At 41.2% G+C, this 120,963-nt stretch overlaps 2 protein-coding genes across 7 annotated transcripts in view; both read right to left on the bottom strand.

Moving 5' to 3' along the window:
• Window positions 1-13,505: 13,505 nt before the first annotated feature.
• On the bottom strand, window positions 13,506-115,166 carry rimbp2a (RIMS binding protein 2a). Of its 6 annotated transcripts, XM_049603781.1 has the most exons (26): window positions 115,112-115,166; window positions 114,718-114,758; window positions 114,295-114,421; window positions 110,521-110,664; window positions 96,706-96,837; window positions 61,854-61,943; window positions 58,496-58,618; window positions 51,618-51,722; window positions 45,341-45,545; window positions 42,834-42,991; window positions 42,601-42,680; window positions 42,385-42,494; window positions 38,534-39,352; window positions 38,232-38,255; window positions 36,922-37,073; window positions 34,525-35,304; window positions 34,244-34,399; window positions 33,803-33,949; window positions 29,893-29,995; window positions 29,377-29,499; window positions 27,730-27,899; window positions 25,378-25,546; window positions 25,165-25,265; window positions 24,929-25,000; window positions 22,601-22,765; window positions 13,506-18,231 (listed from the first exon to the last, which is right to left on the bottom strand). In XM_049603781.1, the coding sequence occupies exons 4-26, from the start codon at window positions 110,656-110,658 to the stop codon at window positions 17,998-18,000; spliced, it is 4,356 nt and encodes a 1,451-aa protein (XP_049459738.1). In that variant the 5' UTR covers window positions 110,659-110,664; window positions 114,295-114,421; window positions 114,718-114,758; window positions 115,112-115,166; the 3' UTR covers window positions 13,506-17,997. The 6 variants fall into 6 exon arrangements, with proteins under 6 accessions (XP_049459738.1, XP_049459739.1, XP_049459740.1 ...); XM_049603782.1 differs by lacking the exons at window positions 114,295-114,421; window positions 114,718-114,758; window positions 115,112-115,166 and adding an exon at window positions 113,571-113,606; XM_049603783.1 differs by lacking the exons at window positions 114,295-114,421; window positions 114,718-114,758; window positions 115,112-115,166 and adding an exon at window positions 112,115-112,154.
• Window positions 115,167-117,308: 2,142 nt separating this feature from the next.
• Window positions 117,309-120,963, bottom strand: part of noc4l (nucleolar complex associated 4 homolog) — a 6,769-nt gene continuing 3,114 nt past the window's right edge. The window contains exons 9-15 of the mRNA XM_049604728.1: window positions 119,914-120,025; window positions 119,719-119,779; window positions 119,470-119,580; window positions 118,409-118,572; window positions 118,147-118,229; window positions 117,827-117,940; window positions 117,309-117,696 (exon numbers count right to left, since the gene is read on the bottom strand). Coding sequence (XP_049460685.1) covers window positions 117,577-117,696; window positions 117,827-117,940; window positions 118,147-118,229; window positions 118,409-118,572; window positions 119,470-119,580; window positions 119,719-119,779; window positions 119,914-120,025 — 765 coding nt within the window. The 3' untranslated portion in view covers window positions 117,309-117,576. The remainder of the gene's footprint in view (window positions 117,697-117,826; window positions 117,941-118,146; window positions 118,230-118,408; window positions 118,573-119,469; window positions 119,581-119,718; window positions 119,780-119,913; window positions 120,026-120,963) is intronic.

Raw genomic sequence — 120,963 nt, 5'->3', positions numbered from 1 at the left:
TATTATTACTATTACTATTTTTTTATTTTATTTCTATTAGTATTTTTTTATTTAACCAGTCATGATTATTATTATTATTATTATTATTATTATTATTATTATTACTAATAAACTGTTTTAGAGGGAAAACTCTTTTTTTATTATTTATTAAATATTTCTATTAATTTATTTATTTTTATTATTTTTCCAGTAATTCCTATTATTCTTATCATTATTATCATTATTATTATTATTATTACTCATAAACTGTTTTAGAAGGAAAAAAAGTTCTCACTATTTCTTATTATTATTTTGTATTATTTTTCCAGTAATTATGATTATTTTCTATTCTATTTTATTCTATTTTATTTTAATTCTATTAATTAGTTTTTGCAGTTATGATGATGATGATGATCTTTTTATATATTTTTTATTTTTCATTTTATTTCTTTTATTTCTTTTTATTTTTCCAGTTATGATGGTGATTATTGTTATTATTATTATTGATAATAATAATAATAATAATAATAATAATAATAATAATAATAATAATAAACTGTGTTAGGAGGAAAATAAGTTCTCACTGATTTTTTTTTTTTTTTTTTCACCAGAAAGTTCTTCCAAGAAATCCGCAGATGTTCATACTACACTCAGAAGGCCTTTGTATTAATCGCGACTTTACTTAAGCCAGTTTTTGAGAGGGGGGAGGAATAAAAGTTTAGCACAGGTTTTGCCAGCTGTCAGCTGCATACTCTCAGTCCACAGCATCACATGGGATCATGCTGCGTAGGATGGAGCAGATGGATGCAGGCACTATAGCTAAAGCCTTGTGGTGTCACAGCACACTATACATTTGGCAACATGGTACAAAGGATCAGCAAACACTCATGCAAACTCCACTGTAAAACTAAAAGTCCTGCTAAACTACATAAAGTTGTTTACTGACAGTTTGAGTCGACCTTAATACGTGTTCAAATAAGGTAGAAATATAGATTTTCTGTGCTACATCAGGCCTTCAGGCCACATTTAATTTCTTATCACTCCGGCTAATTATGGTTTTTTTTCACTCTCTGTCTCTTTATGTATCATTTCATCTGCCTTGACCTAAAATTCCATTCCATCATTATAACGAGGTACACTGTGCACCAGTGTGAGTTCAAAGCCTGAACTGAAATAGCATGGCGTCTTGTTGCAGTGTGCCCTACAACCAGGGAGACGATTATATGAGCAGCTTTGTGTCAAAGAGCGATGCGGTTAAAACACTGTGGCGTCCGTCCATTGCGGTTCTGCACAGGGACGATGGACCAAGTGCTGACATCGGATTTATGGTAAAGAACACCTAGTGTTTTAATGAGCTTGGTCAGACTAGTCTTCACTTCTCCACTCCCCAGCATCCCCCTAAATACCTGATCACTGAAACAAATGTGCTTTACTGGCAGAATGTGTCTGCCAACTAAACCCACTGTGCCCACTGCCTCAATGCCTGTTTTATTGCAAGGTGGCACCAGTGCCAGGGTGACAGCATTATGCATGCAGGCATCACTGGCAAATAAACATTTTCTCTCCTGACAGCAGAGGCTGATTAGAATAAATATGTGCCCTGGAGAGGCATTTAGGGATCTCTAAATGCCAATAAAACTTTGAAGAACTAATGGAGTCTCTCTTATCTCAAGAGAGGAACTTGATTTCACTGTACACACTGCTGTAACAGCGCAGGGCTGTAGTACATGCGTTGCATTTTGAAGCTGCTGAGCTTTAATTTGAGCAGTCTGTCTGTGGTTTTGGCTGGATGTGATTATTAAAGCTGACAGTGGCAGAGGCCACAGACTATTGAGTCTGGGAACGTCTCCAGATCTCAGTTGTTGTTCCAGACATGCAACCTGCTGCTGGTGCTATTAGAGATGACAGAGAGGTGGTCCGATGCACCGTGTTGACTCCAATACTCGATATAAAGCAGCTGCCAGGTGGCTCAGAGGTTTCCGGAGGTCATTTGATGTGGAGCAACATGGGTCACGACCTAAATCCCTGTAGAATTGTTAATTTCTTCAAACAGGAAGCGGTGCTTTATTGAGCTGCTGAAAGGGATAAATAGCAGAAGAAATTACTGTTCAGGGCCAAAGCTTAGTCAGGAACTCAGGAAATAGACCACTGACTCATCTTAGCCACTAGCAGAGTGACTCAAGGGATGACCATGTCATTCAGACAGTTGGTTGATCCTCCACTTTGTTCCAGACTCAAATATCTCAACAACTATTGACTGGACTGCCATGAAATCTGGTGCAGATGTTCATGTACCCCTAAGCAGGAATTTTAATCACTTTGGTGATTCATATACTCTTTTTTCTAGTGTCATCATAGGTCAAAATTATAATAAACCAAATACCTACAAAGCTAAAAACATTCCCATCATCTGCAACTCTATGTTTAGTGCTCATTTGCCAATTTTAGCACGCTAACACGCTAAGATGGAGAACATTCTCAACACGTATAGATTCCATTGTGAGAATGTTTGCATGCTAATGTTAGCGTTTAGCTCAAAGCACAACTGTGACTTTGTACAGCCTTTCAGAACTGCTAGCACGATCGTAATGTCATAGTCTTGTCAGATCTGATGCTCAACTAGGCCCATGGGCGCATTATGAGATGATGAGGCATGCAAAAAGCCCCAACACGTCCCCTACATAGAAGCAAGACACACGCACTTTGTGCTAGTTTTGCCTATTTTTGTTGTTGTTTGCGTGTCTTTGTTGTTGTTAGCAGGTGGCGAGAGGGTTCCTGGTCCAAACCTGGGGTGAAGGAGGCCTTCTGTGTGGAGTTTGCATGTTCTCCCTGTGTCAGCGTGGGTTTTCTCAGGGTACTCCGGCTTCCTCCCACAGTCCAAAGACATGCAGGTTAATTGGTGACTCTAAATTATCTGTAGGTGTGAATGTGAGCGTGAATGGTTGTCTGTCTCTATGTGTCAGCCCTGTGATAGTCTGGTGACCTGTCCAGGCTGTACCCTGCCTCTCGCCCAATGGCAGCTGGGATAGGCCCCAGCCCCCCCCCCCCACGACCCATGACAGGATAAGCGGTTGTGAAAAATGAATGTGATGAATATAGTTGTTAGCACCTTTTTTGTGGTTTTGTGTCTCTATGTGGTAATTTTGTGTGTAGTTGGAGTTATTCTGTGTTTCTATGTAATCATTTTGTCTCTTTGAGGTCATTTTGTGTCTCTTACTGTAGGTGTCTATTTGTGTCTAATTTGGCCATTTTGTTTCTCTTTCTTTGTAATTGTTTTCTGTCTTTCTGTACTCATTTTGTGTCTCTTTGTAGTTGCTTTGCACGTCTATGTACTCATTTTATGTCTCTTTGTAGTTGCTTTGCATGTCTATGTAGTCATTTTGTGTCTCTTCAAAGTCATGTTGTATTTTTTGAGGTACATTTTTGTATCATTTGGTCGATTTAAGTCCTTTTCTAGTCATTTTGGGTCCTTCTGTAGTTCCTTTGCATCTATTTGAAGTCATTTAGTATCTCTCTTAGGTGTATTTGTGTCATTTTGGTTGTTGTATGCCTCTTTGTAGTCATCCTGTGTCTCTTTGTGGTTCCTTTTTATGTCTTTTTGGTCATTTTATGTCTCTCCGAAGCTGTTTTGTATTTCTTTAGTTACTTTGCATATCTTTGTTGTTGTGTCTCTTTAAAAGTCAGTTTGTGGCTTTTTGAGGTATATATGTGTTGTTGTTTTTTTGTGGTCATTTTGAGTCTCTTCCTGGACAATATATGTTAATGTAGCTGACATTTTGCAGGTGACAGTAAGGAGGGCCACCGACACTTTGGGCTCCTGGGCCTCTGCCCTGTAGGTCTATTCAGTAATCCATCCATTACTAGGCCAGTATACCACAAACTGATGATGTGCCATTGGTTTGAAATACCAGACTTTGGCTGATGTACTGTATATACAGGAAGCTGCATGAAGATATACTTTATTAATTCCTCAGGGGAAATTCATTTTTTTTCACTCTGTTGTCATATACAGACCCGAAATACACACACAAGCACAAACAGGACCTTTAATTAAATGGAGAGATGTGGAGGGGTTCAGTGCCTTGTTCAAAGGCACCTCAGCTGTGCCCAGGAGGCAAACTGGCACCTCTCCAGCTACCAGTCTACACTCAATATTTGTCTGGATGGGGATTTGAATATGTGACCCTCCAGTTCCCTACCCAAGTCCCTATGGACTGAGGTACTGCCGTCCCCAAATTGTGTGATTAGAGGCATCATGTTTGCCAGCTACTCTCTTTGTCCACTGAAAGTAAATCACATGATTAATTTGCATGTGTTCATTCAAGTCCAGTGTTTGCTTTATCACTCATATAGAATTCATACTGTACGATGCTACTGACAGAATTTTAATCAAACATGAAATAATGCATCTGACTGCTGTACTTTAATTTTCACAATTGCAGATGATAGATGTTGCAAGTTTACATCAAAACATCAGAGCTGAAAACAGAACACTCTATTTTCCGGCTCCCCACCTGTTGCAGATTGATTTGGAAGTGTGTACCTGTCTCTATTAAAACAACTAAACATGATGACACAGATGATTCAAGCTTAAAGTTAGAATTTAAAAAACATTCCACATAAAATTAAAAATGAAAAAAAAAAACCTAACATGTTTGAATAAGAAATATAATCACATCTTGATGCTTCTAAACATCAAATTCACAATAAAAATAACAAATAAGGAAATGCAGCTGACACAAGAAACACACCTGATTTCTACTGAACTGTGTATGAACAAACCAAGACAGGTTACATTAAAGCGTTCATCTGACATCCAGGTGATCTATGACCTGACTCCTCGGTGCACACCGGGGTCACCATATGATTAGTAGATGTATTGACCTTTACTGACAGTAATCCAGCTCACTGATGGATATTAAACTATAGCAATGTTCCATCTTCATAATCCTATTGTCCTAACTTCCATCAATCTATCAAACAAGGATTAAATCAACTCATCTCGGTGTCAATGTTCTATCCAATTGGCAGGGAGGGCATGAACAGAACAATAACAGAATAAGTGGTTCAAGAATACCCAAGACAGTTGGAGCCATGAGCATTTATTAAGCCCTCTGAGCGTAAATCATTGCAAACTGCTTCTGTATTCTCGACTCTGATCTCCAGGGAGTGCTGAAGTCCGGTCTCTGAACATAAAGCTGCCGTTACACCTGTGTAATAACACTTAGCGCTACAGCCTGCCAGAGGGCAGCCAGCCAGCCAGGCAGCCAGTCTTTTCCACACTCATGGTGCTAAAGCTCTGAGAGCTCTCCAGCAGAGCTGTGCCCTGTGAGGGTCTCCCACTTGGAGCAGTCTCAGCCAAAGATGAATCACCGAGGCGAGGCCCATGCCCTGACTTTCCTCCCCTCGCTGACGTCAGCTGGCATTCTTCCGCTGATGACGAATGATGGCTCTTCTTGGAGCACGGCCGCCATAAACATCGGTTTTCTACCCCGGCAGGATGCCTCAAATGAGTTACCGACCAGGTGGTACATCCTCCAACCGACAGCTTGCCCTCAGAGCACCATGATGGACAGGTAAGAGGCTTGCCTCAAACCACCCGTTAGGAAACACATTAATGTTGGGGCGGAAGGATGGACATACACACACACACACACACACACACACACAGGTGAACTAGTCAGTGTGATCTAGGTTTTTGGTTGAAAATGCTGAACAGAGATAACAAAAAAGGTAGCATATCATATCACAGCATCAGGTCATGTTTTATTGGTGATATTTCCATAAATGTTTGACTAGTGTAGAGTGTGTCATTACAGTCATTTTAAGCAGGCAAAAAGGCTATTTTATAAAGGCAAGGCCGGATTATTGACCAGGCAAAACATTCAGGTGCCTCAGGGACACAGACCATGGATGTATCAGGAGAGCTGGATATAATGTTGGAAGCGAGGCCCAGTTAAATTCTATGAAACTTGCTTAGTGTTGCATAAGGGCCAAAAAAGTTCAACTTCACAGGTTTAAAATTACCTGGATCTGTCGCATCGTTGGACCCACAGAGCACGTACACGAGAGACTATTGCTGGCCGAGCTGACTTCTTCCGGTAAGAACTCGGCTAAGTTAAAGGTGGATAAAATGATTTAATTGTGCGGTTCTTCTACACTTTTGAAATGTTATCAGACCAAATAGATCAAATCCCAATTGAGAAATGCCTCATTTTGCAGGGGTTAGGATGCATAAAAAAAGTTATCCACTGATCTGATGTCTCTTTCACAATATTCATCTATGGGAAAAAGTCTTCTCAGCCCAATGGCATTACGTTACAAACCTGAAAGTTGTACTTACACTGTTTGGCCACTATGCCAGACTGGCTTTAAGTCTGGCGCACTTCCTGTAAACCTGCCCCAGACCCTAAGGGTGCAAAGGGCTGCAGATACCCACATCATTTTAATATCTCATGTGTCCATAAACCACATGTACTCATATGTGAATTGTGAAGTTAAACGTGTGAAATGGTATTTCATGTGCCTTATACTCACATGTATTTTTGTTGGCAACTAACTGAATGAACCTGGGGACTGATAATCCAGGATGGGAATAGTGGTAGGTGCAGTTTGGTCTCACACAGACCAGGCAAAACATTCAGCTGCCTCAGGGACACAGATCATGGATGTATGAAGAAAGCTGCATACAGTGTTGGAGGCAAGGCCCTGTTTGTTCCTATGAAACTTGCTCAGTGGCTAGTTAAACTTCATGGGTATAAAACAACCTGGATCATTTACATTGTCTGGCCAATAGAGCAGGCACACGAGAGACCTTCGCTGGCAAAATATGCTGCTTGGACAGTGTCCCACACCCTTTAGCATCTGTATGACATGCAGTGGGCTTTCACGCAACTACAATGTAAACCCATCTGCGTCATTATTCAACATTCAGAGCAACTTACGTAGTATGAAGGCAGCAAACGTCTGCTTTGTGGGTGGGATGGGAAGCGAATCGGTCCAACAAGCACAGGACTTTGACCCAGGAGAGTGGGTCCATGTACCATGTGAAACTAAAAAAAACATTGTTGAGACACTGAGTTATTCATTTGATCGTTTCCTAACCCAAACCAAGTAGTTTTGTTGCTTAAACCTGACTGCAGATCCTGTCGCAGGCACAAGTCAACTCAAGTGACTTTCCGCCAATCTCTTGTGCATTGAAATACACCGCAAATGGCTACCCATGGCATCATTATATTAACGCTGGGGGGTACTGCCCAAGCATAAAAATACAACGAGTAGGGATGAGATCACATTATGCTGCTTTGTGGTATAATGAAGCTGCCATGCTTTCTGTGCATACTGTGGTTAAAGGTAAGCGAGGACAATGCACACAAAGTGGGAGAACAGAGAGGTAAAGGGTAATTTTTGCCTGAGGGCCCTCAAGCTGGTTGACTCAGCCCTGTAATGTATCCATAAAAGGATATATAGCACACATAATGAAAGCATATACAGTCAGTATATGTAGAGAAATTTATAGTGCCATGCACATAGCCTCTAAACCTCTTTATTACACACCTACTGTATGAGCCTAGTGAAGTTTTAAAACCTGTTCCCAGAGACTTCAAAAGAAATCTCCAACTCGTCTCTCGGTATATCAAAGTCAAATTAAAATATTTTACCTGGGAGATCCCCGCTGTGATTTTAGGGCAGGGGGGTCAAATGGACGTGAAGTGTTTAACTGGCACTCTGAGGTTTTGTGAAATATTCAGAAAGGCCAGCAGAAGATGGATGTCTCCTTGTGCCCCCCTCTGGTGGCGTGGCAGGCAGGACCAAAGCCAGTGATAGAGAGGTTACAACTGGCAAGAATTTTAAACATCCACCGGCCCCTAGGGGACTCCGCAGACTTACAGCTCAATATAGATCCGTTGGATAGTGAGGGAAAATAAGGGCAAGGAAGGGAGGGAGAGGAGAGGAAGGATAGGGAGAAAGGAGAGTATAGGGCAAATATATTAGAAGCAACAAAACAAATATTCATTGATTTACAAATTCAATCTCTTTGTTGTCTTGCCTCCCTGAGAGCACAATGGGAGTCTCAGCATAACCCTGCTGAAACGCCACAGTATGCTCTCAGTCTGGGAGGTTTGAATCAACATTGAAATTAGGCAAATGGTGAGAACAAATACGCATGCAGAGAAAAAAGGATGAGGAGGAGGTTGAAGGACTTTTTCTCAAGTTCAGCCATACAGACTTTTTATGATGTGAAATTTGAGTCTGCGTGCTTGTGGTAACTGCGGTGACATCAGCAAATGTTGAATCAGACAATCAAATACATCGATGAAATCTGGGTTTGTCATTTTCTGTATTGCGTCCTTCATAGTGAAACTGCAGTCTGCACAATTACGTGGTGTCGCCAGCCAATTGCAAAGCACTGCTGCCCTCCAGAGGATCATGGAGGAACAGCTTGAAAACCAGTGACAGGTCTTACCAGTTCTGTGTATGGGAACATGAATATAGCTCAGCAGGAAAGGGGGGAGAGGTGGTACCACTAGTTTACAGAAAAATTCATACATATATACTTTACCTCTCTTGTGGGGCTGTGCATGCTTACACTAACAAGGCAATTATATCGAGCTTCATTAAGGAGAAACCCAGTGTGCTTTAAGGTGCATACAGCAACAAGAGGCATGAGAACATAATTGATAAAATACAAGAACAAAGTCACCCACCATCCAAAAGATTTTGACTAACTTTTGTTATGTTTTTCAATAGATGTAAAGCTGTCCGTGATTTTTGAAGTTAAGAACAGAGTTCACAACTCAGAGGTTCCTGACTTGGTCACTTTACTCCTTTGGGCAATTATGCACCGTCAATTTAAGTGCATCAAAAGTGTTTTTGAAGCTGCTGAGAGGCTCAGATTGTCATTAGAAGTGGGAACAGGACAGGAAAGACCTTACAGAGAAATAAAATATCTAGCTCAGAGCAGGCACCCCATGTACAAAAGCTGTGTCCTTGGATTTCAAGGCCCTTTGCTGCATGTCATACCCCTTCTTTCTCTGCCTTTCACACTGTATCTGTCCCATCAAATAAAGGCAAAAAGCCCCAAAAAATATCTAAGAAAGAAAGAGTTTTTTTGTGTTGGAGTACAAAAAGCCTGGCATAGTGTTATCTAAAAGATTCTAAATGTCATGGCTAAATATTCATGATTTCGACAATGTAAAAAAGTCTGTGAGGTTTCAGAACAAGACTTCTCCTTGAACGAGACTTGGTAACACGCACTAACAAACAGGCTGAATCAGCGAAGGATTCTTTCCTTAATATTGTCAGATACTTATTACAACAATCTGAGCTTGTACGTGTCAAGCACAAATTCACGAAGCAGACACAGACTCGGATAGAAGTTCAAGGTCTTCAGTGAGGCTCAGGTTGGTACAGGGGTGATCAGTTGATCAAAGGTAACCAATTCGACAGGCAAAAAGGGTGATCACAAGGTAAAAAACGGTCAAAAACACACACACAAGAAATACTAGGGAAATGCTAGAACTCTCACTCAAAGGTAAAGGCGATCAGGCAACAAAGGGGGGGGGGGGGAGGTGACAGGGACTTAAATAAACTAGGACAAAGGAGACAGTGAGACAGGTGAAACACATTAAGGCGAGGGAAACTTGACAGGACGTGGGATCTGAAATGAGACGAGACAATGGTTACCAAAATAAAACAGGAAACACAGGGTAGACAAATAAACATGAACTCAGGTAACTTGACGGGTCATGACAGTCAGTGGCAAAAACATGTGTAAATAGAATCCAGGATGGAAATTACCAAACATTCCTTTAAAGAGGTTACAGGTAAAGTTCTCATTTACTGATTGGTAAGCTGTTTATTTGTCTGATGTGTCATTTCTTATTTCAGACTTCTAAAATGACACAAATTAATCACACAAGTATCTTTGTTGGATCTTAGACTTTGAGAACTTACTGTTAAATGTGATTCTCGTGACTCAACTTTTCGGGCTCCTTCCAATCTGAGAGAGTTTGAAGTCATGGATGAGAGTCGACATCTGTTCTACTTCAGGTCTCATTTAACAGCACTTCACTTATTTCTCGTTGTTGTTGCATTGAAACCGAGTCTGTCCAACGTCGCGTTAATTAGAAATCTAATTTTTACTGACAGTCAGACTTGTTGTTTATGAAGTGCCATGCAGGCTTGTGCCTTCAGCTTTTTGTCACTCATGTAATTATGGGCAGGATGTGATTTGATGTGATGTTCCAGGTTGAATGGCAGCCCTATCACTTGATCGCTGCTGGAAAGAATATTACATTTAGATTAAAAAGATGTAATACAGAGGTAGTGTAATAACTTTGCATAAATTAATGTGTCAAATTATATCATTTGTCATATCTTGATCAACATTTTCACAAAGATAACTCACTGCCATGCTGATATTGTCATTCATTAATGAGCATGAATGAAGCTAATTTAGGGAATTCTATCCAAACAACCACTTGTTGCAGACGATGACAACCTGGGGTCGTGATTAAATCAGACAGGACCTATGACATGGCAGTCAATACCATCCACCAACTGAAGCTACTGAAAGTATGACCCATTTTCGGGCTGTACGAGGAGACAGAGTGTGTCGTAATTGCCGGCAAATCCACAGAGAATCGTCTGGAATACATTTGACTGCACCCATTAGGACACAGTCTCTATCGACAAGCTTTTTACCTCAAGAGCCACTAATAGTCTGTCAAGTCACTCGGTTCATTAACCTGAGGAGAGGATACAGGAAGCATATTGCTCTGCAGATGGCTGCCAGTGGCTTTCTTTGGTGCTGCCATAAAAATAAGCCATGAAACTCTGTGATAGTGTCTGATATTGATCCTGATATACAAACCTGGGTTATATCACTCAAATGGGCCCATCAGAGATAGTGGAACTTCAGCTTCATGCATTGTGCTAATATCAGATGCTACATGTCTGCAGTCCTGCATATTTTAAAATGTATTTTTCTTCATTCATTTGTGTGACAGTGTGATGATTAAAGATAACTCACCCAAATCCAGGATAACCATCAGTCAGGTCCATCAGTCCAGGATATGGAATTATGATTGGAAATTTTGTCAATTTTCTCCCTTGTACAACTAGATTTTTAATATCCTTTAGATGAATGAATTATTTTGCTTTAAAGATATACTATGCAGGATTTTCCTAAAAAACAATGTGTAGACTGATTCAGAAGTAATCCCTCTCAATCATCATTTATGACCCACTAGAAGTGTGTAGCGGTGTTTTTTCAGCAGAGACTCTGCCCTCTGTATTTTCTTATTGTCTTCTCTTTTCTGTGCTCGGGACGTTTATGGGCGTGTTCTCCCATAGAGTTCAGGTGAGGTCAGGGCCTTGTAAAAAGGTAGTGACAGACCATAAGCAGCAGGTATCCAAGACACATACACACAAAGCACTGAAAAAATCAAAATACACTGAACAAAACAACAAATTTGTAAATCAATGGATATTTGTTTTGTTACTTCTACAGTTACAGACAATTCTGCATAGAATACCTTTAAACATTATCATGATAATATAACATTATGTTGAACTATGTTGCTTTTTAGCTGGTACCTTTCATTCTAGGGGTGTAAGAAAATATTGATACACTTGAGTATCGTAGTATTATGTTTTTTTGATACCTTATTTATTCTCAAAAACATTCAATCGATTTCTTTAATGAATGGTTTACATGCAAGGATTTGTGGCAGTGGTTTATTTTGTGTTGTTTACACCCCCAACCACCAGATGGCAGTGTTGTAATCTATTTTCTGCTATTTCACTCCTCTGCTCCACGTAACATATTGCTAGCGTAGCAAGCATTTGCACTTTTCCTAAAATTAGATTTTTAAAAAAAACCACAATGCTTACAGTATCACACAATAATACAATGTATTGATTCGAAACCCCTGTATCGTGATGCATTTTGTATTGCCAGATTCCCACCGATACAAAGCTCTTCTTCATTCATTCAATCAATGCAACGTATCCTCATACAGTGGTTTGTATAATGAGCGCCCGATGAAAAGCATCATCATTCTAGATACTAAACGTAAAATTAAATACATTAGATTTGGGCAAGTGAAGTCATGTAGGTTTAGGAAAAGAAACCTGATTTGGCATCATCATGTTCTGTAGTTGATGTAAAGTTATGTACTTATGACCATAAAGTTACATAGGTTAGGTTTGGGCAAGGAAAGTTGCATAGATTAGGTTCAGGGAAGTAAAGTTATGTAGATTAAGTTTAGGAAAGTAAGATTACATAGGTTAAGTTTAGGAAAGTAAAGGTATGTGGTTCACTTTAGGAAAGTAAAGTTAGGTAGGTTAGGTTTTGGCAAGTAAAGTAACGTAGATTAGGTTTAGGATTAAAGTTACTTAAATTTGGTTTAGGAAAGTAAGGTATGTAGGTTCATTTTTTTCTTGTAAAGTTTCACAGATTAGGGTTTAGGAAAGTAAGTTATGTAGATTCAGTTTTGGAAAGTAATGTTGCGTAGGTTAGGTTTTGGCAAGTAAAGTTACATAGATTAGGTTTAGGATTAAAGTTACTTAGATTTGGTTTAGGAAAGTAAGGTATGTAGGTTCATTTTTTTCTCATAAAGTTTCATAGATTAGGGTTTAGGAGAGTAAGTTGGGGTCATCCCTATATTCCCCGCGTTCTATGTTCCCCGATCGGGGAACATAGAAAACTTTTTAAAAAAAAGGGTCCTATGTTCCCCGCTTTCCCCAAAAGGAAATATGTTCCCCTTGTCCAAAATCTTCTGCTTGTCGTCTTCACTTATCTTGCCAGCAAGTTTTTCATCCTCCACAGTCGACTTCATGTTGAAAACGTACGACTCCGACTACATAGAACCCTTTTTAAGAAAAAGGGTTCTATGTTCCCCGCTGTTGCCGGGACATTATCATGTTATATACTTAACATAACGTTACGTAGTTTTGTTTTAGGAAAGTAAAGTTACATAGGTTCAGTTTAGGCAAGTAAAGTTACATGGGTTACATTTTGGAAAAGAAACATCCTGACGATGCACCTTAAAATAACTCAAAGTTCGCTTGGTTTCACATGAACATTGGTGTCCTGGGTGCCCTGTCTTTGCAACTTTCACCCTTAATGCTACTTTTTTATTGGTCAGAGGATCGCAACCTTTCTGATTACGTGGGTTACAAACAAATGATTGCCTCATGATATACAAATTCTGGTGCATTATTTTCCATAAGTATATGTTTGAATAGTGCATGAGAACAGCCTGCTCAACAGCACATCAATGACAGCTGAAGTCAGATGAAGGATTGACAGGATATTAACTTCCCTCACTATCATTTGTTCTGCATGTGTCATCTGATCAGAGTCACACAAGGTTGAATATCTCCTGCTGTGTTAAATACAACCCCCCCTCAGTGAAAACACACAACATACACAAATGAATGTAAACAGCGATTTTCTAAAAAATATCAAATTTAATTTGGTTATAAAAGTTGTATTTTTTTTCACATGCACACCCACACATAAGTAATCACCATAAATACTGTCCAATGATTTTTTCTCTTTTTCTTTTTTTGTCTTTTTTTTAAACCTTTGATTCACAAAGCAAGCACATACGGTGGACTGATACATCTGATCTCAAAGGACACTATGGAGAATGCTCGCAGTCTGTTAACAGGGAGAGGGAATCTCAGTGCACTAACAAAAAGGCTGTCGTAAAATCAAGTAGAAACATTTATAAATCATCTACAAATGGATCAGAGTACAAAAGAGCTACAGTGTTTTTGAGACAATACACCCATTCACAAGTGAATGATTTGGTATTGGGACACCATGTTGTGACAGTGAATTCAACTTTGTGACTTTGTATGTGAGAAACTATACAGAAACAGCTTTGGAACAAAAATCGTGTAAACCTATTGCCAGCCAAACTTTTCTTACATTCCATTTTGGCAAACCCTCTTTTATCACTGCATTTAATCAATGATATCAATAAACAATGAGGACAGTGAACCCTCAAGTGCAGCTTGACATGAGGAACGACCGTAGATAAATAGGATAGAAGGGATATTTAAAACAGAGAGAGTAGAAGTTTTTAACTTATTAAAGCTCTGAGACATACTGTCTCTCCAGTTAGTAAGTGAGTTCTTGACCTCCACAGCACACAAAATGTTTATTCCTCGTACTAATCCCAGTTAGTGTAGCTTTCAAAATATGAAACTCCAGTGTATTAATCTATAATCTTGTAGAAGTAAAACACACAATGACTATCTCTTGGAAAAACTGAGGCTGGACAGAGTTGAGTTGTGTTTGGGGCATCACATAATGTGATCAGTGACACTGAAGGTTAGCGGTGCAGTTTGAATGTCTTTGAAGCACGTTAATCTTTGTCAGTGGTTTCTTTTCACATTTTAGTGCCTCCATTTAGAATTTGATTTCCACTGTAAACTTTTCAAAGGCTGTATTTGAAATTGTCTGGCCACAGAAGAATAAGTGGAAGCTGAAAACGTATGCTGAATGTAAGATAAAGTTTATGACTGAAAGGGGCAGTGTGTAAGATTTAGGGGGATTTAGTGGCATCTAGTGGTGAGGATTACAAATTACAACCAGCTGAAACTTCTCCCGGTTAGGATTCCTTCAGTGTTCATTGTTCAGGAGGTTTTTACTGAGAGCTGAATTATCCACAGAGGTCTCTTCCTCTCCAAAAATAATTGAAACAGGTGATTAAAACCAGGAACAACACTGAATAAAACAGTTTCATGTTACAAATCAGTGTTTCTCCTATGCTGTTTGGCATGTAGCAGACATGCAGCTAACGCAGCACCTGCTAAGGACCGGCCTCCTGCTGGTGCCCAGAGTCAGGACTAAACATGGGGAATCAGGATTCCAGTTTTATGCAGCTAAAATCTGGAACAGTCTTTCTGAAGATGTGAGACAGGCCTCTACTCTGACAATGTTCAAATCTAGGCTCAAAACAGCTCTATTTCACTGTGCATATGACTGAAAGGATCTTATCTGCACTCTTCTCTTTTAAAGTTCATTTTATAATGATTATTTATGTTTTTATTTTGTATTGTGATTTTAATGCATTTTCTTGTTCTGTAAAGCACTTTGAATTGCTTTGTGTATGAATTGTGCTCTACAAATAAACTTGCCTTGCCTAATGTGTGCTTACCTTTTTCTATGATAACTTAAGAATCAAATCTTTAAGAGGTTTTCATTGTGAGCCGAATTATCCACAGACGTCTCTTCCTCTCTAAAACAAACAGTCCTGGTAATTTACACATGTAAGGACAATGAATAAAGCAGTTTCACATTACAAATCAGTGTTTCCCCCATGCTGTTTGGCATGTCGCAGATAGGCAGCTCACTCAGCATCTAAGATCTTAAGATACAAATATTTAAGAGGTTTTCATAGTGAGCCAAATTATCCGCAGAGGTCTCTTCCTCACCGAAACAAACAGACCTGGGGTCTCATTCATAAACATTATGTTGAACAAAATGAGGCCTGAAAGAGATGTACACTACCTCCTATGCGAAAAGTTGTTATCTGTCAATACAGACTTAACAGGAGAAACTTTGACCCATGCCTGTGAACATTTTGGAGATGGGAAAATTTTTCGCCGCCCACCATTTTTTGATTTTGTTTTTTTACATACATTTTTAGTATGGATCCTACGTATTGTTTTATAAATGAGACCCCTGGTGATTTACACAGGTAAGGACAACGAATAAAGCAGTTTCACGTTACAAATAATTTTTTCTATGATCTTTTTCTATGATAACTTAAGATCCAGACTTTCAGGAGATTTTAACCAAGAGCCGAATTATCCGCTGAGACCTGGTGATTTAAACCACTAAAAATTCTGAATAAAGCAGTTTCACTTTAAAACAATCAGTTCCAGTGCTCTCACTGTGGAGGGGCTGCTAACTTCAATTGCTGATGCAAAATGGGAAAACACGAAAGGCCCTATCTAGTGCCAGTGTTTGGTTTGTGCGTTCTGAGCTACTGTAGAAGCATGGTGGTGCAACATGGCTATCTCCGGAGATGAGGACCCACTCCCTATGTAGATAGAAATGGCTCATTCTAAGGTAATGAAAACACAATGATTCTTATTTTCAGGTGATTATACACTAAAGAAATGTCATATTCAATTTCTGCAAATATATCCCCCTAAATCCTACACACTGGACCTTTAATTCAGACTCATTTGTATTTTCTCACTGATTCACTCACTGATCCGTCTTGTGCACAAGAGTTTTTTTTACTCTGACAATGACTGAGAAAATGAATTCACACACAGTCAGTGTGGCAGCCTGCAGGATATTGAGTAGTTTCCACTGATCTGATTACATTTTCTGGTGCAAATCTTTTAGTGGCATTATGCAAATAGGTTTGTTTGTTTTAGAAGACTTGATTAAATATACGAAACAATCAGTGAGTCAACAAACTAAATGGAGCAACAACAGAATATTGGAATTACCAATAATTGTTTCCAGACTCTTTGAGTTCATGTGCTTATTTCATAAATTGTTATATTATCCAAGATCACAGGGATAAAGTTAAAATCTGTTTTGTATCAGATCCCCTTTGAGATGTGTAGAAGCTGTGTAACATGTTGACTTGGTATGATATAGTCCTTGTGTACCGCAAGTACAAGTTATGTAGAGCATAAATGTGACCAGATACGAAACGTTGAGTAAACGAGCATTTCTCTCCACAGACCTCAGGTAGATGAAACAGAACCAGTGAATAATGCACACCTTGAATATTCTGATTTGTAATTTCTACGAGGCTTCGACGTGGCCCTCTATATCAGCGTGGGACGACAGAACTGAACAGTGCACAGGCGATGGAGGTAGCAGCACGTCACTAAATCACACGACCAATAACAACATGGCCTCTCCTTCAGAAAAACAAAACAAAGCATAAGTGAACAAGAAACATGAAAGGTGCAATCATGAATGCGTCACATACTGCCCATACACACACAGGCACACAAAACATGTCTTTCACCAATCAAAACACCCACCTTTGTGCAATAGGAAGACAGACACAAAACTTTGTCTTGAACTAGGCGTTTCATGACAGTTTGACAGCAAGGACAACAAACATTTCGGCTCTTATTTCATTTTCAGAAAATGACAAAGCACAAGCGACCCGTCATAGAACAGAAAAAAAAAACCTGGTGTAAATCAAGCTTGTAATCAAACGAGGAATGTCACGCTTGTGTTGTTTTCATAAAGGCCACTGAGACAGCTAAGCTCGCTCGGTGTCTCTGACATTAATGCCCTGTTGCCAATCTGCTGTTGTTTTTTAAAATCCTTTCATCACAGAAAAACTCCACTCTGCTGAGATCACAGGTACAAGTGGAAACGTTTCTTTTCTTCCCGCGTATGCTACCGCCTCTCTATGATATTGCACTGAATAAAGCCTTTGTGTTAGCAGCCAGCATTACTTCACAGAATGCCTCGATAACAGTGTAGTCTATTTGAGATCTTCTTAGAGGAGTATGGTCTCTGTTTCCTTGTGGTGACATCAGTACTCCACAATTTTTTATTTATTTTTTGGCTGAGAAAAAAGCTAGTTAGAAACTTAGGTGTAACCAGATGCTTTGTTTCCACAGCTACCCTGCTTGAAACAAATGAATCGTTTCTTCGTTAATGAAAAAGAAGAGAAAACACATGTCATGAAAATCCTAGTTTTTTTTTTTGTTGTTTTTTTTTAGTCATCCGTTGATTTAAAATACATCACAGTAATATGATTTTGTGTCTGCAGGTGACCTCTCTCTGTCTCTCTCGGTTTTGGCACTGCACTGTACATAATTTAGCTGATTTGTATCCATCACTGCACATGAATAACTGTATGACTGGTTATAGTAAAATAGGCTCACGCAGTCCAGGAGGCAAAGCTCACATCCTCTCTGTCATGTGTTGTTGGATCAGAGTTGATTGTATGGATGCAATATACAGAGCCCGGCATGTGCACGTATTGTACATGTATGCTTTTTCTTTTACTTCACGGGGGAGAGTCTCTTCAGCAGCTTCTTCCCCTTGGAAAGTAGTCCCTTCTTCTTCTTGTTGGCCAGATCTTGGTCCCGGGGGTCCCGAGGCTCCACTGGGAGGTGGGGGCCCCTTGTAGGGCTGAGGGGTCTCATGGTGCCCGGGAGGAGGGGCCGAACGATCGGGGACGGCGCCCGAATGGGTGCGGCGTCGCTGTCGACCGTGTCTGTGGTTTCTGTGGTAACCTGAGGAGAGAAGCGATGGGGATGTGTGGAGGCATGGGGCAGCGTATTACAAACGAAGCAACACTTTCACATGGCAGACTGTAGGACTCTGTCTGTATGTATGTCTGTCTGTGTGTTCTTGATCAAACTCTACTTTTGAAGGAATACTTCACCCCCCCAACCCCTGTGTTACACTGAATTCATGAAGGAAAGGTTTTCCTTACAAACCCCCGATGAATGAAGATTCAAAAACCAGAGAAAGTTTGGTAACACTTTACTTGAAGCTATCGACATAAGGGTGACATAACACTGTCATAACTATGACATGACATGTCATAAACATTATGTACATGTCATAAACGTTTATGACTGCTGTCATTAAGTGTCATTCAGTTTTTGTAATGACAATTACCAGAAGTTGTCTTTGTCATGACAAGTTGACATTACATTTGTTTGGGATGTTCCTATGACAACTTGACATTAACCAGGATGACTTTACCAGAAGATGTCTTTGTCATAACAGCTTGACATTAACAAGAAATGCACCTCTTTTTGTTTTTATGACAAGCTGACATAATGATTGATACAAAGACATCTTCATCATAAAAGGGACATCCCAAACAAATGTAATGTCAACTTGTCATGACAAAGACAACTTCTGGTAATGTCATCCTGATTAATGTCAAGTTGTCATAATCAAGACAACCCAAACAATGTCAACTTGTCATTACAAAAAACGAATGACACTTAATGACAGCAGTCATAAATGTTTATGACATGTACATAATGTTTATGACATGTCATGTCATAGTTATGGCAGTGTTATGTCACCCTTATGTAGGTACCTTCAAGTAAAGTGTTACCTAAACTGATGTCATAGGGCTCCGCGTTTAACAGCAAAACAATATCGCAACATCTCTTTACAAACTCTCACACAACTCTGCAGTATAATCCAAGTCTTATTTATCCAGTCGCACGCTCAGTGCTTCCTATCTTTCCGACGGAGAACTAAACTAAAACATTTCTATGCTCTCTTCAAAGCCAGACTCCATTGGCAGAAGCAGTAATTTTACCTCACTGAACACAGGAGCTGCAGGTCTACCGCTGCCTCAGTTGGTTGGTTAGTTTGTTTGTATTATTGTATGACTTTGGTGTTTAAAATGGTTAGTCTGGATTCACCAAAGTCACAAAATAAAACACAGTAACTCACTGAGGCAGCGGTATACCATGGCTCCCATGTTCAGTGAGGTAAAATTACTGTTGTACTTGCACTTGAACTTCTGTTCCCTGTCAGAGAGGGCTGTCTGTTTGGGAAGTTTTCATCATACGGCTGGATAATTAAGACGTAGATTATACTGCGCAATTTGTCTGACAGTTTGTGAACTTATGTTTTTTTTTTTTTTTGCTGTTGTTTAACATGGACCCCTATGATTTCAATTCATTATAAATTTTCTCAGTTTTTGGGTTCTTTGTTTGCTGGCGGCATGCGGGAAAAAGCAACGTTTTCTTCACAAATTAAGTGTATCACAGGCTAATTAACTGATAAACAACAATCATTTGGGAGGTGAAGTATTCCTTTAATGCAGAAGGCTGTGTGGTGAAAGTTTCTAATCTGTATTGCTCTCTATTGTGCCCATTTTGTGTGAAATGCTACTGTATGTACAGAGTTTCAGTTCAGTTCTCAGTATGACTCCACTTATCTAAGTGTGTTCACTGACCACTTAATGAACAAATTATCCACCGACTCAATGATGTCTTAGTTGTTTGTGGCTTGACTGTACTTGTTGGGAAACACAAGTGATTGGTTTCATCCAGTAATATGGAGTGATGAGTATTTTGTGTCATTTCAAATTAATTATATGAAACTACCTTCAGCGGGGAGCTCATAATCCTGTTTGTTAGTTTGTTCAGAAGACGCCTTAAATTTTTTTTTAAAAGGTTGGGTGATGTTTAAAGAAATAACTTAATTACTTCCCTTTAAACTTCTCCAAATGTCGTATGTATCACGTCTGTCCTGCGTATAGAGAATTATGCATCTATGGCAACAATTTGCAGCCCAGTGTCCAGAGCAAAATGTTGGCTATCTACATTTCTGCAAACCACAGGTATGTTACATTTGTACATGTCAGAGGTAGGCTACCATATCAATGTTTCTGAAGTGACGTAGTTCTGAATACATGTATATGAGCTGACTTGATCATCAAAACCACCTAGTTTTATGGCCAAAATCTGATCTTTTCCTAATCATTACCAGGTGTATTTTGTGCCTAAACATTACCACACAGTAACCGTGGCATTACTAAAATGTAAAAATGCCAACATTTACTCTGGCGATTGGGTTGCAATTTGCATTCTCATACTTCTCGCTTCTCTAACTAACCATGTACAACATATTAATATGCACTATCTATCTATCCCAGCTGCTCAGTGACCTTGTGGCTCCACTTAAGAGCTTCTGGCACAGTAGCACGTGGAACAGCCAATGGGAACTGTAAGGTTCCCCTGTGCAAATCCTCTTTTGGACAAACGGCTTTTTCTGTCTGTGGTATTACCTACAGAACTCAAACTTCACTTCAAACTCAAACTTAAACCATTTTTGAAGAGGAATCGATTATGCAGTCATGAATAATTTGCTTCCTATTCGATGGTGTTAATTATGTATAGCAGTTTGTGTCTTGTATTGTTCTTGTTGCTGAGTCTTTTGTATCTTAAGGCCCATCTAGGGACAGGCATTGCACATTAGCTTAGTATCTATCTATCTATCTATCTATCTATCTATCTATCTATCTATCTATCTATCTATCTATCATAAATTATTAGTTAAATTCTCTCTCACACTCTCACACGCACACACATGTACATATGTAGAAGAAACACTGAGGAGGAAGCCATCAAATGTTGAGCACGACATCAGCACACCACAGAGCCGCAGAAGTCCACCATCGGTAGGCCATGAGGGAACATAGAGTACAGTCATATACAGTACAACACCCAGGGACACAACTGTAGATACCAGGCTTCTCATCTAATGCAGCAGCTGAGTACACTTTCAGATTTAAAGATATCTGTCTCTGGTCCAAATTGTCAGTGATGTGACATAAATATATCACCGTTGGGTGACAACAATGATGGTATTCAGTATTGTGAGACCAATATCAAACCCCATTTTTATATTTCGAAATGAACATGTAAACTTTTGAACATTTCAAACCAGAAAAGATACACATTTTGCTTATCTGTTAAGTCACTGTGACAGAGCATTATAGAAACACTCGACAAGTGCTTCCATAATGTGAAGTGGAATTTAAAAGCCTCTGCTGTGACCACAAGCCGTGTGCATTAGAGCCACGAGTTTGGTATCTCAAGTTGCCGACTTACTGTACAAGGCAGACAGAGCCATTTATGGTGTGAAATGAACAATCTTCTTCTGTTTGTTTGTTTTGTTTTGCCAAGCGGGTGAGGAAAAACAAAAAAGAAATCAGATGTGGCAGCATAGTCACCGTCGCTAAAACCCACACCACTATGAAAACTAAAAAAAAGAAAAGAAACAACAACAATGTCAACAACAACACCAACACACATGAACACAGAGCGCAAAAAAATAATGTTTTTAATATCCAATTTTTTTTCTTTTTATTGTTCCATCGTAACAATACAGTATGGACGTATCAGTGCTGCGATTGGTTTTGTCTCTCGAGCTCAGAGCAAACATGGCATATCCACTGTCGACAGGGCTGAAAAATAGATTTGATGTGTGTGCAATATACATAAAGAAACAAAGCCTCTTTAAGGAAACACAGCAGTCGAGCCAAGAAAGTTATTATAAAACGTATCAAGTTTGAAAAAGGCATGCTTTTCTCTCTTCTTCATAGGTTTTCTCTCAAATAATTTATTTCAGTGTCATTGGGTAGCCATTGTTATGTGTTAATAAAGCACTTAATATTATCATTAATATAATTATACACAATAACCACAATTTGATTTTGTGTTTCAGTGCAAAGAGGTACCAAATTATCTTGTGTGAGGAATGAGTCGAGCCTTTTTCAAGTCCTCCTTAACCAGTGCTACATGCAAAAATCACCCGCAGAGCTCCCACAGTCTATCCTCTCTCTGTCCATGTCAGGCTTTGCTTCTTCCTTTCTCTGAGACTCAGAAAGGTGTTAACACTGGATTATTTTTTTTTTGTCCCCTTTTCCAAAGGGCGAGCGGGGGGGAAGGGCGGGAGGGTTGTTAGTTTGTATAGAGTCACCACTGTCACCACATGGACAAAACACACACAATGAACAGCACACAGACGGCAAGTGGAGGAAGCGAGAGACGGAAATCAAGAGAGAGGACGGAGGATGGATGAACACAGGGCCTAGCGCTGAGAGCGGCGATGATGATGTACCCGTTTGCCCTCTGAGACGGTTGTGGCAGAGTTAGCAGGGGGCCGGTTGGCAGGCTCTTCCTGGGGGTAGTGGGACGGAGTATCGGTCAGATACACCTCCACGTCATCAGGCACTTCTTCCAGGAAGTTAGAGGGAACCAGACCGCGGTGGCCGTTGATTTCACCCTGCGGACGGAAATGAAGATAAGAGACATTTCAAGTGTGCCTAACATCATTGCTCGCTTTCCATCTAATTCTGTCTTTTCGTCTTCCAGAATCAGAGCACGAGAAACTAATTCACACCGCCACTCCCTCGACTTGTTATAATTTCATTCATGTGTCTGTTTCAAAATTATTAATTTGCAGATTCATCACCCTTCCCAACCTTCTGATTTGTTAAATTAAAGTTTGTTTGCGGCGCGGTCTCAAAGAAATTAGGTTTGTATGCAACTAATTTGAAACTGCAAATACATTTTTTGGGGGGAAACGTAATGCTGAGCTAATTTCATTTTCTATTAACCTAATGAGCTAATTACAGCACCTGGCAAGTTGTTCAAATATTGATACTGAACGCATCAACAACATGAAAAATGAAAAAGTACTTCATTTGTTTCCACTCAAATAGGTAATCGTGCAATATCCTATCCACTTGTAGTGATGACAGCATTATTTTTTATTACCTTTTCATCGACATTTAACCAAAATGATCTTTCGCTAACCTCAACTAAAGTGCTTTTGTTTTGTTTTGCTCCGGCACTTTGTATGATCCCCATCCTCCCTAACTACCTCCCAGCAAAACCAGCGCACTGTACCTAAATTTAGCGTTTCATTAACTCAAAGAAACATTATCTCTGAACATAATCCAGGCAGCAATTACATCCCCACCACAACGTAATTACAAAAGCAGTTTAGTAACATACAAATCTAATTTCTAGGAGACAGGGTTGTTATTTGACACCAACCGTCCGAGCTGTGATCAAACAATGTGCGAAAATTTGGAATCTACAATTAACACATTGCTTTTAATACCCAGGAAGGAGCTGTTTGTCAAAGGAGTAGCTCCACATTTGGGGAAACATTCACTTTCTTGCTGAGAGTTAGATAAGATTGTTACACCTGTCATGTTGGTACAATAAATATGAAGCTACAACCAGCAGCCAGTCATCTTAGCTCTATATACAGAGTGGAAACAGGAGGAAACAGCTGCCTTGAGCCTGTTTACACTTGGTATTAACATGTGTCTCAAGTAACCACTTGATTGGATCTCACTTCCCCTTTCTATATGCAAATAAACACACAGCCTACATCATTTCATTCACCATCATAGGAAACTCCTGCTGTAGTAGAGCTTAGATCAGGCCCAAAAAATCCAGCCCGACCCCACCCGAGCCCGTGCATGTTCTGTCCGAGCCCGGCCCGGCCCTTTAACTGACATTTTTTTAAAGGATACGAACGTGGACATTGAAGGCTGACTCTTGTTTTCTTTCCATGACAAGCCTTCGTCATGTGCCTCTTAAGTTTCGAGGTCCCCGTCTTTTTGCTGTCATATACCAATGCTGCGCAGCCAGTGGCACTGTCAAGGGGGACCGCGGCCCCACCCCCAGGTGTAATAAGTAGTTGGTTCCATAACCTAGGTCTATTATGAGGAGCTCGACCTGTCCGAGCCCGAGGGGCGGGGTCAGGTTTGGGCTCGGGCAGAGAATCTAAGCTCTATGCTGTAGGAGTGTGATCTTCATGCTAGGGGGACTTGGTGAAATGCTGCCCACACACACACACACACACACACACACACAGTGACAAGCCTAACTACTAGCATCACATGACTAATGTTACCTAAATATTATTAACAGGTTTAATGACAGAGTCAAGCTGTTTCAGTGTGAGTTTGCGGGGACAGTTTAGTAGCTGCTGCTGCTGCTGTGTTAGCTTGTGCTAACCAAGCAGACAACAAACTGACTATTCACTAGAAGAAGAGAGGCTCCTGAGACAGTTCTACAGTGCTGTGTCTAATCTGTGTAATGGCAACAACAGAAAGTTTGCTTATCTGGAGGGGAATTGGATAACCAAGGACATCAGCTGAAGTGGTGAGAGAGAGCAGCCTTAAGTGACCCAGACCTTCTCCGAATGTGGTCTGAGCGATCAGATCTCAAGACGCATTAAGGACGCATTTGGTGCATTCACACCTGTGCTTAGAGCTGTCCAATTGTGATCTGAGACGCATATTAATATCAGGTGTAAACAGGACACTTGACTCTGCCAAGAGGTTAATCTTTAGAGGCGCACCAGCATAACGTCTGCTAAAATATAAAGTGTTGATTAGGGAGGCAAACACGGCCAAGCAGCACTCACATAATAGAATCCGTCTTCATCAATATCTCCAAACACAGCCATGATGTCACCAGCACAGAAGGTCAGCTCAGCCTATCAGGAGACAGAGATACAAAAAGCGATATGCAAGGAATGTGATCCAAGTCCACTATGTCTTAATCTGTTACGCCCTTATTTGGTTATGTGTGGTTATAGCACTGCCATAGATCTGTAAATATGTGTGTGTTCAGCAAGGGGCCCCTGGCAGTAAGTGATACCTCGACATCAACATTAGGGGAGCTCTCTCGGGGGTCGTAGTCGTACAGAGCCACCATCCTCCTCGAGGCCTGGTCTCGACGGAGGCCTCTTCTGTTCTGCTCTGAAAGCGATAACAGATGGCGTTTTAACAGGAAGTATTATTAGTGGTATTTAACTTTTCAACCCCACTGACTCTGGAGCAGGTCCATAACAGGTGCAGATCTGTGTAGTACCTATTCTGTCCACAGGGGTGCTGAGTGGCAAGAAGCCCTGTTTAATGAGCTGGTCCATGGTCTCTTCGTCCCCCGCTTGGATCTCTGACACCATGTTGCAGGGGATCAGCCCCATCCTGCCCCTCACCTCTCCTCTGTAAAACCCATCTGTATCTTTATCACCATACACCTGTCAGACAAGACAGTAAAAATGTGATTTTTAAAGCTCTAAAAACATATATAGTGATTTACATGTTTTTCAGATATGCTCAAATTTAGGGAAATGTTTTCTTTTCAAATGAACATGGTTCGTTTTCAGGGTCCAGAACATTTTTTCAATTGAAAATTACACCATTTCTAATTACTATGGTGCACCGCTACAAATGTACAAATGTTTTTGTTTGTTTTTATTGTAAAAAGAAATGACCATGGCCAACAAGGGCAAATTTCTATAAGCACAAATGTGCTGCAGCTTCAGAAATGATGTTAATTCAAAAGCAGATACAAAATTCAAAATGAATAGAACAAGGGGAACATACTGTGAATAAAAAACATGCTGCAGAAAGCCAAAACGAATATATTAATGGCAAACAGGATTATAAAATAGATACAATAAAAGAAAATGATAGTGGTGGACTATTGGCAGAGTTTTCTCCTCCAGAGATAAAAGTTTAGTTTTAATCACCAACCCTGTGAGAGGACATGAATTTAAACCTCCTGACTAAAATGCTGCATAAGTTATTTTTCTGCTTCTCAACAGTGAGATTTATAAGTGAATACTGAACCTGGGTAGAAATCCTAGTTGTCTCAGATTAGTTATTTGTGCTGTCAAACTTTTTGAGACCATAAATCAAAGTTTTTGAGGTTTTCAAGTGATGATCAGTAGGTGTGTGCTCGTAAATCACCCCTTAAACACTGCTGGAGCGTGCAGAAATTATTTGTAGTTGCAGAAAAAAACTGTCACAATGAAATTTTCATACAACCTGTCACCGTGATTCTAATTTTTGATACAGTACATGAATTGGCCTCACTGGATTATTTTAAAGTAAAAAACAAAACAAACAGGAAAACATAATGACTAGAAGTTGATGAAAATGTTTTGAGTTTTCGAATAAAACTAGACTAAAACTATGAAGGATAAAAATGACTAAAATGTGACTAAAATGAATAAGCATTTTCATCTCAAGACTAAGACAAAATCTTAAATAAATGTCAAAATTAACACTCTGGAACAGCTGGATTTCTGACACAAGATACAAGAGACCAGACGAGAGTCTGTTTGTTTTTGAGGCAGGAAGAAGTAGAGTAAAAAGGCAACATAAAAAGGTAAAAATATTAAAGCGCAACATTCATTCATTCATCTTCTAACCACTTCATCCTCTTGAGGGTCGCGGGGGGGCTGGAGCCTATCCCAGCTGACATCGGGCGAGAGGCAGGGTACACCCTGGACAGGTCGCCAGACTATCACAGGGCTGACACATAGAGACAGACAACCATTCACACTCACATTCACACCCACGGACAATTTAGAGTTATCAATTATCCTAGTCCCCAATCTGCATGTCTTTGGACTGTGGGAGGAAGCCGGAGTGCCCGGAGAGAACCCACGCTGACACAGGGAAGAACATGCAAACTCCGCACAGAGGCGCTCCCACGCCCGGGATCGAACCGGCAGCCCTCTTGCTGTGAGGCAAGAGTGCTAACCACCACATCACCGTGCCACCCCTAAAGCGCAACTACTTAGCATACTTAGCACTCCCCCTAGTGGTCTGGAGAACTTCCTTTGAGTTGACTGAATATGTGGCGTTTTTCTTTTGACTTTGCATCATTTCTGTATTTGCAGCATGTTTGCGTTTATGTATTGTTTTAGCCTTTTGCAGCTTATTTTTTCATTTGCAGCTTGTTTTTATTGTCGCTTTGCTTGGGATTTCCATTCGTTTTTGAACTGGCATCGTTTCTGAAGTAGCACATTTCTCCTAATGGAAGTGTCTCGGGCCATTACAGTGCATTTGCCTTCATCAGCCAACGTAAAAAAAGAGCCTGAAGGATGAAGAAAGATTCAAGACTCAAATGTGTATGCTGCTGATTTGGTTGCAGAGAAGCAGTCTTACTGACAGCCAGTCTACAGGCTTGAAGCTCACATGATACACAAATAATAGTGAAGAGTAAAGTCAGTTTGGTAGAAGTGTATTCGGACTGTTGAGATGTATTAGGTTTATTAAGACAGTAACCAATTATGACACCCAAAATTTTATGATTATAGTGTTTGTCCATGGCCAAAATGGAGCAGGTAAGACAGATAAATGCACAGAGGAAGACAGACTAATCAGGAATGCAGTACAGTATCTGACTATCTTAATTGTAAACTCCCACCCTAATGATCTGCCCCTCTTTGAAGGGCAGCTCCTCGTCAGCTGCGTCTGGGTTGGGGGACATTGACAGAGGGTCGTAGTCAAAGAGGGCCACAAAGATCCGGAAGGACTCTTCAGGCTCTGACTCGTCGTAGTACGTGGGAGAGCGGCGATCCCGGTCCCTGTAGCCATCTTAAAGAAAGTGAAGACAAATTCCATCATCCTGCCTAACTTGAACGAGAGACCAACAAATGTGGTCCAACACATTTCATGTCTAATATTTGCAAACATTTTTTTGTCTGTCTTCTGTAAAATTTGAGCTCTGCAACAAAACTTTTGGTGACAAAACCTATTGCTGTATACAGCATGTACCGCTGTGATGATGAGCAGGTCCATATGTTCACATATTGATGTGTCTTAGCCATGCTTCAATCAAAGAAAATCAATGAGAGGATTTTTTTTTTGTCTTAATACTTCTTATTGATTTGCTGTATTGTATGACAGATTTGATTTTCTGTCAAGCCATAATTGTGCCTGTCAGCATGCAGGAAGAAATCTATGGTCAGTCAACTATTTAAACCATTTCCGGTAACACAAATGCATGCATGCACAATCACACACGCACACACGCATGTATATTGTTTACAATTTTTTTGGTCTATTTTTAGATTTAACTATGCAGTGAGAGACAAATGAGGAGCAAGACAAACCATGGTGCAAGAGTACACAGACAGAATGTGATTCATGGACATGACACAACACCAGAAACACACGAGACTCTGACATGCATGCTAAAAGAAGCCTAAATTAAGAAAAAAATGCATCTAAAGATAAAGATTAAACTCTGTATTTTAGCTTCATAAAAAATGCTGAGTGAAATTCTGAGATTTGAAGCAAAATCCAAAACTTCCCACACATTGCCAACCCTTGTAGCAGCAAGACGTCTAAAGCAGAGATGGCAGAGTTGTTGTGGAAGCCTGCTGTTTATTTGAATTTGGCATTTGCAATATTTGGAAAAATGCACCAGCTAGCAGAGTGTGATACTGTCAGGCCAAAGCTTTATTTCTGTGCTTGAAAATACAAGCATGATGTGAAATGCATTGCTCCCGCGTGAGCATATGCCAACCTACAGAAGGTTTGCTAATTGTATCGATGTGGTGCTAGCAAAGAAACGTAAGGGACAACTGCATTTCAGACAGCTGATATTTCAAACTCAAGAAACTTAAAGGTCTAAAGGAAACAAAGCAGTGAACGTGTAGTCATTCTTTAATGTCTACCACTGATATATCTTTAAAATCTCATGCATGAATGCTCTCTTTAAAGGTGTAGTAGGTGTGGTTGTACCACAAAGGGAAGGGGGTTTAGCAGGCATCTGGAGTTCAGTGCAGTGAGTGAGGCATTCTCTGTGCAGTCAATCAACCATTTATCATCTGCAACTGTGGAAACGTTCATCCTGGACCCCAGGTAAAGGCTTGCCAGTGGGTCCACTAATTTCAGTGCAGTGCAGTCATGCTGTTCAACTGGAAGCATAATAATAACTATTATTATTTGAGACAGAGAAACAGGCACTTGCAAGTGTCCACAGCTACTTGTTGCTTGTTTGCCAGTTGCTGGTGGCATTTCCGTTGCCATGCTGTGGTGGGGGAAAAACAGGACTGCAGGCACATACCATGGGGAGACCTGGTGCCGCCCATGTGCCTGCGGGAAGGCCACGTCTTGTGCCGAGCTACTCTGCCATAGTAAACATCCTCGGTGACGGGGTTTCCCTCACAGTTATTCTCAGAGGTTACCTCTACAGGAAACACCAGTTAGAAGGTGATTGGGTTACAATGCAAAGCTCAACATTTGTGTTGCCACCTAAAGCTGGAGGCCTAGTAACAAATGCACACAGGACAACATCTTTGGAAAACTGCGTCTCTATCAGAGGAGATTAATGCATGAACGTGTAATGCTACTGTGCACAGCAGTTTAAGAGAAGTGTCAGCTTGTTGCATCATAATAATCTCTGCAAGATCAAACTTATGTTCAGGTAGTGAAGGGCATGAGCATGGTTCACAGACACAGAGGTGATCTGGAGACACAGAGAAGCTCATGATGGTTTTAACAGAGCAACAAACACTTCTGTTCTACAGCATCATAAAATAAAAAGACCCTCTGTCCACTCTAGCCACCCGCCCATACTGACCAATAGAGGGGACCATCAGAGGTCGTCTCTGAGGCTGGGGACCGCCATGATGAATTCTTCTCCCAGTCTCCCGGTCATGACGGCCTCCAGCTGGAGTGTTGCTCTGAAATGCATATAAGCACAGAAAGCATTTGCAACATTAAACATTCATGAGCTGCACACAGACACGTGGACGTATCCGCAAACCGTGTGTGTGGAAAAAAACGCACGTCGACATACTTGTACAAGTTGTATGTAAACAACATCATGCAGCACTCACGGGCAGGCACACTGAAACACAGACGCATAGACGCACACTCAGACATACACAAGCCCATGGGAAATTTTAACATTCCAAAATTAAGCATTACTCATAACATAATACAAAATTAAAGTATGTAAAAAAAAAAAAGAGTGTCAAAAATATCGGTGAGAACTGTCGAGTTTCCCTTCACAGCGCTTTACATTTCAAACCCAGATGCTCCCTGTCTCTCTCTCCGAGGTGCTGAACACATTCACGCCCAGTCTATCTGTGTTTCTCTCCATGGAGCTGAAACATTAAAGGTGCTCTCAGACTGCAGCCTCCCATATTCTGAATCTGTGGCAGCAAGCTGCAACACTGCAGCTCCACATTACCTCCAATCCCACCAATAGCCGGGACCATGTGTACACTGTAAGTCAGCACAAAGCTAAACAGAGAGGATTGCAGCTTAAAAAGAGGAAATGGTCAGCAAAATAGCAAGTTTTGCTGACTAATATCACAAACAGTGGTCCAGACTGAAACATCAAACTTTACATGTTGCTCCAGTACTGTTTCTCCTTGCTGATATGTTGATATGCTGCCTGAAAGCATTAAAACCCAGTCTGTCTCTCTTTCTCTCTCTTACCCCCTTTCCACCAAATTAGCTCTGGTTCTTAAACCGGTTCCTCTCAGGATGCTTGGAGCTTTAGTGCTATCCAGCCCCTGTTTCTACCTGTTTTGAGCAGAACTACTATAATCAAGGATGTGTCATGAAGAGACATGAATAGTTGCAGCTAGGGCTGGGCGATAAAACGATCATGAAACAGGGTGGCAGTAAAATGTCTGTCGATGATGATGATGATAATCTATAGTCATTTTTACGCAATATGGATAAACCTAGATAGATCCAAACAGCATATCATCCAGCAGAAGTTAACAGACAGCTGTCAGTCAATCTGCAGTGTTGGGGATGCGCGTCATTACACGCCCATTTTTCACTGCAAAGTTTGTGCTGAGGTAAGGAGGAATTAAAAGTAGTGTGGACATAACGAAAAGAGGGGAAAATGAGTGGAAGTGAGGAGCAAGGCAGAGGTGAAGCTAAAGAAGAGCTCGCGTTATTAGATTGTGGATAAAAAAGGTTACACAGCGTCAATAATTTGGGAGTGGTTTGGCTAGTTGAAAGATGTCGACACACGGACAAAGACAGTCTGCAAAATATGTCATCAATTGGAGCCAACCAGGACGGAAAACACAACAAACAGCGACTACACTGAGAGCACGAAAATCCATGACGAAACTGCAGTTAGTCCACCAACAAGTGTTGTTCAATGGCCGAGTACTTCTGCTGCTGTGAGCAGCACTAGTAGGGCTGCACCAAAACAGCAATCAACAGTGTACTCTTTTTTACTCTCTTACCCCGTAAGAGAAGCGATCAGAAAAGAGTAGAGATGTAATAGACACAGCATCAGACCTTCTTGGCCAGAGACATGATGCCCATGAGCACCACGGAGAACGACGGGTTCAAGAAATTGAAGTGCGAGACTGCAGGTACGAGCTCCCAGGCAGGAAATATTTTTCTCAAACTACTGCACCAGCTTTACGATGGGTGCTCTGGGAAGCTGGAAAAACATTTGGTTTCTTCAGGTGTCAGACATTATCAGGATACTTTTCAATTTAGTAGCATTAATTAAATAATATATTGTGATAAATATCTGGGGAAATTATTGTAGTGTGGGTTATTTGTAGTGAATAAATATGACTCCAAATGTAGCAATAAGCCCTTTTAATTTCATTATACATGAAGACAACATTCACCTTATTAGTAACGAAGTGTGCTAAATGCTAACTTAGCATTTTCCTCAGGGCTTCCGCTTCCGGACCAAGGATCAAACGGGGCTGATCGTGGACTGATGTGTAGATATGGTGGGCAAGTCACACAGCTGGGTGGGCAGGTCATGTAGCTGTTCTAGCCAATGCTACACCTACTCGGAAGTCAACAGTAGTAGCAAGACGGCGGATAGCATTGACTACCTGCGAGCATTTGTTCTGTGATGACAGATATTTGCTTTAATCCAAAAATTAAAATTAATCCTTGCTGCTGTCACCACATAGTCTTTACGGATTCATCAGCCTCATCTGCCTCAGCAGCCTCAGAGTCATTAGCCACCACCACCACCAGTGTCTGGATTCCATGGGGGGGATATATCAGATGTCCCTTGATCACAAAATATCTCCCTCTGGTGTCCAAGTGCCAAAGACTTCATCATCATCTGTTAATCTGTACACTACGGAAGCCCTGAAAGGCAAGGTGAAAAAAAAAAAAAAAACGGGGCAATGTCAAAGTTTATCTCGTACGTACGGGATATTAAGTCATACGTATGAGATATTAAGTCATACGTACGAGATATTAAGTCATACGTACGAGATATTAAGTCATACGTACGAGATAAGTCGCAATTATTTTTTTTTTTCACTTTGCCTTTCAGGGGCACTGGCCCAGTTATTTTGGAGGGGAAAAAAAAAATGAAACGACAGGTTTTACCTTCTCAGTTACTTTGACTACAAATACCTGCTGTAAACCATAATGGGACAGAGAGATTTCTCCATAAAATATTTATATGACATAATTCTATATAGAATTATGTCATATAAATAATGGGACAGAGAGATTTCTCCATAAAATATTTATATGACATAATTCTATATAGAATTATGTCATGACATAATTCTATATAGAATTATAATTTTGACTTAGTAAGTCATAATTTTGACTTAGTATCTCATTATTTTGACTTACTATCTCATTATTTTGACTTATTAGATCTTATTTTTTTCCATCAAGTGGCAGAAATCTACGGAAGCCCTGAAAGGCAAGGTGTCATAACATAATTCTATATAGAATTATGTTATGACATAATTCTATATAGAATTATGTCATATAAATATTTTATGGAGAAATCTCTCTGTCCCATTATGGTTTACAGCAGGTATTTGTAGTCAAAGTAACTGAGAAGGTAAAACCTGTCGTTTCATTTTTTTTTTCCCCTCCAAAATAAGTGGGCCAGTGCCCCTGAAAGGCAAAGTGAAAAAAAAAAATAATTGCGACTTATCTCGTACGTATGACTTAATATCTCGTACGTATGACTTAATATCTCATACGTATGACTTAATATCCCGTACGTACGAGATAAACTTTGACATTGCCCCGTTTTTGTTTTTTTTTTCACCTTGCCTTTCAGGGCTTCCGTAGTACACTCATACTCTGTATTAAATATTAGCTTTACTTCATTCTTGTGTCCCTCCCGAATAAACCGATGTTGTCATGGTTCGCACTTCAGGACAAGAAAAACCTGCTTTTTTTTGGTTTTAGCTAGCAGCCAACTTTTCGAGCTTCGAACCAATTTATTTTTGGTGAAAATGCTTCGAATGGTTTAAAATTAGTTGCTTCGAGAGGAACCCGTTCCATGTTGGTGGAAAAGGGGTATCTGTTTCTCTCCATGGTGCTAAAACCCAATGTTTTTTCTCTTTTTTCTATAATTTGAACTAAACTCAGCACACACACTAACCACACATTAAATGCATTAAGGCAGCAGTCTCAATTGAAGTATCTGTGCCTGTGCAGTTCACTACAGAGTAATAAATTTGGGTGGTTATGACTCTTGGGTTTAGAATAAGTGCAAAGAACTGCACCTTGGGTGTGTTGTGCGAGTTGCGTCGACGTCCCTCTTCCAGCTGCATCTCAGAGTACAGCTCCTCCTCATCCTCTTCCATGATGTCAGACAGGTCAGAGCCCCGGCTGCTCTCGCTGTGATAATCTTCATTGTGACTATAGTGAGGCTTTTGGCAGTCACACACACAAACACAAAACACAAACACACAGACGCAGTTGTTTAAGTCCACATACATACATAGATACATACGCACACACACATGCACACACCAAACGCACATGGATGGGCACGCATATGAACACACACAGAGACACGGGCAAAGGAGTGTATGCATGCAACCACCCAGACTTGCATGCACACACACACATCCGGACATACACACGCATAAGAGGTTGTTCACTGAAGAACACATTGGGACAAAAGGAGGTAAAAGATTTGTCACTTATCATGTTGTTCTTACCGGCCGCCCCAGCTCAGAGCCTCTGAGGAACTCGTCGACTGAGGGTCCTCTCCGACGGCCGCGCGCAAACCCTTCTTCATCTTCTTCCTCCTCATCAGAGTGATGCTGGTGAAATGAACGACCCTGCTCTCCGTATCTGCCCTGCCTCCGATCCCCCTGAAAACAGGTATGAAAAGTGAGATAAGATAAATATCCTTCTGTACACAATCAACAGGTCACGATCAATAAGTAAATTAACGGTTTCTTTTTCGACTGATTTAGCATTTCCACTTCCATCAGACCTTGCCGCTTTCTGCTGCCACCCTCTGCGCTGCTTCTCGGGCGATGGCTTTGGCCACGGTGTCCGGGATGAGCGTGCCTCGGGGCTGCGGGAGAATCCTCTGTGGGGATGGGGAGCGTGGATTGGGAAGGGGAGGGGCCTCGAGAGTGTGGCCTTGCATGGGCACAGGAGGCTGGGAGGAGGGAGAGCGTGTGGGGTCCCAGCCAGGCTGGCCGGGTGGAATGGCTCCCCCGTGTTGGGCTGCGTGCTCTTTGGCATCCAGGTCTCTGGCACATACTGGTCTCTGAGGTATAGGGTGGTGCTGGGGGTGGGGGAGCAGAGGCAGTTGGTGCTGGGGCCTGGGACCTTGGTGGGGAGGGTGAGGCTGAAGGTGTAGATGCTGGGGCTGAGGGTGTGGGGGTCGAAGCTGGGGTTGCGGGGGTCCGCCCGGGTGAGGGAGTCTAGGGTGGGGTTGAGGATGAGGAGGATGGGGTGGGAGCGGTTGTCCGAGTGCCTGGGGTGGAGCGGGGAGCTGGGGTGTGGCGTGAGGAAGGTGAGGGGATTGGAGGTGGGGTTGAGCGTGGGGGTGTGGAGGGGGGCCTGCGTGGGGGTGCATCGGCGGCGGCAGGGGAAGTGCAGGTAGAGGCACGAGGAGGTTGTTTGGAATGACGGCGACTTGGGAGTCCTGGGATTCTCCCTGTACTGACAGCGTCCGGACGATGACTTCCCTGGCCTCCAGGCACTGAATCCTTGTCAGCTCAACAGTAACGTAGTCTGCCATTGGGTACAACACCTCCGCTATCTGGAGTGAAGAAGAGAGAATAAAATGCTGACGTCAACAGGAGCTGAATGATCATTTTCAACAAGTGCTGAAACAACACTTTCCTTCTGTGTCACCCCAATGCCAGCCTTACACCAAACAACCTTTCAAGTGATTTCACTGCTGTAGCCAAATTTGAGAGTTTTGTTAGAGCTAGTGTGCACTCTCATGATTTAGATCATTTGGTATATGACATTCATAAAACTCAGTCTGAGCTGTCTGTCTTTGTTTTTCAGATTAAATTTCATGTGATATGACATACCTAATTGTAAAAGGGAGAGGGAGAGGAAACAACATGAACCCACAGTTGCTGCAGCAAGGACAATGCCTTTGTACATGGGACGCTCACTCTAGATGAGTGAGCTATACTGGGCGCCTCAAAATGAACTGTCTTTTTCCTGTTTTTACATTCTGACATCAAAGAAAGTTTAATAACAGCTCAACTTTTTGTTCTTGGCTCACTCAAATAGTGAAGTTCAATGAAGCAAACACCGTCAGTAAGCAATAGGTGTGCTCACTCCAGCACCAAATGGGGAGCAGCAAACTTAGTAGACAGTAAACATGGAGGGGACTCCAGGGAGGCACAAGAACACTGACAAGTCTCAGATCTCTTGGACTGTGGAAAAGGAGGAGAAACTGGTGGAGCTGTATTATAGCGTGTATCTGATCCACCAACCAGCACTTATTTTAGTGAGGAATCTTAAGTTTTGAAACTATTGCCTGTTCATTCTCATGGTCTCCTCCCTCTAAAACAGTGCAGGAGACAAAATCCAAAATGTAAAGTTTGTACGCACACTAAGTTTATGTTTATGGAATATTGATTCAGAATTAGGTCCAAATACGACCCCTTTTATCTTGTGTTTCTAGGGTTATGTCATTTTAGAGAAACATAATGAACTGTTAATATGTCATGGTTTTTAAAGGGAGTTTGGCATGATATTTTCGGGAGCAGGATGGGAAATAATCTCAAATGGAATCTAGTTGTTGTCTTTCATATAGTGAACCTGCAAGATTCCCGGTCTTTGCAAATGTTATAGTGTGTGACTAAATACTCAAATTGTCTTGAAAGTCTTCCAGTGTACAGTAGGCATAAAACAAATGATTAGTTTTCTCTTTGTTTGGAGCAAAACCCCTCACAATTCATCAATGTTGCTATCAGTATGTGAGCCACACAATAAGGCAGGAAACACTGTGCGGTCAATGTTTCAAAATACTGTGTTGATTTACCGTGGCAGTCACCAGAGGGAGTGAGAGACCTTTCCAAGAGGTCCCAGATTAAGAGTCTTGCACCAAACATGAATCACAAGTAGGTGGCACTGCTGTTTGTGGTGAGGGCACCGATGACATAACGCTAAACTTAATAACAGGGGCTATTACCAACCCATCTGTGATGTATGTTCTTATGTTTCAGATGGATTAAATATGATTAAACAAAACAGTGCTTTACATACAGCTTCAATGCACTGCATGTGACCTTTGAAATGTGGATCTTATAATGCTCGAGAATTCTCCACAAACTATGATGGTGTACAGAGTATGAGCTTCTCACCATCACTCACCATACCTTTTAACAGAGGACAGTCACACATACTAACTCACCCTCTGTCCTTTCGTGCAGACTGCGTAGCCAACGACATTTGCCCCATTAGATGTGCCTGTTGGAGAGAGGAGGGGGGGCTTCCAGCGGACCTGAAGCACCCCTGGAGCCTGCCCACAGAGCACCTGTACATCCTGGGGAGGCTGAGGAGGGCCTGGGAGGTGAGACAACAGGTGTAAGGGGGGAAATATGAAAATGTATGTGATCACTTACTGTTTTAATGACACTAATATAGATAAATAAACAAGAGGAAAGGGTGTGAAGCATTCATCAAATGCACAAGTTGACACACACACACACACACACACACACAACCATGCACAGAAATGCCCACATACAAGAGAGGGGGTGAGGACGGTGGTGAGGAATCGGGAAACAACAAACTGGGTTCATTCATAACTTGTCCTGCATATCTAAATATGTGAGAGAATTGCGTAACACCTTATTTATACTTTGTGGAGATACACGGCTCATGCTTGTGAAAATGTGACATTGCTGGTGGGGGACGTTTAAAAGTCGTTGTGTGCTGCGACCTGAGATACTCCACAGTGTTGCAGTATTTCTGGAAAATCAAATTGATTCAGTGTGTGTGTTCTCCTGGTTTAGTACTGTATCATAACCTCATTCTGCACTTTATGTGAGGAGAAACAATGCAGGGAAAGGTAGAATCAAACAATGTGGCCTTCAGGGCCTCCTGAGAGAAGCGCTGCTGTCTCCGCATGCAGGACACAATCCAGAGAGACTAACTACAGCCCATTCTTTGTCTTCCACTCCTCCTGGATCACTGGATAAAACATGCACAACTGCATTCAAGCAGAGGCAAATGTGCACTCATACAAAATGGTCATTTCAGTGCGCAGTGGCGAGGCACTGCTTTATATAGCGCTGGTTACTACAGGCTAGGCTATAGGCTGAGGAAATGACTCATCACAATAATAACTGGTCATACCGTGATGCGTGGATGTTCTCTAATTAGTGATATGCTCAGTGCAGGAGGCGAACATGGGCAAAAGTGCATTTGAGTTTGTTTTTTTAAAGTGTATTTAAAATTTCAATAGATGCATAAATGACAATATTTTTGGAGATAAAAACATACATATATTTAAATAAATGCCATTTTGCCCAGATCGCCTTCATTAATTGTTCATATTGAACAATATGTCATAATTATTCTCAGTGTCATGACCACAACCCTCTTCCAAAAGTATCACAGCACTAATGTCATCTCTGCCCGTTGGTTTGCAACAGAAGAAAATCATTTAGTGCTCAGACATTTTGGAAACCCAGCCCAGGACTGATGTTTCATTCTGACCTGCTCTGCAATATGGTGTTGGACCTAGACAAAATACAATACACAACAATGGCATGGTAAGGCAATGCTGCACTGTACCTCTCCGCAGTACAGTACAATAAGCTTAAAGGTGATGTATAGATGTTACATATTTAAGGTGTGTTACAGTAAACTGAAATAAACAGAGTAGTAGCTGTCTGTCGTCTCCATCTGTCTCCGAGATTGTTTCAAACATGTAGAGTATTTAAAGAAACTGACAATCATCTGCTATGGAGCTGAGCATTTTTGCTGTAGCTCTGTGTGTAGAAATGAGCTTTGCTGACCTGCAGCCTGCGTGCAGAACTCCACACCGGCTTCCTTCCTCTCCCTCTGCTCCAGCGGCAGTTGCCATGGCACCTGGTGCGGCTGTGCCACCACTGTCACTTTGTACACCGTCAGGGGCTTCAGGTTGATGAAGCGCAGTCTATACCTTCCCGGCTTCACCACTGCGTGCTCTGCCCCGTCCAAGAACACAGTGTGGCCATAGTTACTGTTGCTAGGCAACCAGGAGAGCTCGGCAGTGTCGCGCTGGATGTCGTCCACCCGGAGGCCGCAGGGCGCCACCACGACGTTGGCCCCCACCAGCAAGGTGCAGCGCAGCTCGTCTGACAAGCCCCGGTCGGTGACGCTCTGCACTGACACACGGTGCACGCAGCCGTCTAGGTCCAGCTTCTCCAGCAAGCACTTGGTCCGGCCGCCGTACGCTATGCTGGCACGGAGCTCCCCGTCTATTAACACGTTGTAGCCAGAGATGTTCCCCCAGCCCAAAGGCACTAGTGGAGGCTCCCAGGCCACGATGACGCTCCGTGCCAGCTGCTTGATCAAGTTGATCTTTCGGGGATAAGGCACGACATCTTCAGCCAGGTCCTCAGGGTCCAGGGGCCCTCCTGTCCCATTGCTACAGGGAACCAAGGCGTTACATGAGCCCAGGAGGCTGTCCTGGGAGGCACCTCCATCCACAGCTGTCAAGGCCAGAGGCATATGGTCCAGTGGGCCCAGGTCTTCCCCGCCCTCCCCAGACTGAATCGCTAGTTTTTCCTTGTCCTGGACAAATTCCACAAAGTTGGAAGGAACAAGTCCTCGCTGGCCGTCCAGCAGCTCCCCTGGGACACAGAAAGACACAGAGAGACAGGTGTCGGAGATAAATAGGGCTAACCACCTGAGAATGCTATTCTTTAAGAACTGTCCCTACAGGAACCTGCAACAGTCCCTCTGTGATGGCTCATGTAAATGTTAAAATTAGGCACCTTACAAGACAAAGAGAAAAAGAAAAGCTGCAACTTGAATACACTTAATCATCAGCCGGCGCTACTTTCCATGCGGGGTGGAAATGAGTCAGTGAGTGAGAGGTGGTAGATATGTAAACATACAGTATGTCCTATTCCCTAAGATGTAAGATTTACCACAGCTCCTCTGATGCTATCTTTTATAGTCTCGCCAGTAAACACAGAAAAGAGAAAACATTTCGAAGAACTTGAACTTTAGTTCACTGCTTTCGAGCATTTCCAGGAACACCCCTGGGCAAGTAGAAGCTGCAGTCAATGCAGGGAAGAAAGTTTTTTTCCCAAAGGGAAGAAGTTTGTCTTCAGAAAAGCTCCCTATCATCTTGTCCTTCAATCCCTTTTTCCACAGAGGCTGGGGAGACCTTAAGACCATCTGTGTGTGTGTCTTCGTGTTTGTGTGTGAGCGAGTGTGTGTGTTTGTGTGTGCTGATGATTAAGCCACTGGATTAGTCATCAAGCTAAAAGGGACCAAGGTCCCATCTTGACAACAGCTTGGTCTGAAGCCCGAGTCTCCCTCCTGCGTGGTAAATACAAGGCTCCTCCACGATGCCATGCAATCTCACCGCCCACAGCTAATGAATCACTGCAGCTGAGTACTATTGTGTCTGTAGTGGGCTGCACTGTCTGCAGGATTGCTAGTCAGGGGGATTAGGATTGCCTCTGATGGAGAAGCCTTCATAATTCTAAAGAGATTAGACGGAGAATCACTCCAATCACCCGTTGGAAAAAGTGTACAGGATTTTTTTCTTGGTGACACTGGTGCACTGACACACACTATATACAAGTAGCCGAAGGGGGAAAATGACGAACTTTAAAGTGACTAATAATCAATTATAAACACTTAAACAAAGGTGGGTCATAACTAGTGGTGCTCCCAAGGGGCGGCCAACCTGATTCAACTGCTGGCCTCCCTGGCAAAAATAATTGGAGGCCTATATTACTGACTTTAAGATGCTCTGCTGGGCTGCCTCTTTTTCTGCTTTCAAGCGAAGGTATATTTTGAAACTAGACAATCTAAGGTATCAATTGGTACCAACCATGTCAGCATAGCTAGTCAGGAAGTGGGCTAAATAATGCTCCAAATTTAGGGTAAATTTTGGCGAGGGAACAACTTGCATGGCCATTTTCAAAGGGGTTCCGTGGTTCTGTGGGTATCAGCAAGTCTCCCCTAAATTTTAGAAGGCTTGTTCCCAGTAAATATTCCTGACAATTTACGTGCTCCTTCAAATTAAAGCTGTGTATTTGTCTTTTTAAGTAAAAGGACAACCACCCTATGTTAAGAACGATGAATCGCCTAACATGTACGGATACATAACACCTTAAAAAAGATATTGTGGGACTCGAATGTTAACTCTACTGCTATTAGTCTATGGAGAGATAAATAAAAATAATAACTATATAATAAGAACACAATGTGATGTATGTGATTCCTTAACGCTCATACTGACATAGTTTTCAACTTTTTCATAGTCTATGTACTTCAACAGCATAACAGAATTTCTGAAATTCAATTATGGCTTTTGGTTTTAGCGTGCCACACCAAGATTTTCAGTTGCCCCATCTGGCCACCCCTATGAAAAACTTCTGGGGGCGCCACTGGTCATAAAAGATTGAATGTAAGCTGGATGAGTTTTTTCTTTTTTGGTAATTTTCTTAGAATTTAAATGTGAATAAGTAAATAGAAAAAGACTATCAGTGTCAACACTAACAAAAACACGACAAAAATAAATACATAAATGAGTAAATAAGTAAGTAACACTAATCAAAAGAAGGGACCCTAAGGTCAAAGCGTAACAGGTCACCAGGGGTAGTTACTGTGGTGCTGGGCGGTATGATCGAACAACTGCATCACGATATACCGTAGGAGTTTGGCACCTCTTGAAATATCTAGTTTGGGTGTTTTACATTGAATTGCCCATTGAATGCATCTCCTCTCGGGGCTCACAGCATGACAGTACACACAGAGTTCACATCATTCAGGAAACTAACAACAGTACACTGTTATATTCGGTACATCGGCCAGCACAAGTTTGATCTTGCAACTTAATAAGTGTGCTTTCAAAGCAATACTTGACAAGAAATAGGGCACAATCATCTGTGCCCAAACTGAATGTGGATTAGTCGTGAAAAAAAAGCTAAATTATTTGATGTCTCAAAGAGAACAGTCTTGAAAATTATGGCAACATGAGTCAAATACAAATACACTGCACTGACACAGAGGAGGTCAGGTTGCAAGGTGAAAATAACCAGCAGGGATATGGCTTATGCAGAATGACAGTGTAGCTGTGTTAAAAATGTATTCCAGTCTTTTTTATGATGTAATAGGTTTCTCACATTAAATATAAAGTAAACAATATATACTGTGGAGTGACAAAATGCATCATGGACAGCTATGTATATATCCACAGTACTGTATTTGACATGTGCACATTGTTGTGTTTGACATGTGCACATTACTGTATTTGACACGGCCATTTTAAAAGGATGTCGAGGGGATTAAGATGCCAACTAGAATACTGTAAATAGAACAAATTCACTGGGGGATAACTGTGAGCTGACACACACGTCTTGGCATTTTGTCTCACTGTGAGATAATTAATACGCGATGATGCACACGCTTGTTGTGACTGTCAAGCATTCTCTGCTACAGCAGCAGACAGGGACTCAGGCAAAAATCACAGACTTGAAAAGCAACAAACGGCACCTCCTGCTGTACTGCAATCTTTGATCTCCAGACTGCAGATTTTTCTTTAGACATTTGTCATTTAAGTGCCTGCCTGAGCTTGACTTGCCGGTTAGTGCTGATGATTGTTTCCCACCACGTCATCCAAGAGTCTTGTTCTACTTCTCACCTTCATAGAAGCCGTCGTCATCCATGTTTCCATACACGTACAGATACTTTCCGGCCACGAGGGGGAGCTCTGCTTCAGGGTGCTCGTTTGGTCCATCGTAAGGGTTGTAACTGAAAAGAGAAACATTCATTTGTAAATGAGGAAGCAGTTATTTAATGATCTTAAAAAGAGCATGTGTAATAAAGTCAACAGACTCCTGAAGCTGATCTCATTCACCTGTATCGGGCAGTGCAAAGGCGGACCTGGCCTGTGTAGCGAGGCTTGGACCTGGGTGATGGGCTGGCCTCATCCTCCATCTTTAGATTGACAACCAAAGATAAATGTCATTCACATTTACATGCTACAACTGAAAAAAAGCAAAGTAAATCATGTCAAATTAACCAGGAGAAACTTAAACTATCTTGAAGGTGACAAGTTCTACATGCATTAATGCAATGGTGTTGTGTTACCTCTGAGGGGGTCCGCTGTCGAGGGCTGTTTGGGCGGTCCGTTGTCACAGTGCTGGATTTGACAGACAGCAGTTCTGGTCTTTCTCTGTCTCCAGTCTGTGGTGTGCAGGGCAAGAACTGGGAGATCAGTAGCGGCGTGTTTGCCGCGCTCTCATCGCCTGGGAGACATTGATTTCCATAGCAAATAAAGAGCAACTGTCATTCCTTCTGCACCCATTTGCTCCTCATTGAACAGCTATTGATCTCCTGTTGAGGCGAGTGTACGGCAAACACTCTGCATGGCAAAGGCTACTCCACCTCCATCAACACCTCACATCTGCACCGCGTTTGCCTTTAAATACCACCGAGGTCCTCGAGGAGAAAAACACTTGAAAACGCAGGAAATACAAAACAGAAAACTGCAGTCTAAGAGTGTGAACTGCTGAATTCCTTGAGGAAATTAAAGTAAGTCAACAACATGGGTCCACTGTATCAGTGGGTTCTTGTGGTTTGTGAGTGAGTAATATTATGCATTAGCACTAAAGCATCAGTGAGTCCCCCCCCCCCCTCCTCTGTTTCAAGTGGAGAGAAAGATAAAACAGGATTTCCAGCACTTCAAAGACCTCTGGTCTGTGCCAGACCGTATAAATCTACATCTCTGATATGGCTCTATCTGCTGGCTCTGCAGGTTGCACTAGGTGTCGTTAGAATACTAATGTGTTAAACCACGTTCATGTCATACATCAGGCCTGTGATCAATTAGGCTAGATATTGATCACGAATAAGCAGTATCATCATTAATGTGTCCACCTCTGGTCAGGAGTGAGCTGATCCAGCTGTTATGTGAGCTGTCTGGGGATTAGATCACTCTGACTCATTTCATTCTGATCATAAGCCTTTTGATCACATCTAATATGGTGGATGCTTTTATCTAGAGTGACCAGAGTGCATTCATTTTTTTTATCTTTGAATGGGGGTATCTCACCCTGATACTGGACCATTTAACCCTGATAGTCTTAGTAACATTTTATCCATAGATTTAGCATTGTACTCCTGTAAACACTGTCAGAGAGCACTGACAGTTCGAGTCAGAGTAAATTGTACAAAATCAGAGGAGTTCCCCTTTAAAAAGGGACAATTCACCCCTAAATCAAATATACATAATTTTCCTCTTACCTGTAGTGCTGTTTATCAGTTTAGATTGTTTTAGTGTGAGTTGCCAAGTGTTGGAAATATCAGCTGTAGAGACGTCTGCCTTCTCTTAAATATAATGGAACTAGATGGCACTCGGCTTGTGGTGCTCAAATCACCAAGAAAATACATTTGCAGCAGCAATGTCTCTTTCCAGAAATCATGACCTGGTTACTCAAGATAATCCACAGACCTTGTCTTGAGCAATTTCGTGTAGGAACTACTTTCTTTTTACCAAACGACACCATCAACCATAAAACCGTGCTGGAGGAAGAGTACATCTACTACTCGTTCACTTAGCACCACTGAGCTAGCTAACATTACAGCTCGGTCAAGGAGAATGCCATTAATGTTAACATCTCACATTGTCACAAGCACACAACAAATTCTCACTCCAATCTTGTCACATGACGATGTTTGGTCATGGATGTTCCATGTCCAGATACAACGTGAAAGGTACCCTGGGTGCGTTGGTTATTGACGTTCTGGGACACCATGTCAAGTTCTGCCTGTTACACGCATTGTCTTCTTTCAACATACACTTCTGTTTTCACATGAAATTTGAGGTTCACGTACAGTTTCTTTCAAAATAAACACACTACGTCAGTACAACAACGCAAATTGACTTCTCTTTTCATTCAACAACAAACACATGTGGTTGGGTTTAGGAAAAAAGAAAAGGGTTTGGCTTCACAGGATGCAAACACCACTGTCTCGGGTGAAAGTTGATGTTTGTTGGACCCATCCACCACCCCTCCTGCCCACCTCAGTCGCACTTTCGTCCTTGTCCTGCCGCGTTTCCCCTGACGCTGGTTGGTGCCATTAAACTATAATGGCAATGGGTGTAGTTTGGTAGATAGAAAATAGTTTCTTCATGACACTGCTCACAACAAGGTCTGTGGATTATCTTAAGTAACCAGGTCATGATTTCTGCAAAGAGACATTGCTGAGTTTTTCAAATGCAGTTTTTTGGCCTTTTGAGCATCACAAGCCGAGTGCCATTTAGTTGCATTACATTCGAGAGAAGGCAGACATCTGTGGGGTTGATATCGCCAACACTTTACAACTCACACCATAAAAATCTAGTTTGATGAACAGCTTTGCAGGTAGGAGGAAAACTATGTATTTTTGATTTTGGGGTGAACTGTCCCTTTAAGACAGCACCATACTCATAAAGCATTAAGTAAAAATAAGAAATCTGAATTACACTTAATAAACCACCATAAAAAACATTGCCACAATAATATTATTAAAAATAACAATGATAAGGAAATGCAGAAGATGTAAAAAAAAATGTGTGTTCGAAGTTCAACTATGAGCTGAGACCACTGACCCACCTGTCTCTGTCTGGTCCTCAAATCCAACAATGACTTGTGAGAGTTTCTTCTCTGATGAGAGCGGGGTCTGGGATGCAGAAGTGGGACTAATTTTAAGGATGTCCACAGTATCTGGTTGCAGACGGAAATTCAGCAGCTCGTTGGACAGCTGGTGGAAGTGTTCACTCTGTGACCTGCATTTCTGCTCCAGGTCACGAACCTTGACCTTAGATAGCCAGCGAAGAGAGCAGAGGCCATGGTAATGGCCGAGAGGAGGGAGAGAGGGGAAAAAAGGAGAGTGAAAAATTGAAAAATAACCCACACAAAGCATGGAGTGTACTTTACATGTAATGTTCAGATATGAAGTCTCTGAAGAGTAGCCAATGTTTCATCTATAAACGCTGATCAAACATAGAACCAATTATAGACGGATCCCTGAAGAGCCATTTCTCAGCACATAGCAGCATGTTACATTAAAACCACTGCGGTCTAATCAAAGCATATGGAAGTGTGGAGTCATCTGTACTGCTGCAGCCGCTGATACATAACACTGTTAAACTCTGATAACGAAGCCCGAGAACTGCAAAGAGTTAAGAGGATTATAACACTTACAGTATAGACATTAAAGACGTCATATCATAGATATGATATCACAAGAAGTCGAGAAGGATGGAGGGGTGCACAGTGAGCATAGTGGTTCACAATCTCATTCAGTGCACATACAGTATGGATTCTCAATTTGCACAAAATACTCACTAAAGGCTTTGAAAGCTTTAGCGATTTGCCGAAAATTCACACATTAAACTAATCAGGGAGGAAAATAAATACCTGAAACATTCTGTCCTTATTGTTCTGTTCAGACAAAAGGGAGGGAGACAGAAAAAAATAAGGAAAGAAGAAAAATTAAAAGACAAACTGAAGACAGAACCAAACATTAATAAATGCCAGTCGATGCAAAAAGAAAAGAAGAAAAGAAAAATGCAGGAAAATAATATTTATCAGAGCAGATAAATATATAAAAGCAACATGAAATTAAAGCAAAATTAACTGGAAAAAAAGAAACACAAATAAATATTAGACAGAAAAAAAGCCATCAATGCACAGAATGATTGAAGACAGTGGTTTCACAGAAAACAGAATAAATAGGTTTGTTTGTTTGTTTAACCCTACAGACAGCGAGGCTACGTTTGTCTTCCTGTTGAAGTTGCCCATTAGTGTCGAGAAACAGGCCTGTGAGAGACGATAAATTAATTCAATGGCTTTGCAAGAAGAGAAGTAACTCCTACAGAGACCAAACTCTTGATGTTTGTCTAAGCCAAACTCGGGCTGCTTGCTCAGTAAAACCGTATTAAAGTGCTTCACATGGATAATAACATGACCTCGCTTGAACCGCACTCAGAGGAGTCCGCACCCTATTGTCGTGACAAAAGGATTTAGAGTGAAATGAGAAAATAATTTCGGGTAGATGAGCCAGTGACAAGCATCTTAAAGACGGCGATGAAACCCAGCAGGTCAGTGATTTGATCATGGGGAAATTTAGTATTCAAGGTCAGCCTGGTTGGAGGATTAATGGGAGGCTGCGACTACGGGCAGAGAAAAGTTTGAAGTGATATTTCACACAACAACAGTGCAGAAAACCTACAGGAAGAGGAATGAAGAGGAATATGACTGCAAACACAGGAGCTGCTGAGCTACTGTTGGTTTTTTATTCTCTGATGTATGAGTCACAAACTGGTGTGGAGTACTGAATAACCTACACGGTATTACTGTGTTTGTTCACAACTACTTCTAGGCAGGAAGAGGCTGGTGTGCTGTTTGTGGAATTCAAATTTCAAGCTATAATTTATGCCACACCACCTGTTTGAGGGCAGAGGGCACTGGCCAGCACCCTGACGATGTTCCTACAGTATGCGTCTCACTGACATTCAGAATCAGTGAAGTTTCTTGTAGGCATGAGTTGGAAGTTTAAGTCAAGTTCTGCACATGATCAGGTTCAACCAAGGTCTCAACAGTTCACCCCAAAATCAAAATTTGTTTTCCTCTTACCTGTAGTGCCATTTATCAATCGAAATTGTTTTGGTGTGAGTTGCCAAGTCTTGGGAGATATCAGCCATAGAGGTGTCTGCCTTCTCTTGAATAAAATGGAACTAGATGGCACTCAGCTTGTGGTGCTCAAGAGCAAAAATATATTTGAAAAAGTTGACAACGTCTATTTCTAGAAATCATGACCGTTTACTCAAAAAAATCCACAGACCTTATTGTGAGCAGCTTCATGTAGTAACTATTTTCTTTCTCCTGAACTACATCTGCCAATCATATCACTGCGCAGAAGGAAGCATGCATCTACTCATGGACAAGAGACTCGACTCAATTAATGGCGTCCCCCTTGACTAACCTGTAACTTTAGCTAGCTTAGATGTGCTAGGTGAGCTGGCAGTAGATGCACTCTTCCTTCTGCACAGTTATACAGTTGGCGGGTGTAGTTTGGTAAAAAGAAAGTAGTTCCAAAATGAAACTGCTCAAAACAAGGTCATACAGGAACTATTTTCTTTCCACCAAACTACACCCACCAACTGTATCACTGTGCTATTTTTCCACAGTCTACCAGAGCAAAGGAAAGTGGATTCAGCCAAGGAGGATGCCATTATTTTTTACACCTCACGCTGCCACAAGCATAAGCATAAGCCTCTGTTTTCTGCACAGTTATATGGTTGGCGAATGGGTAGGAACTACTTTCCTTCAAACAATTAACCACACAAATTAACCGAATCAACGCACAGAAGGAAGTATGCATCTACTCATGGATAAGAGGCTTGTCACAGTGAGATATAAACATTAATGGCGTCCTACTTGGCCAAGCTGTAATGTTAGCTAGCTCAGTGGTGAGCTAGCAGTAGATGCACACTTCCTTCTGCCCAGTGATATGGTTGGCGGGTGTAGTTTAGCAAAGAGAAAATAGTCCCTACATGAAAATTCTCACAACAAGGTCTGTGGATTATCTTTAGTGACCAGGTCATACATTTTGGAAAGAGACATTACTGTTGACTTTTTTAAATGTATTTTTTGGCACTTTGAGCACCACAAGCTGAGTGCTATCTAGGTCCATTATATTGGAGAGAAGGCAGACATCTCTATGGCTGATAGCTACAACACTCAGCAACTCGCGCCAAAACAATCTAGACTGATAAATAGCACGACAGGTAAGAGGAAGAATATGTATATTTGATTTTGAGGTAAACAGTCCCTTTTACGGGGGAACTACATTTTACTTTCATCTAACATTTTTCCAAACCATTCTTAAAATATTTGGGACTAAGTAGTTTTTTAGAATGCCGTTTCTTTATTTACCTGTCTTCTTCTTGGTTCATGAACTGGTAAGGACTGGGACATGCTGCCGGCAAAAGTTATCATTTGCCAAAGACAATAAGAACTGAGAAGCCTGCTTTTGTCTACCTCTATCTGAAATCAAGGACATGTTGTTTCAAAAACTCCTTCAAATTTCAACTGGTGTATCTGGGCCTCATTATGTTGTAAAATAACAGAAAGCTTGACAGGCATAGCAACAGCAGCTAAGGAGGGCAGGGCTTAACGAGCGGTCAATTCCCAGCAGAGGTGCAATTAGCCAGAGGAATTGGAAACACCTGTTTCAGTGGTGCAGGGCCTTTATAATATCAGGTTGTTTTTCATGTTACAGATAAAATGAAGTTACAGGTACAAACAAAGTACATTTGTGGCATTTTTCAGTTTAACTACATTAAAATTCCATGTATTTTTTATTATAGTTCTTTCCTTATTTCACAACTGTCCAATATAACATGAAACATCCAAATAAATTTTTGTTTTATTTCATCATTTTAAAATAGATCTAAACTATGTTTAAGAGAGGTAACAGCCAGAAAGCCAGAAATGACCATATTTGGACAGAGGGTGAAGCTGTGGAGGAGTGAGGAGTGGATTTGACCGAGAGCCCGAGGACACTCCCTGAACACAGCCTGTCACTCAAAGCAGCCCCTTGCATAACTTTAAGCCTTAATATAATGTGAATGGGTGACTTATATAAAAACACATCTCCCAGACAGTTGTCATGAGTAAAAAAATTAGCTAAAGAGACCAAAAATTATTTTCTTTTTTTCTTTTTTCAAAAAAAAAAATCAGGCTGTAAATGTGTTTATTTCTGCTGTAAAGTTGGGCATTTTAACATTGAGGTCTATGGGGAATGACTCACTTTTAGAGCCAGCCTCAAGTGGCCATTCAAGGAACTGCAGTTTTAGGCACCTCTGCACTGGCTTCATTTTTCAGCCCTGGAGGTTGTCTCTTGTCTAACACTGAGGTAAAGCTGGCTAAAGATCTGTGTTTATTCAAGGTACTGTACCTCTAACAGGTGCACCGCTTCCTCATGCTCTTGGTCAGCTTGAACCCGAGCTTGTAGCGAACACACAGAAACACACAGTGACAGCTGACACTGTGATCACAGTCCATTTGGTTGAATAGACAGCGCACAGCTGACATACTGTCAACCCAATACCCTGGCAGAGGCTCACTGGTTGATCACAGCACTAGTACTTGAAGAGATGCTTACTCCTGACGGCACGATTCTGATAAACAGTAAGTGATTTATTTTAGAGTAAGCGTCTGTGTAGAGGCTGGCCGCAGATGTAAAAGCATAGTTTCAAACACTAAAAATGTTTTTGTGTAATTGTACAAATTACTTAGGCAGTGCTTGAATGTATTAGTGATACATTTTTGTGTGTTTGTTTCTCTTTGAACCAACAACTGACAGAAAAAATAGCCACTGTGCTTTATCTTTGTATAATGTATAACCTGTTAAGAGGAAATAAGGCTGCAACAGAGAATTACATTTAGAAAATTAAATATTTGTCCATTTAACAATTAAAAATGAAGCCTCAAAAATGTGAAACATCAGGGTAGATTGAGTGTATTTAACTCCTAGGAGCTTTGTGCGAAATTCTGAGCGTGTATGAGTTGTTTGCACACGGTTCTAAACATGGAGGTGGCTGAGCTAACAGTGCTAAGTCAATTAACAACGCTTAACCATACTTCCCAATGGGTCCGGCCATGGGGTCCAGATTTCTCTTTAGTCATCAGTTCAAGGTCCACACAGTGTAATATATTCAGCGTCATACTTGCATTTGGTCATGTCTTCAAGTTAGTTTCCTGTCTCTGTCAAGTAGCTGTCCATTAGTCACTCATTCTACAGCAGAAAATGGCACTTCAAAATAAAAGCTCTGTGCTGGAAATTCACAGTACTTAACAATATAGGGTGTTTTTTACAAACTTGATACGTTTGTGAGTCGCTTGCGGTCCATTCAGAACAGACCTGCAACCCAGTTTTGGACCTGCGACCCACAAGTTGGGAACCACTGCGCTAAACAACACTGTTGACAGAGCTAATGGTGTTATCTATGGGAGAGTCAGAGGGTAAGCGCTTTGCCTCTGCAATGACACTGTCCTGATATTGGCAGTAACCGCAGTATGAGCACAGTGCAAAGCACCAGCGATGCACACGCACCGCCACACCAGTTTAAAACTACAGAGAAGCTCGGACTACAACACACGCAGAAGGAGCATGACTTCATTCTCTTGTCTGGACGCCATCACTCCACTTAATCTTTACAAAGCAAATAGTGTTCTGCTGCTCTATTTATGTTCTGAACGTTGCATCCAGAACCTTGAAACTTTTATATTTCCATATACAAGCATCAATTTGAGCCACAAATGTGGGTCAGGCTTGGTAAAAAAGTAAGGCAGATAATTTAGCACCCTACCCACTGAAACAGCCTCACAAGAATCAAAAGCCCATCGAAGCTGTATTTGATCACTTTCTGAACAGGGTAAGAATATATCCCAGTCTTAAAAGGACAGCAGAATACAACACAGAGAGAAAAAAAGAGTATCTGCACGCTGAAAGATGTTCACAAGGTGTTTAAATTTATCAACAACTAGAAAGGCAGCATTTTTAGCAGGGAGCTCTTCATCCAACGATCAAACAATATGAAAGCTGTTGTAAGCTGAAACTGCATTTCCAGTCAAAATCTGCTGATGTTTTGGCCGGCTTTCTGAGGTCTTTATATTTTCTGATACAGTAACAGCGATTCAGTGACAGTGATTCAGCACAAACTGACTACTGACACATCATTTACTGAATGATGAGCTTCACTTCATCACTGCTCTCATCACAAGATCAATGACAAAGAAGGGGTTATGTGAAAAGTATAAAAAAAACCCAAAGCTTTCATTGTCCAATTTTGTATTTGTGCCTTTATCCATATGGCCGTACCTTTTGCAGTTGATTGATCTCCTTCTGCTTGGTGTGAAGGGCCACCAAGGCTTGCTCATGCTCTATCTGCAGCTGCTGCTTCAGCTCTACAGCCTCGTGCATATGCTGGGGAGACACAGACAGAGGGAGAGGAGGAGGTGGTAATGTTGAAGGATGTTATTTAAAGATCATTTCTGACAATATCCCATTTCCCCTAAACGTTGACCTGTTCCTTTTAAGTCCGATCAAAAGCATTCAAGTGTTGAGTTCACAGTGGAAGCAAAGAGTGTTTTACAGTATGAGCTTTCCATATAATTTGTAATGTACACCTATCAGATGCAACCTACTGTACACTCCGAAGTGACTCAGACAAAGCTGTCAGGCATGGTCACCCACGCTGATCCCAAATCTACACTTTCCCAAATTAGCCGAGTCATGACTATACAGTATCTACCCGCGGAGTCACGACTGGCTGCCACGTCTTGCAGAAACAGCGCTAAGGCCATAAGATGTTTCTGCGAGCTTAAGAAGAAAAGACAGCTTAAAAAGCTCTGACATTCATCATTTTCTCTCTGTGTTCTCTCTTGCTTGAAAAAAAAAAGAAAAAAAAAAAAAGAAAAGCCTCTTTACCTCCCGGAGTGGCTTCGAGGTGTCCCGAGCAGGCAGCCGCTGCTTTGCATAATCGAGGGAGAAGTTCTAAGCTGCAGAGGACTGGGCTGGCTGAGGCTGTCACTGGAGCCTTAGCGAAAACTACTTTTTTTTTTTATAACTCTAGGATATTCAGGGAGGGCTTGGTGAACTCACCTACATTTTCAGCAACCTCTCTGTGATGTCACGTTAAAACAGAAACAGACTTGGTTTAAAGGGACAGTTCACCCAAAATCAAATATATATATATATATATATATATATATATATATATATATATATTCCTCTTACCCGTAGTGCTAGTTATCAATCTAGATTGTGTTGGTGTGAGTTGCAGAGTGTTAGAGGTATCGGCTGCAGAGATGTCTGCCTTCTCCCAAAGGGGGAGCTAGATGGCATTCGGCTTGTGGTGCTCAAAGTGCCAAAAAAAATACATTTGAAAAACTCAACAGCAATGTCTCTTTCTAGAAATCATGACCTGGTTAGGATAATCCGCAGACCTTGTTGTGAGCAGTGTCAGGTCTGATATACTTTCCTTCAACTGAACTACCCCCACCAACCGTATCACCTTGCAGGAGGAAGAGTGCATCTACTGCTAGCTCACCTAGCACCACTGAACTAGCTGATGTTACAGCCTAGCCAAGGAGAACACCATCAATCTTTACATCTTGTGCTGTCACAAGTGCAAGCCTCTCATCCATGAGTAGATGCTAGGGCCGTAACGGTACATGTATTTGTGTCGAACTGTTCGGTACGCGACTTTCGGTTCGGCACAACCCTGTACCGAATTATTGGGCACAGGATATTATTTTATTTTATTTTGTTTTATTTTAATTCTGTTTTTGCGAGCCGAACCATTTAAAATATCTAGTTCCCCGACGGACATAATTGAGTGACGGACCGAGTCCCGTAAATCTCCGCTTTCACTTTGTGCAGCGCATTCTCGCATTTTGACAACATGGCAAGTGAGCCTGACGAACCTGAAGACCCACCCGCAAACAGTCCTCCGTTTGGGAACACTTTAGTTTCAGGGTAGAATACCAAGATGGAAATAAACAAGTGGACAAGACAAAAGCAGTGTGCTGACACTGCAGAACAGCAGGCGGGTATGTACTTGGAAACATGTCTAACATGCTAATGCATCTAAAGCGACACCACCCGAGTTTGAATGTTAACGGCACGATTAGAAAAAGCAATCTGGTGCAAACTACGATATCGTCATCGTTTAAAAAGAAGGAGTGTTTCCCTGACCATCACGCTAAAGAAATAAACAACGCCACTGGAGTTGAGTAAAACTGTTTAAGCTGCACTTTAGATATAAGCATGTTTTGTTTACTGCACTTTAACAAAGTGGGAAAGCTAAGTAAGTTCCTAGTAAAACTGAATCTGAGCAGGCTTTAAAGCTGACCAGCTGCACTATACTTTTTATTTTAACTGAGTAAAACTGTTAAAGCAGAAATTTATATTTATATTTTTCATTCAAAAAATGTGTTAAAAAAAACAGCAGGATTTTATTTTCACTTTTATATTTCTATTTTCATTCAAACAATGTGAAAAAGCAGGATTTTGTATATATTTGTTTCATTCAAAAATTGTGTAAAAAGAGTTAACTGCTGTGGTGGTATGTTTTAATAAGGTTACCAATAAGTAAAAGATATTTAACAGTTGTCTATTTTTTTCATTACTGTACCGAAAAAAAGACAAACCGTGACTTGTGTACCGAGGTACGTACCAAACCGAGATTTTTGTGTACCGTTACACCCCTAGTAGATGCACGTTTCCTTCTGCGCTGTGAAATGGTTGATAGGTGTGGTTTGATAGAGGGAACGTAGTTCCTACTTGAAACTGCTCACAACAAGGTCAGTGGATTATCTTGAGTAACCGGGTCATGATTTCTGGGAGGAGACATTGCTGTTGAGGTTTTCAGATGTATTGTTTGCTGCGTGCTGCGTGCCGTCTAGCTCCATTATATTCAAGAGAAGGCAGACATCTCTATGGCCGATATCTCACTCAGCAGCTCGCACCAAAACAATCTAAACTGACAATAGCAATAAGGGTAAGAGGAAAAACATGTATTTTTGATTTTGGGTTGAACTGTCCCTTTAAAACTAACAACCTGCCTTACACAAACCTGCTGCACCAACCCTTACACTACTGCAAACCTTTCCTATTACTAAAGTCTTAATACAAGAGGAGATGCTCTGCAGCATGTTGAAAAGGGCAATTTGTGTTTTAAGAAGACAAAAATCTTTAAGAGTGGTGATGTTGACTGCCATGTTAACCTGTACACTTGAGACCTAAAAACTGAGACTGGAATCAGACTGAAAAGGGGGATTCCACTCATTTTACACATCAAGTCTTTTTACAGGTCCTGAGGAGCACTGCTGTATATGTTAAAAATGATTTATGAAGTAAAATGGTTTTTCTTGTTTTATTCTGTTTAATATGTTACACTTTTCACAGCATGCCTTTCGTCTTAACTTGCACTACTTAGAATCTCTTTTTATTTTCTACCTGTGTAATTTACAATACATATTTAATTTAAATCCTTGTACTTCTGACAAAAAAAAATTAAAGGAGCTGTGCAAAGTCTGATAAATGGCCTATGGCAGTGGTTCCCAACTGGGGGGTCACAGCCCAAAAGTGAATGGACAACGAAAGACAAAAAAAAAAGACTTTATTTTAAAGTACCGGCACAGAGCCCTTATTTTGAAGTGCCATTTCCTGCTGCAGAGTGAGTTACTAATAGACGGCTACTTGACAGAGACAGCAAACTAGCTTGAAGACATGGCCAAATGCAAATATGATGCTGAATATATTAAACTGTTTGGACCTTGAACTAATGACTAAGGAGAAATCTGGACCCTGTGACTGGACCAGTTGGGCACCACAGGCCTAAAGGGATGTCACATGAGGCAACATCAGCTGGGGCTGAGTATTAGTCTGAAGGTTAAAGAAATCTAAAGGTTAGAACGAGGAGTTTACCTGACCTCTGTAGCCCCCTCATCTCTGCTTGTGGCAAGCAGCTAAAGGCTACTGGTGCTGCTTAACATGTAACATGCCTGTAACATGACACTTTATCTAAAAGCCACTATACATTTGTGTTGCATTACACCTTTCGTATGATGTTAAGGCCCAGAATTTAGATGTGCTGAGGCTGATTTGTGTCTTACTTCCCCCATAGTCTATAGGACAATAACTCTTTTGTTACCAGATTATATAACTTAAAAACAAGACATATGCTGTTTTTCATTAGCTTGAATGTAGCAGCCTTTAAAAAAAGCCTGTCTCTTTCTGTTTTTTTTTTTCTCCTTGTTTTGTCTCTTCCATCTCTGCTTTCTCCACCCACATCGCCCTGTGTAATTTTCTCTAAATAGTCTCTTTGTCTTCATAATCAATACACAATGAGAAAGTGACAAACCTTTCTTTGCTGTATTAGGGAGCGGGTCAGTTTTTCTCAGATGGGTACATTTCTCTCTCAAATATCCTGACAAACAGACAATCGATGGGAGATGCAGGGAGGCGAGGATTTGTAATGAGAGTGCCTCTCACGGCGCACTGAGACTGTGTCTGATTACTATTGGCAGACCATAACACGATGAAAAAAGAGCCTCTCCATGAATCCGATGACACTTCACCTCGCGAGTTGCATCACTTTCCCTTCTAAAGTTTTCTTTGAAAACAAACACATGGGAAACGGGGGATATTTCCAGAAGAGGCGGCGAAAACTGGGACTGAAAAATCTCCAAATCTGATGAATGGTTTTATCAGAGCAGCACCGCTGAAGGGAACGAGGGATGAACCAGCGCAGATGGGAGCGCTGGAGAAATATATTGCGATATACAGTATGTCGTTGAATAAGTGGGCAGATAGAATCAGGGGTGATGAAGGAGGATAAAGAGTTAAGACATGGGTCTTCCTAAATTTTCTGCTTTGTCTACTCAGCAGTAAGATATGTAGAGTTTGCCTTAGAGATATATTACTCAGTGGTCTTCTCCACCAAAGAATGGGCGTGATGAGGAGGAAACTATTCCAGATTTATGGTATCAATTCCTAAACTAAATTTAGATTAATTTTCATAATTTAATCCATAACTGCAAATAATTAAATCTCACTTCTGTGGGGAGAGGAAGGAAAATTGTGCCTTGGGGTGATATATAAAAAATGGCAAAATGAAGTCCTTTGATAATCCACGATTTATGTTTCTTCAGGTAAAACTTAGTGCTGAAAAACTCCTGAGTTCTCCCACAATATTCACAATTGTTTTCTGACATTATGAAATTATCTGGAGCAGGACACATGGTCTTTTTTACTTCTTACTTTGCCAGATAACTCAAACTACCACGGTGCCACAGTAAAGATGATTCAGCACTCAAAGTTGTTCTTAGTGAGAAAGCAGGGACAGGATTTATCAAAAATGTAAAGAGGTCATCAAGCATACTGTACGTCAGGCTGTTCTCATGCACTGTTCATTAGTTTTCTTGCAAAAAGTGTAGCACCAAAATTTGTACATATTGCATGTCATTATGGGCCAGTAATTCATGCATAACCCATGTACTTGGGAAGGCTGCAATCACGTCACCAATGTGCTGAGTAAAGAAGGAAGCAGTCCTATAAGGAGGCAGGTTGGGGGTGGTGGAGCGGTCACAAAACACAGGACTTTCCACCAGAGACTCAAGTTTGGAACCATGTGAACTTTGAGCAACCTTTGAGTCATTTTAAGGTACAGATCACCATGTTTCTTTTTCTAAACCAAACCACAATAACTTTAACATTAAGTACATAACCATACGTTAAATACTTGTTAATGCCGAGTTAAGCATGTAAATTAGTGTACGCTCAGTTTTCTGTCATACATTTCTTTCATAAATGAGGGCTAATGAGTCCAGTACTTCAAAAAAATTTGTGTACAAAATAGTTAGGAGTTAATGTTTGTATTCTTTATATTTCACCTTTTTCTTTATGTGAATATTTTGTTACGTCTTTAATATAAATTCACTGACAGTTTAACACCAATCTCCTGCTATATATGTATATATGTGTATATGTAATTTCATGCTTGCTTCTTTTAGTTGTTTGTCATACGAACAAGTACATAACATTACGTTAAGTACATAACGTTATTCTTGGGGTGGTAATTCGTAGGATATCATACAAACCATTGTATGAGAATATGTTCTGTATGTATAATTGGTCATAAAATCAAAAAACGTAATAAAACTTTAAATTATAACAAGAAATATATACCATCATGTCACTTGTAAAGAACATAAAATGCAAGTATTTAATTATGAACACACAAAAGAATACTGGTGGACGAAAGAGACACTGAAAGAAAGAAAAAAATGAATGGAAAGAAAAAAAGCTGGAGTTAATAAAATAATACTTAAAGGGGACCTATTATATTCATTTTTAAGTTCATACTTGTATTTCCAACACATTCTCACTTAGACTTCGTCTCATATCAAAGCTTTGTGCGTGGAATTTTCATGTCTACACATGACATGCAACATAGCCTGGGTATGTCTGTTGTGGACATTCAAGGACAATGTGTCAACTTCAGCCTGTTACACACATAGTGCCTTTCCAAAATACACTTATGTTTCCACAGGAAATGTACAGTTTTCAATGCTGAAATGCTCCATTTTAGTGCCTGTCTCTTTAACCCCTCTCCCGAAAAAGCCCAGTATGCTCTGATTGGTCAGCATTTCTAGGTCTTCCACATCTTGGCATCTCTGCCCCATCACTGCAGCCGGGGAATGACTGTATCAGAGTATAGCAGCACTTCCTAGTGTAAAAAAAAAAAAAAAACCCAGATAACATATCTAAACCAAAATCTTTGGCTGAATATGATCCGAAATCAGGGAGAAATAAATAACATCAGCAATCAAGATTACATGTTTCCCTGACTTTAGAGCGTCGCTATATGTAGCAGTGTAGGCTATGTAATGTAAAAACTTGCAGGGGCATGCCTGGAGAAGATGATCATGGATAGATCTGTCATGAGCTGACATTAGCTTGTCTCTTAAGTAGAAAAAACTACTAGAAACAGTACTCAGAACGGTCTGATGCTTGAGATTTATGCTCACGGGGATTACTTTCAGACACGTTTACCTCATTATTTCCAACCACGTTTGATCCAAACAACTGACACTGTAAGATTATACAGAAAATAAGAGGTCCCCTTTAAGTGATATTTGTATTTAGGCTTATATGGGAGGAAAGCAAACATTTTTGTGGTGACGTCTCACCTTTAGAACCTGTTCCAGGTTCTCTACTTTGCTTTGGAGTTGGCTCCTCTGCTGCTGGGCCACGTCTCTCTCCTGGCTCACTACAGCAAAGGTCTGTCTCAGCTGGTCATAGTCTGATCGCACCTACGTGAACAGAAAGAGTCCAGATGCACGGCCGGGAGGAACAAGGAAAAGATAAAAAGAGCAAGAGGAGGTTAAGAGGATTATAAACAACATGGATATAAAAGGCTGTAAAAAAGTCAGCGGAGACACAGACAAACAGAAAAACACAACAAAGTGAGGGGAAACACTTTTATTTCCTCTCTGTTTTTTTTTACATGAAGAGCTTCAAAATGTAGCCATTATTCTGTTTTTTAGAGAGAAAAACAAGCATGCAATTTTTATGAGGTTTGTTCTTGCAGTAGACCTACTTTTTACATTTATGAATAGAGGCTGTTCTTTTTTTTTGCTTGAGGGTTGATGGGGAGTTCACAGTCTGAAGAGAAATTAATCAGCACATTTCAATTTAGCCTTGATGAGACAGAGCTGCTGACTTGAGCGTTCTGCCTCTCGTTCCCTCATCAGTCAGGGGCCTTTAGCTAAGCTGGTTCCTCTAAAGGTTGTCTCACAGGATTGAGCAGAACCGTCCCTCGGCCGTACACCAATCATCTCATTAACTAGCACAAGAGAGGGCCGTACAATAGATAAGCTCCCTTACTCAAAGTGCTCAAAACTAGACTGTTGCAAAGGAAATGAGTTCATTCACATTGTACAGTTTATGGGTGGAGCTCTGGTACCATCTGTGCTGTATCACGTCGGACAATAATCATTTATCTCGATACCCAAAGATGCTTTACATGATAAATTAAATTAGGTAGGTAAAAAAAACTCATACTAAAACACAAAATAAGACATTAAATCAAACATTAAAATTAGCTGTCTGGTAATAAAACCATGTGTTAGTATGCTCAGCAATAATTGTGATAGCTTGAAAGTAATATGGCAGACAGACCTAGGGCGTACTCTGGACTAAGAGCAATGGTTAAAAATTCTGTCTGACAGTCGTTAGTCTCTATATACAGACTCTACATTCTCTGTAGGCAAACCCCGGAGATTTTGCCTCCGAATGAAGAGTGGAAGAGCCCTGGTTTCCGATTGTAGACTGTTTGTAGTCCACGTGATATTGACCAATCACATTTGAGCTGGCTGCAGTTGTTGCCAGGTTAAACGCTCCGTGCGGTGAACTAACGAGGCGGAACATAATTGGCGTCACTGCAAACTCTGAATCCATCGCAATGGTTCAGCGTATTTACTTATATATAAACGGAAGTCGGAAATGGAAATTCGCCTCCTCCGCCCAAATCAAGAAATCAGTCAGACCAAAAGTGCATAATGTGTAAAAGGAACAATACTCATATTGGAAGTCATCGAAACCCCAGAAGTAAAAGAATGGGTTGCCTATATGACAAAAACTGCCTCTCATGAATCCATGCTCACTGCGATCACTAACTATTATTTTGCATTGTCTCGGGTTCTGGAAGTGTGATTTTTGTTTCATTTTGCCCTGCCTAATTTTTGTATTTATTCATTTTTTAAAATTATTATCACTATTAATTTTAATGTGTTTATTTATTCAGATTTAATTTTGTTATTTTGATTGTTTTTGGTGGACTGGGTTTTTATTTTTGTTTGTCAAAATTGAATATCTCATTTGATGTGTAGAACTGGTATGTACCACCCTAAACAAAATCAACAGAAATTTGAATTATAAAAAATAAATGTTAGTATTTTAGTGTCTTCCTTTCATAAATATTCTGTCCTTAGCAGTACTATTTAATCAGTAATGTTCAAATTTCTTCAAAACTGAAATTACTGGAAAGGTGAAGACGCAGCACCCTGACTCACCATTAATGAATCTGTAAAGTTGTGGACACAATAACATGAACACTGAGTCCAGGGACGGACTGGCCATCAGGAAGTTCAGTTCAGTCAGACTGAGCCAAACTAATACTTCCGATATTAAAGGGGAGAGGGGTACGAGTGACCCCACCCAATTATGCCTGATCTTCTTTTTGTTGAAATCTGATTGACTCAGGAAATTTCATCTTGGAGCGTTTCCATCTGTCTGAAGTTCCTGTGGTAAAAGCACTTAGCAAAGTGGCGAAGAGAAAAAGAAATGTGTGGTGCAAAAAAAATTACAAGCTAAAAAGCAAAAATTGTTAGTGCAAGATGCAGCTAAGTGCAACAAACTGACTCATCTTTTCTGTGTCTGTGGTGGAAAGGCCAAGCTCGCTGTGGTCACTGTTAGCCAGGCCACTGATGACTGTTGGACTGCTCTGATGCTCTCTGGTGATGTTCGGCAGGACAGTCTCCATTGGTTTGTGGTTTTAGGAGGGTATAGGCCTGTATACCTTGAGGGTTTCTGTCTCCAAATGTTTGCTTTGATTCTGATAAGCTGCTTGTTTTTATTTCTTTGAGTCCAGTACAAGCCGGATTTCCTTCTGAAACTGTAAAAAATAAAGTTAATTCTCTTGAACTTTGACAAGTAGACTTAAGAGAAAGTTCAATTTATATTCGTGATTACTTTCTCTAATATCACCACTTTATTTTTTCTCCTCTCCTCTTTTCTCACTCTTATGTTCCATCTTTCTCTTTTCCCCTCTTTCATTCCACCACCAAATGCCGCCTGCGTCTCTGCCAAGATTGCCCTTACGCGCCAGTCGCACTAATTCCTACTGTATATCTGTTGGGACTGAAGAAACTTTTGCCCCTACTTCCTTTTCATCTCCGTGCCCACCTTGTCGGCGCACAGATGGCATCTTTTTGTGTGGCATGGTGGAGCAAAAAGCTCCGAAGCTGAGTCCCTGGACACGTGTCAAATCTGCCCCCTCTGTGAAAGTCACTATTAGCGCCAGGGTAGCTAATCGCCTACCATCACAGACTGTCTCCGTCTGGGTCTGTGCGCGTGTTTATGGGTGCATGTGTGAAGTGGGAGAGACGCTGGCGGACTGTGCCAGTACAGACATAATGAAGGGAAAGGAAACGTAGCGCTGATGTGTGCGTATAAGACATGACATTAATGGTACATGTATACATCCTGTGCATGAAAAAGCAACATAAAGAATATAAAGAGGCAACACTTAATGACACACAGTATATAATGATGATAACAAGGCTGCAGGTGTATCGATCTGCAGAGATGGATCGCAGACACAAACCTATGACTGATGTCACAGCCATTTACAAGACGTGAGCATGTGATGTGTGGCCCCTGGTGCAACATGCAATAGATTTTACCATTGATCATGGCCTGGTTGACCATTGATCATCATTGTGTGTGTGTGTCCTTGCTTGCACACTGCACGGGTGAACGCCATACCTGGTCATACTTGGACGTCTTCAGGTGTTGGTTGATCAGCTCAAGGTTCAGACGATTTTTCTCCTGCAAGGCAGCATGGAGCTTTGCTTTCTAAAGAAACAAACAAAGGAAAGTGTGTGTTGTTACTTTATGATTCACCATCTTCCTCATTGCAAAGACTTCCATGTCTGACTGCATCACGTATGCAAACCACACAGCGCAACTCCATCTTAAAACTATTATATAAGCGACAGATGAAAGACTCAGGTTAGTGCCGATCCCTCCCTCCGTCTGTACGCATGTGTGTGTGGGGCTAAGCTTTTCTCTAAGATGCTGTCTGGAGGACAAAACCCACAGCTGCATACTGTCACCCTCCATTTGGTATGTGGCATTAGGAACAGAGGGGGAGAGCTGAAAAAAAGAGAGGGGCACAGGAAGAAAGAGACTCAGAGAGCGAGGGATGGAGGGTTGGAGGAAGGAAGCTGGGGCGGCTGGATGGTGGTAAGGGGGAATAGGAAGTGGGGAAAGGTTTGAGGGAGAAACATTCAGGAACAAGAAACAAACTGAGGAGATGAAAGGACAGAATGAGAGAGCGCTGAGTGTGTCAGTCGAATGCTAAATAAGCAAATGAGTGCATAATGTCAGTAAAAACCTTGCGAGCTCAAGATGAGATTAAGTTGCATGCCGCGTAAAAGGATTTAAAAGAGGTGTGCAGTTCCTGTCTGCACTCTCCGTTGCCCAGATTCACATTCAGAAGTTGTCATGCCGCTGGTGCTGCAGGTACTCAAGCATTACATAATTACGCCAGACTCAAACTAGGGCAACGCTCTCCTCCTATCACAGCTCGGAGCATTCAAGAGTGATTTCACTGCGACTGGTCATATCCTGGCACATAATACCACTTCATGCTAGTGCACTGAGCTCACACTGTTGACTGTCACTCGCAGCGTCCTGACTATAATATGTGGATAAGTCATTTATAATAACAGTTGGGCCTGTTCTTGTGCTCGGCTTTGTCTTTAAACAAAAAGCAACAGGAGCCCGGAACAGCTTTTATTTTCATGCTGCGTCTGGCAGGATAAAATGGTGGCTTCAAAACCAGTAGGGTTTTGTTTCAACATGTTTTAATGATCTAAATATATTTCTCCTTAATAAGAAATATGTAGATTTACAGTCTTCAAAAGAAGATTTAATCCAGCTGCCGTCTATATATGTGCAGTAAGGGACTGTTCATTATTTATCAGAAGATGGGTGGCTGGGATGTGGCTTTTTTTTTTCTTATCTTGACCCTCCCTGAAGCTACAAATATTTTTCCTTGAGCCTCCCTGAGTGACTGACTGAAATGCATGACCCTCCGACCACCATAAGTAGGCCCTAACCATATTTTTTAAATATTTATTCACACCAAATGTAGGTATTGGAGTTGTAAAGTCACTCCCCTCATTCTTTCATGCGGTCTTTATGATGACAGTGGGTTTCAGGGTTGAGCTTGCATTTAAAATACATACAACAATAACGTTCTATGGCCTTCCCCTTCGCCAAAATAAAAAACATATGTCTTTACCCTGTGTTTAAGCAATTATTTGACATGCCGCCCCTGTTTTGCACCACCTCCCTCACCCTCATAAAGAACAAACAGTCCCTAAACTGGTGAAAAACACAGTCTGACTGGCAAAAGATGAACTCCAGCTCCATGAAACACAGCTGTCTTATGTCGTTTTAACTCTACACAGATGAGCTGTACTTCGTAAACACTGAGATACACCACACATACATGCAATATGCTCTCTGGAGCCTGATTACTATGATATACTCAAGCAAAAGAGGAGTTCAAAAACTGTACACCAGCTCCTGCACAAGACGAGATTGCGCAGCTCCGAGTGTTATGATCAAATTTATCAGTACAAATCGAGGAACTCAATAAACCCGAGCCACGAGGAGAGGAGAGAAAAACAGGCAAAGTGAGGGGCCAGCCAGGTTCATCTATCTCTTTGTGTGCAGGCAGAGAGACAGCCAGTGCTGTCGGAGGAAGACACAATCAAACCGAGACACAGATAGAGAACAGACAAGGACAGGAAGACACAGAGACTGGTGAGTGAGTTCACTGGCTGCTCTTATTGTGTAACGCTGTCGCTGCATCACATCACTGCAGACTACAGCGCAGCCAGTGTGCTGAGCCACACCTAGCTACAATCGCAGGCACAAATGATCTTGTTCTCCTGCCTTCGACTGGTAATTATGGAGACGCGGCACATCATGAGGTGCCAGCTGCAGTCGTCCTCTGTGCTGTGACACCCCAGGACATGGCCTTGTATTTGACACCATAAGGAGGTGTGGAGGGTGGGAAGGGATGTAAAGATAACTGGAAAGAAATGGTGGACACGCTGAGGGTAAGACAGGTCGAGCAAGAAAAAAAAAAGTTTAGGGTTTGATGGATGTGCCGGAGGAAGACAAAAGAGCGAAAGAAACAAAAAAAGAAAACAACGACTGACCTTTTAAAGGCTTCTTTTTCTGGGCCTCAGGAATAATGTCTCCTTCTCCACTTCCTCCTACTTCCAGTGAATCACACATTCACAGCTCTGCTTAACACTTCATATCAACTTGTAAACACACTGCTATACTGCAAAGCCAAGGGGACACACACACACGTCTGTGCCAATTTAAACCCTCAATATGCACAAATAAACAGAGAAATCTGCTTTGAATATATAAAGAATATGATAATTAGACCTTCTCTGAAGGAAACACAACCTAACAGGGGGATTAACAACACTCCGAGGACATCTGTGCAGATCCATGTTTGAATGAAAAGTGTGGCATGCGTGTGTGTATGTGTGAATGTGTGCGCGGTGGGAAAACTGAGATCCATATGTGCGTGCAGAAAGAATGGACAGGCTAGGGGGAGAGACCTCAACATCACTAATGACTAATTCACTCCGACAACTTCTTTCTTCCTTCCTCTTCTGTCTTTTCTCTTCATCTATCTCTGTCTTACACACACACACACACACACACACACACACACTGATGCACTTTCCATCACCACCATGATTATCATTCTCTCCCCAAAGCCACTAATTTAGCTGCTGGCCCTGAATCTGCTCTGCTCACTGTGGCCTCTAGCTGAGCTTCTCAAGTCCCACAATCTACTGAGCATTCACACAAGCGACTTCTGTGTCTCAATTTCAGTAAGCATCTGCATCAGGAGTATGAGTTTATGTAATATATATAATAAAAATATATTTTCTGTAGGAGCGCAAATCAGTAGCCTTACAAAACTAGCTCTTTCCACTACTGTTAACCAAAAGAAATCTTGGTAACTTTCCTACAACTAGCCAGAGGAGCTTTAAAGCAATAGCTAAACATTTTGAAAAATGCACTTATTATAGGCTTTCTTGTCGAGCGTTAGATAACAAGATTGGTACCACTCTCATACCACAAAGAACAAAGCTACAGTATGGCCAGGAGATGCCTACCTTAGCTTAGCTTAACATAAAGACTGAAAACAGACAGAAAAAGCTAATCTGTTAGCCTGGGATAGCCCAGCTCAATCCCACCATTCTAGCTGTTTACCCAGCAAAAAAAGTGTTGTTTTTACACTTTGTTTGCTTATTTTGTTCAAAATAAACAAATAAGACATAATATTTATTTTATTTTGATCCCCCCTATGTTCATTACTCATTGATGCTGTTTTTGAAGTATGAATAAGTCAATAAGTAATTTATTCCATTGAAATATCATTGATGTATTATAGAAAAGTGATTTATCTTTTTATAAATGACAAAAAATGAAAAAAATGACAAAATATCATATCTGCCTCATTTTCGCTGTGGTATCATCGTGATACTACTCAGAACCATGATATTTTCACTGGTATCGTACCATGGATCCCAGTTTTGGTACCGTGACAACACTAATCTGGAGGGGGTTCATCTGCAAAAACTAATGAAAAACTAAACAATGGTATTCGGTACTTGGTATTCGGCCAAGCGTTTAATTTTATTCGGCTTCGGCTTCGGCCACAAATTTTCATTTAGGTGCATCCCTAATCAATAGTTTTGATATGGAATATTTGCAGGCGAGTATTCCACATTTTCGTGTCGTCTATTTGTCACATCCCCAGTATGTGCTCATTTAGTGAATTGCCTCTGAGAGCAAACCCAGGCAAATGAAGCAAAGCTCACAATGAGATGCTGAAACCTCGACAAATGACAATTGGAGTCTACTTAGATCAGGTGACAAAGCTGAACAGAGCAGCTCTCCAGGCAAACAGAAGAGCAGCAACACCAGCACCTGTTCACGAGTTCGACAAGGTCGCCATGAATCCATTACAGCTGTGAAAAAAAAAAGCTTTCACAGCCTCTGTTTTTCAAACTTTTAACAAACACCTGAGCACGACTGTAATTAAGATAATCATTTAATAAGATTATTATAATAAGATAATTATTATTATTATTATAACAGATAATTATTTGTTTGTTACAGAACCAAGACCACATTGTGATCAGGTCATGTTGGAGGGGATGGAGCCATGCTGTACCATGATAACACAATTATAGCATATTAGATTAAGGCAGTGCTTCTGGTTAATGGTTCTGGTTAATATAATGCATCACTGCCACTGTTTTGTGTCATATAAATCTGTTTGCTCTCGTCCACACCAGACCAGGAAGTTACTTTGATCTGACCAAGATGTCAGTATATAAAATGTTTATTTCGTTTAAGGTATTTCCCACTGGGTTCTGATTTGATGTACCGACTTGGATCCACACGACATTTATTCATAGTGATCCAAACTGGGTTAAACATGAATGGTAGGAATCTTAAAATATCCCTCCTCTTCATTACAAAGCACATGCAGCTTTGTTTAATCAAATTTACCTCTGTCGTCATAGCTGTTTTCAGCAGTGACGGCTTTAAATCTGGAACATGCTGCATCCTACAGTAACGTAAATGGCTTCAAATCTACTTAAAGGAGTGTTAATGCTTTGGAATTGTGGATGTGCCACTGAAGAATAACAAAGACATTAATGGGAATTAATTGCAACGTTCAAATCTCGTCTCTTGCTTGCCAACAGAAAATTACACGGCCAGGATCTTGGATTTGCTTAATTTAGAAATACAGGTTTTGGATCATACTGGTAATATTAAATATGGCTGTATAGTATTTGAGTCAGGGATAAGCCTGTGGCTGCTGTGGTTCTAATGGAGAATAGGTGAAGGATGAAATAATTGGTGCAGAGATTTGTACGATGGCTACTGCTGACTCTAAATGGGATTTTTTTTTTTGTGGGTAGAGGATTGCTACTGCTCTCCCTCAACTCCCAGGGGGATTGCCATTAATCAGATGTCACGGTGGAAACACTTTGTTCCACTTAACCGTGGGTGGAAAGACACCGACGACATCTGCTGTCTTCCGTGGGAGCGCCAGTAAAGTCAGAGACAAGCGGAGATGCACCATGTGTCCGTCAAATTTAATAAGGGAAGATTTGAGCTTCATGTTGAATATATAGAAATGAATATATAAAAGTTTTGTTGCATTTGATCATACTATATAATACTGTTTTTTTCCCTCCAATGTGAAAGTTAAACCGGAGTTCATGACTAAAGTTTGGAGATCATATTAGGCAAATTTACTTTCCGTTCAAAGACCTCACCTCATTCTCAACCCAAAGATAAAGCATAATCTCCTCTTTGTTTTCCTTTGTGAGTTATACTAAGAGCAGCAGCGCAGACTAGTTGTTTAAACTCATCCTCAAACATTAGACTTCACGCTACTGTATCAGATTATTCCAACCATATTGAAATATTGTGATATTACAAACAGGTAACTTCCTCCCCTGCTCTCCACTAAACTTTGTGCTGAGTGGTTTAAAAGGATGACTGCAGTTAATGTGTGTGCATACCAGCAACCCCCTGTGTGTATCTGTATTAGAGATTATTCTGCACTTATGTGGTTAGAGAATGGGCAAATGGAGTCCGAGCCATGACTGTTGTCCCATCACTAATAGCTGCTGCAACATCAGCTGTCTGTTCAGCACTGTCTCATGTCTGGAGCAGTCAGGACCGTGGACAGTTCCCTTAACTGGGGCCTTTTAAACAACTGTAGATGGGGAAAAAGTGCTGGAAAAACTGGACTGGGGACTAGAGCATCTGCCTTCAGATTCAATAATTCAACTCAATAAACAGCAGTGGGGAGTTTGCATGTTGTTTCTCATTAAAGCCTGAAATATCAGAAGCTAGGGTGCATACATTTACATATAATTATACACTTTAAATATATTTACATATATAATTCAGGAGTATGAATCATCTTTTGTTTTCAAACCTAAAAAGAAAAGCATGCATCGCATCTGGCAACTTTTTTGAAATGTGGGTTAGCTGAAACTTTGATTTAGTTGATGTACCATGAATTACAAACTGCATTATACTTAAAACCATTTTTTTAAAGCATACCAAATGACTTTTGACTGATTTCGCAGATTCACTAGAAAGATTGGTTTCACTTCATTTCAGTATGCTATGAAAATTAAAAGGTAGGCTGAGGAGTTTTTGGCCACTAGCAATGCTCTGTTTCTATCATGCACATGTAGAAGAATGCATATGCACATAAACAAGTAATCGGGCCATATGATACACAGTCATGTCATCAGTTTCATATTTTGCTGATCAACAGTCGAGTGAAAGTTCAGTCAGGACCCAACCCGGTCCCACTCCCAAATCATTGAAATCTGGCACTTGGGCAGTGACTTGCGGCGTCAGATGAAAGAAGCCTTCCTGTAGCGTCGACATGATATGCGGCCGGTCGCCGTCATAGTTTAACAGTGCTCGGCAGTGTAGAGGGAAACGTGGCAAGACAGGAACTAAAGTTAGAGCAGCAAAAGTGATAGTAGGGCTGGTGGAAGAGGTGGTGAATGGGTCCAACAAATATCATCTTTGACTCTAACCACATGTTTTTGTTGACTAAACTTAACCACGTTTTTTTTGCCTAAAGGTAACCATGTGCTGTTGTTGCCTAAACGTAATCACGTGCTTTTGATGCCTAAACATAACCACGTGCTTTTGTTGCCTAAACATAACCATGTGCTTTTGTTGCCTAAACCTAACCATGTGCTTTTGTTGCCTAAATCTAACCACATGCTTTTGTTGCTTAAACCTAACCATGTGCTTTTGTTGCCTAACCCTAACCACGTGCTTTTGTTGCCTGAACCTAACCATGTGCTTTTGTAGCCTAAACCTATCCACGTGCTTTTGTTGCCTAAACCTAACCACGTGCTTTTGTTGCCTAAACATAACCATGTGCTTTTGTCGCCTAAACCTAACCATCTGTTTTTGTTGCCTAAACCTAACCACATGCTTTTGTTGCCTAAACGTAACCATGTGCTTTTGTTGTCTATACCTAACCATGTGCTTTTGTCACCTAAACCTAACCACATGCTTTTGATGCCTAAATGTAACCACATACTTTTGTTGCCTAAACCTAACCACGTGCTTTTGTTGTCTATACCTAACCATGTGCTTTTGTCACCTAAACCTAACCACATGCTTTTGATGCCTAAATGTAACCACATACTTTTGTTGCCTAAACCTAACCACGTGCTTTTGTTGTCTATACCTAACCATGTGCTTTTGTCACCTAAACCTAACCACGTGTTTTTGTTGCCTCAACATAACCCCGTGTTTTTGTTGCCTAAACCTAAACATGTGCTTTTGTCGCCGAAACCTAACCACGTGTTTTTGTTGCCTAAACCTAACCATGTGCTTTTGTTGCCTAAACCTAACCATGTGTTTTTGTTGCCTAAACCTAACCACATGCTGAAGTGTATTTTGAAAGAAGACAATGCACGCAACAGGCAGAATTTGACACGGTGTCCAAGAACGTCAACAGCCAACACACCCAGGGTACCTTTCATGTTGTATCTGGACATTGAAAGTCCATGACCAAACGTCAATATGTGACAAGGTTGGAGTGAGAATGTGTTGGAAGACCATAGTTTTCTTGTTTTACTTACTTTGCTCACTCAGTATTTCTAGCTGTCATTATCCAGGGTCATCAATTGTGTCAGTTCTTCTACAGTCAACTAATAGCACAGTGACACACACTTTCTATGTCAGCCTTTCATCTTACTGCTTCTTGTTTTAAATATGGTTCTTTTTCTGCCTGTGGTTCTTTCATTCTTCATCTTCAGATTCATCAGCCTCATCTGCTTCATCAGCCATCAGTCTCAGAGTCATCAGCCACCACCACCACTACTATCAGTGTCTGGACTCCATGGGGGAGATTTATTTTGTAGCCAGACTTCTGTTTAATCTTAATCATAATCTGTTCACTCATATACTGTACTAAACTTTATCTTTACTTCATCCATCCATCTCTCCTGATTGAACTGTACGGGGGTTGACTGTTTCAATTTTATTAAGGTTTAAAGTTATGCAAAATTAAGAGCATGGCTGAGTTAAGTGACAGTCTGTCTGTGAGGCGTCACCACTGTCAACTCCACCCTCTTGTCCAAATATCATCACTTCTGACTCCAAAAAATTCAAGATGGCAAAATGTCAAATTTAAGACTTCAGAACAGGACTTAACAAACCATTGAGTGACATCACGGTGGCTATGTCTATTATTTTACACAGTCTATGATTAGACCTCAAGGATACACACAATGCATTTTGGTAAGAACAGGGCAGAGACTCAGCTGACTCGAGGAGCATGTTCAAAATGATTGCTGCTGTGGTACCATGTAGCTGTAGTGTCACAAGTATATTTTCACAATGATGGATGACCTACCTCGAGCATATTTCAAGACCTGTGCCACACTGAAATGAAAAGAAACCAATAACTGACTGGAGGGGGACAAAATCTATCCTAAAAGACACACAGTTTGAAAATGGTTGGCAATATAAAACAACTGTTAATGGACTAAAATGTATAAAACCAACTGTAAGAAAATGTACAATAGATTTCAAACCGGTTGACAACAACGTCATGTATCCAAAAGAGGACACACCTTCAAGGTTGATGCTAGCTTTAAGGCAGCTGAGCACTGGCACTGTACATCCCCACTTAAGGAATTGGTTATGAAAATGGGGGACATTTTGGAGATTTATTGTGTAGCATTAGCAAGGTCTTCACTGCAGCATAAAAGCTGATATATAACACGGAGTTTGTCCTCTGAAGGGCTTAGTAGGTGTTTGCCTTTTTACAAGAGAATGTGCGACTTCTATCCCACTTTATCCTCAGCCAAACATCCGCTTCTTTGGCAGGCTGTTGCAAGTCTCAAGAGCATTCTGAGATCAATCGTTATAATGCTGTTAACACTGTGCATTACCGCTGGTTTACAACATGTGCTTGACACCTGGGCAGATACTTTATAATGGCTGCACAGCACATTCACAGACAGTGACTTCCTTTAACCCTGAAGTCATGGAGTGTTCACGTGTGCCATTTTATTTGAAAGATCCATCTTTCAGATTTGAGATGAATCATTTGGTAGTGCTCATCCTTTCTTTGTGCTTATAATAAAGTGCAGTTTAATGTGATTGTTACTATAATGTCACCATTATATTATTCATTAACATGCTATCAAAAATATTTTCCTTTATGTATGTTTTAATCTATGCCACTAATGTACAATGCCACATTTGTCACTAACCAGACAAATGTGGCATTGTACATTTCTGCAAAGCATGGATACATTTGTACCTTTTGTAGTGGATATGTAAAAACTTTACATTTCAATGTTATTTTTTAAGTATTATCGAAATAGTTCATGGTTCATCAGCAAAATCTTTACATTTCAGCAATGCTGTGGTTAACGTCTGATCAGGTTTAGGCACAGAAATCACTTGGTTATGTTAAGGAAAATATTATGTTCGTGGCCGTATCCTGGCAGTAAATGCGGTATTGTCCCAGTAAAAAGCAACCACTTGTCATGGCACTGTTGCAATGTCTCTATGAAAAACAACCACTTTTTGTGGCACTGTCCTGGCAGGAATTGCAGCAATGTCTTGGTGAAAAACAGCCACTATTTGTGGCACCATCTTGGCAGGGACCACAGGTATGTCTCCATAAAAATCAACCATTTTTCATGGTACTATCCTAGCAGGAAACGCAGTGATGTCTTGGTACAAAAATAACTGCTTTTCATGGCACTGTCGCCGCAGGAAATGCAGTGATGTCTTGGTGAAAAACAACTGCTTTTTGTGGCTTCATCTTAGCAGGGAACGCAGAGATGTCTTTTTAAAAACTAAACAGTTTATTTTGGCACCATCTTAGCAGGAAACACAGACATCCACTTTTCATGGCACTATCCTAGCAGGAAACCAGCAATGTCTTAGTGAAAAACAACCACTTTTCATGGCACTGACCCAGCAGGAAACACAAGGATGTCTCTGTAAAAAACGTCTGCTTTTTGAGGCACCTTCCCAGGTGTAAATGCAGTGATGTCTTGTCTAAAAACAACCACTATTTGCAGTACCATCCTGGCAGGGAACACAGGGCTATCTCTGTAAAAACAAAAACACTTTTTGTGGCAGCATCTCAGCAAGAAATGCAGCGATGTCTTGGTACAAGAACAACTGCTTTTCATGGCACTGTCTTGGCAGGAAAAGCAGCAATGTCTCTGCAAAAACAACCGCTTTTTGTGGCACCATCCTGGCAGGAAACGCAGTGATCTCTTGGTACAAAAACAACCACTTTTCATGACACTGTCCCACAGGAATGCAGTGATGTCTCTGTCAAAACAACCGCTTTTTTTTGGCACCATCCTAGCAGGAAATGCAGCCATGTCTCCGTAAAAAACATCCATTTTTTGTGGCACTATCCTGGAAGGAAACGCAGAAATGTCTTGATAAAACACAACTGCTTCTTAGGGGGTTAAAAAGCCACTGGAGAAACAGCGACAGGTCACTAAAATACAACCATCATCCACCATCTCCTCCACCTCTGAATGACAAGTCAGCTCATACACTATGCGGCTATATAAAGATTGATATAATACAAATAAAAGGTCCAAGTGTAACAAATTTATGGTGTGCAGAAATGTACAATGCCAAAATTTTCTTCTACTGACTGGGCTGTCTAGTTTGTGTGTGCATGTGTGTACATGTTTACATGTGAGCACACACACGTATGTCACAACCACAAGACCCACAAGGCCATTTTGAATAAGTGTAAACTGTGGGAGCAGATGGCGGTGGGTAACATCGATATAGTGAAGCGTGAGTTGGAGTATGAGTGTGCCTGTGTGTGTTTGTGTGTGGGTGTGTGTGTCCATGCAAGCATGAATGAGTTGCATAACTAGCATCTCCAGGCATACATCAGCCGTAAGCTCTTGTGCAGCCACAGTGTTCCAGACCTCTCATCTGAATCCTCAGGATTCAAAATCCCTAAAAAATTATTCATTTGGCAGGAAATACCTCACATAATAAACACACATACACATTCTATTAAGTTAAAACCGCAAATTCTCACGACGTATAATACCCTAATAATTTGAGGAAACCCCCTGTTGTTGGTGGATATGTAAATAAAGGTTTGAAAAAATGTCTGAATATGAAGTATGTGACTCACTCCTGCAGATTTAATAATGTGGATCAACTGGAGCTTGAATGGAAACCCAGCCTATGCAGTCACAGGCGTTTAATATTAACAATGTCTCAAGCCCAGAAGACTTCACATCAGGTCAACGTGGCAGCAAAAATTTTATGCACATACAAAATCTTTCTCACAGGGAAGGAATCCCTGTACAGAGAGTCTTTTGTGAAAGCACATACTCAAGATTTTACCGAGAACGATGAGCGTTCAAAGCCTCAAATCCGTGCACAAATAAAAAGCCTTCTGGGATACGTAGTTTCAAACATTTCTCACCTCTTCTCTTGAGCAACAATCAAACAGCTAGTGTTTTGTTAAACGCCCTGGTTTCTCTACATGCTGCCATGTGTGTCTGCGTGCATTTGAACTCCACTGCCTGCCTCTCGCAGAGCAGGAGACGATCCGGAGTTTTATGGAGGAGAGACGACAGAGGAGAGGCAGGGACGGGCCGGCGCTACAGTCAGGAGAGATTAACTTCTCCTCCACGTAACACACATCCTCATTCACCTGACTCCTCGACCTCCTCTGTCGCTTCTCCTGTTACTCATCTGAGCTGTGTTTGGATTCTGTAATGTTTATACAGTCTATACAGTGCTTGCGTTGTTTGTTTGAGACTCCACAGATGCTCAGGAACACATGTGACCACAGAGTACCAAAGCAGAGCTGATTCTCAGTCACAGCTCAAAGTTTTAAGCTCACATCTGAGGTGAGTTTCCAAACAGCTATGGCTTTATTTTCTCAAGTAAGAGCCAATTTCACCAAAATTATTAGAGAAATACACCGCCTTGCCAAAAGAGAGGTAAAGGCTAAAATATCTACAATATTAGTTTTGATGCACGTCAGATTGTGTGGCGACTGCCTGGTGAATCGTGGCACTGCCTTTGAAGTCGTGGCTCCAACACTGGAACTCTCTTCCATTAGGCTTACAGTCTGCAGCCTCCTTAGAAACTTCTGAAGGCCCATCTTTTTAAAATGGCCTTTGTGTCACCCTAAATTGTCTAGCGCTTGTTCCCTGGTGTGTTTCTTTGTTGGGTCCCCAGTAGCCGGTATTTGCTCTCTGTTTTACTTTCTCCTTGTTGCTTTGTGTTAATTGTTGTATTGCTTTTGTTTCAATTGACTGCATGACTTAATGTTTGATTGATTCATTGTACTTTGTGAATTTCATTTCTGTGAAAGGTGGTCTATCAAACACACTGTATTATTTTATTATTAAAAAAAACTGATGCAAGCAAGAAACTCAGATATTTTGTGCCATTTACATGTTTTAAAAATGTAGCAAAATGATAAACAAGCAATAATTCACTTTTACGAAAAAATTATTAAATAAATACAAAAAGAAGACCAGCTAATTGTGAAGCAGGTCACAGCCAGGGGAAAGAGTGCAACGCAAAAAGTCAATTTTACAATGTTTTTAGCAGTAGCATTGCGCTAGTTCTCAATTGTCTTCTGTGTCACTCCATGTCATAGTATGTATGACTGGTTGGTTTGTAGACGTGGGTTGTAGCAGCTGTCACATTGATGGATTTTGGTCATAAATTGTGACATCGCTCATCTTTGGTCACTGAAGCTGTAAGCTATCAGACTGTGGACTTAAAACGTGATCAAAGAACACCATTTCTTTAATAAACGTCCAAAGATTTCTCCATGTTTCTTTTCCCACAATTGCACTAAAGGGTCAAAACTTGACATTTCAAGTACACTTTGATGCCAAATGTGAACTGCTATGTGTCCAAACCACATCTAAAAACAATGTGAAAGTAGCCAGGGAGACAGAGAGAGCTCATGTGAGCATATTAACCTTGTAGTATATGTGATACGTAGAGGTGCTCCAGCTGTACTGTAAATGGAGCGCCCTCCAGGGAGAACACTGGCCTCTCCCGAGACGTGTCCCACAGGGAGTATTAGGGCATGGGAATGTGCATATTGAAGTGTGTGCGCGAGCTGTATGTACATACTGTGGGAGCAGTGAGAGTGAAACAGGGCTCCCATGACGTGGGCAGCAAAGCTTCCAGTCACATTGATGACATAACACATTTGATGTGAACTGGACCTATTGTTCCCTCGGGCCACACAGAGGATATCAGAGGGCTGCAAAAGAAGTTCGGAGGAAGATCAGTGTAATGCTAATGAGGAGCCCAAGAGCTGGGTAGGGATTACATGTGCTTCGATGGACCCTCATGCTCACATAATGCTTGGATGGAACTTCATGCTCAGAATACACAAACACACACACACACACACACACACACACACACACACACACACACACACACACACACACAAGCCTGCAAATAAATGCTCAAGCACAAGCAAATCCATAAAACTCTCTCGCACACAAAAACCACACTCGGCTAGAGATGCTCACACTCCCCCACACATATTTCTATAATGTGCACACACACACACACACACACACACACAATACCCATGAATACACACTCACGTGACCTGAATCTGCAGCAAAACATACTGCACAAGGCACTAAATAATTTACATCTGACCCCATTGCACAGTTGCTAAAATGTACAGTATGCTAGAAATACACTGACGGAGCCTTGGCGGAGGTTTTCCTCACCGCTGGTTTCTGTGGGGGGTTTACAGTCTAGATCTATATATAGAAAAATAACCTTACCACCTACTGTATGCACGTATATCCCCTTACTAAAAAGAGCAAGCTAATGTAATTCTGCAATGGTAAGCAGTACAAAACTTGCATTTTAAGCTCATCAGCAGATGCTTCAAAATGCTGCAGACCATCCTTGAACAAAGACAAAGCGCTGTGGGAGAGCGTTATGCTAGTGTTGGCCTCTTTCCATTGGCTGCCAGTAGATTTTAAAATCCAATATAGTGTTTTTATTTTCATCTATTAAGCACAAAACACTGGAGTCCCTGAGTACATTTCTTAATTGACTTAAAGTCTCTCAGGGTGGCTAACTAGTTGCTCCTTTCTGCTTTGGATTGGAGGGGACGCAGGGAAGACGCCCCCCACAAAATTTAGAACATGTGCATACTTGTCTGAGATAATAGAGATACAAGATTGTATTCAGAGTGACCTGAGAGAGATGATCGAAAAATTAAGATCTAAGGAGGGAACAAGACACAAGACCTACTAAACTATCAATCCGGATATATCGGTTCATCCAGTTTATACCAGCAATTCACCGTACATTGAAGACATGGGGAGGAAATGTGTGTTGCTATATGACTGGTGCACAAAATGAAGAACACATACATATACATTACATTGTGTGCCCTCTCGCACAGGATATCCATGAGAAATATGGACATGACTCTTCGGAACTGAACTCACTCTTTGTGAACGCTGATAAAAGAATCTCAGTCATGGTACATGCATGTCTTGTGCTACTAAGGCCCAGCAGGCCTCTGAATGATGGGATTCTGTAGTTGTATTACCTTTAATGTTTTGCTAATGGGTTTATCTTATATATGATTTTTTTTGTATAATGTTTGTAGCACAGGACTTTCATTTTCGACAACTTTATGACATTTCCACCATAAATTGATGCAGGAAAGGCACAAAATGGTGCATAAAAATCAACTACAAAGAAGGAAATTCAGTGTTTCATGCTTACAATTTTCTCGCAAAGGACCCAACATCTCTCATTTCATATGTGTATCCTCACAGTGTTGAAACCTACACCTTTGCTGCTTTGCATACAATGAATATCGTACATTTAGTGAACTTTGGAATAGTTTCTGCTCTACTGTATATACAAGAGTAGCTCATAAATACTAGTCGCTCGTATTTCTCAGTGGATATAATGCTCCTTTGTTGATTTCATTTCATTTTTGTTGATTCTATTTTGTTGCTCTTGCATTTCTTACTATTCCATCTGTTCAACATTTTGCGCTAAATACTTTTTCGGGAAGCACTTTGTGACTTTTGTATTGAAAAGCTCTACATAAATAAATCATTACTTCCTTTACGTAGTTACCTACTATTTCTTCGACAGCAGTGTTGCACAAGCGACCAAATGGTTCCTCTTGTGAGCAGTGTAACGTGGGTAAAACAGATTTGGGACTGCTAACATGTGGACATTGCTAGCCTTTAAACAAAACATGCAAAGCACTAGTTCGATTTCTTACAGACCTCCATCTCATGAGATATCTGGAGAACGTCCTGTCAAAAAAAATTGGATAATGAGATTTTGGAATAAAAAAGAAACTCACTTATAGAGGAGAAACAGGGCACACACCATAAAGAAACAACAGATGCATTTGCACTTTGTGTGTGCATGGAATTCTGCTCAGGATTCAATTATACAAATATAGACTTCTATAATGGCTCCTGTAACACTGAGCGGCATGATGTGTGTGACCGAGTTTCAGGTCTCTGGTGAGCAGGACTCGGTGGCACAGAGCAATAGGTGACAGTTACAGGAGCACCGGTCCTGTCATGTCATCTGTATCCGTACAGCCTGCTCTATCTGACATTGTGTACTCCTCTCTCCCTCCATCCAGTTGCCCTTAGTGTTCAGTCCACCAAAAGCTCCTGTCTTATGTTTAATCATTCAAGCCCTTCTAGACACAAAACACTGGGGGCTGAGAGCAAAGAGAATGGAAGGCTTGAGTGAAGGAAAATGTAGGGGAAGACAGGAGCACGAGGCGGGTTCAATTTAGGTAATCAAGTAGTTATTCAGAGGAGCAGAGACTGAGAGGAGAGCGAGAAAGGAGCCGAAGTGGAAGGAGGAAAAAGGGGGGAAAGAGATGGGAGAAGACAATCTAAAAACAGTACAGGAGACAGTGGGAGACAATTAGCACCGCGGAATTAACAGGCCTTTTATCAGCGTGTGACTTTGCTAAAGGGCTCACCTAGCGTGGCGGTGCCGTGGTGGAATTATGTAGCGATACGAAACAAAACAAGAGCAGCGAAATGAAGTTTCGGAGAGGGCACTTTGGTCTGCTACACTATCCTACACGTGTGCCAGAACTACAAACACCATAAAACTTGGTTCAGGGTCATGCAGAGGCTTTTAGTGATGTCATCCAGAGGACTTTGCACACTTAATTGATGCTCGGTAAAGTGAGGTAGATGGCAGATGAAGCAGAAATACATGCGGTGAAGCCTGACAGACAGAAAAAAAAAAATAAAAATGCATGCTTTTCTACACTGAATTAAAATCTCTTTTATTATCAGATTAATTAAACAGTTAATCAGTGCTTACACACCCATCTGCACCCGCTGGAAAATTTTCAGAAGTACACCACCTGCACGACATAAATGAACTTTTATTAACCTGTATTTGTCTTTCGACTTCAATCACACATCCATTTACTCCCCACACTCCCTTTCCTCCACATCTCACTTTTCTCCTTTGCCCCACCCTCCTCTTTTCACATTCCCCCCTCTGCAGTGCTCTGTGTCTTTCCTTTAATATAACTTCTGTGTATCTTGAAAAGCTGCCAGGAAGTGTGCGGAGGAAATGCTCCTTTATTGTTTCCCTCTCTGCTTCCCCCCGCTGGCTAAATGACATCAACACTTACGTGCATGTATGCTCGCAATCAATACGCCACTCACTCATATTCAGGCGTGTGCTCGCATTCGGAGCTACACACGTTGCGTGCACAAAGACACACATACACAACAGGGGTGGGGGGGTGAGGGTAAGGGATGATTGGGTTGCTATAGAAACTGTTCTCTTTCAGGTATGGAGTGTCAGGATGATAAAAAAGTAGTGATGAAGTATCACATCTAACATATCTGATGCCCTTTGTGTTGTCTGAATGGAAGACAGCGTACGAGTATCGCAAACAAAAGCTGTCTCATTTGTTTGTTATTTAAACCTGCAGGATGAATGAGCGGTTAAAGATGCACACAAAGCAATAAAACATAATACAATACACTCTATATGATAAGGATGCGTAGTAGAGTACAGTAAGCGTGAGCGTGCATGGATACGCTCTGTTAATAATACAGGAAAAAGCGTGTATGAAGGCATGTAATCCGGGGTAAATGTGGAGATGTGTGTAAAGCACACAAAGGTATGCTGATGTACAACACTCTGTCTACCCTGTCAGTGTACATACAGTGTGTGTTTATTGATATGTGCCGCCACACCCCTGCGAGGCTGTTTCTGCTCAGGGATTATTGCAGTGCCTGTATGTCCCGAGGAACATTTTGATTAGTCAAGGAGGGTGTCTTCTGGCTGCCAGACTCGCTGATAATCTCAGGAGAGGAGCAAGGAAATCAGCCATGAGACTGAAAACACAAGTTTCATTTCCCCCTATCTCCTTTCCTCCCCTCTCTCCTTCTCGCCCTCTGGCATGCAACTGAACGTCAGCTGGCACAGCCGACAGGTCTGCCGCATGGAGATGAAGAAGAAGAAATGGGAAGATGGTGCAAGAGGAGCGCGATTAGGGGAGGGTAAGATTTTTCCCCTCAATTCTACTTGATTTCATTTCCTCATGTGGTAAAAAAAAGAGAGGGAGAGACAAAAGATAGCACAGAGAAAGTTAGAGCAAAATGCTGCAAATATTTCTCTGCCATATTTCTCCTTTGGTCTCTCACCCGCCCACACAGCCATACATTCAAACATATGCATGGTGCAGGCGTATGAACCATGTACAGAATATTCTAACCTACACACATGCTTGTTCTGAGCATGTGTATTTATACACCCACATCCAACAGAGACAGCAACTGCTGAGTGACTGGCAGCGTGAGGACAGCTTTGACTCTCCTTGTTTCAACAGCTGACCTGATACAACTTCTACTTATCAGAGCCTCATCAAGTTAAGGTTCTTTATTCTCCTCATGTGTACAACAAATCCAGCAAAGCAGTCGATGCAATGAAAATCTTAGGCCTCAGGCACCCTCTAACAATGCTCCTTAACTATCTGTTTAAAACAAAAATCACAGCAAAATCTGACAGTAAGAGATGTTTAAATAGTTAAAATAGAAACAAATAAAATAAAGGTAAAGTAGTATGGGTCTGCATATATATCGCAAATTAATAAAGTCAATTTAAATTTCTTACATGTTTCATGCACAAAATGTGATAGAACAGTGTTACAGTGAGACATGAGAGGATACTATCAGTGAAGTTTTCTTTGGTTGCGAAATACTGTATATGACAGGTATATAGGGCCACATGGTGGTGCAGTGGTTAGCATTGTTGCCTCATAGCAAGAGGGTTCCTGGTTCGAATCCAGGCAGGTTCAAGCCCTTCTGTACGGAGTTTGCATGTTCTCCCTGTGTCAGTGTGGGTTTCCTCCAGGTACTCCACCTTCCTCACTGTGTTAGACTGCATTAATTTTAGCTACTGTAGGTGTGCCGAATAACCAGGCAAATTAGTGTATGGAATATACAGCCTCCCCATGCACACAGCGAGAGACTTTGCCCCATGGGGAGAAATAACTGGAGAGTAAGTGTCAATCAGCCACGAGCGGGTTAAAATTCATCACCAACACCTGGCAACCCCTCAGCAGGCAGGAACCAGGAAAAGCTCCGGTTACAGGAGCCGATAACGTCCAAGCACACACACACACGCACACAAAATCAATTTGTTTGACAAAGCACCACACGTTTGTCTCTTTCCCGGTGTGTCTAAATGCTCGTGTGAACATGTGTCGACATACGCTGCTTTACGAATAATAACGCGGCTCGCATGTGCACACGCACTGTGGGAAGATTAGATTTGTCAGACAGCAGTCAAAAGGCACATGCACTCACACACACATGCGTCCTCACATGCACATACTAACCTTTCCAAGCCACAAACACACCATTAGACCCATGCACCGTAACCCCACCCCCCACCCTTCAGCACACACCGCACACACCCACACATCTCCAAACAGGTGGCCCCTGCTACAGTCAAGACACACACAAGCTGGACGGTGGCTTTTTTTCCTCATTAAGTCACAGAATAGACAAAATGTACAAATCCTCCTCTCCTCTCCACCTCTCTGTGGACGTCTGTCTCCTCCTGCAGCAGCTGCACAGACAGGTTTTCCCCAGCTGCTTGGCTATGCTAACCCTGTGCACAATATATAGGACTCAACACAGCTAAATCAAACACAAACACACTCGGGTCAATGATGCGGAGAAGGAGAGAGACAGCGGCTGTAAAGAGGAAGCAGGGTGGTGATAAAGGATTGGTATTTACCGTGTGTGTTGGCTAGCACAGGAGCATCTTGACTGAGGTGTCGCTTACTCCTTCCTCCTCCTTGCTCTGATCTCCTCCCTTCTTCCCTGCTCTCTCTGGGTGGGGAATTGTCAAACGGCTGCAGCAGCATCAGCAGCAGCAGCAGCATCAGTAGCAGCTCCGGGGCCTGCGTGTCTCTCTCTCTCTCTCTCGCTCTCTTTCCTCCGCCCCCTCTCCACACACTCTCTCTTTCCTATTCTCCCTTTCCTCTCACTCTCTCCCCACCCCCGAAGACCCTCCTCCTTAACACCCTTCCTCCATCATATTCTCCTTTTCCCTTACGCGCTCTCTCCCTCTCTCCCTCTCTCTCTCTCTCTGTATGCGTGTGCAGCGAGCTGCGGAAATCCACTCTGTTGAATTAATCAGCCAGCTCCACTGCTACAACCATCATCTACATCAGAAGCTACTGTTAGGAGGAGAGGTATCGCTGGCAATGGGAAACAGACATCTCGGAGTCTGGGATACAGATAAGGATGGTTTATTGGAGAGCTGCCCTGTACAGCCACAGTCTGGACCTTCCTGCCTGTCTGCCAAATTGACTGAAATGACAGCAGCCTGCATGATGCTGGCTGCTGCCGGATAGACCCTCCCTCCTCCCCTCTGCTCTCTGTCTGAAGCCATGACACTAAGCGTGTTTTCACGTATAGCCCTTTTAAAACAAACTGAACTCAGTCCTTTTAGGGTGCTTTCACACCTGCCCTGTTTGATTTGGTTCAATCGAACTCAAGTTCGTTTGCACCTGAAGTGCAGTTCGTTTGGGCAGGTGTGAACACAGCAATGGCACTCGGGTGCGCACCAAAACAACTGGACCGAGACCTTGAAGAGGTGGTCTCAGTCTGGTTACAAACGAACTCTGGTGCGGTTCATCTGTGGTGAGAACGTGTTCCGACCTCGATCCGAACCAACTGCAGTCACATGACACATTGTTTGGGTTAAACATGAGCATGTTACAGTCCTGGAGGATTATTAATGTGCACCTCCTCCTGTACTGCCTTAATATGCACATTCAGCACATCCAATGCATCAAAACATTGTTTTCTAGTTGGAGCCGCGCCTCGTTTTCAAACTGTATGGTTTGACTAAAATGAACAATAACAGCAATATAGTCCACGGTGAGCAGCGCTAAAATCAACCTGCGTAGTTGTCCCGCCATTGTGACATTAGAAAGTGTCGCATTTATCTTGCAAGTGTACTCTTCTTCAATTCTGACCAATCAAGAGCAGCTTTATCACACAAGGCATTTGATCTGGTCGGCTTGTAAATGCTGCAGTGAGAACACGAACCAACTCTAGGCAATTATTTAACTTTGTGACAAAATTAGTCCCTGATTCAGACCAAAGAAAGCAAACTCTAGGTCTGACAGCATCCTTAAAGTGCACCAAAAAGTGTACCAAAAAAAAAAAGGGACTCAGTTGTTTTTGTGTTCACACTGTCAGCTCATTTGAAAGAGGACTCCACTTCAGCTCTGATGGGGCCTCTGTCCCCTTTCTGTTCACACTATAGCCTATATATATTGATGTAGTTTATTTTTTTACTTTGACGTTGCACTGCACTGTGGTTATGAAGCCCCTCGCTTTCTGATGAACTTAAAATTGGAGGAAAACCTTATCTTTGTGGACCAAACTACTCCTCGCCCAACATCCTTGCAAGTGTTACAGGCCGTCTGTTTTTTCAAGCATCCCAGTGCAATAGCAGGTGATCTAGAGGGCTAAATACAATGGCAATGAGCAATGCGAACTTGGAGCACTTTGTGTTCACAGATTAAGCGAACTGCTCTGCAGACTTGAAGTGAAATGTCTCTTGAAATGTCTCACCTCTGAAGGTGGTCTGAGGACATTTCACTTCAGAGGGGTTTGATTTCAGAGTGTTCATATACAGTACAGGCCAAAAGTTTGGACACACCTTCTCATTCAATGTGTTTTCTTTATTTTCATGACTATTTACATTGTAGATTCTCACTGAAGGCATCAAAACTATGAATGAACACATGTGGAGTTATGTACTTAACAAAAAAAGGTGAAATAACTGAAAACATGTTTTATATTCTAGTTTCTTCAAAATAGCCACCCTTTGCTCTGATTACTGCTTTGCACACTCTTGGCATTCTCTCCATGAGCTTCAAGAGGTAGTCACCTGAAATGGTTTCCACTTCACAGGTGTGCCTTATCAGGGTTAATTAGTGGAATTTCTTGCTTTATCAATGGGGTTGGGACCATCAGTTGTGTTGTGCAGAAGTCAGGTTAATACACAGCCGACAGTCCTATTGGACAACTGTTAAAATTCATATTATGGCAAGAACCAATCAGCTAACTAAAGAAAAACGAGTGGCCATCATTACTTTAAGAAATGATCTTTGGTTGTCTTTGTGAGACGCAGAAAAGGTGAACGGATGGATTCCACATGCCTGGTTCCCACTGTGAAGCATGGAGGAGGAGGTGTGATGGTGTGGGGGTGTTTTGCTGGTGACACTGTTGGGGATTTATTCAAAATTGAAGGCACACTGAACCAGCATGGCTACCACAGCATCCTGCAGCGACATGCCATCCCATCCGGTTTGCGTTTAGCTGGACGATCATTTATTTTTCAACAGGACAATGACCCCAAACACACCTCCAGGCTGTGTAAGGGCTATTTGACCAAGAAGGAGAGTGATGGAGTGCTGCGGCAGATGACCTGGCCTCCACAGTCACCGGACCTGAACCCAATCGAGATGGTTTGGGGTGAGCTGGACCACAGAGTGAAGGCAAAGGGGCCAACAAGTGCTAAACACCTCTGGGAACTCCTTCAAGACTCTTGAAAACCATTTCAGGTGACTACCTCTTGAAGCTCATGGAGAGAATGCCAAGAGTGTGCAAAGCAGTAATCAGAGCAAAGGGTGGCTATTTTGAAGAAACTAAAATATAAAACATGTTTTCAGTTATTTCACCTTTTTTTGTTAAGTACATAACTCCACATGTGTTCATTCGTAGTTTTGATGCCTTCAGTGAGAATCTACAATGTAAATAGTCATGAAAATAAAGAAAACGCATTGAATGAGAAGGTGTGTCCAAACTTTTGGCCTGTACTGTATGTGCAAATGATGCTGAGTCACCGCTCTAAGTCTGTTTAGAGGGCTGAAAAGAACCAGGTGTGAAAACACTGCAATTGAACACGGTCTTGTTTGATTCCATTATTCTTTACAAACATACACAATTAGATTAAATAAATAAATATGGTATAGCTGTAGGCCGGCCACTAAATTATCAAAAAAAGGCAAATGTGTGTATAATGTTCATGTGTTACTGTTTACTTTTACAGTGTGTTTTACTGTTCTCCTTTAAAGTGGTCTAGCACCTTCATTCTAAAATTAATATACTGTAACAAAGTATATATCTAAAGTTAGAGTATGATGTTGCTCACTTGCACATTCAATACACTTTATGACATATCATATGTGAGGTGTAAATTAAGTATAAGACGTTGGTGCATTTAACTGTTGTATTTGTGGCACTGCAGTAAAATTTGATGAGTAAACATTGTTTTTATTCTGTTGTGTAAGTGTTTGGCAGAGGTGCCACAGACTGAGATGCCTCTATTTTATCCCGGCTGAATATAATTGAATAAAAATGTTTTCTCTGAAGAGCTCAGTAAACAATATTATTCAGCATAAAACAAAAAGCAATGGTTTGCGATGTTTAGAAGGGCTTATTATTGATTGTAAGATGCAGTTATTTCCACCCAATCACAAGAATAAATGCTGGTATTGTTGTCACGGATGTGTAACATTTTATGGGTGAGTGAGAGTCGGAGTTCTTTCTTAATGTACGTTCATTACGAGCTTGGATCAACATTTGTCACATGCAAGGCCAAGTGATTGATACATACACAGAGTCGAACATGGCTTATATTCTCAAGATGGTATCACGTGTGCTGTTACCTACATGGGACTGTGCCAAATTTAACTTGGCCTTCAGCCAACTAAAATTTGTCTCACTTGTAGCTGTCCTGGCAGAGCATGATCCTCAGGGGTTCTTTGACCAAGTATCCATTGGTCAGTGAAGATGTAAAAATACATACTAACAGTATGTTTAGGCACAAAAACTTCTTGGTTATAGTCAGGAAAATATCATGTTTTGGCTTAAAATGCCCAGTTTTGAATGCCATAATCATGGCTGGAAAAGCTGCCAACATCGCTCTAAAAAGCGAAAAAAAAAAACAGACTGTATAAAAATAACAAACAGCCACTGTGATGTCACACATTGGTTTGTGGACTAACATTTTGACACTTCGAGCATAGCTGCAGCCATGTTCCATTTGGAGCCTACACAACACGCCCCTACACACGGCGCCCACCGCCAGCACAATAAAACTCACCCAGCGTATTTTAAACCCTTCTACAACGTGACATTGTAGTGAATTAATACAAGGCCAAATGTAGCAATAATCCTCTTTATAATTCATTGTACATGAAGACATTATTCCCCTTGTAAGTAACGAGATGTAACCCTTACCCTTAACCTAAACCTAACCATTAACACCTATCTTTTAAATGTATTATATTTTACTAACAGTGTGTTTTGAGTTTATTTTGGTCTTCTTTTTATTTGTCTTTAATTGGTTTTGTTCATGAATTGCTTTTTAGATGAATGAGTTCAACACTGCACCCTCTCAAACCCAAATAAAAGTCTACAGCCATTCTCATAGCTCATTCTCATAAGTGAGATTTACCATGTTCATCTTCGTGTAGCATGCTACTGTGCTACACATGCTAATTAGCACTAAGAAAGAAGTTAAGAACACGTTATTACAAATCAGCCTGAGGGACTCATGAATGTCTACCTAATTTCATGGCAACCCATCCGTCGAAAAATGTGTACCTCATGCTGAAGCTAAAGGAAAGGTGAGGGGATCATCAGCAGGATTCATCCTCTGGTGACCATAAACATCTTTACAAAATTCCATGGCAATCCATCCAGTAAGGACCAAATAGGTTGACTGACCAACCAAGCAAGAGACCAACATACTGACACTGCCCCCCATAGAGCCATGCTGTAACGGCTTCCTTATGGAGTGCACTGCAAACATTTTACAGCCACCTTCCAAGGCTACAGGGGGGGAAGTTACAAGCATCATTTCTATAATTTCACTCCACACTTGCAGGCTTATAGAACCCCACGCTGAGATACTCAGATTTTATTGAGGTGCTTTAATATAAAGTTTTGTGGAAACACTACCCAAACTTAAATTCTACATGCATAAATTGTGAGCTCAATTTTATCCCCATGCGACCAATTATTCCATTTTCGGTCTGTTCCAAGTCTAATCCTCACAGTTTCACAGCTTTTAGCCTTTAACTACAACACAGAACACACTTGCTATCACACTGCCTACACTTCCTTGTCACAATGAGTAATTATATCATATTGACATCAGCTTATGTGTGGGGGCTCATGCGTGTCCCTGCATGTGTGTGTGTGAGTGTGAGTGTGGGTATACCACAGTTAGCCCCTAAAATGATTTAATCCGGTTAAGGGGATTTTCAATTAATCCAGGAGGGCCCTACATTTTTTGACAGTGCCGTATTTTTAGCACATTTTCCTTCTGATGCAACAGAATTTATTTTTCCTCTGCAGTTTTAAAAGCTAATGTGATTCAGTGCTCTCACAAGATGGACGGCAAATTTGTTTCGCACGCTTGCGTCAGTGCGTGCTCTGAAATCAAGCCAATGGACTTTTATGTAACTATCTGTTTCTGTGAACGTTATTCACAGATTTGTTTTACTGCTGTTTTTATAACCAGCTTCGACTCAAAGAAAAGACGAAAGCAGCAGTTGCCTAGGAAGCAGCACTGTGAGGTACAATAAAAATTGTGGTTAAATGGATTATGGGTCACGACAATTCTATGAATACAGATATTGTAAATTACTTAATATGGTCATGATCAGTAGATCAGTTTGGTTGGAATTCAAAGTTAAGTGCACACACACCATGAAACAGAGTTTGGACTGGCCGTTCAGCATCAGACTGCAGCAGCTTCTGATTGTGGCTGGGGGTTTGGATGTTTCCTGAGTAATAATAATCATAGGGAAACTTACGGCACTGGTTTTATCATCTAAGTTTTATCTACTCACTACCAGGAAGAACGTATAACTCATTTCAAAATGTGTGTCTGGGATGAACTCCCAGAAAATGCCTGAAATGTGATTACAGCCTGGCATGGCCCTCCCTGATATACATCACATCTGCTTAAATTACTGCAGGCATGAAGCTGCACAGGCCAGATCAGTGGCCTCAGTCAACCCCCCCTGTCTGGGTGAGGGCACTAAGGAGGTTAGGACAGGAAGTGGGGTGGGGTGGGGGGGCAGCCTAGTCACCAGAGGAAAAATGTTGGCATTGTATGTTTCTAAAAACCACATATAAATGACATTTGCACGTTTGATATCATATCAAAGTTTCTAGTATATGAGTTGACCTTGTCATCAGGAGGTGGAGAGGATGGGGGAGAGCATGTCACCGAGGCGAGGGGCCTTCCAATCAGCAAACCACCGTTTAAGACCAACAAACAACAACACCAGTTGTAATTTAGTGAGTCATTGCCATGTTTCCTGTTGGGATTGTGCCCCCAGAATCTGGTATTTTAAGCCAAAACATGATCTTCTCCTAACCACAATCAAGAGGTGACTGTGCCTAAACCTAACAACAGTGCTGGAGGGGAGGGGGAAGAAGCCATGGGACACAAAGTAAGGGGTGAGAGAAGAGAGAGAAACACCAAAAGCAAGAAAGACACTCAAGACCCAAAGACACTCGAAAGGCCAGGATTACATGACCAACAAAGGCAGCACTAAGATGAGCGAGCTAATCTGCTAGCATGTTTTCACTGCTGGCTACAATGTAATCTAATAGATAGGGTGTGATGTTTTAATTTAAAAAGTCTTTATTTGACATAAGTACAATGGACACATTTTAGTACAAACTGATTATTGTTGTAATAAATACAATGGCATTGAGCGGTGTCCTCTTCAGGTATTTTATCACGTATTACAATGAAAAACACTCACAATATGCTGATCATGCGGAATTTCCATTATCGGAATAATCGTGAAAATTGTGTCCAGTGGCACCAACAATAAAAGAGACTCTGCAAAACAGGCTGCATACACACTAACCTCAAAAAAACAATATATTTCAATTAAGCATTGGCATATTTGATGTCAAAATGATGATGCCATTTAAACAGATGAAAAGCCTGTCTTTTTAAGAGTGTTTGTTTTTCATTAAAAATTATGTTGACCAAATGTGTGTCCTTTGTTTGGTGCATTACAAATATTTGCTTAACAAAATGTAAGGTAAAGTGATTCCACTATGTTTTAGAGCCATTTTAGGAGATTTAGGCATATTTTTATGATCACTGGGATAATACCGCAATTATTTTGAGCATTATGTGTTAACAGAACTGTAATATGGAAATTTAAAAGTAGCTTGTTTTGGAAGGATCATGTGTGGTTTTCAAAATCTGCTTAATACAATACAATACGATGTGATACAATACGATACGATACGATATGATACGATACGATACAGCACAATATACTTTATTGTCCCCATAGGGAAATTTGTCTTGGACTCAGGAAGTACTGCTGCCAGAAGATATGAAAAGCATACACCATTGAAAAGAAACATAAAATAATATTAAGTAGGATATTTGCATGAATTTTGGATAAAATTATCATTGTTTATTATTTATCGTTATGATTGTTTTTGTATTTTATAGGTACACTACGCAGAAATTGTCTATCACCAGCGAAAGTATAAGCCAAACCCAGATTCGCTCTTGTTTGTCGGTGTGAGCTTTGTCCGCTTGCTGTTTCGACTCGCTATATTTCCATTTTTTTCAGCATTTTGTCGCATTCTTTTGGATGCGTGCAACTGATGGTCTGGCACATGGTCACTACCTTTTCATATCGTCCCAACGTTACCTGCACACTGTGCCCATAAATGTCCTGAACACAACAAAAAAACAAGACAATAAAAAAATACAGGTAGAGGGCAGAGTCTCTACAGATAAATACACCACCACACACTTCTAGTGGGTCAAAGTGACGACTGAGAGAGATTACTTTTGTTTGAGAATTTACTTTGTATTTTAGGAAATTCCTGCATAGTATACATTTAAAAATGTTGCACCATCATTCAAGTACAAGCACACAAGCTAAGAAGGCTACCAAAAACTAGCCTACTGACGCTGGCTGTCTCTGTCTGTCACCCTTTGCCCTGTAGGTCATAGCAGCCCCTTCAGAGTCTTCCCATGGTAATATGGCTGAATACAGGTTGGATGATGCTTGTTGAGCAAACAAAAGCATGACCCATTTGTTTAATAGCTTTGCTCGTTTTATGCACAGTCAGTGGTGCAGTGAGAAAAAATCTCATATTATTTTCCTCTTTTCTGACCATTTAAAGCTGATTGTGCTTCGCCTTAGGTCTCAGCAGTTTTACTTAAGCAACAAGACAAAGAATGGACTGGGAAATGGACTGGGAAAAAGAGGATAATGTAGTTATATAGAGACAACCCGAGCCGTCTGAAAGAACACTGTCTGAGATAAACTCAATTAAGAAAAGAATAAAAAACTTCAGCCTAAACACACCCTGTCTAATACCAGTTGTTAAAACAGCCTCGTGAGTCAAAACAATGTGAATTTTCTGAATATCTGTGGGTGGTGGAAGCATTATTCCAGCTGATTTGTGTTACATTACACTAAGACTATTATTAACCCCGGTGTGTCTGTGCATCTTTGATTAGAGGCAGTTAAAATGGAGATTACTGGGTCAGCCAAGACAACATGGCTATTAGGGATTATTGATTAGACGTTGCTCCCCTTCGCAGTGGGACAGCCCGTGTCATCATGAGGACAATCATCTGAGTGGGCCAGCTGCTAGCAGTACACAATTGTTGCCATAGGGATGGTGTCCAGGGAGACAGCTGTGGCCTTTTAGCAGCAGCCACGCAGCACACAGAAGGTCATTCCTTACCTAAGGTACCTTTCTCCGACTGTCTATCACAGATTGTTTCCAGGCAACCGGTCTAAAGGTTTTTGTTTGTTTGGGTTTTTTTTCTAGAGAGCGGTTCACCCTCTCTGTATTTTTTTCCTGCCATACAGGTAGCAAGGCAAGGAATGGAAAGAGCAGACAGAGACATGAGAATCTAAGTGCCCCATGAAATTCATTTTCAAGGGTACAACAAGGATTAAATGCAACAGCGCAAGGTGGTGGATTTAAGGCATTTCCTGTGGCTGACAGCATGATACCTGACTATACAACAGGATAACAAGATGATCTGGGTGTGGTCACTCTTTCCCCCAAGGCACCGATCCATAGAGTCACCCTTTGTCAAGTCCCTCAACACTTTTGTAATGTTGGGCATGCAAACTCTTTCACCACAATAAGGCTGCAGTTCTTGAGAGGGAGCCAGCATCTACTGCCGAAAGACGTGCAGATGTCCAGGCTGCTGATACCACATTGGATCTGAATCAACTACTCAACTACACTGTCTGTGCTTGGATAAGAACCATGTACACTCAACCAGAATGTGCCTGTGGGGCACTGTGCCCAAACTGGGATGTGACGATTTGGGTTAGTTATGAAACGTATTATTATTTAATTTAACCTTCAACATTCCCCCCCCCCACCCTCACTGGTGGTAGCAGACACAAGCTGAGGACACGACACTGACATATGATCAGCTTTTCAAATGACACGGTGAAGATGTTGGCAAACAGTCGCCTATTTACACATCCAGCAGATATGGAGCGACATTAGCATTCACTTTGTGTCGTCCTCCTTGCCACCTGGCAAATGTGTGTCTAACAGCTTTATAGCAAATATGAACAGCTCTTCTTACATATAAGGCATCATGTAATCCATTCTTAATAGGAAATTGTTGGTTAGAGATGCCTTTATAATACATAACATCTAATTAATTAAGGGAGCAGTACGCTTCAGTTCAGTTCAGTGCGCTTTTTTTTTGTTTCCACTGTGAAAAGTTGTGGATGGTACCAATGGAACTGTTCCGTACCGTCCCCATATTTGGTCCCCCCTCTGTTGGGGTATCTAGCACACAGATCTGGTACTAAAAGGTGGAGCTGTGAACACTGCAGTCTGATTGGTCAATAGAGGACTGTCACTCTGCTCAGGGCTGAGTTGTGGCTGGTTTTGAGGCTCATGTAACCACTGTTCATACCGTGGAGAGTTTCATTAGTAAACTGTAACTATAAAAACAAAGGATATTTTGCTGCTACTTGCAGCAGCTGGAGTTGGAAACAAAAAAATAACTTAATTCACTGGGCCGACTGTTGGTGACTTTTAAGGTGGAACATTATCTTGTAATGTTACTCAATGCATGAGTTGATGACATGAATCCATCAACACGCCTTAAATTTCACTGTGACAACTTTGACCATCACTTTAGTTTTTATATGACACACACTTTTAGTAATGAGTGGATCTTCAAGCATTTATATATATTAATTTCAACCAGGTTATGTGAGCTGCATAAATTCTAATCCTCACTCAGAGGAAAAAAAAAAGGCGTTGCTGAGGGTCGTTCCTGTGGGCTCTGGCAACACTAAACCCCCCGAGCTTGCCTGAGAAGAACTAAATGCACAAGCCCACTATTTTTGAATATCCCATGGAGAGAAAATGTTGGTGTGCAGCCTTGTTTGTGGACGATAAACGAGGTGCAGACTTCCATCTGTGTTACCAGTAATGAGGAAATATAGTGAGTGCTAGACGGAGCAGTGAGTGACAACAACCCCGCCCACATTTAAGGGTTCTGTTTGTGAAACGCTAGGGTCTAGGTACCATGTCTGAAGGGTTACTTTTGGTTCCAAAGGTACCATACTTAAGGCAGCTGTCAATCATGTCAATTACTGCTCATGAATTGCAGTCAAAATGTCAACTTGACAGCGCTCATCAAATATGGATCAAGATTCCGCTACTGCACTGCCTTTTTCTCACCTCAAATGTTTTCAGAAACATATTCTAGTGTACTGTTTGGCTTTAAAATGACAAAGTTTGTGACCCAGCCAAGTTGAGCCAAAACAAAGCAGCCACAGCAAACATTCTCATTTTACAGCCAAACAATACACTAACATATGTTGCTGAAAACATTTGAGACAAGGAATAGACAACGTAGTAACAGAATCTTGATTCACATTTGATCAACGCTGCCTAGTTTGACAGTTTGACTACAGTTCACGAGCAGTGATTGACATGATTAACGACTGAGTTAGAGACATCTCGGCTCTGATTTCTTGCTTTCCTTCAGCCGCGGTAGGCTGCAGCAGATACCATGAGAAGCACAAGGAGGCAGGGGAACGTGATTTTTTTCACAGATGATCCTTCTTGTGTCACACTGTGTGGATATAGTGACAGTTTTAGCAAATATGACAGAAAAATATTTTCATGTAGATTATCAACTGTAGCTTTAAAGAGCCTTAAAGGCATCCATTTAAAGCCATAACTAACTAACGGGCTAATCAGCCATCTGGTGTGTGTGTGTGTGTGTGTGTGTGTGTGTGTTATGTACTTGCATATCTCTTAATCTTATATCTTTAATCTAATGAGTGTTTTGTCTGAATCTGCTACAAGGCATCTTCTGACCATCACCCTTTAGATTTAGCCTGACTGTGAATTTAATAATCATTAAAACCTTTTATAAATATAGATTATTTTGGCCATATTTCCTTCACCAAATAAAAAATTGGAGAGAAAGAAAATTCATTCAGCATTTAAGTCAGAACTGATGGATGTGATACGTCTTTTCTATTCTTCCAATACGCTCAGTAAGTGTAAGCCCACAGTACAGTGTATTTGCATGAACAACCCCACTCTCATGACTGAGCTTCTCTGAGTCTAACTGATCCATGGCTGAGTCTGTCTCTGCATGAATGACCATGATGCAGTCTGTGATAGTGTAGCTGTCAGCAGTAACAGCAAAAAGACTGCCAGGCATCCAGCTGGACTTCCTCCAACAGTATCTGGCCATATATGAAAAACACATGAACACGCACACGCATACATAATTACATAATATTATAGCGATATGTTGCTGACTACTGCACGTTAGCTACGGTGACAGACATGGTTTGTGCCAAGGATTTGGCTGTGAAGATGGATACAAATCTCCCACTGGGCAGATTGATATGAATTTCGCTGTTTGAACAAAAAGGTGGATGAGGAAGAGGGAACAATGGTAAATATGCAATCATAAGTGGTTTATCAGCTCAAACAATGAAGGGAGAGTGACCAGCTGTTCCTGGGTAGGTTTCACTGCCTTAATACTGTCTTAAATTCAAAACTATCCTCCTATCTTAACCAATTAAATGCCTGGTTGAAATATAATCATCTATTAATGTCAAGAAAACAGAATGTATGTATTTTCATTCCCCTAAAAAACCCATATCTATGTCTGACCCTATCCATTTTGCAAACACTAAACATCAAATAAACCTACAAATATCTTGGAGTATTCCTTGACTTACATCTCACTTATCTGCACCACATTCAGAACCTAACAAAGAAGCTCAACCAGAAACTGTATGTCGAAAAGAAGATAAAACCATATCTCACCCCTGCTGTTTCAGACAAATATCTACATGCAGTTCTTCTCTCAGTAATATCCTGCTGTCTCCCAGTTTGGTCCCTCACCACAAAGGAAACCACTACAAAACTATACAACAGAGCTTACAAGATCCATGACCATAACCTCCTCCTTTGGACTCATCACTGCATCGCACTCTCACATACTAATGCCCTGACTTTCGAAGCTACATAAATAATCAAGCCATTAAATCTTATTGTCAGATCCTAAACCACAACTCCAATCCTACACTTACCGCTCTACTTCAGAGTCATCACTAGATAAATTTGGCATGCACTTATTCCTGTACCGCCTTTCAAAAACAATTATGGTCAGAGATCATTTTGTCATATTTAAACTAAGATCTGGAACAAGATCCCTTACTACATTAGAGCAATAACCTCTATCACACATTTCAAACATGCATATACACACTAGCTGATGGAAGGACAGACCTGCAACCACTAATTTAAATCCCATATCCCATTTTGCTCACTGGAATCAGGCCACTACTCTGCATTGTCTATGTAGCTGCCTACGTTTTGTTGTTTTGCCTCTGTTGATTGTTTCTGTCTTTATTTTCTATTGCAATGTGATTTTGTTGCATAACAGGAACCTGCTGAAAACCATAAACGAGTCATGAAATAATAGTTCTTCCCTAATTCTTCATTAGTATTGTATCTTGTTTTTATATACAGAGGCAACATATGGGAGAATGTCGCAAATCATTTTGGTTCTGGTCTACACCTGGTTTAGTTTTTCAAATATTAACCAAGTGGCGGCCTACAGGGATGAAACAGGAAGAGGCAAAAACTGCAGTTCCTCAAATAGCCACTTGAGGCTGGCTCCAGAAGCCAGTCAATCCCCATAGACCCCCATGTTAAAATGCCTGACATTACAGTAGCTAATTATCTTATCTGCTTATCCAGGGGCAGCAGGCCAAGCAAAGCACTCCAGACGTCCCTCTCCCCAGCAACGCTTTCCAGCTCCTCCTGGGGGACCCCAAGGCATTCCCAGGTCAGATGAGATATGTAATCCCTCCAGCGTGTTCTGGGTCTGCCCCGGGGCCTCCTACCAGTGGGATGTACCCTGAACACCTCCAACAGGAGGCACCCAGGAGGCATCCTGATCCACCTCAACTGACTCCTTTCGAGGCGAAGGAGCAGCAGCTCTACTCCGAGCTCCTATGGGATGTTCAAGCTCCTCACCCCATCTCTAAGGCTGAGCCCAGCCACCCCACGGAGGAAACTCGGCCACTTGTATCCGCGATCTCATTCTTACAGTCACTACCCAGAGATCATGACCATAGGTGAGGGTTGGGACGTAGATCGACCAGTAAACTGAAAGGGGAGTACATTTTTATATAACTCGTCCATTTACATTTTATTAAGGCTTAAAGTTAAGCATGATAAAGGATGTGGCCACTTTGAGTTACACGCTGTCTGCTCTCCACAGCTCCACAGGCTGTCTGTCCTCCACAGCCCGACCCACTCATCCACATACGACCACCTCCAGCTCCAAAAATCCAAGATGGCAACAACAAAATCCCAAACTCAAGGCTTCAAAAAGTGAGTCCACAAACCAATGGCTGATGTCACAGTGGCTACCACCATTGTTTCTATACAGTCTATGACACAAACTCAATTATGCTTCTATACCACATCAATGAGGGGAAGGCGACAGTGCACTCAATCACAAACCAAATGAGTGGTGTGACTATTAGTGGTGTGACTAAGTATTTTAGCCTGAGAGCTACACTGAGCTGAAACACAGTCAATAAACCGTTTGTAAATGCAGGCTGTGGTGTGCGGGTTTCGCTCTATTTTACCGAAACTAATTTCAAGCCATTGAGGCTTATAACTGAAGCAGCCATTATGTTATGTCAGTTCCTCTCTGCCAGTCTGTCCACACTCCTGCAAGCGGGCGTGTTGCCAAGACAACGGCTCACACACCTTGCCATCCGAGACCACCTGGGGGAGGCCTCCAAAGGACTAAATACACAAATGCATGCACCAACATACAATGCAAACACAAACACACATACACACACTCATGCACAATACACACCAAACCCTATGCCCCTCCCTATCTATTTTACAGCAAATTACACATGCCCATGTCTGCGTAACTTAGACCAATCAGAGGGAGTATATGTGCACAGGGCCATGCAAGTCACTCTGCTATACACAGCTGTGTCCTTGAAGAATAAAAGCTGCAACAGGGACTTGAATATAGCGACTCACTGACACTCTCTACATACATACAGTATGTGCCATGATAATCACATCTTAATAGTTTCAATTCCAGAGGACAGCTATCAGTAAATATGTTTATTGTGTTCATTTGCAGGCAAAAAAAACTGTCATCTAAAATAATGAGTGTGAACAGTGCAGATTGGCTGGGAAAGACAGATTGTGTGTGTGTGTGTGTGTGTGTGTGTGTGTGTGTGTGTAAGGAAAAAAAAGAGACAGAAGTGGAGTGATGGAAGAGGAAGGTTCACCAGTTTCCTGCACTGCTGCTTATCTTGGCGAAGCGTGGCGACTTCAAGCTTCAGAGCTCGGTTTCTCTCCTCTAGCAATCGAAATCGAAGGGAGAGTCCCGTGGCGTGCTGGGATGAAGCTTCATATTTAGACTGCAAGACAAAAAAATAAAGATGAAAATTTGCAATTTGGACATTTCTGCTATTATTACTATCATTAGTCAAAATGTTCATACTATAACATGTACAATCTAGCAAGACTTAATATACAGTAACAACATTAAAAGTCTACTATGTTAACCATCAGAGTTGAGTTTAATGTATTAGCATGCTAACATTTGCTAATTAGCATTATACACAAAGTACAGCTGAATGTCATTAGTTTTGTAAGTATCGAGTTATAACCCAAACACTGGACAAATTTAAAAAAAATTCTAAAGATAATTTTTTGGGCATTTTGCCTTTAATTCATTGTTCAGCTGATGATGGACAGGAAAGTTAGGGGGGATAGGGGATGACATGCAACAAAGCACCGCAGGTTGGTGTCGAACCTGGGCCGCTGCAGAGGACTCAGCCTATATGGGGGGCACAGTCTACCAGGAGAGCTAGAGGTCACACCACAAATTAAAATCTTGACGTGATGATGGAACTACACAAATTCAGTGGATTACCAAAGTTATTACAATAGCAGATGCTATTAGTACGCATGGTGTCCGTAGCCAACAATGCCATTTGCACCCGTGGGTGTAAATAGCCAATGTGGCACCCGGATTTATGTATTCCCCAAGCATTCTCACTCCGACCTCGTCACATATTGATGTTTGGTCATGGACTTTCCACATGCACATATGACGTGCAAGGTACCCTGGGTGTGTTGGTTGTTGACGTTCTGGGATGCTGTGTCAAGTTCTGTCAGTAACATGCATTGTATTCTGTCAAAATAAATTTCCTGTGAAAATGGAAGTGTAACATTTACATACAGTCTCTTTCAAAATAAACACACTAAGTTGGTACAACACCATGAATTTACATTTTTTTTGCCTTCGACAACAAAGGCACGTGGTTGGGTTTAGGGAAAAAGGACAGGGTTTGGCTTTAGAATCTTATGGGATGTGAACACCGCTCCCTCAGATGAAAGTCATTGTTTGTTAGACCCATCCCAACCAACAATGACTTTCACCGCCTTAAGTTTCATCCTTGTCCCCCCGCGTTTCCCCCTGGTGCCACTGGGCTAAAGTATAACAGCAACCGGCCGCGCATCATGCCAGTGTTAAAGGATGTTTTTCATTGGGTTCTGACAACACAAGTCACTGCCCGAGCGCTGGATTTCAACAACTTCAGAGTAGGACAAGGCACGTATTCCTGGGCGCCCTGGCGACATTGAAATATGACATTACAACAAACGCATCTATTTAGTTATTCTGCTAATGTTTATGTACACAGTGTGCACTCAGCAGCTTAATACATCCTAAAACTGAAAATACGTCAAGCAAGTCAAAACACTTTGCTCACATGGGATTCAAACCTCAATCCCGTGTGAAAGTCATATGCTTAATCCATTCATTGACCATATCTTGCTCCCTCTTTGGACTGTGTCTCTTTTTCTACTACATCACCTGACTTTCAATCAGTACATTTGTGAGGTTTTGTTTTCCACTATAATCTCAGAGAGTATCCGAGATTGATTTGTGCTAGCCCTAACAATAACAACTTTGCCCGAACCCTAACAGCCTCTGACCTCAATACATCAACGTCACGAGTACTAGCCAATCACAGCATACAGTGGGATCCATAACAATGTGTTGTAGGGATGGGCATAAATAACTGAAAAGCTGCAGTGGGACTACATTTTCACCGAGGTGCGAACAGAAACTCCCGATGGGAAAATGACATTGTGTACCAAATTTCATGGCAATCCATTTCTATCCAACCCCTAAATGTGTACCTCAGGGAAAAAATTGCAGATTATTGAGGACGCATTTTTTTACAGAAACCTGTCAAGCAACTGGAGCAATATTTCTTTGAAGAAATCAAAGCATTGACCTGCTGGGTGCACTAAAGTAAAAATCAGAGGATTACTAAAATCATCAGAAAACCTTCATCTGGGCAGCACTGATATCTGTACCAAATCACACAGCAATCCATCCAATAGCTGTTCAGATAATTCTGTCTCGATCAAAGTGGTGGACCGTCCAACAGACAGTCAGTATAAAAATTATACATAAGGAAGAAACGAGCACTTGATTTATATAAGTTATGATAGAGGACATAGGGCTACTGTCAATCTTGCTTACAGTGATGTACTCAGGCTTTAGTTCCATCCCGTGGGGTCAGTCACAGGAAAAGGATTACCAGGCCTGAAAATGAAGCTGCTACTGCAACAGGTTTTGAGCCGCAGCAGGATTTGCCAGTCAGTGTTTTTCTCCTTAGAAGTTTTCTTGATGGGTTAGAATGGCCTTTGAAAGTGAATTTTTCACTCTGACGCTTGAACCCTCCATGGAAATGCACTGCATATCTGTAATGGGCAGGCTGGAGGCTTCTCTTGAGGTCTGTGAATAGTTTCCTGTATTGCTCAGTTAGTCTTCCTTCATGCCAGACATCTATTTGAACAATTTGATGGTACTTTGCTGAGTTTACAATTGTCTTGTTTCCGAAATAGCTGTCAATCTTGCACTTGTCAAATGTTCCAATCACTTTGAGGCCACCCGAGGGGCTGCAGATAGCAGAGGTAGGATGTGAGGATGCCCTTTGCTCTGGTCATGTCAAAGGAAGGAACTCTTGCCCGAGAGTTAATCTCAAAATAGATTTGATGCCCGGCTCCAGTATATCTACTTTTAGTAATATAAATGTATGGAATGGGAACATTTTGGAGAGCTGCAATCTGAAATCCCAAATGGGTGTAGTGTTCCCATTTGCCTCCTGAAAAAGCACATTTAGCTGGCCCAGCCACTCCAATATCACCACAGCTATAACAGGAAAACATTATCACCCTCGACCAAAGAAATCTGTGCTGCATTACTCTGAAGCCTGTCCACTTTTCTCTTTATCTCTGCTCTCCAAAATTCAAATTACCTTTTCCAAGGTGAATGGAGGTGAAAATATCAGTCTGTTGTTCTCTTCAAGCACTTTTTCCTTGTAGTAACCCCTGAACAGACCAACCAACAGATGGTTCTGATATCAGTTTATATTACTCTGATTTATCAATTAGCATGCTAACAGAGCATTTGGTATCTTGTCAGACACACAGAAGAACTAACACACACATAAATAACAACCAAATCCCCTGACTGCGAGCCAAACTATCATTCTCCTCGCAAAAAAATACAAAAAAAGTTGCAGGCAATATGTCAGTTAACACAGACAGCCAAAGCAACCAAAGCCAGTATGATGGACCTGCCAAGCAGACAGAAAGACAGCCAGATACACCTGCTAATACAGTAGACCTGCCAAGCAGACAAGCTTACAGATAGACCCACCAGTGTAATATGGTGGACCTTCCAAGAACAGACAGAGAGACAGATAGACCTGCCAACCAGTGCTGTGGGTTTTCCAAACAGACAGACAGACTAACACATTCAGTCAGCGAGATATTAGGCCATATGGACATCCATGTGAGAGCTGATTTATGAGTCATTTCCACCAGAAAACCACCGGTGCAAAAACTGAATGCGCTTTCAAAAAAAAAAAAAAGCAGCAGGTTATCATTTCGGTGACCTGAAATATGTGGCTATTAAAAAAAATTATAAAATGAATTATTGCATCTGGTTGACTGGGCTCTGGAGCACGATAACCATACTCATCATCGCTCATCAATGCCAGATTGAGACATCTAACAGAGACATGATAAGTCAGTCAGTGCACTCAACAGAGGACAGCAACCAGTCCCATGTCAGGGCAATTGTGGCATCCACTTTGGAGACATCATCCTTGTATCAAGGGAATCACCAAAGCCGCTCTGACAGGAGCTGCGTCAGGGTTGGGAATCATGACGCACTCGTGCACTATGAGGCCAAAGGAAATACTGACAACATCTCCCGGTAAATGTGAGCAGGGAGGGAAGGGATTCAAAGGGACAGAGTGAAAAAGTACAGAGCATTGACTGTATTATATGAGGCATAACAGCTCCCCAATAGCGAGACCAAAATATCTTCATCGTCTGCTGGTGGGTGATTGCAGTATAGGTCATAAACCCTGCCCCCTCCATGTTAGCGGATGGGACATAGGCCAAACTAAAAAATCAAAGTTCACGTCAAATAAATTTTTCCCAAAGATGGCGTCTTTTATTTTAGGTAGTTCTTATTATGCTGATGTATGTTCAAGTGTTTAATATCTAAAGAGTGTGGTTTTAAATAGCTGTTTGATGCTATGAAAGTTAGGTGTAATGTAATGATGGACAGCTATGTGTGGCGATCATTGACCGTATTAAAAAACATGGACGTAGCCACTGTGATGTCACTCATTGGTTTATGAAGTTGCATTTGAAGTGTTGAGTCTGGCATTTTGATTCCTCCATCTTGGATTTTTGGAGCCAGAAGTGATGAGAGGTGACCATATTTGCATGAGAGAGGGTGGAGCTAACCCTAAGGCTAGCTGTTAGCTTAATAGGCTAGCTAACCCTTACCCTAACCCAACCCCCAACCCCCTAACCATAACCCTAACCGAGCTAACAGTGCATTTACAGCTATGGTTAACTGTAGGGATGTTGCGATCCAACTTTTTCACTTTCGATCTGATACCGATACCACAGCCCTAGTACCGATCCGATACCAATCTGATACCAGCGCATATTTCTATCTCTTTGTTCTGACCAATAGGTTTACTTTTTTTAGTACTTATGTTGTAATGTGGAATAATAGAAAAGGCTTGATCAAGTGCTATTACTCAAAATGAGAATAACATACTTCCCGAGATGAATAGTCCACAACAGTAGGTTATTATGACAAAACTTGAGCTATTTATTAGATATTTAAATTTTTAACATAAAATAGGCAGTAGCATTAAATAAAATAAATAAAATAACATCTCTGTAGTGACTCTGAGACAAATTAGAAAAAGCCAATATAAAAAAAATCAAACAAATTTAAAAGAAGGCTTTGTTTGACATCTGTTACATAAATAAAAAAGTCATAACTTCCAAAGTCATTTATCTCTACTGCCAGTGGCAGCCTGGTGCTGCTGCTGTGTGTGAAACATAGAACTGCAGGGACCAAAGTTCACCAAACACAGACCCACTCTCCTCTCTTCTTCGTGTGTTACAATGAAGTGCTGGATGGAAAAGCTGGAGCGGATTTGTGGAATGGAGTGCTAGTATTGCAGTGCTAGAATCGCACTTTTCCCCTGCAGTGCAGTGCTGGATTGCAGCATATTTTCGATCCGCAATCCGGATCGCAGCATCCCTAGTTAACTGTGATACATGGACGTTGGAACTATTTTCTGAGAGGGGGGGCAGGATTTTTGTTGGGAGGGGCGGGCGAAGCACGCACACTTATCAGTGATTAAGGATTTGATTTGAAGTCATTTCATAATAACATGCAGTTATAAGAGAACTAGAATGGATGAACACGGCATCTTTATTGTTAAGAAAATGAAACTTTGATAACTAAATCAGGCCATTTAAGGAGCATAACATTATTTGTAACCTTGAATGAAAAAAAGAAAAGTCTGCACTCCTGACTCAGGGCTTTCATGCATTTCCAAAAGTGGACCTTCTCTCAGCTGATCTACTGATGAAGATTTTAAGCAGGGTCGAGACATTGCTTTCATCCATAAGGTCACTGTGAGCGTTCATAATGGCCAAATGTGTTAGTCTCTCCTGCGTCATGGTGTTGCGCAGCCAGGTTTTCAGCCTGCGCTAGGCTGAGAAAGAGCGCTTGGATGCCGCGACAGATATGGGCAGGGCCAGACAGAGCTTAATGAGCTTCTCCACCTCCGACAGCATGGAGCGGGTTTGGGGCTGCAAGGTTTGCAGGATGGACACAACATCCTGGATGCCAAGGCTACTGTATGTAGTCAGGCAGGCTGCATATCACATCAAAAGCATAGATCTATGCATTAATGAAGATAAATGTAAGTCAGACAAATTGAGTTTAAATTCAGATTCTTTATTTTTTTAAAGCGTAATGCAGTGGGTAGGTAGGCGGGGGTGCAGCCGCACCCCCCGCACCCCTAGTTCCGACGTCTATGCTGTGATAATGCCAATGCTAATGCTAATTTTCGCCAGTGAAAAACAGACTTAAAACCATTAAAACAAATGTGCTTTCTGGAAAAACTGAACATCCGACTCTTTAGAGGGTCTTTAGGTACAACAAAGGAATGAACAAGACTTTTTAGACAACAAAACTATTAAAATTAACTGTAATAAACTGAAAACATGCTGAAATAGCAACAGGTACAGCTACACCTATAGGCCTACTCTACAGCTGGGGTTACGCCATGGTTACGTTACCTAACCGGCACTGTCACTTTGGTAGCAATCAGCACAAACTTGTCACTGAAGGGGCCACACCATTAATTATGCATAACTTTAAGCCTTAATAACATTTAAACTAGTGAGCTATATAAAAATTCAACCCCTATACAGTTGACATGGATGGGGAAGTTAGTTATAGAGACAAAAAACATTTTTTGTACCAGGCTGTAAACATGTTTATTTCTGCTGTAAAGTTGGGCATTTCAACATAGAGGTCTATGGGGATTGACTCACTTTTGAAGCAAAACTCAAAGGGGCCATTTAAAGAATCCCAGTTTTTGGCACTTCTGTGTTAGCTTCATTTTTCATTTTTCCCGGAGGTTGCCATTTGGTGTCAATCAGTGTGCTCATAATTGGTGGTGCTGCTCGCGATTGGGTCAGATAAGTGTATGGGCAAGAACTTGATAACGCCCACGGCTCCACTTCCCGATCTCTGGCTCCAAATGACGTCAGAGGCGCAAGCTGGCAGAGCCCATATACAAGAAATTTTGGCTTTCTTTTTTACAGTTGAATAAATTTAAGATGCGTTGTCCATCTTTATGTACAGTCATTGGTACAGAGAAACATTCCAGGCTATGCATCTGCTCCCAAAACGTGTTTAGTCTCACACAATTTCTGGAGACCAGCCTTTCAGTTCAGTGTGGATGAACAAATGACACACAGTCATTGTGTGACAGGACAGCTGTTACATGTATTTTCTGTTTTCCATAGTCTTTGTCATGTTTAGTAAGACATCCCACAACATTACACCACTGTGGATGAACGTTAGCTAAGATACCAAAAAATACAGTGTATGAAAAAGTGAGTTCAGAGATAGTATTCATTAGTAGAGAAAGACTGCACAGTAGGCAGAAAGAAATAGAGAGAGGACCATGCGGCAGTCACCTTGAGACTCTTAACATCAAACAAAGATTTTTCCTCTGTATGTGTTTAATATCAGGTTTTTCTCTTCCTCTTCATATCCGTCACAGTGGGACAAACACACACAAACAAACTAAATAATAATAATAAAGTGCTTGTCTACATCAATATCTCATAAGTTGCTCTTATCCAAGCCAAGCGCTGTAATAAAATGACTTGTTTCCTCTTTTATGTCTTTTAATCTTATTGAATGAAGCTAGTCCATCCCCAGGGGTCAGTCACAGGTTAGAGATCACTTAAGCTATAAATGAAGTTTTGACTGGAGGTAAGACGAGTCTGAGACACCACTTAGGTAATATCAAATGGACTTGCCGGCCATATGCTCTTATGGATCCTGACATCTAAGCCCTATGAGTGCTCGCATGTAAACAATGTTTAAGGTAATTTCTATGCAACAGTATGCCACCTGTGTCCTACCTAAAGTTTCAGGCATACAGCGCTCAGAGGACACCTACGATAATGTTAACTTAACCATGTGTTGCTTAATCAATCTGATTATCCCAGGTTTGAAAAGGCAATGTAGTGCGTTTCAGTCATATTTAAATAAAAGTGTCATTTAGAAACATATTGACTCGACCATGGTATTATCTGACATCATCAAAGGGCCCCAAGGCTAAAAAATTTAAATTCTAACTTCACAATTGAGCTGTACTGCACCTTCAATAGATGGGTGTCATATAACACCATAACAGATTCCCCTATGACTGGGGTCAGCAACCTGTACTACCAGAAGAGCAATTTTTGGTACAAAAAAATCAATTAAATCTGTCTGCAGCCACAAAATATATTTCAGCCTTACAATAAAGATAACACAGCCTTGTTAAGTCTTAATTAACTTATCAACATTCCTAATAGGTCTAATCATTAATGTGTTTTTCCATAAGGTGGCTATTTCGCAGTAAGATATTTAGTAGTATTTGGTACCTCGTAGGTAAAGTAAACAAATTTGTCTATGCACTATTAAATTCACTATTTTCCTCCAAGACTTTTCCTTTTCTGGATTAGGACTCCACAGCTAGCTTTGCCAAGGAGACTCAAGACAAGCCACCACTCTTGTTTCAGAGAAAAGGCGCCAGGCTGTAGACATAGCTATGACTCACATTTAATCTGACGAAATGGTAAAACATTTAATAAATTTGTTGTAGGCCTATAGGTTTTACATTTTTACAATTGGATAATGTAAGAAGGTCTGCACTGAGAGGGGATTGTGTAATCCCTTACAGGTCCAGCTCCTTCTGCTAATCATGCTTTTCTCTCAGAGCTTTTAAACTATGGAACAATCTTCCACCTGAGATAAGAAACTGTAACACCTATCACACCTTCAAACAAAGGCTCAAACTAAGCATTCCTAATCAACACACTACATTGCTCACCGTAACACTGTTGTTGTTATTTTTGGCTAACCCGCTGCTACCTTGCTTTATGTCCCTGCCCGTTGCCAGGCAGCCAACTCTGCATCGGTATGTATGCAATATCTATTTTATTAACAGCATAGCTAACCTTCTGTCGCATGGCTTGTGTGTTGGTGCATTTGATCATACATAATGACTATTCTGTTTTAGCTATGTTTACTTTCTATTGCTGCTCTGCATGTCTGAATGTAATGCTCATCTATGTGTTGGTGTTTCATGTTGCTTGCATGTCTGTTTGAGTTAACATGCTGTTTGTTGTTGTTGTGTTACTGTAATGTACTGGTGCTCTGCTGTTGCTTGTTGCTTTGCATGGCATCTGTTCTACCTCCACAGTTTCTAATTGCTATAGTTAATGCTGTCTTTATGTCTTTATGCCATCTTTGTCCTGTGAAATTTATCCTTTTATTGGTTTCCAAACATCTTGCCAATGGACTGCAGTTGAAAATTAGCCAGGTGGCTGACACTGGCACATTTACATAGATGTTGATTAATGTGCGTTGTCCTTATAAACGAGATAAATCTAAATCTAAGAATCACTTTATACCCACAACAATGATAAATGAAAATTAAAATGTCCAAAAATAACCGTGATTCATTTCCATGTAGCCTAATTTTTGGTCGAATCCACAGGGAGCCATTGGAGAGGGGCGAAAGAGCAGCATGCAGCTCTGGAGCTGCAGGTTGCCTCCCTCTGCTCTGTGATCATGAGCTTAAGAACTGCTTTTTGGGTATTGCTCATCATCATTCGTGTTTAGAGTGTACTGGTGAAGGTGATGTCTGTTCCTTGTAACATTTAATGACCTATTTAGTGTTCTTCACCTTGTTTAAGTTTGCTGGGTTGATCATTTGTGTCACTGTTGGTTTCTATGACCTGAGGTCAAAAGTAGGTTCAACTCTGACTTTAAGTACACAGGGGCAGAACACTTTGCAAGTCACAATTCACTTAGAGGTTCATGGACACATTCCTGAAAAAACAACTGCTAAAATATTACAAAACAATTTTCTACACCACATCATTTATTCCTCTAAAAGCAGCATCTGTACAAACATATTTTTCGGTAGCAGGAAAAATAACGAGGAACTTAATTTCTGTGAATTGTCTGACCTGCACGACACTGTTGACAACGCCAGTGACTGGTATACACTGTTAATGGATTATCCATTTAAAACTGATGAACAACTGGAGGCTGAGGTAACTGTTTATTAAGCAAAGCAGATGATGTGGGTAGCTATTAAGATGTTACAGCATATAATTATGTAATAGGGGCTTTTTAGTACTTTACGCCGTGCACTGTTAGGCTTTCCTCCACTTTTTCAGAAAGTAACAGCTACAGATTTTAATTCAACATGACACCTAGAGATGCTATGTGTGTATTCATCCAATGGTTCACTTAATAAAACAGTCATTTCTTAAGATTTTTGTTGCATTTCTGCTTTGTTGGATGACTTATGGTGGAGGGACACAGCAGACTGGATTAGGAGAGCAGCATGTGGTGGCTGGCTTCGAACCAAGGGCATTGTGGTTAAGTGGCGTGTGCTCTGCCAACCGACCCACCAGGATACCCCAAGGTAATCTTATTTTGACTAGGAGTGATTTAAATAGATTGCCACATCGCCATCTGGTGTGTGAGCAGAATACTTGCATTAGAGCTGCCTGATGCAGTCAGCCGTGGATGTACAGCTGTTGCCCTGCCATTAAACGGATTTTCAGAAAGAGAAAATCAGTCTTTTCAAGCCTATCAGGCAACTCCTGCCCGGCATAAGCCTTGTCATGAATGTGTTTCACTTGGAGTGGGATGTAGACGAAATGTTGTAAATCTAGAGTCAACTACTCAGGAGAGAAATAATTCACTATCATCTGCAAACACTTAGTCGCTGCTCCTCATGAAGGAAATATATCTTATCTTGTGTTTCCCAGAATGTATTAAATCTCTGAGAATCACAGCAGCATCAAATCAAGTATCACACAGTCTAAAAAAAGGGGGACCGGGACAGTAATGTGTACAGACATGTATGTTTTTGCTGATACAGATAGTGACAATGTCCCTACCTTAAAGGCAGTACCCCCTTTGTCCCAGAATGACTCTCTTCCCTTCCCGTCACATCACAAGCTGGCAGTGAAGGCGGAGGTGACGCGTCTGTGCGTATGCACGTGTATGCCGGTGCATGAGTGCCTGTGTGTCTGGTCTGCCTGGTCTGTGTGCCACTGTAACAGGCAGGAAACCTTACACAAATAAAAGCTACGGTAGCTTGACACTGTCAGACACACAGACACTCCCTGAGTCCCACCCCTAAATGTGTTAACGCTTCCTCTCGCGCTTCCTGCTCCATCCTTCAGCCGCGATTTAAAAATACCCCCTCCCCTCTTTTTTGCTCTCTGTCTCACTCACACACAGACATGTGCACGCCCCATTCGACTGACCGAAAATAAACGTCACACATGCAAAAAAAAGACATGTGGGGTGGCTTTCATTTAAATGGACTGTGCAAATCTGTTGCACAGTGATGTGTAAAGCATTACATCATAGATGAGCAGAGCAGATCATGGTCCAGCATCCCTGTCTCCTCCTCAGTATTTGCTTAGTATTACTATAAAAACTTTCCTTTAGCATCTAATCAGATCTTCACTGTCATGTTCATGGACAGAGCTCAGATAAAGCCACCCCTTTGCATCTCTTCACCTCCTCCTAATCCCTGATCAGAGGACTCAAATTGAATCAGTGCAGCGGTTTCAGTAAGGCTGCGTCAGCAGGAGTCACTCAATGTATTCTGTCGATAGGCGTTTAACACTGGGACGGAGGCACAGGACAGAGGAGAGGACAGACAGAAAGAGACACTAAGTGTGCGTGAGTGAGAAGAGAAAGCAGAACGTACGCTCTGTTCCACTCTGTTGCCTAGCAACACTTGCTCACTGTCTGTTCCCATCCTTACTGTAGATGCATTCTCTCATAGCGAATAGGTTTTCGGGCATGACATGGAGCCCTGTGAGACCAGGGTTCAGGAACAGATGGAAACTGGATTAGGCAGAAATATGCAGTGACCCCTTTAAATATGCAAATAGCTGAAGGCAATGTGTCATTTCATTACTTAAACAAGCTGCTACCTTTGGAGCGTGTCATGACTTCTTTTTTCAACTTGGTGGATTTTAACACTGAAATGTGTTTTCAGAAGTATGCTGTCCTCTCCTGGCCATATGGGATAAAAGTCATGGCAAAAAAACACATGGGAAGATGTTATTGGTTTATTAACACCTGGTGACACATGATGACTCATGTTATGTCACTTGTTTTCCAGGAAGCTAACAAACTAGATTTTGCAACAGAAAAACAAAATGGGGATGTGTTGTTGAATGCGTGTATATTACAAAATAAAGAATTAATCAACATAAAAAACATATTTTACTTCAAAGACTGAGTGTTCTCATTGTGCCATAGCAGTGCTTCTGTTTTTGTGTTTTTATCCCCATAAACAGTCGAGAATAGTACGCCCATCACAATCTATCATGCTGAGCAGTGAATCTGACTCAGAAAACGCCAGTTGCCATCAAAGCTCCCAGAACTTTGTAGTATAGAAAGATTTAAAAACAACACAGCAGACAGGAGTGTGTTTGTCAGGGTCAGATGAGGTGAAAGATGATTGAAAACAACAGATTTGTGGTCAAAAACACAAAACTCTCGACTTCATAAATGTTAAGACACGGAGGAGCTGGAATGAGATTAAATAAAATTTGACAATAACAATAGCGATTGTGCTGGAGAACAAAAATGGATGTTGAGATCACATCATGATTTTGTTGCATTTGTCATAGCATGGTTTGGAAAAATTATTTTTCTGCATGTGTACTCTGCTTGATGTATTTTCAGATCAGGGTTAGGTGGGGACAATCTTAGTAAGTTGTTGTCCTGACACCAGGAGGTCACGTCCTCTGCTAACTTCTGGTAGGCCTTTTTATTGTTATCTGTGATCAGGCCCACTACAGCTGTGTGGTCAGCAAACCTGATGACTAATGTATATGTGTACAGGGAGTACAGCAGGGGGCTCAAAACGAAGCCCTGGGGAGCTCCAGTGTTAAATTTTAATTGGTAATTATTGCAATTAAGTGGCTGTTAAGTGGGAATTTGAACATTTTACTACATATGCAGGGCTAAATATTTGGTCAAAGTTTAAGCTGTCAAATAAAAAGGTACTTTATGGTTGTAGAGCCTCTTTTTGTTTTGTTGTTTTGCATCTCATTATAATCATAATGCATCTTTTGGGGGGTTTGTGTTTTGTAGATGTTATGTGTCTCTTTGAGGTAATTTTGTGTCTTTTTTTTGCTTGTTTTGTGTCTCTTCATATCATTTTGTGTCTGTTTGTGGTAGTTTTACCCCTTTTTGTAGCTATTTTGTGCCTTTTTACACTTCCTTTGCATCTCTTTGCGCTCATTTGAATCTCTTCCTGGTCATTATGTGTTAATTTGAGTGATGTTATGCAGGTGAAGGGCAGGGGGACTCTCTTACACTTTTGGCCCCTTGGCCTGTGCTCGATAGACCCCTTCAGTAGTCCTTACAAATTACTGCCATTGCATAGGCCTATTTTGGTGTTGTAAAAAGTGTATTGGAGAAGGTGGCTGACAAACTGCAACAGCAACTCCATCAACATAAAAATCATTATCTAACGTTAAGTCATAATGACGTGTCATGAAGATCGGTTGATTAGGTTGAGCAGATGTTCCTTTTTTTCTAAGGACAGTCTATAAATGTGGTGTTTTTTCCACAGATTCCCACCTCTAATGAGAGCTGAGATCTGCTCTATGTTAGTAACAGGATACTTTTATCATGGCTTGCAGACAAGATTAGTATTCGAGGGCAAGTTTCTTCTCATGAAGTTTTATCATAGCAGTTTTATGTGGTAGCAATAGTATATTGCTATGCTATGTATGCACATGTATTGTCAGACCCATCAGCTCTGGGTCTGACAATACATATGCAGATCTCTGTTTATAGAAATGACAGCAGTAGTAAGACAGGCCTACAGTATGCTGTACCACAGTACCTTGGCCTTGGTGTGCAGGTGGTGATGGTGTATGTTTCTGGCAGCGATCATGGCCAGCTGTCTCTGGATCCACTGTAACTCCATCTGCGACTGCCTCAGCAGCTCCTCCACGTTAGCACCAGACGTGTGATCCCGCATTATCACCTGCAAAACCCACACAAGCAGAGATTACACATGCTGAAGCCACACTGCAAACCTCACACTCTCCTCACACTTACTGAAACAGACACACAAGCAAAACAAAAACATAACACTGAATGTGTACACAATAAAAGTACTGTAAGCAGATGTACCCACAGGAAAACATGCACACACCACACTTAGAATTCATATCGAGTACATCTGCATTTTGACAGGTAACCAAATGCCTTTTTTGAGTGCCTCTAGTGGAGATTTATAATTAAACTCCAATAAATGTCACCTCTGCAAAACTACTGAACATTTACTACTACTTTGTATCTGAAATTTTTTTAACGTAATTTTCTCTTTTATCGTGACTATCTTGTGCACTTTAATTTTGGAGGGCTGCCACCAAAACCAATATATGATAAATCCATCAAGCAAGAAAAGCCTTAAAGGAGGAGTGTGTAGGATTTAGTGGCATCTCATGGTGAGGCCTCTTCCTCTCAAAACAAATGGATAGTGTGATTAAAACTGGCAAAAACACTGAATAAAGCAGTTTCATGTTGTAAATCAGTGTTTTCCTGACACGGTTTGGCTCGTTGCTGCTACATTACACACAACATTGGCCTGTGTGAAAATGCGAATGGCCCTATCTCAAGCCATTGTTTGGTTTGTCTTTTTCTAGGCTACCATAGAAACATGGTGGCGCAACATAATAGACTCTGTTGGTGCTTCTCAAAGTCATGGAAGGATCCTTGGGGGCCATACATTTGCTGCGTTTTTAGTGCCCTCAAATTCATTGTTTTCAATGTAAAAGTGCGGCAGGCGTACTCCAACACAGAGCAACGCCACAGTGATGATGTTGCGGTGCACACGCATTCCCAGGCACCTATTTTTCAGGGTGCGCCCCGAGATAAAGAGAGTTCAACTTTTGGAACGCACCAGTGTGCACCGCGTCATGTGACAGGGAACAATCAATTACAGCCGAAAGATATTTTTCCCTTCTTCCATAAAGAAGGTGATAAGTGATCAGTCAGTGATAAACACTGAAAAGTTGATCATTTTGGCACAGTGCTGCCAGAGCTTTACATCTGTCCGATGGATGATATGCCCACACACTTATGAACAGCGCCTGTAAGAAGGTCAGCTCTGCACTCAGGACTTTTGGTAAAAAGACTATGATCTGGTGCTTGTTAAGGTTGCTTAGCAACCTCAGACGCAACCTGCCACTGCGCTCTTGAAAGCTGGCTCAAAAAAGGCCCAAAAGTAGCACCTGACCTCGCATTTTCCAGGTGGTTAAACGTGGCATGTGTACGTCCCCTTAAATGGCTAAATTTCAAGGAGGCTGTGTCACTGAATCCCACTGAAGGACTGTTTCAATGTCAAGGATCCTTCGAATTCTGCAGAGGACCAAATCCTTCCTTCAAAGAATTGTCAAGGTCAAGGATGCATGTGTGCATGAATTACCCACAATTTTTTGTGCACAATTTGCATTGAGTTGAGTTTGAGTTGAAGTCAGGGCCTCTTCAGTGATGCACACATGGCTAGCCTGCTCCAGTGTGTTTTCATTGATGCTAGGAAGGAGTCTTGCCTCAGTAGGACCCAACTTGGACGGGAAGCATACTTGACTGTGAGAAGCACCATGTGAACGAGGACCTGCTCCTTATGTAGACAGAAACAGCTCATTCTAAGGTAATGAAAACACAACAATTCGTAGTTTTTAGGTTATTATACAATAAAGAAAGTGTTCTTATTAAATTATATTCAATTTCTGCCAATATATCGCCCCAAATCCTACAAACTGCACCTTTAATTTGCAAATCACCGTAATTTCAAGCAAAAAACAACAGAAAATGTACATGTCAGTGGTCACAAAGGCAAAGTTTACCATGTTGAGAACATTTTTTCAGTAAGACTTGTATGTTTTATTTTACTTTATCACTACAAATTTCTCCCACGCTAAGCTGACCTGAAACAAATTCATTTTAACATAGCAAAACACAACTGTGCAACTGCATTTGGACAACATAAACATATAGAAAATACATGGCATACTGAATCTAGCAAAGAGTTTCTTGGCACTTACTTTAAACCTCCTTTATCTTCTTTCATTAAAATCACATAACTAGTTTGCCACTGTTAGTGTACAATCAATCCCCTTCATCAGTGCATCTACTTGTATTTGTAAATGCTGAGTGATATGATTGATATGTACATGTGTGTGTGTCCATGTGTGTGTGTATGAGTGTGTTCAGCAGAGAGAGAGAGAGAGAGAGAGAGGGAGAGAGAGAGAGAGAGAGAGAGAGAGAGAGGGAGAGCTCCACTTAGTTACATAAGAGAGGATTACTGTATCACAGCAACACAATAACGGGGGAGCGCGGAAAACACATCAGATTTTATCAGTCAGTGCTAAATCCCCATCTATGCTGTCCTGTTTGGTACCTTTACACACACACACACACACACACATACACACACACACACACACACACACACAGAGGAATACCGTATTCATACTAACTACTATACAGTGACACATGCGAGGTTAAGAAGGTTAATGCTGCTTGTACCTCGGGAGATTTGACTTATCTGACTCCACTGCTGAATCATAATACTCAACCAGCTGATTTCAGTCATCTGTGTTCTGTCTTTTAAAATACTGCATTTCTTTTGTAATAAACAAAAACTACAGAACAAGATCACATTAGAAAATTGATGTGATACTCAAAGTGTTATTTTGGATGCTATCAACAACAAAGTGTCAATAACTAATAGACAAAGACAAAAAAATACAAGTGATTTGTGTTTGTTTTTTCTCAGGGGTGATAGAAAGCAAAAAGAAACTACAAGATTAATCAGCTCCCTCTCCTCCCGTCTCTCTCCGAGCCTCAGCCAACTGCTCAAACAGCTTCTCCTTGCTGACTCACCTTGGACAGCTTCTATTTCCTCGCTGGGGGAGTGGAGGAAGAGGACAGACAAAACAAAAACAACAACACACGAAGCTCGGAGGTCCTGTAGATTTATGCACAAATGTCCCATCCTGCCAAGCCATCTATGGATATGGACCTGCCGTGGTAAGCATCTCTCTCTGAGATTTATCAAGAGGAGGGTGCTGTGTGTACGTCATTATCCAGGCCTGAACAGGGTTTTTTTGATTTGCTCTCTACCAATTAATCAATATATCAGGCCATTACTATGATTGATTTCATAATATTGATAGTATTTTATCTTTCTCTGGAGAAGACAGCTTTATATTGGCCATTTTTTTTATTGTTGCACTTATTGAGCACATACCCAATTTAAAAAAAAAAACAGATCATTTTAGATGTCAAAGGAGCAAATGGACTCCAGTTTTGGGGTGGATGCATTATTTTAAACAAAAGAAAAGCCTCCTACTACTAAATATTTTTTAAAGGCCTAAATAGTGACATGTCTAAAGCTCCTCTGCAATGGCGAAGTTTCAGCAGTTGCAGAAAAACTTCCTTAAAAATTTCCTTAAAAAGGACTTTTAAGAAGTCTATGTGCAGATATGATGTGTCACCTTAAGGCTGCAAACCTTAAATGTTCATACAAATGCCCAGCATGCATACAGTGATATATTTCTGGGTAAAACCATGTATACTGTCATGAATAACTTTGAAAGATCTTTACCCATCAAAGTGATGCTCGTTTGCGTCTCTCATCCTCCTCACAGTGATCTTCTCTGCTGCTGGCTCTTCACCTTCCCAGTTTTGGCAGAGTCTGGTGCCATGTGTCTGCCTTGTAATCCTCAATAAGCCTTAAAAGAAAATAAAAAACACTCCAAAATTTAAAGGACAAACCAACATGGATGCTGTGTGTCACTGCACTACATACGCATGGCTTCAAATGCTCCTGTCTGCACGTACACGTCTTAAACTGCCTCTCCCTGATATGACTTGCTCTTTTCAAAACAGAAGTCAGTTATGATTCACATTTTTCTCTCACGGCGGTCTTGTACCCAGGGCTGCCTGCTGTGGGACCATATGGCACACTTAACGAAAGGATGAAGTATGAAGAGGAGACGGAAAAGAGCAATTAAGGCTAACCTCTCACCTGTATGCATGGTATGAGGAGAGCTGGCCTCATGGTGGCAGCTGTGAAGATGTTTCATAACGTTAGCATGAAGTTTAGCCCGCGCTACTTCCTGTAGAGTGACGCTTTTATTCCTAAAGCCTATTTTCATGTTGTATTTTACTCCTTATTTTAACTTGCACTATTTTACATTTAGATTCTCATTTTGTTGTAACTTGCCTAGTTATTCATTTCTTTTTAAAAACATATTTGCTTAGCATAATTAGCATAGCATTGTTGAAGGGAGCTTGAGACATAAAGGTCCAGGTGTAGGATTTAGAGAGACATATTGGCAGCCATTGAATACAATATAATTAGTATTTTTTTTCATTGATTTTAAGTCAACTAAAACTAAGATTCACTGTGTTTCTCTTACCATAGAATAAGCCATCTACACTGAGAAGCAGGTTAGCGGCCCCTCTTCATAGATTGAATATTAGAGTGCTAACGGAGGTTAGCATCACCCTGTTTCCCTCGTCCAAAAGCCAATGGGATTTTCCCACTGAATTTTGAATTACTGCAGAAAACAAGCTCTGTGGTGAACAAACTTAATGATACTTACAGGTTTTGTTTAGCAAGATCATCTTCACAATTTTGAACACCACTTTCATGACATTTTAAGTCTAAATAAAATGAAATCGTTAGGTAGGTAAAAAGCTAATGTCAGACTTTAAACAAACTACACTGTGGTCATACTTATATTACATTATATTAAGTCATTTTACGTCATATTAAGACTTAACGTCATCCTCACAACAAGGTTGTAAAGCTGTTTTCAGGTGTGATGATGTTTCATAGTCTCATTTAGCAACTGGTTAGCAACCGCCTTTTTTAAGACACATAAAAGCTTCAAAATCCACAATTGAGGTATTTACTGGTGTATTTTATGTCATAGAACAAAATGTTAAAGTCTCTTAAGTTTGTGTTTACCACAGACATTATTCCAGGCATCTAACCAAAAAAAAAAAAAATTGCAGTGCACTTTGAGTTTCCGGATGGTGCACTCAAAACGGTCAAGAAGTTGAGTGTGGAACTATGGACACTTCTCGCTCTCAATGGTCACCATCTTGGCTAGGTAGTGGAAGGGGAGGGACCACTTTTCAAACTGGAAATAGCAGCCGTGGACTGCGCGACCGTGAATGTCGCTACATTGTACAAATACAGTTTAATACATTAGTTTTTTGCACTAAGCACCACTATACTGTTGTTGGGTATAAGCCAGCAGTATGTTTATTGGGTTAATTTAGCAGCCTGTAATGATTTGGTACCGAACGATAACGCGAATGCTAATGCTAGTTTGCTAACTAGCTAATTTGCAGGCGTCATTTCCGGTGAGTGTACAACAGCCCTGTTTGGTTTGAGACAACACTACCCTGTCGACATTCACGCACTACGCCAATAAGTACATAGTGCACATAGTATTACATGGAAGTACTGTACTAACTACAGTATGTGATTTGAAACACAGCACAGGAGTGGAGAAATGCTAACGTTATACCTTTTCCATGGAGTCCACCATATTGTTTCTACGGTAGCCCAGAACGGACAAACCAAACATTGGATCAAGATAGGACTATTTGCATTTTCTTGTCGGCCACCGTGCTTCTCCTACACCCTTGGTACACGGGAGAAGTTTCATTTCTGCAATTTCACCGCAAGATGCCACTAAACCCTACATGCTAGACATTTAAAATTTCCACTGCCAGCAACTGTTTCTGTTACAGAGTACACAAAGTTGGCATCGCTGTTCATTTTTTAATACATGCTCTTACATGTGCCTACTAACATGTTCAAGGGATACAATAAACAACATAGATCCATGTGACTTAGCAACCAAAGGCAGAATTACAGACCCTGTTGCACTACTTCCTTTCACATACCTGCCAATTATAAACTATTTTGTTAGTGAGTACACTTGGGAAACAGAGGTAACAGTGCACGCACCTCACAAGATGGCACCCTGTCTCATACAGCGTGATGTACAGTATCTTCACATTCTCTATTGTTGTGTATTTGATAAAGAACTTGAACTTTGCCTGATAGCTTGCTTCACATTAGTCCTTTAACCCAAGTGCAATCAACCTGGCCAAGTGACAACACCTGTGTGGCTATGCAGCACCTTTTAAAGGGACATTACTTTTGTTTTTTGTGGCAACAGAAAAGCTCCACAGCACAGCCCTGACATACTCTTTACTTTATTAGATGTTAGGCTGCCATGTTAGCAAAAGATACATCAAACAGACACAGGCTGGCTTTCAGCTGAAGTGTTTCTGGCCATCTGACATACAGAAATCCAATATTGATTCTCCTTTATCACTGGTGTCTTCAGCTACTGAGGAAGTGTGGTTCTTATGTAGCACAGGTTTAGCACAGCTTTTTAGCTGATGGCTGCTGTAGTAGTGAGCCTGAAACTAACTGTTTAAGTCTCATAAGATGATCTAAAGCAGGCACCGTAGAGCAGCATCACCATCACAGACCATTTTGGCCATACAGTACTCTGTTCAGCCTCTAAATTTAATATAAATTAAAACCATACATTCATATCTTATTTCATTTAGCAGTCGCAAACTGTGCCAAAAATAAACAGATTTATTGACAACGAGCTTTGGAAAAGGTTTTTACTGATGTACAATAGTTAGAAATCAAAAACATCAGTGGTCACTGAGTAAAAAATAAAAACACAATTCTGTTGTTCTTGTTGCTGCTGTCGCTGCCCTGACGGTGAAGTCAGTCCACGCTCCCTGTTCAGGCCAAACAGCTGAAAATCATTCACCCCGACAGATGAACTGGTCCCAGAAATGTACACCACACCATGAACGCAGCTTCTTGTTTTGACTTGTTTTATTCCAGACAGAAATGTTGTGCTAACACATCTCCCCCTCCTTTTAGTAACTGCGTGGCAGTTTCAAACTCCAGTGGGACGCTCTTGATCTGAGTCTGTTTCAGGTCTCTCTCCATCAGCTGCGGATAAGAACATGAGACATATTAAGACTATGAGTATAGGAGTTAACTTCCATTTAGTTTCTACACACTGATAAATTTGCTATTTAAAGGGTTAACACCACAGAAGAAGATGAAGGACGCAGATCACCTCATATGTCGTTATCTCCAGCACCTCGCTGATGTCATCCTCTTGTTCTGGCAGAGGTGTGTTGATCGACACAGCAGCTTTGGACACATCTGGATGGTAATGTTTCTGCAGTGTCTGCAGAAAAGGACAAGAACAGAATGTAAACTTTCATTGCCGATTAAGTACGCTTCTATTAAGTTACACTCCTATATGTAGATGACTTCATCTTGTTTTCCAATCTACGTGACTGAAACCTTGGCCGACACAAGTCGCAGCTCAGTAGCAGTCAGCGTCATGGATGATTCATTTGTAAACCCAAAACCATCACATGCTGTACACACCTTAATCTCCCACAAGCTGCTCTCTAAGGCACGGCACTGAGCAGGATCCTCTTCATCCATTAGATACGGGTCCTCCAAAAGCTCTGTCATTATGAAGAGAAACAAACATAAACATATATCCTGCATTGCTTCCTTGGATTGTAGAAGACTGTACATCAGCTTAACTCTTACAAGCTGTCTTGGACTGGTAATCTAAAAACATTTTCAGTGCTTATAAACTGATGAAATTCCTATCATACACAGGACAGTGACTGACACTCACCATCTTCTGTGCTGGGCTTGTGAACAAGGACTCTGCAGGATGGGTGACGGCGGATCAGGTTGTAGATGAAGGGCAGCACTATGAGGAGAGCTGTAGGCGGTGCTGTGAGAGCCAGACGGGCCAGGCGTTTGGCAAACGCAGCCACAAGGTACACTGGCAAGTGACTGGAGGAAAGCACAAACACATAAACAGCATGTATGTTATTCATTTAAATACACCTTTTGAGTTTCACGGTCATTATCTAGAATGGTATGAACAAATTATTAACAGTTGAAGTGTCCCAGATACAGCCAGTATGAACCAGATAACCACATTCCCTCCAGCAGCTACTCCTGCACTATCACTTCCTCCGACCTCCATTTAGTTTTGTGGCGCTCATCATTTCTAACATAAAATTCTGGGGAACTCAACACTTCCTGGTTCACATTATTGGCAAGTAGACTCTCTGGAAGGCTAATGACTGAAAATTCCATGAGGTATAGTGACATTTTAGGCCGAAGCAAGTGTCATTTTCAAGACAGAAAGGTCAACTGGGGCTCAAATTGAACCTTATCAACTTGGGAAGTTTTCTATATACAAGTGAGGCAGTGATATTAAACACAAAGTGGTGAAAAATAAGCATTTTTGATGAGAATGAGAAAAAACCGACAGTCACATTTTTGTTTTTTGGGGGGGGGGTGTTGTGTGTGATATTTTGAAATAAAATGGCAGCAAGCCCCAGAATCTTATTTTGCAACTTTCCCCTTTGTGTCAGGATACTCCTTGCCAAATTTCATACTTGTATGAAGATTTATGCCATCATAGTGCCCTAATATTTGCATTTACATCATGTAACTAGAAACATGTCCCAAGAAATGGGTTTTGGGTCCCCTGAGACCAAACAGCCTGAGTTGGGGGTGCTAACAGGAAATAGTAATGAAAAAAAGGTAGCAGAAAGCATCATGGTGGCTGGACCTGACTCCCGACCTAAAGCCTATCCAAGATGTGGTTGGATGAAGACAACTATGACTGGATAAAATGAGAGTGAAAGAAACATTTTAGGGCAGCATGAATGATCTTACCTGGAGCTAAGGAAGATGTTTGCAAGGTGGAAAAAGCGTGCTCTGTACTTCACATGGAAAACAGAAGGCTCGAGCAGATTGTACAACTTTTTGTAGAAGTCTGGGTAATCACTGCAAAACACACACACAATATAGTACAGTATTTAATGATGGAGCCTCATTTTGTGTTCAAATTTCCTCAACATATCACTGTAATTCATGTGACCATTAAAAGTGTCCAAATTAATTCATTTTTCATGCAATACTCACAGGTTGTGTTGATGTATGAGAACAAAGAGGCCATTGAGAGCCAGCAGGCTGATAGCTCCACCTGTTCAAAACAAAAACACCATCTCTTGATTACTAGCATCATCCTATAGAAATAATAAATCCCAGACACCAGATGTAAATGTGCCATTTTACCTATTTTAAAGTAGTTAAGTAAAGTAGTAGCTCACAACTCACCAACTTCATAGGCAGCAGTCAGGAAGTCAATCATCAGAGTGGGTTTACTCATGTGGGGCAAAATGGAGTCATGGAGGATCACCAAGATCTTTTTATACATGTTGCTTGGCAACTACAACAGAGAGATGAAAAATTAATGAGACAAAGCATTGTCTTGGTGGCACAGTGCCACAGGTGTGTCCAGAGAATACATTTTGATTGTAGAATTTTTTTTTTTTATCAAACTGATAGCTCACAGTATTGAGTATAACTGGCTGAGCCCTGTGTGAAGCCATTGTAAAATACTCACAAATACACACACAGCTGTGACTGCTTTAGAATTCTATTATTACTGACCAATTAAGCACCTATCATTCAGTGTCATTTATCATCTACCAGGGTGAGAACAGTCAGAAGTATGCAACACTGTCATTAACTGAATGCACACAACCCACAAAGAGGCTGTAAGATAAACAAACAGAGCCTGCTGGGATTTATGTTTGAGCAGCCAGGGTACCCACTGTGTCCTGTCCTGTCCTGTCCTGTCCCTGCTTCATGGGAGAAATACCTGTCGTTACTGCTGCCGCCCAATCCACCAGCCTTTTATCTTGTCCAAAGCAGACAAATTACACACTTGAATATTTTTATTAGCAGCCTATTAGGCTCACTTTTTTTTAGCTAGATATCATTTTTGTCACAGTGTAGCTTCAGCAAGTAAGCGGGCTACCTTGTAACAAAAATAATATTGCTGGCAAATTACAACAGCTCAGTTAAGGGGAGTATAAAAGTTGTGGATGGTAGATACATATGTGGTTATAATGCAACTGCAACATGATGAAAACGTTACATAAGTTGTGCTAGAGCCAATGGGGCCATTGATTTGTAAAGCAACTGTCACTCTCTTAGCCAACTGTGTTGTGCTAAATGTTTAAGAACTACAATGCTTGACAGAAGAATAATTATCTTTATCAGTAAAATACTGCATTTTTAATTGTCGACTTTATGAAACATTACCAGCTTTATGCAGTAAGTATGTTTTATAAAAGCAATAAGCCATCTGAGGCCATGTTT

This window comes from Epinephelus fuscoguttatus, linkage group LG18 (genome assembly GCF_011397635.1).
Source record: "Epinephelus fuscoguttatus linkage group LG18, E.fuscoguttatus.final_Chr_v1".
Taxonomy (NCBI): Eukaryota; Metazoa; Chordata; class Actinopteri; order Perciformes; family Serranidae; genus Epinephelus; species Epinephelus fuscoguttatus.
Note: the sequence above shows the minus strand (reverse complement) of the source record. Positions and strands in the feature narration are given on the sequence as shown.

Excerpts from the sequence above, each read along its gene's own strand:
- rimbp2a (XM_049603781.1), bottom strand. The coding sequence starts at position 110,658 with ATGCGGGATCACACGTCTGGTGCTAACGTGGAGGAGCTGCTGAGGCAG. Across the intron at positions 38,256-38,533 it reads GTTCTGCACGCAGGCTGCAG|GTCCAACACCATATTGCAGA; the intron begins GTCAGCAAAGCT and ends TATTTTGTCTAG. Across the intron at positions 25,547-27,729 it reads AAGAGGGGCAGATCATTAGG|GTGTATGGTGATAAAGATAC; the intron begins GTGGGAGTTTAC and ends CTTGTCTGACAG.